This window comes from Ammospiza caudacuta, chromosome 18 (assembly GCF_027887145.1).
Source record: "Ammospiza caudacuta isolate bAmmCau1 chromosome 18, bAmmCau1.pri, whole genome shotgun sequence".
Lineage (NCBI taxonomy): Eukaryota > Metazoa > Chordata > Aves > Passeriformes > Passerellidae > Ammospiza > Ammospiza caudacuta.
In genome coordinates, this window is record NC_080610.1 from 7,891,898 (window position 1) to 8,036,076 (window position 144,179).

At 43.0% G+C, this 144,179-nt stretch overlaps 3 protein-coding genes across 4 annotated transcripts in view; 2 read left to right on the forward strand and 1 right to left on the reverse strand.

Moving 5' to 3' along the window:
• The first annotated feature begins 15,695 nt into the window (after positions 1–15,695).
• On the forward strand, positions 15,696–53,777 carry MAPK1 (mitogen-activated protein kinase 1). The gene is made up of 9 exons (XM_058816728.1): positions 15,696–15,960; positions 31,575–31,757; positions 32,773–32,962; positions 37,188–37,304; positions 38,997–39,111; positions 39,662–39,793; positions 41,914–42,023; positions 42,752–42,879; positions 45,123–53,777. The coding sequence occupies exons 1-8, from the start codon at positions 15,818–15,820 to the stop codon at positions 42,866–42,868; spliced, it is 1,107 nt and encodes a 368-aa protein (XP_058672711.1). The 5' UTR covers positions 15,696–15,817; the 3' UTR covers positions 42,869–42,879; positions 45,123–53,777.
• A 13,813-nt stretch (positions 53,778–67,590) lies between these two features.
• Positions 67,591–89,815, forward strand: YPEL1 (yippee like 1). 2 transcript variants are annotated; one of them, XM_058816511.1, is made up of 5 exons: positions 67,591–68,003; positions 71,693–71,975; positions 82,887–82,930; positions 84,335–84,443; positions 85,425–89,815. In XM_058816511.1, the coding sequence occupies exons 2-5, from the start codon at positions 71,859–71,861 to the stop codon at positions 85,512–85,514; spliced, it is 360 nt and encodes a 119-aa protein (XP_058672494.1). In that variant the 5' UTR covers positions 67,591–68,003; positions 71,693–71,858; the 3' UTR covers positions 85,515–89,815. The 2 variants fall into 2 exon arrangements, with proteins under 2 accessions (XP_058672494.1, XP_058672495.1); XM_058816512.1 differs by lacking the exon at positions 67,591–68,003 and adding an exon at positions 69,168–69,358.
• A 16,154-nt stretch (positions 89,816–105,969) lies between these two features.
• PPIL2 (peptidylprolyl isomerase like 2) overlaps positions 105,970–144,179 on the reverse strand; it is a 68,134-nt gene continuing 29,924 nt past the window's right edge. Inside the window, exons 12-20 of the mRNA XM_058816574.1 lie at positions 143,288–143,394; positions 131,573–131,662; positions 130,160–130,193; positions 122,041–122,158; positions 119,451–119,507; positions 109,810–109,882; positions 109,603–109,665; positions 108,982–109,121; positions 105,970–107,329 (exon numbers count right to left, since the gene is read on the reverse strand). Coding sequence (XP_058672557.1) covers positions 107,236–107,329; positions 108,982–109,121; positions 109,603–109,665; positions 109,810–109,882; positions 119,451–119,507; positions 122,041–122,158; positions 130,160–130,193; positions 131,573–131,662; positions 143,288–143,394 — 776 coding nt within the window. The 3' untranslated portion in view covers positions 105,970–107,235. The remainder of the gene's footprint in view (positions 107,330–108,981; positions 109,122–109,602; positions 109,666–109,809; positions 109,883–119,450; positions 119,508–122,040; positions 122,159–130,159; positions 130,194–131,572; positions 131,663–143,287; positions 143,395–144,179) is intronic.

Consider the following 144,179-nt stretch of genomic DNA (forward strand, 5'->3'; position numbering starts at 1 on the left):
CACGTCTTCGTCTGGGGTGGGCACTGGAAAGCCGAGGGGGAAGCGTTTCTTTGCATGATGACACCTTCCATCCTCCCCTGTGTCCTTTAAGAAGTTGCCATTTTTCTGGCGGTAATTCTGTGGCTTGCTTTGTACTGATTAAGATCCAAGCAGTTGGTTCAGGCTGGGGCCCAGCTGCCTGATACCAGATCTCTGATAACAGAAGAAATTTGGGGAGGGTGCAAAAAGCTTTTTAAATGAGAGGCAAGAAATAAATCTTTCCTATAAGGACTGGGACTAAACAAGTGTAGGTTAGTATGATACTCCTTTTGGCATCTCTTAGTCAAGATTAAAAAATTCTGAAGCCCTCTTTCTCTTTATATAGGATATAAAAGGTGTTTCTCTACAAAGAGATGCCTCTTTTTTAATCTTCAAATCGACAGCCCAGTTCCTTTATGAAACCACATTCTGGTGTCAATGTGGGGAAAGGAAAAATAATTCTAACAATGGATGAGAAGACACTTCAGGCTTTCTGCCTAATTAATTATAGTCATTTAAAATCTTGAGCAAAGTCTATGCTTGGAGAAGTTCTAAGTTATAATTAAGCCAAGCTGCTAACGATGGATCTAATTGTTGGGTTACAGACAAGCACAGGTAACACGAGTTAGGCCACTGACAACAGATATTTTACCCCATTGTTTTCTGTTGATGCAGCTAATTCCACACAACTGTTCCAGCAGCTGGAATGACCAGCATGGGCTGAGTGTGGAGGCACGTCAAGAGTTTTCCCTGACAGGCTTAACTGGCACAAGGTCATTGGTCTTTGCAGGTAGTGTCCCCTCCTTAGTGCTGGCTGGCAGAAGGCTCCCTGGAGCACAGCTGTTGAACCCCACCATGATGGACTTGGAGATGGGAGAATGGATCAGCTGCTGAGATGACTCTGCCCTCTTTCTACCCCATATTTTTCTGAAGAACAGAAATGTTGCCATTGAGATGAAAGTCAAATTCAACAGTGCAGGCAGGCTTTGGTGTTGCACTGGTGAGTGTGCTCTTAAAACCAAACAGTAATCCTGTCCCTCTCTCTGTCCTCCCTCCAAAGGATTTCCATCTCTTCAGAGTGATAGAAATATCAACTTATACGTGGACAGGCCTTACTCTTACTATAGACCATGGGCTGGTTGCCTGTACAATTTTTAGTGTCCTGATGGATCAGGACACTAAAGTGAGTATCAAATTCCAGACAGCCTGTACTAAGGTTACATTGAAAGTCTAAATACAAGGTGTTTGAAAGTTACCAGCTAAACCACTGAGACAAGGTTCCTGCTGCACAGAGAGTGATACCAGAAAATTGTAAGGAAAGCATTTCAAGTGCTGGATTTTGTACTGACACTAAAACCTTTGGAAAATAGTTTAATCTTCCTTCCCTCACCAATTATGTTCTTTCTCATGGAAAAGTTTATAAGGCTGGGTTTTACCTGAATTGTAGCATTTCAATTGTCTTAGTTTTGTTTGCTTTTTAAGGTAAAGAGATTCTAGATCTGTGTTGCCAGTCTTAAACCTTTGTAATTGGTAGTTTGTACTTTATTTCCTTGGTAATACTAGCAAGAGATGGAGAAGGACTGTTTTCTGCAGGGCGAGTTAGACACGAAGGGGATCTGAGCAATTTAGTGGTTTTTACTTTTAGGTGGTTTAAGGAAGACCTAATGAATGAGCCATAATACAAATACTAACAAAAACTGTTTGTTTCTTCCCCCTACTAATAATCACCTTTTGTAATGGAAGACACATTGCAGAGGCTGCCCCTGACATTAGAAAATTGTCTTCTAATATTTTCTTGTTAATGACCTTTTAAGTCAGTGAGTATTCCCACTAGCAGTTGGCCAGGCCAGGATGTGCATTAGCAGACTAATGGCAGGAGTCCTTGCTGTGTCTCATGGCAATCCTCTGCAGCTGCCTGCAGCACTTGGAGCACTTAATGCTGCCTTTAGCTCTGCTAAAGCACTTCTTGTGCTCCCAGCATCTCCTTTGGGAGACTGCTCCATTGACTAATAGACCTCACTGTCAGGAAGTCTTTCCTGTTCTTCAGTCTTACTGATCTCAGCTCCAAAATATAGAACTGTAACTTCTTTGACTACTCTTCAATGAAAAGTTTAAAATGAAGAAAAGGAAAGAACACAAGTTATCACACTTGTATAAAATATAAAACTGAAACTAGCCTGGTTTCCAGTCTTCACTGTAAGACTTATAGAGCTTGAAGTTTTAGTTAAATGCTGCCTGCAGACATTTTTGGCTGATGGCAGCAAGATCTTGAAGCTGGCTAGCATTAAACCCACCCATAAATAAAACTACTGTGCCTTTGGGTCTGTCAGGGACTGATGTGTGTGCCTGTGTCATGTACAAAAGCTGGCAGCTAATGAAAGCCACACAGAGCTGCTCAGGGAAGTTTGTGAGGTTACACAATGCGCTAGTTGAGATGTCACAGGAAAGCCAAGGGCTGGGGGTGTGGAGGGAGGACCACCAGGGCTGCATTTTGCAGAAAAAAAGGTGTCAGCACAAGAGCAGCCTGCAAAGCTCCCAGGCTGGGCAGTGGGAGCTGCCTGCAGCCCTCCCCAGCCTGGGAGAGAGGCTGGTGTGCAGGAAGTAGCTGGAGAGGGGTTTTCACAAGGACCTGTTGTTTGGTTGCTCAGATTATATCAGTGTTCTGGCTATTGAGAGGGATTTGGCCTTTGGGTTTTGCTTTCAGCTTTATTTATTTTTGCCCGTTCTCAATTCTCTTGGTGAATACCAATATTCTGAGTCACCCAGAATGATTTCTGCCTTCATTAAAGATTCCTTCCAGCTCCCCTTCGACTGCCTGTAGGTTGGTGCCTGCCCCTGCCTCCCCCTTTGCACTTTGCTGCACATATTTAGCTCTCAGTATTCCATCACTTCTCAACTCCTGCAGCTCTGGCACCTGAGTGCCTTCAGTTCTTTGCAGAATTTGTGTTCTTCACCTGATCTCTTCTGCACTATCCCTGCACTGTCCCACATGTTTCACAGCATTTGAGATATGGTATGAGGCTACAGTTTATCCCAGTGCTACAGCAGCTCTGCTTGGAGCTGATTGAGTGAAATGCTTCAGCCTGGAAACCAGGCATCCAGAGCCTTTAGGCTCTTTCTGTTACACAGCTCCTTCTGTGTCACTCTGGATGAATCCATTTAACTATTTGCCTTTGTTTCTTTGATACACATTGATGTTGAAACTGTCTATGGTATCTACACCAAACAGACAGGGCCATGTTTCTCTAAAACCAAAATTAAAAGATGCACTGTACAAAAAATGTAATTGTATAGTGCTTTAAGGGGTGTTCCTACATGAACTGCTGAGCTTTGTCACACTCTAAAGCTCATGTGTAAGAAAATACACAATAAAAAAATCAATACAGAAAATAACCTGGGAAGGAGGATGGGTCACTGTGTCAATACTGTAGATGCCTAAGTGCTCATTAATGACTGTCCCTAATGGTATTCAAACAATCTACATTTGCTTTAGCTTTTCTCAAAGTCCAGATGAGCTGCTCAGAGCTCTCTTAATGATGCAAATTATTTAATGCTCATTTGTATGCAGTATGTTCCTGCTTTGAAAGTACTTCACAGAATTGGAGCCAAATTCAGCCTTGCAGCTCCACTGAAGTCAGTGCTTGTCTGTGCATCTGTTGGTTGCTTCTCTTTTTGGTTTTGATTGAAGAGCTAACTTCTTGTTATGCTGATAATATTTTTTTAAAGGTAATATCTGCGAAGGATTTTTCATCACTCTTCTCCAAAAAAATCAGCTGTAAGTACAGAAGTAGTTCTGCTGATTCTCACATCTCTCTCTTAACCCCCCTGCAAGAGGAGGACAGGCTAAGCAGAATACAATTTTGGTGTTCTTTTCTTTCTTTTACTTTGCACCTCCTAAGCACAGTTTCAGTGATATCTGGCACTTTTCCTGAAAATCATCCTGCAAAGAATCTCTGCCATCTGATGTATGCAAGATATTCTCTGTGGCCCACTTCTGGTTTAACACAACATGAACTGGTGGAGGCCAAACTCTTGTGCAATTCTGCAGGTTGGTTGTGCTCAGCATAACAATGTTAGGATGTGTATTCTTGTTGTTGAGAGCAATAGGCACAGGAGCCTACCTGAAATTTTGATTTAAAGTGCTGAAAGGTGGAATAGACACTCTTAGTTCAACCACATACTCATTTTTGGTTAGACTTGATAACTGCAGTATTCTTGTAATGTAGTTTTTCCATGTCATAGTTATCCCAACTATGTTTTTAACACACACTGGAGAAAATAATAATTGCAAAAATATTGTTCAGTCCCTCTGGGTAATGAGTAGGGTGTGATTTTCAGCTTGCAGCACAGACCCACAGCCATCTACTGCCTGTACAGAGGAAGTGGGAGTAATGGAACAGTAACCTTTCTAGATGTGCATGTCACTAGAATGGGCAGAGACACTTCTTGTCAGGTGTTAGAGATTTGCTGGCAGCACAGGGATGAGTGCTGAGACGTGGGAATAATGGCTTCATTTCCAAGCTCCACAGCAGATCAATCCAGATGCCCTGTTGCCCTGTTTTACATAATGGATGACTGCTTCCCCTCTGCCTTTTCTGCAGTACTGCCCTCCAGCTCCTGCCTGCCTTAATTTGGATGTTCCCTATTGCTACCTCCTTCCCTGCTCCCCTCAACTCCTCCCTCCCCACTGCTTGCCCATCCCTTTTGGCCTGCATCTCTTTCCTCTCTCCTGCTGGGATGGATTTAATCCCCGGAGGAATGTGGCCCACAGGCCTCTGCAGGACTTGGGTGTGACTCAGGAGAGCCACTGATGCTGAATGTAAAGCAGTAAAAAGCAACCTCCTATCACCTGGCAGCACAGGCAGGGAAGAGCTGGATATCTGTGGGCTGTTCAGTGTGCCTGGCTGTCCAGACAGCTTATCAGATGAAAAATAGAGGCCAGACTTTTCGGCTTCGTGTACCATTTCCCTATTCATTGTGTCTGGGTGATGTATTCTCTGCCTGTGGTTTGAATAAATATCTTTCATAGCTACTTTCTGCTTCAGTCCCCCTTGGGACAGCTGCATCAGTGTGCTGAAGATGTGAAGTCCAAGTTTGTGGAACAGAGGAAAGAGGAGAGAGAACTCATGCAGAGCATCTAAGAAGCTTTAGCTTCAATCGTATCTCTGTGAAAGCTGCTGCACATAACACAAGCCTCACCTGCAGTGTAAGTTGCACACAACTCTCTTACTCAAGGCTCTTCTTCCCTTTCCTCTCTATATTTATATGTCCACAGAGCATTCAGAAGTATTTGCAAGGAGAATCCAAAGCTACTGGTAGGACCCAAACTTGTGATGGTTTTTTTGCATTTGGGATGTTGCTGTGTTACGGAGAGTATCCTGGAAAAGTAACAGGGATGTAATGGAAAAAAGAAATCACAATTCTGTGTGGGGAAAGCGAGTTTGGCTTTATGTAGTAAGCACCCATCTCAACCCTGCTAGAGCAGAACAAACCCTCTCTCTCACAGAAACCCGAGTTGTTGTTAATTAACGTCTTGCTGAAAATGAAGGCTTTGCCATCTGTTCCGCCACCTCACTACGAATGTGCTCTCATGTTGATTATGTAAGTAAAAATGAAAATATATTTTGGTAGAGTGCTACATGGCACTGTGCTGATTCTTCTGTTTCTATTTACCATTCCCTGCCCCCATCCCACAAGGAAAGGAAAAGGCCACAATTGTTTGACTCCTCGGCAGCTTTATCCTGGAGCTGCTGTCCTGGCTGCCAAGCCCTGCATGTTGTGGGAGCAGCCACCTCACCCCTGCTGTGTTTGAGCTGTGAGCCTTTTGCAAACCCTGCTTATTACTGGGTTTTTGAAAAAGCCGTGGTGAGAAGATGCCCCTTAAGCTGAAGCTGCTCTAAATTCTTGTGAGGGCTTAACTTGAAATGCAGAAGAAGAAAAGTGAAAAGGAAGGCCCGGTTACTCCTTAAATGATAGCCTGGCCTCTGGGAGCAGCCTGCTGCTCCTGTTACAAGCGTGGCCTCTGTCTGTCCAAGGGTGGAGAAGGAGAGAAAGAGGAGGGGTAGCTTTCCTGCAAGTGGGTTAGAGCAATTACTGAGGTCTCTTACAGCAAATGAAGTTGTCAGTGTGAGTCACATTCCCTTTTTTCCCTCACTGCCAAGTTTTAGGTACTAACTAGACAGAGGGAGGAAAAAAAAAGGAAAAGCAACAATGGGGTAAAGCTGAACTGGAACAACCCTTCATTCGGGGTATTGTTTGATGTTTTAGCTCTGATTGTACATAGAGATAAAGGATCTATAAATATCCTGTCTGCTGAAATTCCTTATCACAACATCGCCTGTCAGCTGAACAAATAGGTTAGGCTCTCAAATAATACATAATTATGTATGTAAATACAAAATTACTGATTAAATCCCTGCAATGCCACATGCAATGGAACCTCATCACTGGAGAGGACATTAACCTCTTGTGGTGCACCAGAGCTGCCTCAGGCTCAGGACAGCAAGTGGCACATGCAGCTGTTACTGCTGAAACAGCAGGAGCTTGGAGACTGGGCTGGAATAAGCAAGGAGATATTTATCTGCATGACTAGACTAGATGAAAGCATCTTCTGACACTTTTTGAAAGTATCTGAGCATTTAGTTCTGTTTAGCAAATGTCTGGAACCTTTTCTACTCTGCTTTAGAGCTTTTAATGAAGCATTGTGATTCCCATTGTGGTCAATTGTTTGACACTTTTATTATTACTGGTATGCAGAGTGTTTTTTAATGTTTGACAGCTGGAGAAAGAAGTATTTTGTGCATTGAAACTTTTAGCACAAAGCTGCTGTTTTCCATTCTGCCTTTGTCTTTTATTCTTGCTGATGCAAATCAACGAAAGACAGAACTGATTAAATTACATTTGTTTACTTCTTCCTTGATGATAATAAGACACAGCCTGCCTTTTATAAAAGGCAGAAATAGAGGATGTGACTGTTTCTACAGTATTTCGAGAAAGGCTTCCCCCCCCCCTTACAATATAAAGGCATTTATTTGTTTCTAATATCTTGATTTACCAGATAATGTGCACTTCCTAATGTGTGTGGAACAAGAATAGAGCTATGAAGGACAGTTAGCAATGGATTCCATTTGGAAGCTTCTATCTTGTTATTTTTATTAATCCAGCAGTATAAATTAGCAGAACACATCACAAAACAAACACAGCAAGATACTTCTGTCCTTCACAGTAGGGCTGCTGATCATTGCACAAAGCAGTGCCCTCCGTTGCAGGCTTTGGGTTTATACAGTCCTGCTACTGGGTCCTGCCTTCAGGGCACTGGTACCACTGCAGAGAAAGGAGAGGCACAAATAGGATTCCCAGGATTGTTTTGGTGAGTAATGTGCATGTCTTGGGGATTGTGTAATACCTTTTTTTTTGAACACTTGTCCTGAGAAAGGAGGACTGGGTTTGTCTGTCTTGCTTGTGCAGTTTGCAAGGGAAAATTTCTGGTGGAAAGGTTCTCCTGATCCTGGCTGCTCGTGAGAGGTAGGACAATGTCACCAGGAGCACAGAGAATTACAGCTGGGAGACTTTGGGAAGCATAAATGGCAGGAACAGGAGAGGCAGAGGACAAGCAGAAAGGAGGTGGTTAAGGAAGCCTTTACAAAACTGCCCTCATGATTGCTTTTTCCTGCATTTTTCAAAAGGAGAGAAAAGTGCAGCAAAGGATGGCAAAGGCAAGAGAAGTGTCTGAAGGCTTCTCAGCAGTGCAGTCAAACCTCCTGATTTTAGAGCTGAAACTAGCCTTAGGGAGTGATATCACCTGGCAGCTGAGCCAAATCTAAAGGACTGCTGGTATCAAAATGATGCTTCTGCTTCCAGTCATGCTGCTTTCTTTGTGTAGGTCTGGTGCTTGTCTGACTCTTTAATGAGCTCATGCAGCTCAGTAAACTGCAAGAAAATGAATTCAGTAAAAAATATACCAGCCCAGAAAAGGAGAAGAATTGGACACTGTGAGAATTGACACTGCAATGAGTGCAAGAAGCATGAACATCAGAATTTTGCTGCACATTTGGGGTGTTTTGGGGGGTGCCTTGCTCCTAGCTGATGTTTAACCCCTCACTTTACCTCCTAGGTGGGGCTTCCCTCAGAAGGGCACAGGATGAACACGCCTGAGCAGGGAGGTGAAGGAAGGTCAGCCAGCAGCACCAGCCCCTGGGGCAGAGAGAGGGTTGAGTGGGACTGCAGCAGCCCAGCAGGATGCTGGCATGGGGAACAGTGTAGTGCAAGAGGAACCACAAAGGAAAGGGGACACATGCAGAGTAACCACAGAAGGTTACTGCAACAACCACTGGAAAATGCTTGAGTACAGGTAATGGTCCCATCTTCCTAATCTGGCTCTTAAAGGGTTTATTCTCATGTATCCATGTAGCTGCCCCTGAAGGTGCTTATGTCCCTTGTTTAGCCATACATTTCTCTAAATTGGGTTTTGATAAGAGGAGAGCTGCTGCATTTTTATTGTCTGTGATAAGCAGCAGTAAAATCTGTTTAGAGTTCATGATGGAAATGTATCCATATATTGGCATTTTTCCAGCTGCACTTCACAAAGGTAAATGGGACACAAGAGTGGTGCACTGCCCCCTTTTAATCCATTTTCTCTAGATGGGGGCACTTTGCCTCTCTGCAGGAGAGGCCAGCACAGCTACTGTGCTAATAAACACTCATTCCTCACTGCAGCATCTGCACTTCCCAGACTCATAAATCCAAGCAACTTGTAGTTGAATAGCAATTAAATATCCACGTGCATTTCCATACCATGGTCTGGTGCACAAGGCACAGGCTAAGTGGCTGCACATCTGCTGTCTGCTCCCCCACACGTGCTGCTGGCAGAGCCTGAGCACTTAACCTTATCCTGCCACCACTAATGGCACTTGGAAAATTGGATGCAGAGCATCATCCTACAGATATTTTGCCACATCTTTCTAAAAGAATAATGTTCTTTCTTGTTTGGGGTCTTTGTTTATAATTGTTTGTTTTTGGTTTTTTTAAGCAGCCTTTATTGTCTTTCTCTCAGGATTTCCAGGACAGGGATTCAGTTGGGATGTTAATGTCAGTTGGAAATGAGACATCATATTGAAAAGTTAGTTGATATTCAGGACACTGATATATCCTCACAACAATTTTGTGTCACTTGTACAAAACCCAGAGACTTGGTTATGCAGTAAGATAAATGCAGTGCCTGATTACAGTGGATGTATTGGACTTATAAAAGGCATCTCTTATCATGAGGCTCTGTGTATCTGCAATAATAACCACCATATGTCAGGTAAGACAAAGATAATGTGAGCCAGATCATTTTCCCATTGTTAAAACTTTCAAAATCTAAAAGCTACAAATGTCTTAATTATTCAATTTTGCTACATCTACTGCTGGTAGCTGGAGGGAACATCTTTCTGATGTTCAGTATTTGCTCTTGTCTAACTGATAACAGTCTGTGTGGCAGTTTTAAATGCTATAGCCATTTAAAGAAGCAAGAATTGTACACAGTCATTGCCCATCTTGCATTTCCATGCAGCAGGATTTTACCACATGAAACTGCAGTTCAGATGTTCCCATCTTGAACAAACAGATAAGCCTTGTAGTTTGCTTTGAACTTTAAGGGAATTTAACAGTGGTGAAGCTGTAAGAGGCACCAGCCTGTCGTGTGTCTGACTGTACAGCGTTGCTGTTGTACAGTTGCCTATCAAAATGCTTCCCCTTGGAACTGGCAGAAACCTTGAATTCCCTCCCCAGCCCCCACCCCGTGGGTCTGTCAGCTGCAAACCAAGTCCCAGCCAGATCACAAGAACATCCTGAATCTGTCACAATAATTTGCATTTCCTTGCCAAAGATTTTATCTGCTGGGGGTGCAAATTGTGCCATCGAGGTTGCTGGTGTTGAAAAATCTGCACCCTTCTGCTCCCCAGGTCTTCCTTTCCCAGCTAGGTTAATTTATCCAGAAGAATTTATTGAAGGAACAAAGATGACAAGTTAGGCCACACAGCAAGACAGCACCACTCTGAACATCTGCACAGTTTGTGTATTTGATTAGGTACCTCAGCACTGGCAGATTATTGTTGTTAAAAGCAAATCTTACTTTTGCCATTTTCATACAAGACTCTCTCCTGCCATTCTGCAGATGTTTGTTCTCTGTACCCCCACATTGTTTAAAAAATGACGAATGATGATAGTGAAAATTACACTTGCTCATTCAAACCTCTTGCTGTTTACACATAAGAAGAATCATGTGCTGGGTGCAATAACCTAATGAGAGATATGACATGGCCTTCAGCAAGAGCTGGATGGGACCCTCAAAATCTGCTGCTTTTGCACAAATTGTCCTCCAATATATATAATAAAACCTTCTTTTGTTTATAATGACAGATGCCACAGGGGTTGTATATTTGGATATTATTTTTTCTCTAGGAGTGTTTATTAACAAATGCTTGCAAGTTTTATGATGTGGTGAAAACTATATCTCTCATGATAAACAGGAAGTGCTCAGAGGTATTGCATTACCCCATAATGCAACACAGATTCCAACAGCTTGGCTCTTTTTCTCAAAATATGGTGACACCACTTCCTTTAGGAAATCTCTCTTTTATCTGCTGTAGATATGCAAAACTGTAAAAGAATTTTTTAGTTTTTTAAAATGATGATTCATCAGTTTTGGACTGTAGAAACTGATGTCTATAATTTATACAAAATCTATTAAAAATAAGCAGTAAAGACCCTTTAGGCTGTCAGATCAGTGGATTGAACAAAAAGTTCAAGGAAAGGAGACTGATATCTGTTCTCCCTCCAGCAGCATAGGTGAAGACAGCAAAGATGCAGACTTCCCTGCAGCCATAAACCTGGAGCTGCCTCTTCTGCAGCTCCATGTCAGCAAGGTCGGGACCTACTCAGCAGAAAAGAGGGAATCCTGTTTCCTTGCCACATGCCCAGGAAAGCCCAGTGTGACAGTTTGTATGTGGAGCCTTCATGCAGAATTGCTGTGCTACAGCCTCCAGCTTGCTCCTGAAGGCTGCCACGCACTTGTCATGGGATGTACAGCCTTTAATGCTGCATGTTCAACCCTGGTGAAAATCTCAGAATGCCATTAGTGTGCTGTCCCCTATCACTTGTTTCTGCTCAGCCACTGCCCATGGTTTAGATTACATCTAATGCCAGCAGACAAGCAGGACGTGTCCATGTGCCATCAGAGTCATCAGCCACGTTTGTGATCAACGTCACCGCAGCAGGCACCCACGTCAGGGAAAGCAGGTCCTGGTGACCTCTTTTTAGAAGGCCTGGCATCATTCCCCAAACTGGTTCTCCATGAATAGACTTGGGTGTCTGCCAGGGGCCTCACTTGCACACAGCCAGATGCAGTGGGGTCTGGATATCACCCCTCCAACCAGGACCCTTCTATTCTCACAGCTCAGTCCCACTACCTGTTCATTTTACTTTTAATTTACATTCTTCCCCCCCCCCATATTCTCTTTTATTCATTCTTGCATCACCCTTTTTCCTCTGTCCTCACATCAGCCACTCTCTGCATTACAAAAGTTCCCTACATTTTTAGCTATGAGCAAAAAGCATTAAAAATGCAATATTTGGACAACATAAAATCCTAATAATCCTGTTTCTACATGCTTTGACTTCTGCCTCTGCTGGAGGCATCACTTGTCCTGCCTACAGCTGAACCAAGAATAAGTGTGGGGGAAACACACTGCATGTTCTAGTATTTGTAAATTATTAGACTCCTGAGGTTATGTAATAATTTTGTCTCCTTTTTATTTTATTTTCTTAGCAATCAGTGATACCAGAAATGCAGAGATCAAGAGACTGATATTATGTACTAGCTAAATCTTCCTGTAAGAACTTAATAGCCTTCCAGTGTATAAGGCTTCAGCACAAGAAAACAGGGGTCATGAAAGCAGGACCTCAGTGAAGACTCACAAGTTGCTGTAATATGCTGTGTAAATAGTTAATATGTGTATGTTTCATTTTGTCAGTCCTGTAAATTAACTTTTTATCTGGTGATTCAATTCTCTTATCATCCCCAGCTTGTTTACTGAATTTTAAGTCTTGGGCAAGATGAAGCAAGCTCATGAGGAGTTGCTGGTTTTCAAAAGATACAAGCTCCAGATAACCGAGGACAAGTAAGGCACACAACAATATTGAAATCACTCAGAGTTTTATTGCAGCTGACTGAGACAGAGTGTGCTTTGAGGCTGGGAAATTTCCATTACTGAACTGCAGGACAGTGCCTGAATACTGCTACTACTGCAGTTGAAAAATAAAGGCAACTTAATTTTATATAGACAGCAACAAAATGTCAGTATATTAATTAAAATAGCTAGATTTATATGGTAAGCTTTTAAGGTTGCTGTAAAATGGATCCCTTTAAAAATATTTAGAGTATGATTGTAAACTACTTGTTTAAAACTAAGGAACATAAAAATGACTTGAAATTGCAACTGTGTTTTCAAACCATATTTGTGAACAGCAAAACCAACCAGAACATGATGGATAATACAAGACATCTCCTACAACAGTGACAGGTTCTGACAGTGACAGAATGATACCCAGTGCAGGATCAAGGCTGTTACTGTCAGAATCATTCTGCAATTAATAATCTTCTGTGCTCCCCTTGGCATGCACAGAACAACCACAGCAATCTGTTTTCTCATCTTAACTCCATGGTGTCTAAGCCACAGTGAGCTCCATGCAAAGTCCATCAGAATGTGGAAAAAAGGAAATACTGGGGGGAAAAGTAAATTTGTTCTGGCACCAAGTGCCCAGCCATTTGGATGAGAGATTGTTTTTAACCTCCCAGCAGTGCAAGCTTACAGCAAAAGCCTCCTTTTTATTAAGGTCACTTTACGCTGCCAAAGCAGTGGTCAACATTCACATGAAGATCAGTCTCAAGGGATTTCTGATGTGTGTCACCTGTTCAGTCAAGCCCAGGTAGGTACTGACTACAAGTTATTACCAGCTGATGCTCTTTCTGAATCTTAGGATAGTTCTCTGTGGATCAGAGCTCATATTTAAGCAATTTCAGGAACCATCACCATGGTTCCTGAGTGCCTTACAAGTTAAAATATATCTTTATAAAACATTTTAACATGTCTTATTTCTCTCTCTCATCACCCCCGCACAAAGGCTTGAGGTCTTTTGAAACAATTCTGGTAAAACTGTTTGTACCTAATGCCTGTGCCTGGTTGGGATGATGGGAGGTTCAGGTTCATGCTGACATACTGGTACAGCAGCTACAGGAAAGCCATGGCTGCAATGTCCCACGCAAATCACACAACCGGTATAATTATGATGATTTTAGGAGATGTGGCTTCAGTTTTAAATTAGCACAAAGATCTGAGATGCCTCCCACCCCCACTATGGAGGGGCACCATAGGGCAGTTCCATGCTGTTTGTCCTCGGCCTGACCCGGCACTGCTGATCCCAGGGGCCTTGGGGTACAATGTTCCCTTTTCAAGAGACCAATTTACAGAACAAGAATTAACAGTTAAAGCAGAAACGAGCAACAGTGCAGGGAATTTCTAGATCCTGATTGTAGGATGAACTCATTCATGTGACTCCTGAACTTGACTGAAGATGGAGACAGTCCAAACCATGACGTATTTACACTGACATAGCTTATGGCTTAGATTTTCCTTAATATTCCTGTTTCTGCTTACACAAACTCTTCTCAGCACTGCTTTGATTTGGTTGAAATAAAAACGTTTTTTCCTTCTGCTTTTCATTACTTGGTATAATTTTTAGTATCACCTCTTCTCCCCCAACACAGCCCTTTATTTTGATCATGGAACTCATAATTTTCTCAAAACACATTTATGTGCTTTCCAGAATTGAGCCTTTAATGTCACCTTGTTAAGGCAAAAGACCCAACATTAAGTGCAGGTACTGGCAGTGTGTTTAAGTAGGCTGAAAACTGGTTGATACCACTCCCATCTGCTCTGCTTATCTCAGCAACTGCGGAGCTTCACTGAAATACTGCACTGAGTTCTGCCACGGGAGGAGTTGTTGGGAGAGCATGCCACAGCCTCTGACCACTTATTTGGGCTTAATTGGATTAGACATATATTTGAACACAGTGCTCAAAGGAGCTGACAGTCCTTCCACAATTTCCTGGCCTGCCTGGTCGGTTTCCTTTTTGATCAGACGCATCCCAGTGAAGGTAGAAAATAATCTAGATACACACCAGTTTTTAATTAACTTTGATATGACAGGCTGTGTTTAAGCTACATTCTCCATAATAATTTGTTTTGCATTTGCTGATGACAGATTTATTTATGTATGTAATCAGAACTGTAAGCAAATTTTCATTTAGACAACCTTTAAAATAATACTTTACTTGGCTTTAGAAAATTTAAACACTTACATTTACTGCTGACTGAAATTTCTGAGAATAACGCTGTGTTTCTGAAGTGCAGAACGCATCATGAAACAAAAACCATTATACACACATAAAAATTAATACATCAGAAGCATTATCCCACTCAAATACACAAAAGCACGAGCTGAAGAGTTGAATGCCTGTTAAATAGAGGGGAGTTTGTTAGATTTTGGGGCTCATCCCTGACAGCTTTCCCTCCATCACCCGGGCTGGGTGGCACCCGGAGCCTCGGGGACACCTGGGGGTGCAGCCAGAGCCGGGACAGCCCTCCGCAGCCTGGGCAGAGCTGGGAGGGAGCCGGGGAGGGAACGAGGGGATCGCAGCGCTGGAAGCGGCTCCGGGACACTGAGAGGGTTCGGCCGTGGCAGAGGAAGCAGGAAGGGCCAGAAGAAGGTGGGATGCCAGAAATGACCTCGGGGAGAAGCAAGACATTGTCAGGGACGTGGCTGGGGACAGCCTCCAGGCAGGGACAGGTGAGAAGCAGCAGAGACGGTGGCAGTGAAAATGTCAGCAGTAACCAGGGGTTAGTACTTTTTGCCAGGGTCATTAGAGAACTGCAGGAAAAAAGGCAGAAGTGGAGTTAAGATCCTTGTGCACAGACTCCTACAAACAAGGAAAAGCTATTTTAGGAAAACTCTGCCTTGCAGAGAAACAGAGGAGGTACGGCACTGTTGCAAGCAGCGCTCAAACCGTGACAAACCTTCAGCTGAGATTTCACCTCCCCTACAAAGTTTATTTACATTTACACGGGAAGCAGCAAATAGGAAACCGTAATTACATGTAAAAACAACATGCTAAAAAGAGTTTGTAAAGCTGTGCGCTGAAGTCGGGGAGTGTCACAGATGAACGCGCCCTTATCGCGGTGCCCGAGCCCTGGGACCGGCGGGGCACTGAGGGCGCTGGGGCCGGGCCCGGCTCCATTTCCCGCCCGTCACCTGACGCCTCTAATGGCGCCGCGCGGCCACGTGACCCGCCGCGCGCCCCACGTGACCCACGGCCGCCGCGCCCCCTCCCCAGCGGCTGCGGTTACCGCAGTCCCCGGCCCCGCCCCTGGCCCCGCCCCCTGCCGCGCGCGGCCCCGCCCCGCGCCGCTCCCTGCGCGCGCGCCCTCGCCCCCCCCGCTTCCCCCCCTCCAGCTCCCGGGCCGGGCGGTGCGCGCGCGCGCGGCCGGCGGCGCCTCCTCAGAGCGGCCGCGGCGGGTTCGGCGCTGACGGGGCCGACGGGCCGAGACCGGCGGAGCGGCCGGAGCGGGCGGCGCCTCTTCCTCCCTCCTCCTTCCCCTCCTTCTCCTCTCTCCTCCCTCCCGCATCCTCCTCCTCGCCCCCCTCCTCGCCCGCCTCCGCCCCCCCGCACGCAGGCACCGCGGTTCCCGGCACGGACAACATGGCGGCGGTGTCGGGGGCAGGGGCTGCGGGCGGCTCCGTCAGCGCCGGCGGCCCGGAGATGGTGCGGGGACAAGTGTTCGACGTGGGGCCGCGCTACACCAACCTCTCCTACATCGGCGAGGGGGCCTACGGCATGGTGTGGTGAGTGCGGCCGCCGGGGCAGCGCCCTTGCCCCGGACAACTCCCTCCTCCCTTCCCTCCCTCCTTCCCGCCGCCCTGCCCGGCCGCGGGCCCGGCCCGCCCTTGCCCTCGGGGAGGGGGAGCAGCTCCGTCTCGCTCTCCTCAGCTCTGCCTCCCCCTCCGGGTTCCCGGGGTTGTCTCTCCGGCATCACCCTTCTTTCCTGTCCCTCCCTGCACCCCCCATCCCTCCGTCGGTGGGTGCAGCTCAGCGCCTCGTTTCGTTTCGCTCCTGCGTTTATTTAAATCTTGTGCCTGTGGAGTTGGTCGCTCTCGTTATTTCCTCCGTCTCCGTAGTGCGATTGCAGACGTTCAGGAAGGGGGGAAGGTGGTAAATGCTGCTGGCAGCCCCGCGTCCCTTCCGTGCCCTGCGAGGGCTCACCTGGCTGCAGCAGCCCGAGGTCGTGGGGGATAAAAAAGGTGAATGTGAGCGCAGGAGTTGCTGCCGCTGCCTGACTTTGCTCAGGACGTGCTGGCTGTGCTGCAGAGCTGGCCGGGCTAGTGCCTGCGTTAACGTGTGCAGGTGAAAGTTCTCTTCAGCTGTCCTAGCTCTAAATTCTGTTGCATTATAAAGACTTAGTCTGAGACTCGCTGAAAAGCGATCGTGTACGTTTGCTGTGAGTAACATCGGTCTTACGGAGCGCCGTGAACGAGCTACAAAAACCGTGAACTAACTGGATTAAGAGTGTGAGATGGATTTTTTTAGCAGCCTCAGTGAGCTGGGTGATGCTGTGTGATCTGTGTATCTAATGACTGGGTTGTTAACCTGGCGTGCTCAGTGGCCTTACTTAAGATTTCATATTCTGTCTTCTATTAGTTAAAAAAAACCCTGTAGTCCTGAAATAACTTAAGGGATGCAGATGAAAAACTCTTTTTTGTTGCGGTTTTATCAACTTTCTTGCAACACCGCCTCTGTTTCTTCGGTATGGTTTTTGACCCGAAGTACTAAAAGCAACTTACAGGCTGTGACTTCATGACAGCTTTAGCAGCATTAATTTCTCTCTCTGATGAGGAATCTTTTGTAAAGCAGCGCATTTCTCAGGGAGGACACCTCACAGCCTTCAGCTGTGCGCTACAGATTTTTATAGCTGTAGGTTTTTGCACATAGTCAGTGAATTGTGCTGGCCTGTCACGATGAAGTCATTGTGTGTTTCAGGGAGGGAGCTTTCATCTAGGCCTGAGTTTAGCTGGGAGATGAGCCTGTCTCTCAGTTTTGTGTTGTGGCCTTCACTTTTTTTTGCTGTGAGAAGAACCTTCACAATGTAAATCAGAAATCCCGTTTACAGTGTAAAAATATCCTTGTTATTGTTTCAGTGTTAGAAATCACAGCAATATATCTAGTCCAAAACTTGTTGATGTAGCTTCTGGTACAGGCTGTACTTTATTATGGTTATTTTATCATCTGAACCAGGGTAAGGAAATGAGTGCAGATAATCTCAGTAGTGGCTGCACTGGCTTGCACTCACAGTCAGGTTTTTGAAGGTCCTGGGGAATAGCATTGCCGAGGTGTGTGCTGGGACCGGCCAGTTCACTTCCAAGGCGTGTTAAACACTGTGTTTCACAAACAAAGTGAAAAGCTAAAATGTTTCACCAGAGATGAGGGACTGCAAGAAGCAGCACGATGGCCGTTGATGCCCTTTTTTGGCATCTCTGTGCCAGTGAGCAGATTCTGCCCCTCCAATTCATGTGTGGTAAACTTCTACACTGAAACTGTCTCCACTCCAAATCCAAAAGGTTGGTCTTTATTTGAAAACTTCTTTTGATATTTTGTGTCTGCTGTGAATGCAGTACAAAATCACTATCAAAATTTCCAAATCTCCAGTTCAGTTGAAATACACACTTGGCTCCTGTGTTTTCTGCTATAGAATTATTAGCATAAAATGCCACATTATGTATTTTGTGCTCTTGGTTATTGCTCTTGTGCCTTGGGTGTGAAGTGACAGGGAACAAAGTCTCGGTTTATAGCGTGTACTTGATGAGGACAGTGTTGGATGCACTTGCAGCAGTGCCATGGCAGCTGTGCCGTGTGCTGGTGCCTGCAATGAGATGTGATTGCCCTCAGTCCCAGCCGGGCAGGCTGTGCACTTCACTGCTCTGTGCTCCGTGTTTTGCTCTGCTTGCTAATGCAGTGAGGATCTGCAGAAGCCTCTCCCTCAGGGGGTGGGGTAGAGGGCAAGCTGTGAGTGTGCAGATGGAGATGTTTCCTGCAACTGCAAAATCCATTTAAATTTGTACACTTTAATAAAGGAAAGCAGAGCAGGCCCTGATGGTTTTGCTTTAGACCCACAGCTCATGTGGAGCTCCTCGGAGATGATGGTTACTTACAAGTGCACTGTGCATAAGGCTGTGACATGGCAAACGAGTGTCTCTTGACTGTTCAAATCCTTCACTCTCTTTCTCGTTTTTATCCTAATTCTTATGTTTCTACATTATTGGATTAGGGATTTGAAAACAATAAAATGCTTTTGATTATATGAGTAAAAGGGCAAATGAAGTTTTCTTAGGATAGTGCTGTTATGGTCAGTCTTCCATTTTGATTTTGCAGCAGAGAGAATAATGTTTGAGAAATATTGATCACACCATAAAATACCAGTACAGGAAATAGAGGAAGATGTTGGCTGAAGAGACTGTACGTGAATGTTCTCTCATCTGGATCTGAAAACCCTTAAAGGCATTTGACTATTTTCCTTAGTGCAGTCATTTTTTTACATAATCAGATTTTGAGTAAAAATAAACTCAGCAGAGCAGTGTGTTTTCTGCTGTGTTGTGGTTGCACTTTCTCAGCTTGGTAAGCAGAAAAGACACATTATCAGGCCAAACCCATCCTAATGTCCTCCAGTTCAACTCTGCCAGAACCCTTCAGCCTGTGACACAGCCTTTTGCCTTCTGTTGCAGAGGGTGAAGTGGTAGGAGGTGGATCCCTGTCAGAGCCCCTTTCTAACCCCTTTTTGTTTTGGTCATTCTGTGTGTGAAACTAAGGGCTGAACACAGAGCAAAGTTTGAGCCAAAATCCTCAGCACTTCCTAGGACTGCAGGACATTCTTTGAGCAATTACTTAGTCACACAGTCATGTTTGTTACTCTGACTTAATTTATCCAAATATATGTAAATGTTGTGTTGTCTTCTTCCTCTCTGCTTTCACTTAAGAATTGTTGGTTCTTTTGAGGGGCATTGGGGCAAAGTTCTTTAAGTGACTTTTCCTTTCACTCACTGATAGGATGTTATCAACATCAGAGTTAGATGGAATGCACTTTTAGACCAGGTCTGAGAGTTTCAGAAACACCTTTCAGACACAACAAATTGGGAAAGGTTGTTGGGGTTGTTTCTTTCTCTCCTTATGTGGGCTTGGTTTTATTATTAGCAGTAGTATTGTTTTAAAGCAGCCTGTTAACAAGCTGTGCTTCAAACATACTGGAACAGCAATAAAAACATGATAGAGCTGAGCTTTACATTTCCAGCGTGACTTGTTCTTCCTCCAGTTGGTCAGTGGTAATTTGGCAGGAATGACAATTTGATAGTGAAAAACAAATAATCATTTTGAAAAGAAATGGTGAATTGAATGTGATAGGGATGTTCTCATTTTTATCCTAGCTTTTGGAAGCTTTTTTTGTCATCAAGCTTCTATGAATGTGAAGTAATATCAGTGCTGCAAATAACTGCCTATAAATAAGCAGTTGAATGCACATGAGTGCAGTTGGAAGAAAATAATTGGCAAGCTCAAATTTTGGATTTCTTGCTCTAAATTTGCCATGTTACAAAGAGAGCTTTGTGTTGTGGATGTGCTGTGAAAGAGTGATATTAGAAGTTTAGGTAGTCAATAGTTAAATGTTGAAGTAATACTGAAAAGAATACTTCAAACATTTGGCAGTAGATTCTTTAAAGTTACACTTCTCTCTACTGTTTCATGGAACTGCCCTACTTTTAGAGCATCAATAATTCAAATGAAGAGAAGCATATTAATAAAGAAACTAAAAGCAGAAAGAAATCAGGAATAGAACAATCTGCAAGGCATAGATATTGATATTAAAGCATGAAATTTGAATGGAATTGATGGTTGCATAATAGTTTTCTTTTGAGTTACATAAAAAGGTGGATTTTGCATCCTGTGTGGGGGTCAGCACGGTGCCTGGGGTGGCTGCTCAGGAAGGGCCGTTCGTGTTTGCTCTGTTAACTCTTGCCTTGCTCCAGAGAGACACAGAGCCTTTAACCACGGAGCCAGTGCCGGGTCCGTGCCCTGTTTGTGTGAGCTTTAGGGAGCACAGGTTGGGTCTGCGTGTCAATTCCTGCTAATTAACGTGTTCTGTCTGTGTGATAAAGACAGCAGGGAGCTGATACAACTCAGCCAACCCGCCCCAGTGCAAGGATCAGAGGAGGGAATTAGGGAGTGTAATTGGTGGCTGGTTATCAGCTTCTTCCCTCTGGGGGAAGGCAGATGGAAGCACTTCCCTCCAGTCACTCAAGCTTCTGGCACTTACCTAACCTGCCGTGGGAGCCCAGAGGAGAAGCTGGAGCTGCTTTTCCTGCTCTCCCCGGGGATGGACAGACAGTGGCCCCCGCAAGCTGAGAGCAGGGACGGGCAGGAGCCCCTGGCTCGTGTCAGAGCTGCCTTCCAGGTTGATGGAGGATACGAGGCAGAACTTGTGCTCTCAGCCCAGAGCAATGGGATGCTGCCTTAGCTGAAGAGTGCAGCTCGTGGACACTTGCATTTTATGAGGAAATACACATTTTTCTAGCACAGCATGATCCATCCCATGGGACAGAGATAACTTATGGGTTTTCTTAGAAGCATGCTTTATTAAGGAAATAAGGCTTGTATGTTCACCGTGTGTGTCTGTGGCTGCATCTGCCCATCTCCCATACCCCTGCATAGGATTCTAGTACCTGTTGCCTGCCTTCCATCAAATCTGACAGATGGTAAAAGTCTTAAAGATGGAAAGTTATTCTGCAGGTTTCACAAAAATAGGTGTTTTGCTCGAGTGAAGAGATCCTGTGTGCTGCTCCGCTGGGGAAGGGATTATATTGGGTCACATGTGAGAAATCAGACTCCCTGAGGAGACACGACATGCCCCAGTTTCACAGATGGATTTATTGCTACTCCTGAGACTAGAAATGTGTATTTGTAGGACACCAGGCTCTGTTAGTTCAGGGGTAGGGATCTACAGCCCAGAGAAGAGTTGGTGCTTTACCAACTGAGTAGGTGTAGAGCTCAGCTTGTGTTGAAAAGTAGTACCTCGCCAGCATCGAAGGTTTTTTTAATGATTTTTCTGTTGATGCTTTGTCAGTTTTCAGCTGTGATCTAGAAATCAAAATAACTGATTGATTTGGTATTTAATGAAAATATTTTATGACATCTTGTTATGGAATATTTCACAGCATAACGTAGGTTGAAAGGGACTTTCTGAGGTCATGTAGTGCAACCTCCTACTCAAAGCAGGGCTGATGTCAAAATTAGTCCAAGTTGCTCAACATCTCCACTGAGTATTTCCAAAATCTCCAGGGATGGAGATTCTACAACATCTATGGGCAACTTCTGGTTTTAGTGTTAAACCAATTGTCCAGTGATACTTTTCCCCTTAAAAACATGAGAGTTTGCCTTGCTGCAACTTGGGACCATCCCCTCTTGTCCTTTGTACTCTTTGAGAAGAATCTGGATCACTGTTCTCAGTGATTCCCCTTTATGTGACTTAAAAGAGCAGTTGGATATTTTTCACCACCACCCCTTTTCCCCCTCCTAGCCTATACAAACCCAGTTTTTTCAATTTTTTTTTCTTTCATGTCACATCCTTCAGCTCCCAATGCATCCTAATGGTTTTCTGCTGGATTTGGTCCAGTACTGGAAGGGAAGAAAACTGGATGCAGAATTCCAGATGTGCCCTCACAGCAGGAATCAGTCCCTTGACCTGCTGGGTGTGCACACAGCACAGCTCAGTCCTTGTTCAGCCTTCATCACTGGGAGCTGGCACTGCTGTGGATGAAGTTGGATGTTCTGGTAATTTGGAGAAGGATTTCACTTAAAGTGAAGTATTTTAGGAACTTTTAAAATAATGTCAGGAAAAAAATCCCAAACCCAGAAACATTTTATTAAGTGATTTCAATTGTATTTTATTTTCATTTCCAGATCACTCAAATGAAGTGTATGGAGCTATAAATGTATTCAAAAGTATAGCTTCTATGTTTTTGTGTTGTAAGGGAAATAAAAATAATAGTGTAATAATATGAAATTCAGCAGTACAGTTCATTTCAGGTGATTTATCTGTGTGAAATCTGTGTTTTGTTAATTAGCAGGATGGTTATTAAAGATGCTGCTTTGCTTGTGGATAAATCTTTTCAGTAGAGAGCTTGTTTTCCTTTGCTTTAGTACAACGTTTGGGTAAATGTTTGAGCTATTCTCAAACTCATCTTTTTGCACGGTGCGCAAAAAACCAAACGCAGTTCGTTGTCAGCTTTGAGCAGGTAGATGGGTAAGATAATTACAGCTTGTACTAAATGTCACTGATTCAGATAGCGTGATTTGATTTGATTTGTTCGGTCCTTTGGCAGGGTTTCCTGTGCTCCATCGGGGTGCAGGACTCGGTTTCTGTTTCACAGCATTCCTGTCCCCGCCCGTTTCCGCCGGGAGAGCCGGGCAGGGACAGCCCCGGCTCCTCCGCAGCCCCCGTGACCCTCCCGGCCGCCCGGCCTTGGGCCGTGCCCCTCGCACTGCTGCGTTCAATTCTGCTTTGTGTGTATCTGTCTTGGAGAAAGGCTGGAGTAGAAATATTTTTCTGTTAGATTTGGGCAGAATCTTCATGGCAGTTCAGTTTTAGCAGAGTTGTTTGTGCACATGCTTTTACTGTCCGTCTGTTTGCAGTACCCAAAATCACAACCTAAACTCCCCAAGTGGAAATCTCTTCTCCTGGAAGTCCTTCTTTTGTATTTTAAGAGAATTTTCATAAAATACTGAAATACTCTGTGGTGATTAGGATGCAAATGAGAGTTTTTGTTACATGGTGGAAAGTAATTGGTCTGTGTTGTGGGTATGTTTTAAGTACGAGCAGCTTGCAATTAGGCTGCAGTTTATAATGTGCAATTACTTCATTTTGCAGTTTTTCTTAACGTTTGCAGCTGCCACTGCAGTACTTCACTTCTTGCTTCTTCAGAAGGAGGCAGATTGCTTCACCAAATATTGCTGATGTGTCCTGAGTAAAATTTCAGGTCATTTGAGCACTCCAAATCAATACTCCCCAAAATGCTTCAGTCTGGAATTTGCCCGTTTTTATTGGGATTTGGATGTTGCAAAATATCCCAAATGACATTCAGGTTGACTTTCATATTGGATTTTTTGAGTGTTTCATAATTGTGAAATAGCTTCCTTTCAACTACTGGAGCCAACATGTCTTAGTGCTGATACCTCCTCTGAACAAAGCACCAAACTGTGAATATGCTGAGGGTTTACTGTTGCCATGTCTCTTTAGAAACATGGAAAAAACATTTAGAAAATGCCTTGTAATCTTACACAAAGGGAAGTAACTGCTGATGGTGGTGAGATGCACACTCACTGCTCGTGGTTTGGTTGTTTTGGTTTGCAAGGGAAATACTGAACCAACCATGGCAGAGTGGACAGTGGCAGTGACCTTGTTTTCATCAGAGCTTTGGGATAGTTTCCATTTTGCACTGAAAATGCAAAATTCTAAACCTGATGTTTCTACATCAGGTTTAGAAAAATCTCTGCTTTTGAATGTGCATGGATGATTTTGTTCTGTTTTCTGTTGGAATGAAATACTGTGAACTATCTCTTCTGAAGATTTATGTGGTGTGGAATCAATTAAATAAGCTGATTTTAGGAGGAGTATCTGGGATATAAGTCAAATTAGAACCTTAGCAGACAAAAGACTAAACCACACTGGAGGATTTGTTAGTCCTATCACCACTCACAGCTCTCTGGTTGTGCTCTCCCTTCTCTCTAGGAAAGGGGAAGTGTTTCCTGCACACATTTACGATTCCTCCTTTGCTGCTTGGGGATGTGCTGGTTGTTTTCCAGGCTCTGGAGTAACAGTGATGATTTTGCTGTCCTGGTGGGTTTTTGCTGCCCCTTGAGGAGCCTTAAGCACGGGGCAGGAGTTGGGCACCTCATCCATGGCTGTGGGAGGGCTCAGCTTTGCAGGCTGAGCTGTGCTGATCTGGGGCTGTGCTGCTGCTGCAGGGGCAGCTCTGCCGTCCGTGCCTCTGCTCTGTCACTCCCTCCTCTCCTGTGCTGGGGCCTGCACAGCTGGAGCATTTGCTGTGTTGGAAAGCTGGTGTAGCTGAAGAGTGACTTCATAAAAAAATAAAATTGAAATGATGGACACAAAGCCCTGTGAGTGCTGGTGCTGACACAGGAAGGGAATAGGACTGTGCAGGTAAAGCTTCTTCTGTTCCTGCTTCAACTTGGAGCTGCTTTAGTTCTCTGAACTGACACAAAGGCACTGCTCCAACAAAAAAAGTGAGAAAGGGCAGGGATGTGAGGCATAAAAGGGAGGGTGAACCACAGCCCCTCCTTTGAATTCACTGAGACCTTAGGTTGGCTCATGTTGCTGAGCTCTTACAATTTTAGCCCAAAATTCATTCCCACAGGAATTTATATACAGAGGAGAAAGATAGTGCTATTTAATATTGTGATATTTTATCGAAAGCAGTTGGTGCCTTTGGAATTAATTTATTTCACAGATGCCAAGGGGCCTTTAAACGTAGTGAAGTTTGTTAAATTTGGCATCAGCGCTATCAAAGGAAATACTGGCAGTGGAGAACCAGTAAACCTCTAAAATAAGGAAGGGAAGTGGGAAGGGAAGAAGTAGATAAAGTGAGATGTAAGAGCTTTCTATTTTCTGAAGACCAACTTGAAGTGGCAAAAAACAGAGTAGGCATATGTGGTGGTTTGAAGTCAGTGTTGTACAGCTGAAGGTATAGAAAGAAAAATACACGTTAGAAGAGAATTGATTTTTTTCCAAACAACTAAGATTAATCAAAGCACCATAAAATTAAATAACATATTTAGCCAAATGATACAGAACCTTAGGTGGAATGGCCAGTATTTTTCTAATGCCAGTATTAAGGTGTAGTTCTAGAACTGCTGCTCTTCATAGCTCTGTTTAGTAGGTGCTAACAAAACACAAATCATCTGGTCTGCCACACCCAGGATTATGAATTGACTGAGCTTCTGGCAAAAGTAATTAATTTAACAGACTCCATTTTGCATGACTAGCTGTTCGTTTTCAAAATCCTAGGAGTGACTAAGGAATTATACTATTAAGTAATTATTATGTGCATAGTAAGTAGCTTGAAATTTAATTTTTTGCAAGGATCCATCCAATACTGCTTTTCAAATTCTGAAAAATAAAATTGTGCCTTTGTAACCTATTAGAGCCTACAGTGGTTTGAGTTGGAAGGGACCTTAAGGATGAAGTAGAGCCAGCCCCTGCAGGGACCAGGATGCTCCAGGCCCTCTCCCGCCTGGTCTGGGACACCTGCAGGGATGGGGCATCCACAGCTGCTCTGGAAAACCTGTGCCAGTGTCTCACCAGTATGAATTAGATTCATTTGAGCAGATACAATGAAATGAAATTAAATGAAAGCAAATCTTAGGAAGTTATGAAAGTGCCTTAAGAATTTGTGGTGTGAAGGGCAGAAACCTGCAGTAGATCAGATCTGAGTAAAATCACTTCAGAGTCATTATTCACCTTTGTCATGGGAGGAAGGAGTTGGTGTAATTGTAGCAGGAAGCTTTCCTGTCAGGAGTGGTTTGGATTGTTAAAAGGAAGGTGCCTGAAGCAGCAGGGGCAGAGGTGGAGGCAGTGCTGATCCAGTTTGACCCAGAAAGCCTCAGAGGTTCACTAAAAGCACAGTGGGGTCTGCAGCTCCAGTTCAGCTTCAATGGGCACCTTGCTATGGACCTGTGATACAATAAAGGGCACTGGTTCAGAAATCATATTTCCTTTCTCCCTTGTTGGTTTTTTATTTGTTGTTTTTTAAAGAATGTAATAGTGAGATACCTCCATTTTCATGGATTGCTGACTTTCCTCCATGGCAGGGGTTAGTCTGTAAAATTAAATGTTTAATGGAGGAAAGTAGAAGTGTTTTAAGATGCCCCTGTTTCTGTAGTTTATTTCCTGAATTCTCAGCTGACAAACCTGAGAAATGCTTTGTTATTGAGAACCTCTTCTAGAGAAAGCTGAGAAATCAAAATGAAACTGTGACATGGGTTGTCTTTTTATAAATAGATTTCTTGAAACATGGCAAATATATCCCAATATAAGTAGGCACTTGTTCCTTCTAAAACCAGGTGCTGATTTTGTAAATTAATGCTAATAAAAAGTCTAATGAATAATACACTTGTCTTCAAAATATTATGAATAAATGGAGGAAAGTAACAAATATTTCTAGTAAACGTAGGTGTTTACAGTTGGCTACAAAAAATACATTCAACAGTGTAAAAATGACAAATTACTCAGTGTCCTCAAATAGTCTTTGACTATTTTTATTCTTTTTCCAGTTTTTTCTCTTTATTTAAAAAGTCATACACTGTAGCTGCTCTCTGTGGTTCAATCATGTAGAAGAAGAAAGTAATTATTCTGAAGAATCTGCAAGGGTTAACATCTGATTATTAAATAAACAGCTCCAAACAAAATACCCAAAACCCTCTGCAAATCTGCACTTTTGCAACCACCTTCCCCATCCCCAACAATTGTAGCGAACAGTCTGTTAGGGTGGTTGTTACTGTGTCATAAAATTGCATTATTGTATTTACAGGAGTATTAAAAATAAGTTTAAGCTATTTGCATTGTAACTTGATCAATGTCGGCGTGTTGTGGAAATGTCCGTGATTGAGCTAAATGTGGACTGAATGAAAAGATTAAAGATCTCTGTATATCAGCTTGCTTGCTGGGAATTATTTTTGCCTTTCTTATTCTGTGAGTAAGCCGAATTACCCAATATTTCACAAAGATTCTTATCTCTGGATATGCCCTTGGAATCGTGTTTCCACGGCAACATAAAAAAAAAAAAGAATCCTTTTAAAACTTCAAATCGGTCTTTTATTTAGAGTTGTAATTAGGATGTTTGCCGGTAGCATTGTGTATTTTGTGTGTGTGTGCTGAGAGCAGCCTGTAAAGCAGCCACGAGGTGAATAATCCTGGAAATGCTGGGAGAACATCCCGCGGTGGGGGAAGGAGCAGGGAGTTGTTGTTGGTGTGCAGGGCCAGCCCCGTGTGGGATGCAGGCACTGCCAGGGTTGGCTCCTCTCCTGCAGCGTGCTCTCACTTGTTCCAGCTCTGCCCCAGTGCAACACGCGAGGAATAGCAATGGGTGAGGAGCATGGAGCAGGCATTGTGGGCAGGAGGGGCTGAGCTTGGCACTGGGCCACACGTGCCTGGCGAGAGCTTGCCTTGCCTTGCCTTGCCTTGCCTTGCCTTGCCTTGCCTTGCCTTGCCTTGCCTTGCCTTGCCTTGCCTTGCCTTGCCTTGCCTTGCCTTGCCTTGCCTTGCCGGCACAGGGGCCCGAGGCCGCCTGGGCAGCGCTGTGGGCTCGGGGCCGCGGGGCCTCTCTGGTCACTGCTCCTGGAAGCGGCCCCGCCCTGCGCTTCTGCTTAAAAAGGAAGCTGGTACCAGACAGTAGAAGGATAAAAACTGGCTTTAAAAGTTATGTGGTGCAACTTCTTGGGTTATAAATGCTCATTTGTTTATTTTGTTTTACTTAGTCAAAACTTTCTTATGTATTTACAAGATACTTAAAATCGGGAATGATAAACTCTGCTGCTCGGGCTTGTATTGATTTTCAGACGATGTTGCCAAAGTATCTAAATAACGGTGCGATTGCAGGTTGTCACAGTTTAGTAACCATGGCTTGAAATAGGAATAATGTTGTGGCTACAACAGTTGGGCAGTTGCAAAATCTATATTTAAATTAATCACATTACAGATAAATAGCACTCACAGCTCAATGCTTGCTTCAGCTTGTGAGACTGCACATGATTGGGGTGGAAATAAATCCTCCCTTCTAAATATTGAAAGTGTTGGTGTCTAGATTCATCATAATGGGACAGTTCTGTGGGTGATGATCAGTACATGTGCTTAACGATTAGAAGCTAAAAGCAATAAACTGGCACTCCAAGAGTTCTTAATAAGAGAACTGTTTTTCCCACTTCACAGATTTTTTTTTCCTCTGGAAAAAAAGTCAAGATAATAGAAAGTATTCCTGACTTCAGAAGATGTCCCAGTTAACTGCTTCATTGCAAATATAACCAGCTGTTGTTTGGTTTAGTAGAATCTGGCAGCCCAGACAAAGAGGTTACACTGTGCACACTGGGACAGCACTGCCAGAATGCAAATAATCTAAATTTAGGATGTGCTGTGGAGCTGATCCCGGTCGGACTGCAGGGGGAGCACGGGCGATCAGGAGCTGCACATGAGATCGGTAATTGCGGCTGCAGCCCGCAGAGACGAGCCGTGCACGGGCTGCAGGGAGACGCACCGCGGCCTGCATTGCTCCTTCAGGGAGGTTTTGTTTGCAGCTACTGGGATGCAGACTCTGAGCAGCACATTCCTGCAGCAGAGCTCTGGGAGGAGTGTGTCAATCTGCTGCTGGTGGGATGGAGGGAACGCTTGAGAGTGGCTCAGTCTGCCCTACAAAGGACCCAGGTCTGGGAGTGGAAGGGCTTTCCTGCATCGTCAGTCACTTCTTTCCATAGGGCTTCATAGGAGGGCTCTGGTTGTAGCCTGACACTTCAGTTCCACTAAAGTTCAGCCTCATGTGCAGCTTTGACACTTTCCTATAGCACGTGTCAAATCGAGAAAGCATTTTTAAAGGGTCACAGAGTTTACTTAAGCAGTATGTGCTTTAAGGGCTGTGGCTGAGAATGTGAAATGGTGTTAACTAGGTAATACAGATGCTCAGTGTACCTGCATTATGCATGACATTTAAAATATTATGCACCAGCAAGTGTACGTGACTGCTTGTATGATTAGCTTCTTGCTCATGGAAGTTGAGATAATCTCTTGGATGTTTAATCAACTTACAGAAAGGCTTATATTTCAAAAAATATGACATGAGAAATAAATCCAGTGTCCCTTTTAATTTTTCAACTAGACAATATTTCAGTTTTGCTCCCCTCAGCTGAGGCAATGGAAGCTTAGCTGTGCAAGAGATGACTGTATGGAGAAGGTACCTTGGAAACTGATTGCATCTTTATTCCAGATATGCAGCTTTTTTCCTCAGTGAACCGGGTGTATTATAATTGAACCATCAGAAAGCAAAATTAGCCATCCTTTTCATTAGCCATCATTTATGACAGCATAAACCTTTTGCTAAGTAATGCTTAGGCCTGTAGGTGAAACACTACAAGAGAGGAAATCTCGGTATGTTTAATTGATGAAATAATGTTCATTTAATCTGTACAAGGAAAGATAACGTATTTTCCCTCAATAAGCAACCCTTGCAAAGCAATAACTGATTTATCGAATATTTTAAGAGACTGGGAGCTTTTATTTAAGCAGCATCAATGGGTAAATATTGGCATTTTGCCTTTTTGTACTCTGTATAGCTGCTGGTGTCAAGTCCTTTGAAAGGAAGTAAGACTCTGCATTGTGGCAGAAAAAATGCTCAGGTCAGTACAGAGGAGGAGACAGGAGGTTTGTTTATAATGATGAAATGGCCCATAGGATTCTTTCATTTCTTTCCCAAATCCAGGTTGTTTGTGCTTCAGAGTTATTTCTGGTTTTGTTTTCTGCTTGTGACAGACCTCACTGGTCTATTGTAAACACCACAGGTGATGAGCTAAGAAAATTACTGGAGCCCAAGTGCTCTTGGAGGCGATGCCAAGTTCCACTTACAGCACTTGGTTATTATCTATTTTGGGACTGAGGAACTGCTAATGTGTTATCTATACATATGCAGCAGCAACAGTTGTAATGAATACTTGCTCAGCATGTGGCATTTCAAAGCTTCCCATGGAGCATTTGAGTTCAGTGTTTCTTGAGGCAAAAAAATGGTACAGGTCAGGGTTGGGGATGCAGGCAGGTCAAAGGGATTGAGTGGGAAAACTGTGCAAAAAGGATGTTACAGTTACAGATGTAACTGCATGAGCTGTATGAAGATCTTCCTGATGACCCTAATTGACTGAATTATATGCCCATTTGAATAATGAAAGTGAGAAATTTTAAACAGTTTTTCATCCAATGATGACAGTACCATCTCAAAAACACCTTGTTACACCATAGTTCTGCTGAGTTGTCAAAGAGCCTTGATGTGGCCAGGCATTTGAATTCCTCTAAGTTCTCCTTTTTTAATTGGATTTTTGCATGTTATTCTGCTTTACCTGGTCACCAGGCACCTGGACATCTCAGCAGAGAAAGGCAAATTAAAAGGGTATCAAAGAGGTTCTGGGACTCAATTGTAGAAAACTGGTAGGATGTAAAGCCTCCTCAGCTAGTATGATTCTTTTTTTATATTAAATAGTTGAGGCTAACAAAAATGTATGGAATGTAGGCTTGATTAATTTTTTAATTTCCTAATAATTCAGTAGCAGGCTTGAGTAGGGACAAGAATCATACAAACACATCTAAATTTTAATTAATTAATTTAACATATACTTATACAGTAGAGTTTATGATAATGAGATGCTTTGTCATTTTTATAAACAAGACCATAGAAAACATACTAAAACTTGTTAGGATTCATAGTCCAGAATTTAGAAAATCAGGTATGATATTTAGAAAATCAAGTCTCAGCTTTTACTGAGACTTTCAGTTAGGCTCAGGCTGTGATACTCTTCATGAATGCATAGGCATGTTGAACAGAGATACTGTTTATTGAGCCTGTTTGTTGGTGTAGCTGGGAATGGAGTTCTGAGCTCCTGGAAGGAGCCATGGAAATGTAGGAGGCAGTGAGCTCCTCACCATGGCTCACAGCCACTGTGATCCCCATTGTGCTGCTGCCTGCTCCCACTCCATGTGTGTGCCTGATACAGCTTGCTTTCCTCAAACTCTGCTTACCTTGGAATTGCCCTTGGCAAGGTGTTGTAACAAATTCTCCATCCCTTTGGTTCTTCCATGTCTGTTGTGGAGGTGCTGACAGTGTAGTTTGAGGGAAGCATGAAAGATTGTGACAACTGCTCTTACTTGTGGGTCTGGACACAGGATGTGGTATTCTGCTGCTCAAGAGATGATTTCTGAAGGGTTTTCTGCACCCCACAGTGAATGGGTTAACTCTGGATGAACTTTCTCAAACTTCTCATGATTGCAGCATGTAGAAAAAAACTCAGACTTGGTTGTTGCACAGGCTGATAAAGAGGACAAATAACAAATACCTTTTCCTTTGTGCAGGACCCATGAATCAGAGACTCCAAGTCAGCTGGGAAAGCCAATGGGTAGAGACCCAAATAGGCTGGTGAAAGAACAACAGTGCTTTGTCAGTTCACCAAACTAAAAGATGTGTCACTGTCACCTCTCCCCATTTGATAAAAATAAATGTAAACAAAATGCACCACCCCTGTATTAAATGAATTCACATTCTTTCTTTCTGAATTTAATTAATGTTCTTTGTAATTGATGTTATTGATTCTCTTCTAGTTCTGCTTATGATAACGTCAACAAAGTTCGAGTTGCTATAAAGAAAATCAGTCCTTTTGAGCACCAGACATACTGCCAGAGAACTCTGAGAGAGATCAAGATCCTGCTGCGCTTCAGGCATGAGAATATTATTGGAATAAATGACATTATCAGAGCTCCAACTATTGAACAGATGAAAGATGTGTATCCTTTCAAAGTGTTTTTGGCATCATTAGTAATGGTTGCCTCTTCTCTTTTGATTGTTTTTCCCCTTCATGCTCTTCCTTCCCAAATATTAATAAAAGTTGGCTTCTATTATTGTAAATCAAAAGGGAAGTTAATAGTATTTGATCAGTTTGTAGTTTTGATGTAGATGAGCACTAGTTTAAGGGAAAAGAAAGAATTAATTTCTATCTTCCAAGGCAAAGAACTCAACATTCTAGAGAAGAATTAGTTTAGTCATATCATTCTAAAACTATATTTGCCCTTAGTAGAGCTGCTGTTACAACTGGTTGCTTTGATGAGAAACTCAAATGTCCAGACTCTGCTATAATTGTCTCAAATGTTCTTGAATTACGGGGGAAGAAAATTTTACTCAACTCATTCCTGTTGAAGCAAAAAAAACCAAAAAAGACCCTTCTTTTAATTTTCATTACAATCTTATTTAAAAAATAATCTGAATGAGTATATTGGGTATTAATTTTGGTAAGAGGAGAACTGTTGTGTTTAATGTAACATAATAAATATATATAGAGTAGAGAAGAACAGCTGAATTTTTAAAGTGAGGAGATGGTAGAGAAAATTGATCAGAAATGATGAGATCTACACAGTCCTGCTTTTATGCAATTACAAACAAGTATCTTGGAAGCTTATTACTCATTAACCAAAAAACACCATTTGTTTCTTGGCAAGCAGGATAGGAATGAGATGAAATTGAGATTCCAATAAAAGTCAAGCTCTACTATGAAGAAATAGAGGTTTATGATGATTAATTTGAGAGGATGACATGCTGGTGCCTTTTTATTCTATAAAGGGCTGCATCATGTATCAGGATTGATTGGATTCCAAGCTTCTAAAGCAAGAATCATCTACACAATGTCATAATTGTCATCAGACAAATAAGAGAGAAAAGATGTTCTAGAGGTTTCCTTGGGTACTGTCTGTTGATACCTGATATGACACCGAGTTTTTTTGCTGCCTTACATCTAATACCCCACAGATACATTGTGCAAGATCTTATGGAGACAGATCTTTACAAGCTCCTAAAGACTCAACACCTCAGCAATGACCACATTTGTTACTTCCTTTACCAGATTCTGAGAGGGTTAAAATATATCCACTCAGCCAATGTGCTTCACCGTGACCTCAAACCTTCCAACCTGCTGCTTAACACCACGTGTGATCTCAAGGTGAGTTGAAATTTCTTACAGATTTTCCTGCCATGGTTTTCATAAACAAACTGCTGTAACCATGAGTGTGAGGTTTTTACTGGGTATCAATGTGATTTTTGTCCTGGAAAGATTGCCAAAACATTACTTGGTTAGATAAAATAATTATCAGGATTTGAGTGACTAAGAATCTGTTAGACTGCTGTAATGAGTGCACTGTTTCCATCTGGAGGCTGACTTGGAAACAGCCTCTTTGAAAGCTGGGTGAAAATACTGATCTGAAGCAGCATCATGTTTACCTCAAAACTCAGAACTGTGTATGTTTCAAGATTTGGTTTCTCTGTTTACACTGCTAATGTTTTGTTGTTGGAAAAGGACTTCATATTAGTGGGCAGCTAAAGCAGCATGTGAGATTCAGTGCTGATTAAATGCATGGCAATTACTTAGGGAGGGAATGTTCCTAATTTGCATTTCCAGTGATCAGCTCTGTACTCGTTAATACTACAGAGGGATGAGCTTAGAGCTGTTATGATTCTTGGAAAATGTCAGCTCAATGCTTAGTGGCATTCAGTAAAGCCAACCAAGTGTGAAGAAACAGAACAGAAATAGAGAATAAAACTGAAAACATGCCATTCTCTACCTTTCAGTTGGTTTTGAGTCTGTGATTGTAGTTATTACATTTCTCCCAGTGATATGAGGAGAGCAGGATTTCAAAGTACTGCTCTCCATAACACAAAGAGCTGGTTAGCCTGGGTCTCCTCTGCTGGGAGATGCTGCATGAGGGACAGAGGAATCCAGTAGGATTTGCCAACATTGATAACATTGTCAGTGGCACAGGGACAGTGACTGGGGAGCAGCTGTGTTCTCTGTCCATACCTTTGGAAAAGGCTGGGAGGGAGGAAAGGAGCAGGTGAAGTTTATTTGCAGCATTGTTAAGCTGTGGAATTTGGTATCACAGAGCACTCTAGATACTGCAGTTTTTAAAAAACCACCAAGCAAGTTAGCAGAAAAACCCTCATTGAGTGCTCCCTGTGCTTTAGAGTCCCACAGTGGCAGATCCATGGAAGATGAGAGAGGCATTGGAATTTGTTTCCCTTTTCAGTGTATATATAAATATAATGTATATATTTCATGTATTTGCTGCTGGCCACTGATGGAGTGGAATTGCTGAGTTACAGTGCTTGATCCCAGGTGGTACAACTGTGTTTGTTGAATACTCTGTTGCTCCTAATTACCCTTTGATTTTTAGTGTAGCTCTAACTTTCTCAATAAGCAAACCACAAAATAAAAATACCCTCTTCAAAGTGTGAGCCAGTTGTGGGCTGTACAGGTTTGTCACAATTCCAAGAGTGTCACACAATCCCTTGCTCTTTGTATGCTGGTCCATTCTAAAGACTGGCTACATGCTCAATTCTGCCTATATAATGAACACTCACAATTTTTAAATGACCAAGAATTGTTACCTACTGCAGCAGGCATGAAAAGGTGATGAGAGGGATTTTTTTAAAGGAAAACTGCAAGTTAGTGTTTGTTTCATGATTTTTCCAGTTACTCAGGAGATGCAACTGTTTGAACCACCATCTTATCAGTAACAATTAAACTTAATTTTTCTGTTTCCTTTTATACAAATACACAGAGGCCCAGGCTACTCAACAATACAACTGCAGATATTTCAGTATATTAGTAGTACTGTTGGTGTAATTTTATTTGCTTAGTAAATGGTTGCATGTACATGATCCTCCTAAATCTTCCCATCTGCTTGATAGCTTCATCCAATTTTAAGCCATGTCTGTTTAAAAACCCCTGGTACTGGTTGCAAGAACATTGTTTTCAAGAAGTGGAAGCTAAATATATAGGTAGGATGCTGGTTTTATTTATTATTTTAATATTTATTAAGCAGGGAAGTAATTTCTTCTGTCTCAGTAGCATCTGTTCTGTCTCTCCAAGGCATGAAGTACTTCCTGACATACACGAGTCTTTCATTATGTATTTTTTTATTCTCTGCTATGACTTAGTGAAAATGCCAATAAAATTCGCCTGTTATTATATTGCTCTCAGATTATTTATTTTATTTTTTTATTGTTTTCATTCACGTGGAGAAGCCTAAAAGCAACTCCTGGTGCTTTGCCTGCTGTGCATCATCATTTGCATGGACCCAGTGGCCCCAGAGCCCCTCAGCAGGGCAGCTGCTCTCTGGGTGTCCTTGGGCACAGGGGGAGAGGGGTCTGCCCTCCCCAGCTGCAGCCAGGGCTGTGCCTCCCTGTCGCTCTGTGCTGTCCCTCTGTGCTGTCCCTCTGTGCTGTCCCTCTGTGCTGTCACCCCTGCCAGCTCTGCAGCCAAAACCTCTTCCTTGCAGCTTCAACCTTGAAGTCTTTCTCACTAATGGTGTTTCTGCTTTTCTGCTTAACCTGTTTCTGCCCCAGTCAGCAGGGGCTTTTTGTCATTTTAATGAGCTCTCTTTGTCATTATTCTTCCTTTCCATCCCATGAGCATTTTTCTACTTGAGGTGAGAGATTCAGAGGCATCTTCTGTAATTCAGTTCTTGCTTTTCACTGTGGACCAGAGAATGTCTTTCTTCTTTTGTTTTAATGTGACAAACCCTAGTGCTTTGCTTTTGTGTAATGCTGAAATTCTGCACAAGTCCCTTTGCCTGTAATCTTATCTAGCTTTCTCGAGGTTAGGAGGAAGAGATTACAACAGTTTTGCCTGCTGCATAATTATTTTCTGAAGTCTCTAAGCTGTCCTCTACAGTTTCTTTGTTTCTGTCTTTAGAGGAGGCTCTTCTGATTATTTGTACTGAGTCTCTTTATGTAAGCTAATTGCACACAAGGCAGCTGCTCTGTTCCTGTAGCCTGGCAGAACCTTGCCATGCTTTAGAAAGGTTCTTTTTGGGGTTGTTTTCTAAGGATCCAAGGAGCTGGGTTTATTTTTTTAATATGTAGCTAAAGTAATGGCATCCAGCTTGGCTTATGGCATTCACCATTGCCTTTCCTCCAGACCCCCTGTGGAACAGTCAGCTGCTGAGTCTTGTCCTTCAGATACAGCTTTCAGTCAGGTGAAGGATTTCTTCCCTAACTGATCTGTCAGTTATTTCTCTGACAGGGTGTCCCTACAGGAAAGTTAAGAAATATCTGCCAGGGCAAAGGGAGGTTTCTGTGGTTTTGGTAGCATTTTCCATTACTGATTTTATTGACTGCAGCCTATTTTCACTTCACATTTTCAATATAATCACTGTACACAATTAACTATCTAAGAGTAAATATTATAAAACAAATGTAGCAGAGGAACCTCCCACTGTTTGCCACTCCTACATTTGATGCCTGGTTTTCCTGAAAGTATGTATTCTTTCATGGAAATACACTTTGTGTGGCAGTCATAACCTGGTGATGTTCTGGGGTGCAGCAGAAGCTTGTGTATGTGTCTAATGTGCCACTCAACAACCTTGCCATTGACCTTTGGGATGGTAAGAAAGGAGCAGCTGCTCTGCTCTACAGCAGTCTGTCTTCACATTATTAATTTTCTTAATTTCTCTCTAGACACTGAATAGCTCTGAAAACCATGGAGCCTCCTTACCAGAGCATAACTAAAACCACCTTTTACTTTTTGCTGAACTCACTAGTCTAAATTGGTGTTTGTTTTTCTTTTCATAGTTAGATAAAACTATTTTCCTTATAAGGGGTTGAGAAATATTTTCTTGCTTGTGTTTTGTTTTTGGGGGATTGTTTTTTGTCTTTTAGGCTTATGCTTCCTTCAACAGCCCATAATCTCTCCAGCCTACCATTATCTCATGATTGGATAGGTTGTTTCTTCTGCAAAGATGCAGTTATGATGATAGCTTTTGTAAAATAGGGTGTTGAGCTTAGTTGCATATGTGTTGGTTGCTAATTAGGTTTTCTGGAAGTCTTAATTGCTATTCTTTTTGTTTTCTGGTGAGTTTCTGAGAGGTTGGAGCAGTGTATCTTTGCCTATTTGGCAAAGGTGCTGTAAGCAAGCCTGTAGTGGAACATAAATTGTGAACTATTTCTTATTTATTCTTACTGGCCCCTGAATGGCAGTTGGATGTTCTTTGTAATTGATCCAAAACATTTTTCTTCACCTTTGTGCAATAACTTTTCTAAAAGCATAGGTTGCCATCTCTGCATTTGTGGATGTTACATTGATTGGGGAATGGTGAATCAGTGATGTTATAGTGTTGGATTTGTGTGTCTAATGGGCCTTTTTTTCCTTTTTACTTCTCTCAAACCAGATTTGTGATTTTGGATTGGCTCGCGTTGCAGATCCCGACCATGATCACACAGGATTCCTGACAGAGTATGTGGCCACACGTTGGTACAGGGCTCCTGAAATCATGCTGAATTCTAAGGTAAGGCCACAGGGAGCTGCTGGGGTGCTGCTGTTGCTGCTTTTTCCCTTGTGAGTTCCAGCTGTGCTTGGAGCAGTGAGCCCTTGTGTGTTTGTAGGATCAGAACGCACACACCAGTCTTGGGGAGGAGTGGGCATGGTTTCCAGTAGAGCTGCTGGCTTGAAATAAATTGTGATTCCAGAATCAATTACTGGGTACTAGAACTGAGAAATCACGTGCTCAGCTTCCCACACCTCCAGTTCCTTGCCAGTCATGAGACTGCTTCCATCACCTGCTGTGCCACTGAGCAGGACAGGAGTGCTGGAATGAGCATTCTGCTGCTGCCTCCATCAAGGCTGCAAATGTTGCCTTAATGTCATCTTGACATCTTAATTTAGGTTTAGAATGTATAATGAGGGTGAATCTGATTCTGAATGAAGGCATGAGACACATAAAAAATGTGTCAGTCTTAATTGCATTCCTATAGTCTCCATGAAATCATTCCTTTGGTTTTTATGTATTTGGAATTACTGTTGTGTTCTCTGGCCATTTAAGGTGCATCCAATTCTTGTGTGGGTGGTGGGTGTCCTTCAGAACCCCTGTGTGCACTCCCCCAGCCAGACACCTGTTAGCAAAGCACCTGGGTGACACCTGGAGCTGTATTTGACATTCTGGGACAGCTGTTGTTCCTGGAGGATTTACAGCTTTTCCAGTTGGTGTGTTTGTTTTGGTGGGTCAGTGGCGTGTCCAAGCACTTTAAGAAAATAGACATCTGACCAATTAAGGGTGTATTCCTCCAGCTTCTTGTATTTTAAACTCACATCTTGTATTTAAAACCTGCACTGAGGCCACAGCACTGGGGTATCCACATCTACTTATCAAAGGCTTTCACAACACGTATATTTTGTGTTTGTAAGAGGGTGGTCAGGTTAAAAGTTTCTGGCTTAATGTGTGATTCCTTTTATGATTCTGGCACCTTGAACACAAATGGTGAAGGGATGGCATCCTGAGGAGCTGGAGCCCAGTGGCTGTGGGGTCAGTGGGACAGAGGCTTCCCAGGGGAGGGGCAGTGGCAGCAGCCCAGGCAGGTGTGGCTCTGTCACTGACTGGTGTCACTGCTGTGCCTTTTCCTGGGGGTGGCACAGGTTGGCCATGCATGGGGATATCCCACTGTTCCATTCCTGTTACACCCCAGGGACTGCTGTGCTCTCCTCCAGCCTCTTCACCTCCTCCTGCCTGTGTTGTACAGAGCAGCCAAGCAGCAGCCATTGGTTTGGCCATTTCCCCTTTGCCAAAGGCCTCATCCTGGAGTGCAGCTTAGATCCCCTCAGGGACAGCTCTTTCACACCTGTTCAGCTCTCTGTCAGGGGCTGTGCAATTTAGAATAGCTGGTTTCCAAAATGTTTTAGTTTAAATTGGTTATAGAATTAGGGAATCTAATTTGCAGTTGGTAACAGATTTAGCTAAACTTAAAAAATCCTTTTTGAAAACTGTCTCTTGGAGACTTCAGTTCTTGCTACCCCTTCAAAGTAGTGTTTTGATATATGTTTCTTAATTATTTCATTTGTACAGAAAAACCAAACAGTATGAGCAAGCACGACTCATCTAACAAAGAGAAAGATGATTTGTGTGCACTTTCACAGTTTACCAAAGTAACATGTTGCTGCTATTATACAACAATTTGACAAAAATGTGTTTCTGCTTCACTTGCAGGGTTACACCAAGTCTATTGACATCTGGTCAGTGGGCTGCATTCTGGCAGAGATGCTCTCCAACAGACCCATCTTCCCAGGAAAACACTACCTTGACCAACTTAACCATATCCTTGGTAAGCTTTGTGGGAAAGCAGCATTCCCACATCCATCTGTCTGTCCATCGTTTCTGCCAGCTGGGCTGGCCTTTCTCCAGTGGGTCACTGTGCAGGGTGCGTGTCTGCTCTCCCCTCTTGTTATTTTTGCAGCAATTGCTACAGGTAACCATTGTTTTGGGGACAACTGGAGAATACTTAGCAATTTATTTACTACATCAGCAGATATATTTTTAAAACAAAATTTAAAAAAATAAATTAAAAGCTCATATATTATTAGGTCCAGGTCAAATTTTTTAGAATTTCTTTAGGTGCACCACTTACTGGGATCTTTCTAAGAGATTACAGATCATTAGAAAACTCAGATCTATTTATTTATTTAACAAATGGTTTTTAGTAAATGTTTCTAAAAACTACTCAGGTGTTCTCTATCCTTAAAACATTTGGTCTGAAATCCCCTTCCCAGCAGTTTTAATGCTGAGTTTTAGCAGATATGATACAGCTGTGTTAATGTGATTTTCACAGAATGCATTTCTTTGTATTCATATATTTTTTGTATTCATATTTTTAGGTATACTTGGATCCCCTTCCCAAGAAGATTTGAATTGTATAATAAATTTAAAGGCCAGAAACTACTTGCTTTCTCTACCACACAAAAATAAGGTACCATGGAACAGGCTGTTTCCAAACGCTGACCCCAAAGGTATTTTATACTCTATTACATTGTATCAAAGTAATGGCAGGAGGGGAGGTTCTATAATCTAAGAATTTATCTTTATATTGGAAATAGAGCATGCAGGTGCCTTAAAGCAGCACTGTAAATCTAATATAAAATCATCAACCAGCACAAAGCCCTCACACTAGTTTATCTTTTTAATGCAATTTTAGTCACTCTAAGATTACCTGTTGTGGAGTTTGGTCTTTAACTGGCTTGTGAGATCCAAACTCTTGTCACTGCCCTTGGAAGCACAGTTCATTGTTCAAGTGCTGATCATCAGCACTGGATTTTGACACTGGCATCAAACAAGTCTTGAACTTTGTTTCTAACACCAGGTAGGGGGCAGCTGCCTGCTGCTGCCCTGGGTAGAGTCACTTGTAGGTTAAACAGGGTCTCCTCAGTGGGTGGGATCCTTAGGTACCATGAAAGCTTAAAATTCAGTGAGGATGTGTGGAGCAAAAGTTATAAAAGTAAGGAATATAGTAATTGTTAACCTTTCTTAACAAGGCTTTAGTAAAGGGTAAATAGGATTTTTTTTTACTAGATAGCTATTAATTTACCTTTTATACTCAACTTTGTGCAGTTTAAGGGTGGTTGTGTTCACAGTGCAGTGCTCTTTTACCTGCTCTAGCACAATTCCTAAGTCATTTCTTTTTTAACTGATATGATAATTTACTCTTAGTGGATATGATCAAGTACTGAATTACCATGTAAAAGCTGATTTCTGCAGATGGAACTGTATGGAGCTGATTATCCCTGTCATTGAGGAAAACAGCAGTGATTTATTCTGCTTTTCTAACAGTGCTCATCAGTGTGAGAGTCCTCCCTGTGGGCTTTGACAGCTCAGATGGCAGCAGTGCTGGTACCTCAGCTGAGGGGGAATGTGCCACTGGTGCAGCCCCTTGGCAGTGACACCCCCAGGGCAGCTGTGCCAGGGCAGCTTTCAGGAGCTGGCTGGCACTCAGGGCAGGGACAGCACTGTGCTCTGTGCCCGCCTGGGGCTGAGTGAGGGAACCACAGCAAAGCACAGAGTGATGGCTCCAGTGATGGCTCCAGTGATGGTTCCAGTGCAGGCCTGAGGCTGTTGGAGCTGCCCTCGAGTGCAGCTGGGTCTCCTGTGCAGTGCTTGGTGCTGCACAGACCCAGAGGAGCTCCCTGCAGTGTGGGGTGATGGTGATGGTGCCTCCTCCCTCCCCAGGCTGTGCCATGACCTGAGGTCACAGCTGTGCTCCTCATGCTGCTGCAAAGCTGCAGCTGCTGCGCTGCATCGAGAAGCCTCTGTTAAAATTCTGGTTCTTAAATGATGTGGTGAGGAAAAGAAGTGTGATGCAATTTAGGATACTGCAGATATCTTAGGGCTTCTTGCTCCTAGAATCAGTTTTTTCTCTTCTTGGAAAAGGGAAATGTGTTACAGGCACAGTAGCTGACCAACTGCAGTAGCACTGATTTGTGATGTCTGTCCAGAGCTTCACTCTGTCTTACTGGGTCTTCAGGTTCTTTATGGATTCTTTCTAAGTTGTCTTCAACAGATTTTACCTGAATCTCTTGAATATAAATGTATTTGCATCTTCTCTGGAGAGTATCTTCTGTGCTGCTGGTTGTGCCAGAATATTTCGCTGTGATGATCTAGAACTCCTAATGACTTCTGGATGATATTTTCATCTGTAAACAGCCAAGATCTCTTTTCAGAATAAGAACATATTCATAATTATTTATTTCAGAAAAGCTCCATCTTAGTTTGGATTTTGGCACAAAAATCCAAAGCATTTTTCTGAGAGAAGAAAAAGCCTCATCTATTTAATTTCTGTTATAGTTCAAGCCAGGTTGTCCTGTAGGATTTGCTGTGCTTCTTGCCTTGCATCCCTTCTGGGGTTGAAGGGCTTGGGCAGGAGCTGTGCTGGAGCAGGGGGTGCCCAGAGCAGCTGCAGCCCAGGAATGCCGAGAGGGGCGGGCACAGCCTCTGCCCACGTTACAGCAGGGGAGCTGCAGGGCTGCACTGCCATCAGCACACACCTTGGGCAGTGGGTGTTGTCTGGGTAACGTCAAGGTTTGTGACACTTTTTTGGAGTGTGTATTAAATCCTTGCTCACTTTTTTTCCTCTTAGCACTTGATTTGTTGGATAAAATGTTGACCTTTAATCCCCATAAGCGGATTGAAGTGGAGCAAGCTTTAGCCCATCCATATCTGGAGCAGTATTACGATCCAAGTGATGAGGTAAAGACACTGTCAAAATGTAAACATTGATAAAATGATCCAGCTGATTATTTTCCACTTTAGTTCAAGGGTAATATTTCTACTGCACTAACGGAGTTGAAGAACAAATTGCATCAATTTACCACAATTTGTATTTCTCACTTCAGTACAACACTCAGGAGATGCCACACAATAAATAGATACTAAAGTGTCCTCCCTCTCCAGAAAATGGAGACTCTCAGCTCATGTGAGGCCTGGTTTCATGATGTCTGAGGTAAAAGAGGAAAGTGGCTGAGTTTGCCATCAGATTATGCTTTAGAAACCTGAATTGGAACTGGCTGTAGTTTAGGTACAGTTCTGAGGAGATTTCAGGCTCATTTTTGTGAAGAAAGAGGGGAGGAGGAAATAACCTAGTTTCCCTTAAGGGCCAGATATGTTTATTCCAATTTAAAAAAAATGTTTAAGATAATTTTTTTCTTGAAGTGAATACTGAGTTAAGAGCCTCAAATAAATATTTCAACTTGTAGTTTGGATTTGACCAGCTACTTACTGTACTTGATGTAAAATTTGGGAAATTAATACCTAAAGCACACATAGGACTAACAGGGAGAGTTCTGCTTTGAAGACTGCTCAGTGTTAGATATTTTTGTGAAGGACATTTTCAGACATTTTCCCCATCCATAAAAGGACTGCATGAAATTGAACAGCATGGTGACATTAAAATAATCATATTTCTTTGTGTTATTAAGCCTGTAGCTGAAGCACCCTTCAAGTTTGATATGGAGTTGGATGACTTGCCGAAGGAAAAGCTGAAAGAATTGATTTTTGAGGAAACTGCAAGATTCCAGCCAGGATACCGATCTTAAATCATGCATAGGTAAAGTCCCAGCAGTAGGGGACACTCGGGCAGAGGGGACATTTGGGACTTTGGTGCTGCTGGTGAAATGTGGGACTTGCCTTCCCCAGTACCCAGGAACTCCCTGTCCAAGGACCTGACCTCAGTCCTGTCCTGGTTCTGAGGGAAGTTTCTGTTTGCCCTCAGCAGTGAAGTGTCCACATGGAATCCAGGCAACTGTCCCAGGTGTTTACCTTATTGTAGGTGCATTTAGGGAACAAGAATTGCATTTCAATAGTGCTGCTTAGAATAAAGGCAATGGTAATGCTTTGAAATGCAAATTTTATATAAAAAAATTTAGGGGGCAATGTTCTTCATATTTTACAGATACATAATTTTATCATGTGGCTTCAAATGCTTTTAAAAAAACCTCCTCCTAAATGTAATGTACAGAGGAGAAATCTCTTAAATTATTTTAAAGGAAAAAACCCATACACAAAACTTCAGCAGGGATTATCTTTAGTTTTAAGTAGCTCCCAAATAGTGTGAGTAAATAAGAATGGGTATTTAAATATCCATGAATTAATTATGATTAACCTTCCTAGCATTTTGAAGGTCTGAAACTTTAATTTAAGATTGGATGTACTGATACTCACTGACTGACTTTTTTTTTTAAGTCAATGAACTTAACTGGTCTTCCTGTACCACAAGGCTTGCAAGTCTCAGGAGTTTCATACAAATTGGTCAAACATGGACTTGATTGGAGTACCTGTGAAACTTCTGTGATACTGATAAGGGAAAGTATCAAAGTTTTATGAGTGGAAAAGAAAAACAAGCCAAAGGCAACAGGCTGCCCTGGGTTTCCTGGTTTGTGCTCTCTGTGCTTTCCTCCCCCAGAGCAGCATTCTGCCATCACTGCTTTGTGTGGGCAGCTCCAGCAGGAAGGTGAAGTTTTGAGCCAGGGCACTTCCTTGCTGCCAGAAATCCACAGCTCTGCTGGCAGTGTGCAGGAGCTTTGTGGCTTTGCTATAAGCAATAATTTTTCTGCACTAAAAATGTGATTTCAGTTTCTGCATTGCATATATCCCCAGGTTTTCATTTAATAATGAATTCATAGGAAAGAAAAAGAAACTGGGGGAAACTTTTAGAAGTTTTTCTTCATTAGGGTAGCTGCTGTTGCCACTGGCTTGAATATTTAGATGTATAGAAGCTCACAAATGAACAAAATTCAATTTTTACAAACACTGCATTTTGTTTATTTAAGCTTGCTAGGTGATATTGGAACTGTTGTAATAATTGAAATGTAGGGAAGTCTGAGGTTCACACACTGGTTCTATTAGTTGGCATTGTTAATAGAGCAGACCTGGGATACAGTAACTGACTGGTGTTCATGTCCCACCCATGTTTTGTGTGTGAGAGCACAGCTGTGCATGTACACATGGTGCAAGAAAGTTACAGAAATCTTTAGGAACAAGATGAAGCCTGTTCCTAATAGGCTGCAGTCTCAAGGAAGGGCAGTGAGTGGTTACTGATGTGGTAAATCATGGTTTGTGATCTCTTGCTTGCCTCATTGCTCAGACCATACTTACCTAGGTTGTATTAGGGATTAAGGGATAAAAGGATTAGGGATAAAGATATCAGTGATCTGTTGCTAGCAGAAATTTCTGGTTTGATAAAAATGTTACCTTCAAATGCTACTATGCAGAGTTGATTTTGCCAGCACAATATTGCAATTGAAATATTGTACTTAGCTTGGTGAGGATATGCTGTTAATTTGTGTGAGTCATTTGTGGTCAGGATTGCCAGCTCTGCCATAGCACAAGAGTTTAAACAGAGCTGCTTGGCACCCTAGCGAGGGCCAGTCCCCAGGAGCTGCCTTCAAATGCACAGTGCCAATGTCCTGCTGGGCATTCCTGTTCTCCTGCACACCCCCTGGGCTTCATCAGCCAGCTCCTCTCACTGCGCTGTTTCTCGAGATTCAAAGTGTCCCCTGAGCTGTGGGGTTTGGAATTGAGAAGCAATATGAAAATAACAGATTTTTGGTTCAGACAAACAATGTATTTCATTGATTAGTTGTGTTTAATCTTCCTAATTTTTTGAAGAATTAATAGTTTAAAATGGAATGCCCTGAGATCCACTGTCTCTGAATTCTTTTTTAACATCTGTGGATCCTGCTGGCTCTGGCTGATGGTAAACACAGTGTGCATAGAGCACAGAAATAGGAAAAAGTTTTAAAAGGTGATGTTAAACTTCCTTCACTGAAATATGTCTCTGCTCTCTTGTAGGACAAGGACTTAAAGGACTGGGCATGCTCAAATGTTGCTGTTCCTCTTCCCAGTTCTTTATTGTTGGTCATGTCTTGTGGCCTCTCTCAGCTTATCCACTAACTCCTTTGAGCCATTCAGGAGGGCGGTTCCTGGTAGTTTTGGCTTTTCATGCTTTCAATGAATCTTTTAAGCCTGAAGAATTGTAATTGACACTCCTGCGTAATGCCCATTGTTGACCTGTTGCAGTACTGTACTGTACGTGCACCTACTGCTGCCCGTGTTTTAACTGCTTGCTTTCTGGTTTGAAAGATGCAGTGGTTCCTTTCACTCCTGGATCAATGTCCAAGAAGAGAATCCATTGACCTGTAAGACGTTTACACCATGAACTGTTTTTCTGACTTTACTGAAGTCGCTGGCATTTTTTTTAGAAAAGCTACTATTCAGGGCACTTTAAGTCAGTGACATCCCAGATTTTTTTTTTGCACGTCCTTTTTAAATAGAAATGGTTGGTTAGCATCCAGCAGAGTGTACCATTATGCTATGGATTGCAGCATAAGTTGTGTTCATGTTAATCTTGCTTATGCACTTGTTTGGGTGTCCTGTGCTGTACATACAGGTATTCTATCCAGTGTAAGAGCTACATAGGAGCCCAACTTAACTGAATTCATCTAAGAAACATTTTTCCATGTATTGACATTTTTTTCCCTTGCTTTTCCTAAGAGAGATCATTTAAAGTTTACCCACGCTGGAGGCATAGTACTCCCAAAGTTCTACCGTGCAGTAGTGTTTGTACAGCCTGTGCAAGGCAAGGTGGCAGCTGCAGCTGCTCTTTGCTCCCTGAGTGCTGGAAGGGTTAACACAGACCACGATGGCACCGTGACCCCACGGCCAGTGCTTTTCCTGGGCAAGGCAGCCGTATCTGGTGGCAAGCAAGAAATCAGAATATGATGTTAATTAACTCAGTCTACATCCTGCATACCAATGAAATGCTTCAAATGAGGATTGATAGTTTTGACATTTGAATCTAATCACTGACATTCAGATTCTTGCAGAGAGGAACACTGCATCTTCAAATGAGAAAGTTTGATTTTACTTTTGCTCCTACAGCATGTCAGCATCTCAAGTTCATTTCTTGCAACCTACACTATGGTGATTTGTAATCAAGCCTCCATGAGCTCGTGACATGAAGTACTGTTCTGTTGTCAAGTACTATCAAACTTTTCTGATAATGCTGAGTTAGGACAACCAAACAAAGCTAGCACTAAATAACATTTAAAATTGTATACCTTTTAATGATCTTTTCAAGTATTTGTTACTGAAATTGTATAATGTGGAGTTTACTAGGTGTTATGTTCCAGTGCAGTGCCTCCTTTTCTTTCCCCACTGCTCTCTGTGGTGAGAAATTTGCCTTGTTTAAAATAATTACTGTGCCCTCGCATGACTGTTAAAGCTTTCTGTGCAAAGATGATTGTCTAAGTGCCACATGCCTATGATTGAGAAAAAAAATAATCTATTGTTACCTCTGAGTTGTGTTCAACTGAAATGCTATTCAACAAATAACTTAGGAAAAATAGTTCTATTTTTAGCTTTTCATATCTCTGCTGTCTTTTTCTCATTTTATTTTGGCAGCAGTGAAGAATGGATTGTATAAAGACTGCTTGCTAATATGAACAAAATGCACTTGTAATTCCTGGAAATAAATTTAAATCTTATATCTTCACATTAACATTAAGAATTAGTTTTTGGTTTCCTCTTGGGTAATGTCTTTGAATGGAAATCAGGTTCAATTGCTACTGTAGTACATAAGGATGCTGGCTGGTTAATAACTCCAGGCTTCCTCATACCATTTAGTCTGCTCTTCAGAGAAATGTAGAAAGCCATTAACTTAGACTCCACTAGATAAGGGTGCTTACAAGATTCCATTTCAATTTTTTTTTTCCTATAGTTTAAGTGTTAATCTGCCAAAACTAATTTTTAGTAAGCAAGGGTTCATCATTAAAGGGCATTTTCTATTAGGAAGTTCCTGTGGTACATAAATCTCTGACGTGGGGAACAAATTCGGAGCATTGTCAGGACACTGCACAAGTGATCATGGAATCGTGGTATGGAACCTATGCTAAAAACATTTCTGTAGAAGAAATATGCACTTGACTGTTGATACCAGTGTAGAAATTTCTCTTGACCTTTCTACACATCTTTACCAAAATGCTTTTCTCACTCAGTTTCGAAAAGTTGAAATAGTTCTAGAATCTCTGCTACTTGCATGATCATCATTACAACAGGAATCATTTTTGGCACGTTTGGAAAGATGACTGTTACTGAAATTAGCTTGTAACACCTCGGTTTTAATTTATTAAGGAAGATCTTTGGCAGCTTACTTCACCCTTCTCTTTCCCAATTTTCTTTTAATACTGTCTTTAATTTGGATGTTTGGGGAGGTGTAGACTTACCCTTGCATCCTCTCTGAGTGAGAAGCCGAGGATTTGCTTCACCTGATGTCTGGTGCTTTTGGGCTTTCTTCCTTAGCCACTTTTGCTGAATCCAATTGGCGTCCATCAGGATCCATAACCACATTCATCAATCTTTTACTGAATTCAGTAAACATTGTTGGGTTGAATTTGTTGATGCATCAAATGCTGAAGCACGAGGGGTTTTTTTTGGTCAGATTTTAAAAATAGTTTAAAGAAGGTGCCTCTAACAACACTGTGTTAGGTCAGTTATTTCATCATTTTACATTGGGTTCTTTTCTTTATGCAGTTTTTATATTTTTAGAGCAGAGAACAGCAACTCTTAATCCAAGTAGCATGCATATTTCATGGTAAAGATGCTTTGGGAATAAGGAATGTAACAGTTCACTGTCAAAAACATTCCAACCTTACAGCTGAAGAAAAATATGCAAACACAAAATTCTCATGGATACTTTGGCAAACAAGCCTCTGACTCTGCTGTCCTGCCTGTGGCCAGGCTCTTCCTCACGCCTGTGACACCAGAGCTGGGCCGCGAGCGCCAGGAGCTTCTGGGAGTGGCAGTGGGGACAGAGAAAACCTGAGGAGCTGAGCAGGGCTTTCCTTGCAGAATGAGAGAATGAAAAACCTGTTGTTGCTGCCCACTGTAATATGCTACAGTATATTTATACCATGTCAAAGTTATTTGCTGAGCAACTGTACTATAGATTTAAACTTTATTAATATATATTTGCTTATGTTAGTGTAGTTTATATAGTCCTTGGTTATTGATAAATTTATTGTGTTGTTACAGCACAGTGATATGGTATAAATATAGGTCTATACATACACACCATATACTTATGAATTTGGTCCCTTGCATAGTACTTTTATATTTGTACAGCAATGTCTTCAAGCAATCCCAGATTTCAGGGGAAATATTTTTGTAAATGCAGTGGTTTAAACAAAAAAGTCCAAACAATCCTTTTACTAAGTTTTAAATACATTTGTGGTTCAAAATGGTTTAGTTAACAATTGAAATCAAGACACTAAATTAGTGAAAAGTGCACATTAGTAAAGTGAAGCTTACAGTGGTTTTTGTAGCATGTGCTGTGATCAAACCAAGTGACACATCGGCAGAAATGTAAAAGTTGGACTACATGTGTAAATCTAGAACAAATTTCTAAAGGTTGCAGCTGGTTTACTTACTATTGTTGCCTTTTCTCGTGTTGTATCAGTGTAGAGCACTCTTAAAATACTCAAACTGCTTTGTCTTTGCTTTGTACTGTTGGTGCCTTCTTAGTCATGTACCCCACAAGTCCTGCATAGCTAATTTAGTTAATGGTAAGTTTAAAATAAAAAAGCAAAGGAAGATTTTATAAAAAATAAATAAATCATTTTCTGTATGTTCTTATTCATTGTAACAATTAAACATTTATATTGTGACAGATTTGTGATTTGGTTAATCTGTATAGATCAATTGTAAGTAGCAAAGGTTTATATTTCGTCTTATTCTTTTGATGTTGTAAACGTTTGTGATTTTCTTTTTTAAATCAGGTAACTTAATGTTCTGTTTTGTTTTTGGCATCTGAATCTTGTAAAAACAAATGCAAAGAAAATCATTAAATTGTGTCCCTGTATTACCAAACCAGCATAGTTCCGTGCATATCTAGAACGACTGGGACTTTGCTTTGGCCTGAGCTGGTCCATTGGCTGACCCAAAACTGCCCCTCCTTGGCCTGCAGGCAGGAGCTGTAACTGCTCAAGGTGTGTCCCCCTGTGTAACTGTACCAGCTTGGAATTCAATTAGGGAAGCCATCCCAAAAAACAACCTCACAGATGAGCTTTCTCTATAGACAGGCAGAACGTTTTATCTTTGGAGTGAGAAAATGATGAAATCTTGACCTGCTGAATGATGCAAATCAGTGTCAGTGTTACCTGGTGGTTCATGGGCTTTCCTGACACTCCTTCTATGGATATTCACATTGCACTGTTCCCATGAAATCTTGAACATTCTTACTTGCATAATCCTTAAAAACCAAATGTTTTCATTTCAGTACAAAAAGGTTTTTCTCCGAGCAGGGATTTGAAATGTGGGACTTCTGGGAGCAGTGCAAGTAAGTTCATATCACTGTCATGGACTTTTAACTCTTCTTCAAAGAATTGAACTCTTAAAAGGTGTAGCTGGATAATGGCAGCTAAAAACTTCTCTAGTTAATATGAAAAGGCAAAAAATGTGAGCTGAAACTAAAGAAAGCTTAACCATATCTTGTAGGTGTGTAATAACTCTGAGATTGGCTTGTAAAAATTCATCTCTCATCCCCCTCCTTGGCTTTCACTGCAGAGTATAGATTTTTTCCTCCCAAGAATAATACAGAATTTTTGCCATGTTTCTGTGTGTTCTTAACATTTTTGTTGGCTGTGGCTGTTCCCCTGGCAGAAGGTGTGTTCACTGTAGCATGCACTTCAGGAAGGGGCTTCAAGGTACAACTGCACAGCTGCTGGGCTCCAGGAAAGTTTTGACAAATAACTGATTTGACTTAATGTTGTTGTGATCCTTGTTTCAGTGGGATTAGTTTGAAATACCACACAAATTTCCTGTGTTTGAGCAGAAGTGCCTGTAAGCTCTCCATCTGTAAGCTTCAGGTGTAGTGGGCACTCCTGAGCTGTTGGGGTGTGGGTTGGGATGGTGGTTCCAGTGAGCACCCCCAGGTGCTGGGGAGATGCTGCACTCAGTACCAGGGAGGCTGGCAAGGAGCTGCTTTTGAGGAGAAGCTGTGTTTATTGCAAGAGATTAATGTAGGTCTGATGGCATCAAGCTGTGTAGAACTCTGACCCAGGACTCTGCAGACCAGAGATAATTCTGTGTTGTGCATGTTTCATCTTTAGTTATTCTTTCTATTAAATTGCATATATGTAACACTGAAAAGTTTAAAAAATAAAAACCACTTGAGGAATGTAGAAGAGTCACAACAGTCATCGCATCAGCGCATGCTGGGTCTGTTGGTGGTTACTTTGCTCTTCTCAGCACACCAGTCCAGGTAGCTTCAAAGGAGTTCCAGAGCCTCAACTCAGCTTTTAAGGGCAACTTCAGTGTCTCAGTGTCTGCTGAACTCCACCCTGGTGTCAGGGGTGTTCACATCCCTGTCAGGAAGGCAGCCCTGCTCACCTGCTGTTTGTGTGAAGCCTGCATTGGGAGTTGGATGTGAGAACTGTTCTGTAACCCCTCTGTCTTTTTCCCTGTAATTTATAAATTACACTGACAACTTTCCTTCAAATGTTTTCTAAAACTCTGCCCTGTTTTCAGTACATCTTGCTGTTGGCAATTTACTTTTCTCTGTGTAACTGAGTCTAAACAAGTTCCACTTGTTAAAAAAATCTTTATTCTATCGGATTTGTAAGTGTTCTGATGATAAACAGCAGATTATTGATCCTGTGAAAGTGATGTACCTTGTGAATACTGAAAAATTCCTGCAAGTTCCCTAAAGCTGCCTCTTGTTTTCCTTTCAACATGCACACACACAGAGCCCATTTCTCCTGAAGTTCCTTCTCTTTCCAGCTGATTAATTGGTGTGGTAGAGAAATGTGTGCTCCTTCTAGCTTAGTAGAGGTAGCTTGTGTTTGTATGTGAAGGCTGAAGAGACTTGAAGTCTTCCATTCCTGATTTCCCTGAAAAGAGCAAGAAATTCCTTGCCAGGGTCTTGGGTTTGCAGTGTTTCTCACCTAAAAAGACAGTAATAAAAATACTTTCATGTCTCTTGCCAGTCTGTTTGTGTGCACTCAGCTGCTGCCTGCAGCACTGCTCCTCTCTCTCCTTGCCTTGCTGCTAGCACTGGGCTGACTTTTGATCTGAGCTCCTCTTCAGTGACACTGCTCTTCCCCAGGGGTTTGCACTTTCCATGTTGGGAATTTTCTCCAAAGTCCCTTGTGTGCTCTAGCTTGATGACTTCACTCCTTTGTTCTTGCTTTTCCTTACCTCGCACGCTTGTAGATTCCTGCAGTCTCACAGCTCTGCTTTTATTTGCTCCTTTCGTTTTTTGCCTCTGTAGAGCTGAGCTGAGGACACAGTTGTGCCTCACAGGCTGGGCCTGGGCACAGCAGCTGGCCTGGAGCCCTGGCTCAGCCCTGGCTCTGGGGAGAAAGCCGAGCTGGGGCAGGGCAGCTCCAGTCCTGGCCCAGCCCTGCGATGGCAGCGCTGCAGGGATCTCTTATTCCACCTTGCGAGTTTCGTTCTGGCCTTGAACACACAACTTAGAAATCATGGAAGATATTAATCTCTGTCTGTGATGTGTGATCTGTGTCTGAAAATTCAGGCTTTTCTAGAAAAATAAAACCACCAAAAAAACCCAAAGCTGTAAGAGAATGCCATAATGCCAGAATTTTTAAAATTCTGCTATTACTAAAAGACTTGAGATGCACCTTTTAGGAGGGTAGTTTGTTTGTTTGTTTGTTTTTGTTGGTTTGTTGTTTGTGATTTTTTTTGTAACATCCAAGACTAAATGGTGTGCTGTGAACATCTTTTTCTGCCTTAAAATTGCAAATGCAAAAATGATGATTATTCAGAATTTTGGCTTGAGACTCACTGAATTGATACTGCAAGAGAGCTGGAAGGTTTTTTAGTCGAGCTTTTTTCTCCTAGGTCACCTTTAATTTTGATAGCTAGTACTGAAAAGGAAATATGGACTAAAAATCCTTTGTTCCTGGAAGTGTTAAAACTCACAGATATTCTAACTTATAGTTGAGGCACCACAGACTCAAGAGTTCAAACTTCAGACTTTCTAATGCATTCTGTGCTTTAAAAAACTTTTTGTTGGTGTTGTACACATACATACCTTTGCAGGCTTTCTGAGTAGGTTTGCACAGGTGTGGAGGGGACACAAACTTGCAGGCCAGTTTTCCCACTCAGAAATATTTCAGTGGGGGTTGTGGCTGTCACTGTAGCTCCGTGTTTTGGTTCTGTTTGCCTCCATGCAGTATAAGCACAGCACTCCAGACAAAAGTGGGGATTGAAACCAAAACCATTTCTTAATCATTCTGTTGTAGCTAAATGTAATATAAATTTGGATTTGAGGATATGCTTGGTATTTTGGAGGAACTGTGTTAAGCTGTTTTTACAGCTGACTTGGTGACATTTCTGTAAGTAAAATATGCTGTTGTTCCAGCATGGCAAAGGTCTGCATAATTCATGTGCTCAACTTAATCACTGGTTTTCTTCTTGTGACAATAAATGGCATTGTACCAAAAGCAATATATCCTGTGTGTAGTTACTAGTGGAAATCATTATTACTGTGCAGCTTGTATTTTCATTGTCTTTGCAGCCCCTAGCATGGACTGTGTGCACTGACAGTCGCTCCAGGCTATTAAAGATGTCTGGGGCAGAAGCAGGTCCTGGATAACTCTTGTTTGCTTTCTGGAAGCTGTTGCTGTACTTTGAAGCAGAAAAGGGTTGCACCTGATGCTGCATTAAGCTTATTTTCTTCTGAGTCTTGTCATCAGAATACATCTAAGTCTAGAGTGTTTCTCCAGATTTGCACTCCACATTGTTTCTCTTGAGAAAGGCCCAGGCTCAACACCAGCATCATTGGAGCCAATGATGATAAGGGAGCAGAAGGGCTTTTTTCGCTGCTTGATTCTGGGATTCTGCTAAACCGTCCTCAGCTTTAGAGCACAGCGCTGTAAAAAGACTTGTGGAATGCTGCAACTGGCTTTGCTCACCAACTGCTTAAGACCAGATAAGACCTCACAGGCAATATGCAATGCTTGGGAACTCTCTAGTCATGAGTTCTGTTCCCTCCTGCCCCCAGTAGTAATTCTGCACTACTGGCTCTGCAAGGAAACCAGCCCTGGATAACTCCATCCAAAGGGAAGCTTTGGGTTTAATTTCTGGATGCTCAAAAGGGCAAGATATTAAGACAGTTTTCTCCCTGTCACTTGCAATTGACTGCTAGTGTAGTACTCATTATACTAAATTGTCACTGTACAAAGAATGTCATACTGTAGAAATAAGAGGGCTGAAGAGCTTGTTCTTCTCAACATATATTCCTTCTTTCTAAGTCTGTAGAAAAATACTTTCAGTTATAGCTAAATATAACTTCTGCATTCTCTTGTGCACATTTTTCTCTGCTGCCTCCTTCTTAGATGTGACTTACTTTACTGCTAATGGTGTTATACAAACTGTAGTACTACAGGTGTCATGGTAACTTGTAAATAAAATTACTGTAAACCCACAGTCAAGTGATTTGTGGTGCTGCTCTGTACACGTGTGACACTGCCTTAGCTGTCAGTCCTCACTGCACTTCCTGGAGGATCACCCAGGGATTAGAAAGGCTGTGCCCGTGCTTTTATGAGGAACATTTTGCTGACCAGCCTCCACAGCAATCTGGTCCTGTTAACAAGTTCCAGGTAACTCCAGCATTGACAGCAATTATCCTAGGCAGGAACATTGCCACATTATTTGCCAGCTGACAGCAAATCAACCCTTCTGTCAGACTGATTGTCTGTGCAGCAATAATGCCATTTTACGTAAATACTTCCAATCATTTGTATAACAAGTAGAGAGCACAGGATTATTTGCAGTGGGGAGCTGATGAGGAAGCTGTTGCTGGGGCGTTGTGGCCTTGGAGCCTGTTTGCTGTTTCCCATCCAAGGAGAGAGGGGAGAAGAGTGAAAGAGGTCAGACCTGTGTGGAGAACAGCAAGCGCTGCTCTTGAGTTCACAGTGCAGCTGTGCTGCTCTCTGCAGGTGTGGAGCAGCACAGGGACAGCAGGAATGCTGCGAGATGTGCTCAGGGCTCCCTCTCCTAGAAATTGGTCCCGAGGGGGTGGAATGAAGGCCAGGTGTGTGTGAAGCCCTTCAGAACAATCTGCCCTCATGAATGCCCATGTGCTGTGGAAGGCAGGTCATGGGGCAGTGCAGCAGCAGGTAACGTTTAAGGGGTTTCATGTCTCTGGGGGGTGAATATGAAATACTTTTAGGAAATATTCAAATGGCTGGATTTTCTGCAATGCTGAAGAGAGAAGCAGCTTGTAATTCCCAACTACCTGAGGCTCCAGTCAGCTGTCTTTTGTGTAAGCAGGGAAAAATTCACTTTTTGGAGATGACAATATTCCTGCTTCCCAACTTTTAGCTGCTTCTGTAGTTCTTCATTGTTTTCCTCCCTTTAAACCTCCTTCCCTGCAACTGTTACATAAGGTCCTTGGGAGCCTGAGTCTTTCAAAGGTATTTAAGTGAATGAAGAGGCAAATACCACATGGAAACATTTATCTGGAAACAGTTTCACTTAACAGTTTCTCAAAGCCGGAACTTGTGGCCTTTTACCACAAGGGTAATATTAAACAAAACACTTAGCTTGAAGAATAAATACAAAGACAATCCTTCTCAGAATAAAATGCCATGTCTGTAATAGCTACTGAATTTAATCTTGGGGAGAAAAAAGGGACTAGGAAGCAAAAATATCTCCAAATCAATGCACTTGAATGAATGAAATCTGTGTGTGCAACAGGGGTTGAAGGGTGATTATAATCCAAGTAGGTTTGGTGGGTAGAGAGGTGGGCAGCAACAATGAAGCCCATGGCATTTCTTGTATAAATATTGCTATCTGCAAATTGCCACACTCCTCATCAAAGGTAGCAATTAATTAAGCAGGTGAGTCTATTTCAGCTCTTAAGGTGCTCATTTCAGGATATTCAGGAATTGACTTGGCATTCAGTGGCACTGAGAATGGATTCATGATGACATGTTTGTGTTCAATTACTGAAATTTTGCATGTATATATTTTGGTTTTATTTGAATGTGTGAATCATTGGAATATTTGGTAATTTTCACTGTGAAAAGAAGTGTGATTGCCTTTCAGTGATCTGTCTTACTCCTGCTTGCTAGCTGTGCTAGATTTTGGAGCAGGGGGCGTGAAGCCTTTCATGCCCGGGAATAAAATAATCTTCAGGTAAACTAGTAAAAATTAAAAACTCTTTGTATGGCCTGTTTAGGGATAATAAATACATCTGTAAAGCCTTTGCACCTACTGAGGCAGTGGAGAGCTAACTAATTTCTGACAAGCTTGAGGGAAACAGCTCTTCCTATGAGCACAATTCCTGCACCCTGCTGGAAATTACACCACGGGCTGCCACCTTCCACAGGGCTTGCTAATCAGCAGCTGCTGCAATGCTGCTGGGTGGGTTTTCCAGTGCCAGGTTGATTTGCTTAAACCAGCCCCAAAACTGGATCCACCCAGTACCCAGTACTCCCTCAGGAAGTAATGGGCACTGCCAGAGGTGTCCTGCCTGGTACCTTCTTGCAATGATTTTGTTTCTGTTTGTTGTTTTGTGCAATAATTTATTTTCTTGTTGTTTTCTCTTTAGTCCTCTTACACTTTAAAGGCTGTGCTGAGGTGAGATGAATGCCTGGCCTTCTTGGATAACAGGCAGTCCATCTCAAGAACTTTCTGTCATTCAGTGCCATGAGATGTAGCTGTTGTCAAGTGTAGCCGAGCTCCCGAAGGCAGCCATAGAAAAATCCTGCTGGAAGGAACCTGAGAAGGTCACCCAGCCCAACAGCCATGACAGTGCAGGTGTGGTGACCTGGACACTCTGGGCTGCATGGGGCTGAAGAGGACCTGCTCAAGGGGGGAAGAAATTAATCTTTGGTTCATATTTGCTAATATGTTATACAGCTGAACTTTACTGTTTTTAATACAGTGGTCAAGACAGATTTAGGCATGGAATTTATCCTTTAATCACTTCCACCCCTACTTCAGTCACGTTGGGTGTAGGGTATAAAGGGGGGTACCCCTCACATCCTTTTTTCTGTTTTGACTGGAGGACACGGGCAGTGAAGGATGATCCCCGTTTGTCCAGAGCATGCAAGGGCTGAGCCCCTCCCTGCTGCACAGGCTGCCCTTCCTGGCACAGCCACAGTTTGTGCTGTTCCTGCTCCAGGCTGAGCCTTCGATCTTGTACCACTTTGCACGTTTTGGATTTTACACATACTTTCTGCAAATCAAACCCCATTTTGTGTAATGTTTGCTATTCATTCTGTCTGTAGGTCAAATTTTTCAGCAATGGTGATGTAGTGTCCAGAAAGCAAAAATAACAGAGACAAAACCGGCCCTAGAAACGACGTAATGACACTTTCATTCAGCCTCGTAGTAGAAACCTTGCCTCCGTTAAAAGCTGTGAAGGAAATGAGAAAGCGCAGCCGTGGCTCGGGGCTCTGCGAAGCTCCTGCCCAGCCGGGTCCTGCAGAGCTGGGTCAGGGCTGTGCTCGTGCCATCTGCTGGGGGAAAGCTGCCATGGACGGCGTTACACACACAAAAACCCCGCTGACAGCAGTCAACTGCCATCATTCAACAGCAGAATGTATAATAATACCCAGACTGTCTAGAAAAATATCTCCAAGTCTTCTAGATTTAGAGCTTCAGTTTGTCAAAGGCTAACCTATGACAGGGTACAACACAAACATATCTCTGAAACTGGAAATGAATAATTTCTACTTTTATGTGGTAGGTTTGGGGGTTCTTTTTGTTTTGGGTGTGGTTGTTGTATTATTTTAAAGCAGTCTGAGTCTCACAGTGGGTGTACAGTGTGACTGGTCAAGGTAATAGAAAGGAGAAATTAAAGACAATTTTTTTGTATGGGACTGATTTGATCATTCTTCCCTTTTTCTCCCAGTTTCTGGTGTGGGTCCAAGCAATTCCAACCACCTACAAAAAAAGCACACCACCGTGCTAGGGAATGAAGCACAGAAGCAAGGTGAAGCATTGGGAACTTAATATGAATATTAATGCTTATGATTATGCTAGTTATGATTGTCAAACTTTGTACAATCTGTTCCTCTCATCTCTGTTCCCATCCACCCATTCCATACATACTGGCAGAAGTATCAAAAGAACAATTCAAGATAGAGGACTGAGAGAACGGTATTACAGCTTGTAACATAAAAACTAACTTCACCAGCCTGTGGGTGTGCTCTATACCCCCAGCTAAGATGACACATTTCTCTCTTGTAACAGTATCCAAGGGGTTGCAGAATCTTGTTTGTAGCAGCAGCAAAGTGTCTTGCAGGAAGTTTCTGGATGCTCAGGGGATTTTGCTGGTTCCAATAGCTTTTCTGGCAGTTTCCATGCCCTGTTTTGCACCCTGCTCACACAGTTAATGCTCTCTGCTCTGCTCTATCATTCTTTAGCTCACACAAGAGCAAGTATCAGTTTCCTGATCAAATGTGAGTTATGTTGGCTTGTGCTTGTGCACTCCTGCCAAAGGAGCTGGTTTGGTTGTGTCCTGTGCCCCGAGCCATCCAGAGGTCTCAGGTGACTTTGTTTCACAACCTAAAAGTTTAAGATACCCCAGAAAGGCACTGCAATGTGGATATCTCTGGCAGAGCAGGGTCTTCTCAAGGATACCAGGGAATACAAAACCAAAACCTAGGATGCAAAGTGGGTTTCAGAAAAGCACAGGACAAAGGCACCTGTGACAGTTCCTTTGCATTGCACACCAACATCAGCACTACTTTTCTGGAACAGATGGATGCAGAGAAGGATGTTGAAGATGTAACCCCCAGCTGGTGTGAGTAAGATCCACCTGAGCCCTGCCCTCTCTAGAGCTGAGATACCAGCTGGGATGGCATTGCAGTACTTGCATTTCACCCCTCTGTCACCAGACAACAACCTCCCAACCTGGCACACTGCAGGACACGAAGGCAGCGTTACCTCTGCCTTTATTTGAAGTAACTGTTGTTACATTCTGTGACACACACCTGGTAACTTTCATGTGCAGTGCTGGATGCTGCTGTCCCAAGCAGATGTGAGAGAGCCTTTTATGGCTTCCTCCCACCCTTGTGCAGTCATTTCAAACACTGATTGTGCTGTGGCTGCAGCAGCCTGGCCACTCCATTCCTGTGCTGCCTCCCTGGGCCACAAGCTCAGCAGTGCCTGTGCCAGGCTCAGCAAACACCCTGCCAGACATGTGGGTGCAGGGCACAACAGACAGAGCATTCAGCAGCTGTGTGGCACAGCAGAGCACAGCAGCTCTGTCCTGTGTGCAAAGGCCATCCCCACCAAGTGACACATTTAATGCAAAGATTTTTTTCTTGGTACAAAATCTAGCAAGGAATCCTTCACATAAAACTGTGGTGCAGCTCTGACTGGATTTGCTTTATGCAATGGGGATGATGTGCAGCAGAGAGAGTGAGACTTTGACACTATTAACTCACTGTGGCAGTCTTGCAGATCTGTACTTATTTTCAGATTTCTGAGCATGTCTGCAGGGGATAGAAAATGGAATTTTAGATACAGAAAGTTTTCCAGATTGGCAGCTACATTATGTGCCAGCAGCTCTCTGGCCACAGAAAGCAATGCAGAACTTTCCCAGGCATTGTCCTGGGAAAGGCTGTGAGAAGCTCAGAGAAAAGAATGATAAACAATTCTTATCTTCACTTGCTACACCTGTTGTTGTGAACATGTGGAATGTGTTATGGATATTTGTTTACCAAAGGGTTTCCTTAATTGGCCAATGGTGATGGTGTTTAAATTGAAGGACCAATTGGGTCCACCTGTATTGTGACTGTAAGGGGGATGGGTTTCTTTATAAGTACAGTGTAATAAAGAGATGGATCAGCCTTCAGTATCAGGGAGTCAATGCTGGTTATTACTGGCTGGGGGCCTGCAGTGACAACGTTACAAGGTAAAGCTGCTTGGTCACTCAAGCTTGGATATGGTGGAGGCTCTGGATGATACAGCAAGAGAGACTTTTCTTGCCATGCATGTTTTGCTGGGGCTTGTGACTCCTTGGAAAGAGGCACTTCCTCTATTTTCACATCGTGTGGGTCAGGGGATGTGTCTTTCCTGTTAACACTGCCAAAATATGGGTGCAGCCAGTCTTATCCTGCCTTGTACCCAGTAACCAGCCCTCCACCAGGCTCTGCAGTTGTAATTTGTATTCTCTTGATCTCTGCAATCTTGCAGCTGTGGCAATATCTTTAGAGATGAAGCCATTTCTAGTGTGCCTGTTAGAAGCTCTGTCCTGTAACACACAAGCTGATACACAACAGAACATCCAGCATGCCCTGGCAGCTCACTGCCCTCCTGCTGCCAACACTGAAGGTGCTAAAAGTGAACTATTTACTTTTCTGCAGTCTGAAGAAAACACCTAGTTGTGCTGTACACCAAAACATGGACTTACAGAACTGGGACATGAAGCAGGCACTGGCTGAGCCATGTGGTCAGTGAGCCAGGCTGTTGGCAGCCTTCTGTAATTCCTGCTGTGAGTTTTGTCCTTTCCTATGCTCAGCTCATGGTTTGGGTGGTTGAGCAGTCAAACTGAGGCATTTACTGAACAGTTCAGGGACGGCAGGAAAAGGTTAATTGAAAGGTATCTGCTTTTTTCTTCCATTCAAATGCTAACATTTTGTTTAATGACAACCTCTTGAAAAAATATTTGTTTTAGAAAAAAAGAATGCTGCCAAAATAAACTACACTGATGTGTGTTTATGTTTTGGTAGAAACTCCAGGCCACTCTTGAAGGTAAATGGTGAATTGCTTACTGGCCACAGCAAGGTAATCATGAACAACAACAACATTAGTGCAGGTTGGAATCAAAAAGTGAAGCTGGAATTTGCTTGTTCTCCCTCTGCCTGGCTGAGGCTCCTCTGGCAGTAAGCAGAGAATGTAACCAAACTCTGTGACTGACATTGCCACACAGGGAACTGGGCAATGCCTGCTTGGGCCAATCTTGTCTTCAACCTGTCTCCCTAGTTCTCTATTACCAGAAAACTTTGAGCCATTTGTCCTAAAAGTTATAAAGGAAGTTCACACACTTATTTATCAATATTTATATAAGAATGATGGCAAGAAGGGTCAGCCTGGTATAAAGAATCAGAGCAGGTTCAGCCACAAGATGGAGCCACTACAGTACCAGGCACACCTTGCCGGTGGGACAAAGTGTGAGGCTGTTGTTTCTCCAAATCCTTCAGCAGTTTTAATAGGATTGTTCACTTCTCAGTTACTGAGATAGCCTTGGAGAAAATGAAAATCCATTGGAGAAAACAAAAATCAGAAATATCTATTTATGTACAGAAATCACATAGCTTGTTCCACCCTACAAATGAAATGTACAGGTCATCTGATCACAAAGCATAAAAATCAGTGATGCTTTTTCTTGAGTCTAAATAAAACCAGTCTTTAGACTCAGTTGCATTCTCCAGGGGCTTATGGAATTAAATGACCTAAGGGGGAAAAAGAAGGGAAGATTAAGAGGAGGGAAAAATTACAGGGTGGCAAATAAGGCCTTTGAGTTAATCTTACAGAATCTGGTGTATCAATACAAGTAATGAATCAGCAGAGGCAGCTCTAGCAATTGCCACAGTGAATTAAAAAACCCCAGTGTGAAGAGCAGGAAGACAGGGATTGCTTTGTATGTTCTCTTTCCAGCAATCTTTGGAGACACTGTTTAGATAAGTTTCTAAAAAGAATATGAGTCATGTCAAGTTACAGTGTATAACCCTGTGCTCTGATAGTCACAGAACATCTATTTTTTTCTTGTTTTTACTGTTCTTCTCTTCAGTCTCCTTCTCATTCAGTTTCAAAGTTACACTAGACATATTAATTACAATAAAAGCTTTTCTTTTTGTCCTTCTCAGAAAACTTCCACGGCCAAGATTACTCTTTACTTTGTATATTTATCTCAACATTGCAAAAAGAATCAGCTCTTTAGTATCTGTCTTCATATAATTCCAGAGAATAATTTGATGTCCTGTTGCATTTTGCCTGTAAACAATAGGCTGGCTACCACAGGAAATCAATCCTAATCAAAATTGGTTCCAATTTAATTTTTCCCAGAGTATTGCTTTGCTATGGAAATCTGTAATTCATCTCTGAAATGAAATGAAATTCACCTTCTGTGACAAACTCCAGGTGACCTGCTGGTCATTCCTGATAGCAGATGCCTTCTGAATGTGGCCAAGCTTTTAATTTGTATTGTATGTCTAGTCAGATTGAGTTGAGAAAACACAAGTCTAAAAGATTTTTACCATCAATTATGGTAAAAACTTTGGGTTTGCTTGTCCTTACAATAAGATATTCCTGGTTTTGAAGTGGGAACAGCAATTCTGAAATGCCTTTGGCATTTCCCAAAAGAATCAGTTGAACTGGCAATTAATTGCACAGATAGATATGAAGATGTGATCATCTGTCTGAACAGGAAAAGGACAGTCCCATGCTTGAATCCACTGCTGGAATCCACAGCTCGAGAAATCATTTGATACCTTGGAAAAGGATCTGATAAGAGATACAGAAACGACTTAGAAGTTGAAAAATGTGTTTTATCAAATGCTATTACTTTAAAGGATGCTCTCATGTCTGTAGTGAGTCCTAAGTCTCCATCTTACACAGACAGAGGAAACAGCAGCTGAAAGGTGAAATTAAATACATTCAAGGGAGAAATAAGATATATATATCTGTCAATGAGAGTAATTAATGACTGGAACAATGAATTAACAATTTGTGGAGACAGGATGTTCTAAGGCATGTTTTCCTCAGGGATGTTCTGCTTTAAATGACAAGTAATAACCAGTCACATGGCTTCTGTCCCACGGTGAGTTGTAGCACATGATTACAATAATCCTCTGGCTCTATTTATCTGTGAAATGACAGAATGTGCTTGTGCTGGATGCTCTAATCTGGGCAGGATAGAAAATGAAGATGGAAATATAAATCTGGGTTTTAAGATGAGAAATACATCTCTTAGAAGAAAGGGGAAAAAAGGAAACTGAACAATCCCAACACAGAGAAAGCTTGAATCCCTGCCTTGAGCCAACTGTTTTGCATATATAGGCAAGCATATGCAGAATGTGTTTCTACAAAACACATATCAACAGAAATTTAATCTCTGCTTTTCTATGGCTCACAAAACACAAATTTAACATCCCAGATAAGCAACAGCTGGCCAACAGTCAACCAGGGAGCTGAGAGCTGCATGGAATATATGGCAATCCTACATTAGGGTGAAGTTTTTAACATGTATGTATGCATTGAAAGCTTACATAATTCTCTTTATTCTACTACCTTTTCCTTTTCACTCACAAAACCACATCTGCTTTCTCTCCTGCTAAATACAGACAATCCCTGCTAGCATCTGATTCTGTATTTAAATGCTATGGTACTCATCAAGTGCAATTAGTTTCTATGTGTTGTTTTGCTGGTTACTGTGCTGCCACTCCTGTTTGCATGCTAAATATTCCACTGTGCTGTGTAATTTACTTACCAGGAGTGAGCAGCTGCACAGCTGATGATGCTGTTTCCAGTCTCCTGGTTAAATGCAGTCTGCTCCTTGTCTACAGTCTCAATGTTTCATGCTGGAGGCACAGCCTGCAGCCCTCTCTGCATTCACAATCACACAGCCACTGTCAGGGAGGGGTTGGAACACTTCTGTCTTTTCAGGCTCTGGAGGTGATCTAGACATCACCCCTTGCAAAGGAGCCTGAGATAGCTTAAAAGAACTTCTGCTTCTTTCCCAGAGATGAGGGGAAGTTACAGAACTAACAGACAGGGTCTGTGAATCCTGCTGTTCCACAGGTTGTAATTGATTGGGACAGATATAAACACAAATGGAACAGTTACAAATTCTCCCATTAGAAAAACAGTGTTGTAAGTTTTAGAGACACGCACAGGTATTCACACACTGCAATCGTCTGTTCTGCTCTGGAGTCTGTTGATCAGCTTTCACAAAGCCAACAAGCAAAGCCATAAGGAAAAGGAGACACAACCAGGTTTCCCCACTTACACAGCCTGGTCACAATCTCTGAAGTTGCCTCTGCTTTTGAGGACAGACAAAACTTCATCTCTTCACAGCTTGGTTAGTACAAAAAACATTTCAACAACAAATACAGCTGTCACTTGTTCTTATGATCACCATTTTCATTACTGTGCTCACAGCATGATGATTCTTTTGTGGGCCTTATATTTTTGTTTAAAGACTAAAAGAAGTATAAAACAGAACTCAACTTACTGTTATCATGTCAGTAACAGAGACCTATCAGAGAAAGGTCAAGATATTCTACTGAAACTTGATATTAAATAATTTAAAAACAAATTCAGGTGGAAAGGATCATAAAATTTAACCTAGCTACTAAAGCATGGTGGTGCTTGAAGGGCATGTGGCTGGCTAATTCCCTAATGAACCTCTCTACTCCAGGTAGGACACTTGTATATCTGCCAGTCTGAATATTAGAAAAGTTTAATTAACATCTGGTTTTGCTATTTCAAAAGTCACACAAGAGATAAAGTAGAGCTTCCACAGGGATGGTGGGCATTAACAGGGCAATGCAGATTTTGCAGATGACAAATTGCCCTCCAGTGGTGGTGTGTATTTCAGCCCTCTGACAGAGAGAACATATATTCTCCTAAATTAGGGATCTGGAGCTCTGGGTGATTCTGACTTTTTTACACATCACATCCATTTATATGGATATGAGCAGATGTCTACATCACATAAAAATCATGATACAGATTTGTTTGATTCATAGCCCCCAAACAGATTCCTTTGCCTGTTCTCCACTTGATGAAAGCTTGAGACATCAAAGTGTTTCAGGACAGCTGATCCCACTGCTTTGGATTCCCTGATCCACTGGAGATGCAGCTTCTCTGCCTCTTTTTGGGACTTGCAGATTTTGGGTTGGCCTAAGTGGTACAATTTAATAGTTGTACTGATTTCAGAAAGCATCCCAAATGAGAGGAATGTATTTGTTCACCTAAAATACCTCCCCACACAGGCAGTTCCAGACAAGTAACTAAAATACACTGTGACAAATGCCAGTGTAACTCATGTCCTAGCAACAAGCTGGTTTACAATTCATGCATAATGTTGTAATTTCATATTATATAATAAGAAGTTTGATATGAATTTTGTCAGTTATTTCTACATTACACTACTTAGACCAGCTGCTGCCATGTCCCAAGAAAAAAGATGCATTTTTCTTTTCCTTGGAGAACTTTGGAGAACACAATGTTACAAACCTGAGAAACTGAGAACACAAGATCAGATTTTTTGGTTTTCATTACTAAGCTTGCATTTATGGCGAACATATAGGAAAGTAGTTAAATTACCTTTTTAAAAAGAGTCTTTAATTCTTTCAGTGGTTTTCTTTCAGCTAACACAGAGAATCTAGTGTTTGAAATTGTAAGACCAATTGATTTTTAAATTTGGTTAAAGTCTCCAAACTTTTGAAACTTAACATATCCTACAGAAGCAAAGGAAGTAATGATGCAACCATTGAGATGCATCACTACTTCCATCATTTCCTCCATGCTTTTCAAGTTATTTCACTGTCTCAGCCACTGACTACATGCAGTGACCTCAGTGCATTGTGCTGCATTGGAGTTCATTCATGCAAGCAACCTTAACCTGCTACCACTGACTACATCCTTGACATGTCTTTATCTTCAAAAAAAAAAAAAAAAAAAGAAAGAGAAAAGGATGAAAGGATGGTATCTAACAGTGCAGCTTGTGTATTTGTTACTAGGGAAACAAACAGCGAAGAGAAAGAAACCCTCAGTGTCCTTGTCATTTGGATCTTTCAGCAGAGAAGGAGAGCTTGTGTTAAAACAATGGAAACACTGTTCAGCTTTCAGGATCCTTTGCTGTCCTTGCTGAATGACAGACACTTCTTTCTCCCCCTTGTCCATCTTGTCATCTCTGAAAAGGAGAGTCATTTCTACATTCTGCACTGGATTGCTGCTTGTTTTTTATTCATCATGTAAACTTTAATCCCTGGTTCTGTGTAACCTGGTCAGTTCCTATCACCTAAACCAAGACTGCAGCAGGTCTCTTGAGGGAAGTGGAAGAGAGAACCCTGATGTGGTGTTCATGGCTGTAGAAAAGCAGAGACAGCAGCAGCACCAGTGCCAGGTTTGTGCTACTTTGAGTTTGTAGTGAATCAGAGTTCAAACTCACTCAGGACTCCAGAGAGCGTGCGGGGCACGGCAGCATTTGCTGCACTCCAGCACGAGGAGCTGCGCAGTGCTGAAGGTCAGTGCAGGTGTGACATTGTGACATCACTGTCCCCAGGCTGGGAGCTGTGCAGGTGTGACATTGTGACATCACTGTCCCTAGGCTGTGACATTGTGACATCACAGCCCTGGAGGCTGTGGGCTGTGTGGAGCTTTGCCAGCAGCCCAGGGAAGCAGGGAGATGCCAGGCCATGTAAGCCATGACTGCCACCGCTGGTTTCAGCCAGTCCAGACGTGTCAGTCACAGCTTAGCTGGACTGACACCTCCCTGTGTGGGCTGGGAGGACGATTCAGAGATCAGCACTGCCTGTACTGTGACTTTCTGCTCACTGCTAAATGTGCACTGTATCAGATTCCATGTAGTTTCTCTATCAAACTATGCTGCATCCTTGCTTCTTTTTCTGTTCCAATTATTATCTTGTTCATCTTTAGCTTTTGCCTCATATAACTCATCTTGTGGGAAACTGGATTAGGAAACCGGATTTGGTGTGCTCTGAAGTGTAGCTAAGTAAATCCAAAGGATTATCACCTTTCTCCTGTTTTTACAAGACTACAGCTACCAGCACCAGAGCTAGAGAGATGATGGGAAAATTGCAATAAAAGCCCTACTGGAAATACTCTCATAGATTTTTATGTCCTGCTGTTTCAACAAAGCATATTTATTCTTTACCCTGCAAGTGTGGCTTTTTTGTTCCATACTGGCTGTTACTTCGCCATTAGGAAGGAAATGACAAAACACCTTATTATAAATTACATTATAAACACCTTATTATAAATTACATTATAATAAAATATCAACATTTGAATTACATTTAAAAATGGATAGGCAGAATAAAATCAACTAGCACATGGTTTATTTATCATAGTCACTACCTGAACTGTAATGGATTCCCTCTCTCTAGTTTTCCTCAAAGTACCAAATGCTCTTGGGTAAAGAAAACAAATCACTTGGTAAAGATTATGGAAAAAAGAAAAATATGCCAGGACTGACAGGAAAAGGAAGTGGCAAACATGTTATTGATGATGTGTGCTCGTAGCAGGACAGCAGAGCCCTGGCTGTGGGTAGGTGTAAATGACAACTTGGTGGCAGGCTCCAGCAGTTTGTGTCCCCACACTCTGTCCGTGGAAGTAAGAAGGGTACAGCCAAAATAAACCAGGGGGTGGCTTTTATTGACTTTCTAAAGAAAAACACGATCATTGCCAACAGACCTCAAATACTTGGGAAACTACTTGTATGTGAGTTGTGTTTTGGCTCCCTAGTGTTGCAAATTGCTATTTTACACCATAAAATCTGAGTATTTTTTCTCTATAAGCAATGAGCTTTCTCCAAAATCTCTGTCTGGAATAAAGTGCTCCAACCGATCCTCTTTGTCTTTCAGCCTCTAAGTGGCCTTTTTTCCCTTAATGTTTTCTCTACAGCACTTAAGTTTTACCAGACCAGTGCCACCTCCCAGGGTTTTATTAACTCCTGCAGAGACGCGGAGGACAAATGCTTTTTGGTGTGAAAACGCACTCAGAGCAATCCGACATAGCCGATTGCAGCGTTTTCACGAGGAAACCGCACCCGGTGATGGAACCGTAAACCGAGGCGGCTGCTCCGGCAGGGGCTTTGTTACCTGGCGTTCGCTCCGTTCCCGCTCCGTTCCCGCTCCCGTCCCGCCGCTGCTCCCCTCAGGGCCGGGCCCGCCTCAGCCCTCAGCGAGCGCGCGCCGCCCGTTTCCCGCCGCGCGCGGGGCTGAAGGGGAGGGGGGCGCTCGCGGCACGCGCCCAGCGGCACGCGCGCTCCCCCACAGCCCCCCCCGCCCCGCCGCGCGCACAGCGGCCGACGAGGGGCGGGGCAAAAGGGGGGCGGGGCCCCCAACGCGCCCCCTCGCCCGCGCTCGGGCCCCGCCCCCCGCCCCGAGCCCGTTCCCTCCTCCAAAAAGCCGGGGGCAAAGGAGGGGAGGGGCGCGCGCCACTTCTGCCCGCCCCAGCTCGAGAGGGGCGGGGCCGGGCGCGGGGGGCGCGCGCGCGCGGGCGCGAGGGCGCGCGGCGATTGGCTGGCGGCAGGGGGGGGAGCGCGTTTAACGGCCGCTGCGCCCCCGGGCCGAGGCAAAGCAAAACAAAGGCGGCGGCGGCGGGAGCGGGAGCCCGGGCGGAGCGCACGGCACGGGCACGGCACGATGCCTCGGCCGCCCCTCGGCCCTCAGCGCGGCACACGCGCGCCCGGCCCCCGTCTATGACCCTCTCCGGCGGCCGTCGCCGAGACGGTACCTTCGAGGCGAGGGAAGCCGTCGTGTCCCACCCCCCTCCCTTGATCCTCGCTCTTTGTTTTTCGGTGAAGGCCCGGCGCGGAGCTCTCGCTGCCCGCCGCGCAAGGACCGGGGGTCCCGCCTTCCCTCCTACCCGTGGCCCCTAAGGGAGAGGGGCCCGGGGGCTGCTCGGAGCCCGAGCTGGGAGCGGAGTCGGCGCGGCGCAGCGGTGAGTACCGAGCGGGTGAGAAGCGGCCCCTCTTCCATGTGCTAGGATTTATTTTTTTGGAGCGGGGGAGGAAGAGGGTGGGGGGGTATGGGCGGAAGGCGGCTGCGAGAGGAGCCCCGTGCTGCGCCCCGGCCGGGGGGGCCGCCGTCTCCCGTGTGCGCGGGGCCGCCGGGGCAACTTTGCTGGCGGGAGGAGGCTCGGGCGCTATTTATAGCGCCTGGAAATGACGGCAGCGCTGTCTGCCCGCAGCCTTCTCGGTGCGGGGCGGGTAAGGGCGGTTTACATAATTGAGGGGGGGCGAAGCTGAGCTCGGCGCGCCGGGAGCCGGTGGGGTCCCACCGCGCTCTCGCCCGCGCCGCGCGGGGCCGGGAGCCGCGGGGTTCTGCACGGAGCTGGCGGCCGGAGCAGCGCGGGGCCGCGCTCGGGTGGCCGCGCGGCCGTGCCGGTGGCCAGAGGGGCGAACGAGCCGCTCTCCTGCTGGAATCGCTGCGGGGGGGGGACAGAAAAGGCGACGGCGTCACCCGCCGCGGCGGCTTTGTGCTCCGGCGTGAGAGAGGAAACGGCTTTAAAGGCGCACGGCCAGCGGCTCCCTCCCGCCGGGGAGAGAGCTGTCAGCCGGTAACTTTCTCCGCGCTTATTTTCTCCTGTTATTTCCTGGTATGTAAAGGTGTAAGTGAGGCTCCTGTGGCTCAGTCTTTAACTTGGAAGTTTTTCCGTGCTGGAGTAAGCTCACCGCAGGTTACTGACACTGCGTGCACAGGCTGTGTCTGCCTTTTGCAGCCGCTCAAAGACTCTTTGAGCGTACTTCACGTCGCTCGTTCCTTAGAGCCCCGCAGGAGCGACGGAGAGGCCGGTTCCTGACCCAGCTCCTCCCGTGCCAGGCGCGGGGTCCCCACGCGCGGCAGCAGCCGCTGTTTCCCCGGCGGCGCGGGGCCACCCCCCACCCCACCACGCTCATCGCGGTGTTTGTTTACACATCCGGGACCTGCGGGGGCGGGGCCGCCCCGCCCCATTGGCCGGCCCGCGCCCCGCCCCGGTGACGTCACGGGCGGCGGGAGGGGGCCGCTCTTCGCCCCCGGCCCGGGGATTGCGGAGTTCGGGGCGGCCGCGGCGGGGCTGCCCCGGAGGAGGGCGGAGATCGCCGTGCCGGGCTTGGCCCGGAGGAGGGCGGAAATCGTCGTGCCGGGCCTACCCCGGGAGGGGGGCGGAGATCGCCGTGCCCGCTCCTGCGGCCGGGACAGCCCCTGGCGCTGCGCTGGTAGGTGCGAGCACAAGCAGAGCTTCAGGAGCCACACCTGTCCATACGCGGGACCAAAGCACGGAGCGTGCCGCGGCCAGAGAACGAGAGGGGAATGGTTAGTTTGGGGTTTTGCTCTGTTTGTGCGGAATAATGAGCAGCAGCCCGAGGAACTGCTCGGAGCCGTGAGAGGGAAGTGATACTGTGTTTATTCACCATTGTTAGAGCGAGCTAGGAAATGGTTTGTTTTGAATTGTGCCCCTAAAGGCACAACAAGTCTGTGGTTCCTATGGTGCGTATCAGAGTCGTCTTTTTGAAGAGAGCAATATCAAATACAATTTTGTTAAATCGGGCTTGGAATTATTTTAATTTCTGTAGTTGAAGAACCTGGTACATGGAATCTGGAAGAGTCCAGATTTCCTTTAGAAGTGTTTAAAAACACTTCTAGGAATGCATTGAAGAATTGTTTTTTTCCTTTTACATTCCGCCTCACAGAATTGCTAAGATTAGGAAAGATCTCTGAGATCATTGAGTTCAACTATTAACCCAGGACTGCCAAGGGCACCCCTAAGCCACATCCCCAAATGCCACATTTACACCTACTGAACTTCTGCAAGGATTGAACTCGTGTTCCAATTACTGATGGAAAGGGTTTGATTTAAGTCAGAGTCAAAACATCTTAGCATGTGGTACCTTTCATTCTGAAACCCTGTTTTGTTCTGGTTTTGCGTATTTGTGTTAACCTAAATAGGATCTATATCCAACGTTGAGTTCAAACAAGGAATTTAACAGGAACCTCATGTTCTTAGATCACTTTTTTCATATATCTTCTAAATAAATGTGGTTTCATATCAAACTGTTTTCTGCAAATAATGTAATTATTCTTCCCTGTGCAGTTGTAATAAGTTGTCTTGGGACGCAAAGCGTATAATATTTGTTTAAATTGCTATTAATATTTGAGTCCAGCTCTTCATGCCAAGGAGTTAATATTTTGAATGTATAAATGTATCCTTTGTCAGATGTTTTCTGAATCATTCTCATTTGTAGATCCATGCTTTGGATGGCACGTTGTTCCCATTGCTGCTTTATTTTTTTGATTGTATGTGGTGTGTTACATGTCTTGTTTGTGGCTTATATCTGCCTTTGCAATTCTTTGTGTAAGAAATTTTCTTCTACCAAGTCCTTCAGTAGTTTGAGTTTTGTCCTGCTTAGGATTTAAAAAAATCTAAACTGAAACTCCTTTAAGTGTTGCTGTGGCTGTGTCATGTGCTAGGCCTGCTGTACAGATTACTTTCCCAAAGCTTCTTTTGAAGCAGTGACTGCTTCCTATAAACAGACTTTAATTTATGTGGCTTTCACTCTCTGCTCTAGCTGTGTTACCAGTATCCTGCTGCTAGAAGAGTGGTTAGTGCTGCCTGCACACAGTTTACAACTGTGATAAGTCATTTGCGTGCTCTTAGCTGGATCAGCAGACTGTAAACTCTGTATATTGTCTCTCCTTTCTGCTTGTGCTATTGACCTACTCAGGCAGTCACCTGACAGCTGATGACAGAAGTTGCCTGTGCAGTGTTTTGGGCGCTCATTAGCGTGGTGCATGCACAGCCTGGGAGCTGCTGGCCTCTCACAGACCAGGAGATGTTATCGGTGTTCAGCATCTGTTTCATTTTCAGGCAAACTACAAAGGTTTGCTCTCCAGCACAGCAGAAGGCTCTGGCGTGCTCTGACATGTAACTGCTCTGAAGTGCACTCTGAGGATGTTGGTTGTTCTCTGTGCAGGATTTAGCTTCAGTATCAGATTGTGGGTTTGGTAGTTTCCATTAAGGCTATTCTGGTACAGTGAGGAAGTACCTAATTAGCTTTGATCAGGACACCAGTCAAGAAGGCCTTTGCCTTAAGGCATAATTCTGCAGGGCTTGAAAGAGCAGACAGGGATCCCTGAACAGGGTGGCAGCACAGGGTGGTATTTGACTTAGAGCCAGATGTGATCCTGCAAGATTTTTGCTGAAAACCAAAGTGCAAATATATTGACTGTTGGACAGAACAAGTGTTGCTTTCCTTGTTGCTTGCTGTATTGGAACTGACCACTAGAACCTCAAAGACAATTAACTTCCTCTCATTCCCTACCTTTTTAGCGTGAATTTCTGCATGAATGTCTAGAAGAGTACACCTGGTACAACGGTAGAAAGTGCTTGTGATTCATGGAGAACTGTTTGCATCTCGTCCCTCATTAGAAGTGTGATGGAGTAGAAGCCATTAGTGGAACAGAACTGCTTTTCGCTGTGTTGAATGGAACTTGAACTGTGCAGTTCCTTAGAAAAAGGGGCCTGTAGTACAGCCAGGCTCCAGTTATTTGCTCCAAATAATGCTTTGCTTTATGGCTGGACTTGTTGAATAACAAGTTAACTCTGGTCTTGTTGTAAGCTGCTAATTGTTCTGCTCTTTTCACCTACAGGTTGTGACTGTTTCTCTTCTGTCATTTGTGTGGAAAGTGCCACACACACTCCAGAACAACAACGGCTTTTGCTTGCATATTCCAGTGTTTCTTTTGTCAGCGAGTTCAGCAAAGTTGTAATTCTTCAAGTGCCAGCCCTGAGCTGAGTGAGGAGCCACCAGCAGAGATGGTAAAAATGACAAAATCAAAAACGTTCCAGGCTTACCTGCCAAACTGTCACCGAACCTACAGCTGCATCCACTGCAGAGCCCATCTCGCCAATCACGATGAATTGATCTCCAAGGCAAGTGGTTTCTTTAGAGACCTCGTGAATTATTTGTTAACCAAAATGGTTGTCACTGTGACACCACTGCCAGTAGATAAGGGATGCAAATTGATGCATACTTCAAAGTATCTTCCCTGGGTTCACTCTTGGGTCATGCATGTTGTGTGCTAAGAACTGGATATGTTCTGGAAACTTCTGAATGTGACATAAAGGTTGATCTGATATATTGCCCATGTTAACAACCTGTGTCTGCTGTCAGGTGGGTACTGTGTGTGAGCTGTTGTAGCTGAAAAGCCTGCTAAGGAAAACTGTCAGAAGAAAGCATGGGTCTCTGGGTAGGGAAGTTATTCAGGTTATGGTTATTCCAGATAGAGATTTCTTTTGACTCTGTTGGACTGAAGGTCACCAAACAGTCTGTTTCCAGGGTGTCCCACTTGTGTTGTGGAATCTGTAAACACACTTTTGCTGTCTACCAGCTCCTAAGGAACATGATTAGCCAGAGATGTTCAAAATAGTTGGACTGTCTGAGCTTAGAGAATAGGTGGAACCTTGAAACAGGCTAGGCCTGCCCTTCTTCCCTGTTGCTAGAAGAAATCAAGACTTGTAATGTATGAAGTATGTAGGAAAGCTTGAAGTTTGGGATAAATACTTGACAGACTGGTTCATTCTTTGCTTCAAACAAACTCCTGAATTAATTATTTTTCATGCTGTCATGGAGAAAACACTTCAGTTGCTTTTTAATACAAAATGTTCTCTATATGACTGTTTTTCAAATAAAGTTAGTTATAAAGGGTTTGACACTGAAAGTTCTCTCTGTTGCTCCTGCCTGTTTGTGTGTTCAGCAGCACTCAGGTGATGCTGCTCTTCAGTGCTGAGGGCTTGAAAATGCTGCTACTTCTCAATTTAGGTTTTCTTTGGGTGAGGAGAAAGCATACCTGCTTGCTTATCCCAGGGCTGTCAGGCAATAAGGGGTTTTCCACATACAATTTTTTCCTTTTACTTGAATTTATTTTTTTTTCCATGTTGATTTCAGAATTTGAGTATGAGGCCTTTTTGGCACCACTGGATTCTAAATTACAGGCACTCAGAGTTTCATTATTCACTTCATGTTCTGGGCCAGAAAATACTGGGAGGGGTTAATCTTTCCTGAACTTCAGGTTGTAGATACTTACAAGAAGAAAGAAACTTTTTTGTTTTGTCTCTTAACATGTATTAATTCATTGAGAAAATGCAGTCCAAGCACTTAATAGGAAGCTCTTCTTTTTGTGGACTTAGATTTTTGCATGCCAGCTAAGCTGCCACAGTTGCTACATGAGCCAGTTTTCTCTAAGGGCTTGGGAATTTTGAGCAGCAGAATACTTCAAATATGTTAAGCAAATCTGTGTTCATTTTACAGCTTCATAAAATAATTTCAAATGTTAAGAATCAGATTTTCAATTCAAAGAAAACACAGGACTCTTCAAAAATCTGTAGTAAATACAAATAATTACTTTTAAGTTGTTTTTAATGGTGTTGGGAAGGGTGTTAGAGGTGGTTTCTACTTTCTGCCTTCCTTAATTTTTGAAGACACTTCACAAAAATATTTGTACTTGCAGGTTGACCATATGCTTATTTGACAGCTGATTCATATTTTGTCAATTTAAGATTTCTTAACCATATTTTATTGTCTAAATCTGTATGGTAAAAGAGAAATGCATTTAAATGTGTGGTATATTTTTGTATGCTTTTAAAATAAAAAGAACATTTGTCATCTATTTTACTTGTATTTGGGACATAGCTTTGGAAAACCCATCTTCCTTAGTATGAAGCTTTATATAATCCAGCATGGGAGGAGTCCTTCTGAGGGGAACAACTGCAAAGCAATAGATAGACTTGGATCATTAAAAACAAGTACAGCCGGCCCTGGGGAGGGTGGGGAGTGCAAATAAAATTTGATTTTTTTTTCTGAACTTCTCTTGAAGTGCCTTCATTGAGGCACATTATATGCAATGAACTTAGGTTAGTGAGAGAGATGGTTTTTTGACATATCTAGAATCCTAGTTAATGTAACTTTTCAGGTGCAGGAAAAAAATCCCAAACAAACATAAACCAACCTGAAGTGTATTCTACATCATGGAAGTTGATTCTACATAATCTGAAGTTAACAAAGAACAGTGTGATTCCTGGGCTGGTTTGGATTTATTGATGGAGTAGAGACAGACTGTTCAACCTGACTTCCCCCACTGCCTTTCCTTGAAGGCCTAGTTCAAAGCCAAAGCTCTGTTTTACATCCTATAAATACAATTTTTGGTTGTAGATTCTCACTTTGTTCCAAATGCTTCCAGTACCATCTCATGTCAGAACCCTCAGGTTCTGTAACAGTAATTACTCAATGCCTGGCTGGAACTGCTTCTCTGGGGGCTGTCCCTCACCCCCATCTTTTCTGGGGCCATGGTGGTTGTTTCTTCCTCATGTGTGGTCAGGGAAAATGAACAAAATGCGTGGTGCACTTCTAATTTAAAGCAGCTCCAGCTGGCTTTCTAATGTGCTTTGAGGTATAAGAATTTATTATACCTGACACTGTAGTGGTTTTTGACTTGAAGATGAAAAGATAAAGCTATGCTGTGAACTGAGTGGTGTTTCTCTTAAACGTTGGTCTGTCATGGAAAAGCAAAAAGTGCTGCATATTTCTGTCAATCATCCCTTTGATTCTGATCCTAAGAGTCCCTGACTTCAATACAGATTTGCAATTCTGCTTTTGAGAATTATTGATGCCAATTGTCTGACAAGGATGGCAGCATACACGAATCACCTTTTCATTTTATTTCTGTTCTGTTTGAGCAGCAGGATCTCTTTCTTGCCCTGGAATGAATCACAAAGCTCTTTTTCTTGTGTCCTTACTGGTGATAAAATGGCAACCAAGTCTTGGCAATGGCTTAGAAATAAGAACACAGATTAATGAGACAGGACAAAAATGTGTTACCTGCTCATGTGAATTCAGTTGTGGTTTTACTTTTCTCTGCAGCTGTGAAAGGACTCTGTGTGCTGCCCAGTATTGAAATCAACATGATGTTAGTGGTTAGGACATACATTTCTAGAGGTTTTTGCTGTGTAATAACCTTGTTTTCTGCAGCTGGGGAGGAGCTTGGGGAAGGGGAAGATGTGGGAAGAGGACTGGTTGAGATGAGGAGCCCCAAACTGGGAGATCACTGCCAGTAGAGATAATGACAAACATTTTCCTGTACAGCTGGACATGTGCACACATGTAGGAACAGTTACCAAAATAGTTTCTAACTCCCAGGTTATCTTAGGGTAACCATTGATTTGAAGGATACCCAGTAAGAGAACTAATAAACTGTAGGTGACTTTTTACTGAAGTAAGTGTAAGTTTGAGGTGGTGTCAGGTGCACCTCAGAGGTGACTGATTTGTGTCACTGACAGGCCTGTGAGTGCTGGATGTTCTCTTTCTTTGGTGAAGACTTCAGAGTCTGTCAGGATATTAAAGTATTTTTTAAATGCTATGAGAAGGAATAAACCAATCAGCACTACACTGGGGTATATTCACAAGATGGGGAAGAACTTATGGCTTTTAAAAATTTCTTGAAAGAGGCAAATATTTTTAGAATCATATCCTTCCATGATTGTAGGCACAGAAGAGAAGTAAACTATGAGCAGATAACCACAGGTCTTATTAAAGAGTAAGGCAAGGAGCTGATGCCATGGGAAGCACTTAGTGGATTTAAAATTGATACTTCATGGATTTAAGATGTTCAAACAGCACATAAAAAGTGACCAAAAAGTATATGCTAGTAATAATAATTTTAAAAATCAAACTTAATTGAATTTTGAGAGAACTTCTACAATTCTTGAAGTACAGGGGAGTTTGCCACTTGTGTGGCCTAAATGAAATGTTACATATTTGCTGCTCTTTGAACAATTCTAGAATAAGTTTTGTGGAAGGCCTGACTGAAGGAGCTTTCTTTTAATTTGTTATGTAACAGTAGAAACTGTGCAGTGATTATTAAGAGTAGTTAATTTTATAGGAGACAAATGTTACTTGAAGAGCATAAGTTCCAAAGCACTTGAGAGTGGCTTGGTCCTGCTAAGTTCCAGTAATTGTTTAGAAATTCAGGTATGATCCAACAAATTACAAAAAAATACAAATGCTTAATAGAATCTTGGAATCTGTTGGATATGCTGCAGAGGATAATGTTTTGTTACTCAAGGTTGACCTGCTTGAAAGTCTGTTAAAGCATCTTACAGTGTGCCTGAATTCTGGGAATGGAGAGAATTTGGATTACTTTGTATAGATATCTGTATAAATGCTGTCACTTTCTTCTGTCTCATTCATTGCCAAGCATATCTGACCAGAGGGGAAAAAAGTCAAGTGAAGTCACAGACAAGACTAGATGTGTCAATATTTTCAAGAATGAGTTCTGCATAAAGGTATATACATACATATATATGTAACTGTCATTGATTGCATTGGGAAATCCTTGCACCTTGTGAGTGAAAGAATGATCTTGGTGGTTAACTTTAGTTCTCCAAGGCATTCAGTATGAATGCTCTTCTATTATTGATGAGAAGGAAGAGTCTTAGGCCTAAATAGATACTAAAACATTTTTAGCCTTGTTTAGCAATCTGTGGTTTTGTCCTCCACTGTGTAACTGATGAGATCAGGAGGAATTTTTTTAAAGAGTTTATTGTCTTGAAGTAAATATGCTGTGCTTAGCTTGGTTCAATTTGTAATCCTTCTTTGCTTATGATATTATAATGAGTATTTAGAAAGATAGATGGGCCTGTTTTATGTATGTTTGAGGGCTCTTTTTGTTCCCTCACTAGTTTTATAAATATTCTGGTGATAATTTTTTTCTCCAAGAGGCTTCTAGTTTTTTGGGTTCATTTTTTTTCTTCTGGGGGAAGAACCTAGTTTTTGAAAGAAGCAATCTTTGGAAGACATCCAAGAATAGATTTGAAGGCTTAAAGGAGTTGGAAAGTGCAAGGGAAGTGTTCTACTCTGTGTATTTTGACATAATTATTTCTGAAATCCATTCAAGAAGCTGCATAGGTCAAGATAACTTGTCCTGCATGACAAAGTCTTCACTTTGGGGAAATATAATTTGCTAAGTTTGCAGGCATGCAGTTTTTTGGGTAGAATTTTTTAAGGCTATTCTCTACATATTGAACTTTGTAACTTCCTTTATCAAATTCAGTAAATACTTGAATGGAAATGAACTTAAAACAGTAAATACTTGAATGGAAATGAACTTAAAAAAAAATTAGTATTTATCATGGAGTCTTCTAGAAGTTGCCTGGGAAGCAGCTGGGCAGCAGCACCTCTGGTGGTCTGCATTATCAGGGAGTTGGATCTGAGGGAAACACCAGCTGGAAGAAATGTGGGGGTTTTCCCCTGATAATTTTTTTTTTTCTCTGTACCTTATGTTGAATTCAGTTTTCTGAATTTATGTTGCAAGTCTTGAAGTGAGAGGATATCCTTACACTCTCTGATGCATCTTGCTGAGGAGATGATTTCACAGATCAGGGCACTTGTGTTTCTGGTTTACTTTAAGAATGCTGCCCCTAACAAGTACAGTTTTCTGTATTTCCCAAATTTATTTATTTTGTCAGAGAACTGATTCAGTTTGATCTATCTTAGCTTGTAAAGGGAACTCCAGCAAATTAAAGGAAATGAAACCAGATGAAAACCTATGGACTTCTTTCATTTTCCTTCTTTAATATTTGATTTCTGTGTTTGGAGTAGCTTGCAGACACTGGTGATGCCCCTGTGGAACCATGCCTGCCTTGCCCCCAGTCCATGCTAAGATGGAGTTTCCCTGGGTATTTGCTGCAGAGCATGAGCTCTAGCCATGCAATCTAATCCCATCTCTGGGGAATAATTGATGGCATAAGCTTTTCAGCAGCATCCCTTCCCCCACCCTGCCTTCAGCTGTGCCTCAGGGCAGTAAATACATGTTCTGCTTGACTGGTATTTCCTTTCCTCCTGGGTAAAACAGCTACTCCTGGTGTTAGAGGTGAGGGTGGGTTTCACTTACAAGCATAGATCATACCTCATTCTGCATGTGTGCACAAGTGGAACATGTATAAAGCTGCTTTCCTACATCATGTATCAGTGGCACAGGTCTGTCAGATGACTTGAAAAGATCCTAGTTCCAAACAGGTGACTTCACTGTAGTTTGTAAGCACAGCTGGACATTATTGCTGATACTATTGGATGTTCTGGATACTTTCATCTGTGCTGAAACAAGGAAACATGATGGATCTTACACATCCTTCTGTATAAATAGCTAGCTGGTCAAAGATATGGGTTTTCTGAGGAATAATTTAACTCATAAATCAATACAGCATTATTAATTGAGGACCATGAAAAAGCAGCCTTATAGCAAGTGTAAAGTTCAACTGCAGTTATTAGTGGAACTGATGAATTGCCCAGCTTCTAAGTGAAAATCCTGGTTGCTGTGAGTCATTATTGATGAGAGTTGGTCACACTTGCCACTCTTCTAATTTCTCCCTCATGGGTAAGACATATTTAGGACTCAGTTTGAATAGAATGTTCTGCCTTAGTTTTGATTCATGTACAGTGCTCGTGATCTTGGGAGTGCTGAACAAATGTTGCACAGTTAAAGTTTGTGTTTGCATGGGTGATGTTTATTCTATTGAAAAGTGGTTTGTCTGCAGACTGGTTTGAACAGTTGTGCCTGTTAGTCCTTCACACTGCCATTTAAAGTACTTTCTTTCATTTTCTTGGAGGAGTTGACACACAAGGTGTTCAGCCTGTCAGTCCCTTAAAATTCATATCAGTATAACTGAATTATACAGTGCAGAGTGTGAGAAACCTAGTGCTGGTAAAAGCAAATGTTCAGTATTAATTTTTTTCTGGTTGTGCAGAATATTCTGATTATAGCCAAGTTACAAGCTTAGCAAGCAGCTCAGGCACCAAACTGAGTTGTTGTCTTCTCATTTCCAGTAGTAGGATGCATCCAAAAGTAGAACTCTGATAATAAATCTTTCTTACACCATTTAGAGAATGCATCTGTGACAGATGTATACCTTTCTGTGGGGTTTAAATACAATTTTGGGAAAAAATCTCAGCTGTTCATGTAAATAAGAAACTGACTGCCAAGTGCTGACAAGAGATTGATAACAATAATTAAAAGGCACAGGAATTTAAAGATGGATGTCCTTGCAGTGGTTTTATTGCAGTCAGTGTATGGGAGTTCTGCCTGGCTGGATTGCACACCCTGCAGTGCTCAGTGAAACACAGATGATGTGGTTGGGCACTGGTTTTAAAGGGAAGTCTGAGCTGCCTGGACCCATGTTCTGTGTTCCAGAATGCAGTTCCACAAGTTGCTGCAGGTTCCTGTTGAGTTACCTGAGTGATGTAAACATGGAGGAACTTGCTCTTTGCAGCTGGGCAAGGAAAGAAGTGTTCTGTGGCATGTAAATACAATCCTTAGCCTCTAAACATGAGTGGAGGTAAGAAAAGATGGAAACAAATGCATCAGTCATGCTCTGGGAACAGGAAGCAAGGCTGGAATGGAGGAGCTTTTCACAGTGAGATGTTTGTGAAGACACTTTCTTTCTAAAATCACTGTCACAGGAAAAGATTCTGTGTTGCTTCTCCCTCCACTCTACCTTGATAATCCTGAAAATTAAAAGGTAATGGCCATTTCTGAGGGAAAATAAGCCTAGAAGAGTACAGTATTATCTAGGGCAACAAAGCAAAGGGTGCAGGAAAAGTCAAGTCATCTTTAAAAATATATTAGGAAAAGAAAAACAACTAAAGTAGTGCTTTCCAACCGGTGGTTTATATTTCATTTGGCGTGAATTTTTTTTCAGCTTATGAAACAAGAGAGGGGAATAGCTGCTTTTTGTGCTATTCCTGGCGTCCTGTTACTGCCCTCTGCTTAATTTTGAAAAATGCAGGGTCAAAGGAGAGCTTTTAGTAGGTGATACTAAGTCAAGACTAAACATAAACTTGGCAGAAATAATTGCATAAGATCGTTCAGATCTCCTGACTCTTGTTTTTTTCTGGAGTCTTTCTTTTCTTCCCCAGCCTGCTGGGGAACCTCAGGTATGACATATAAGTAGTTTAAACATGACTGTATAGGACCAGACAAAAAAACCCCAACTGACTACATTAATTTGTATGTGATTGGTGTGTGTAATTACATATAAAGAGAGAAACTAGCACATGATAATAGAGAGTATTTCTTGGTGCTGTTTGAAAAAGGATTTGTGAATTCTAATTTTCAACATGGAATTTTTAAAGCAAGGGGAAATGCCTGCAACTTTTTTAATTTAAAGAATTTTTACAGTAGTTTAACCAAATATCATGGTCATCATGGCTTTGGAAGTTCTTTTTAATAATTTCAGGTGTGAAACATGGAAGTTCTAGTTTTACATTTACTTCTTACTGAATAAGAGGATTTGGGGAAGTATTTCCTTTACCTTCTCTTAAATTTTGCAGTTGCACATGTGTCATTTTCTCTAAATTAATGTGTTGTTTACCCAGGCTAGTTACTCATTTGTTAATGGGCATTTTTAAGAGTCTATATCTAAAGAGATTTTGTTTCCACCTGCAGTAAGCATTCTCTGTTACTGGCTGGAGTCTGGAGAGTCCTGGTTATTCTGTAGGAACTGCAGAGTGTAGGTCTGCACTGCTCTGCCAGTTCTGTGATGTGTGGTTAGGTATCTCAGGAGAACTGAACTAGTGTGGGGTTTTTGTTTGTTTGTCTTAAGTCAGCTGTAAGGATAAATTACTTTCTGACAGAACTGTGCAGACTCTGTTCTCAACTAAGTCTCCCCTTTTCAGGGTCAGTCCTGCCTGAAGTTTCAGCTTTCACTGTCCTGCACAGCCTATCTGGTTTTCCTTGCCTGGTGAAAAATAAGACTTCTACTTCTGGCTGGTGGAGACAGTGCTTTTTCTTTTGTCTTTGCTGAGGGTGGAACCTCCTTAGAATCACTGAGGTTGGAAAGACCTGTAAGGTCATCAATCCAACCACAAACCCAACAGTGACAAGTCTACCACTAAGCCATGTCCCCAAGTGCCACATCTGTGTCTGTGGTGACTTCACCTCTGTCCTGGGGAGCCTGTTCAATGCTTGCCAACCCTTCTGGTGAAGAAATGTTTCCTGGTACCCAACCCAAACCTCTCGTGGTGTGACCTGAGGCCATTTCCTCTGGTCTTGTCACTTGTTAGGTGGGAGAGGAGACTGACCCCACCTTGCTACAACCTCCCTTCAAGTATTTGTGGAGAACATTAATATGTTCTCTCAATACTTCTTTTAAATTATTGCTAAAATAATAAAATATTAGTGCTCTTAGCTGTTAGGTAGAATTTTTAAGTATGTAAAGGCTGTATCTAACTACTCTGGCTTTATTGTACCTGGAGTAGTCCAGAGTCAGGGATTTCTTAAAACATTTTTATTGCAGTATATAATCTGGTTAGTGTTGATCAAAAAGGGTTAATTTAGATGCATTTTCCTTTTACAAGGTGAGGGGATTTTTTTGCACACTATTCTGAGTAATTAAAAGACAACAATTACTGCTGTTGTGTTGCTAGTTGGTAGAGTGGCAAAATACCTATTTTAGTGTCAAATGACTTGTAATGATATAACTAAATATGTGTCAGGAGAAGAATCCATTGCAGAAAGGAGCTTCTGCCTTTGATTTCATGCCTGATGCTACTAAAACCATACACAAGTATTCAGGTTGAGATTTTCCTTCCAAAACCTTCCATGCTGATCTATTGCAGGCTTCTGAAAAGCTGGTCTGTGATGTTCAACACTAGAACCACAGGGATTCTTAAAAACAATTGTACTTTCTCTGCATCATGGATAAAGTAGTTCATTTTCTTTGAAAGTAGGTTAGAGAATGGAAAGGCTCAAAGAAAAAAGAAATTAAGACAGTTTACAGATTTTTTTTTTTTTTAATGGAATTCAGTATGGAAGAGAGAAGAAAGGAAAACTCAGTTCCAGCGTGATCCTGTTTGGATGGGAAAGAATGGCTGTGTCTAAATTACCAAGTAATTCAATGCAGAAGGAGTCAGATGAAAGCAGTGCTGTGTCTGACTCAGGTTTGGAATGTTTTACCTGTGGCTGTGTCTGCATTACCATGGCTGAGTGCAGGAAGAACTGCTGGGTTGGTTGGCTCAGAAGGATCAAGGGTGCAGATCAAGGCACTGAAACTGCTCCACAAGCCAAACCAGCCCTCAGTGAGTGTGGCTGATGAGGGGTTTTAATTCAAAACTCTGCTACTGCTCTGAACTAAAACATTATTTAGATCCAGGCAAGAAAGCCCAAGTGCCATTGTTTGTCCATCATTTATCAGGAATGGGAGAGATTGGAAAGCAAATGCCTGTGGTCAGGCTTTTGATGCCAACAGTTGTCTTACTAAAATGAAGCTGAGCTTATCTGTGAATTTTAAACTGATCAGATGCATTTCCTGAGTACAGTATGCTGGTTTTGTGCTTGGTTCAGAATTTAACTGCTTTTATATCAAATGATGCAATGAAATTGAAATAAATAATCTTTTGGCTGCAGCAGGGGATGACAGAGGACATGGGAGTAATTCCCTTTGAGTTAAAAGCAGATTATTTCAATTAGCATGAAGGATGTCTAGGAAAATGAGAATTGATATCTTGCAGAGGGGCAGGAAAAAACTATGTTTTGCTTGCATTATAGATGTTGAATTTTGAGCAATAGCACTTGACAGAGTAAAATAAAATCATTATTAAAAATCTAATGTAGATGAAAACTTGTCTGACCAGACCTCCCTATAAAGAACTACTATAAAGTAGTTAATCTGAAATTGTTTATATCTGTTTTATCATTATATGTTTATTTACATACCCTTCTGGAACTATTTTCTTGTTTGGTTGGGCTTGTATTTTTTAACGTGTGCAATTTTTATTTTTTTTTTCTAATGCAGTCCTTCCAGGGAAGCCAGGGACGAGCCTACCTCTTCAATTCTGTGTAAGTATGTGGTTATGGTTCTGCACACCCTGCAGAGTGTAACTCTGTGCTGCCCAAAGGGAAAGCAGTAGGAATTAACATAGCTGTACTTTGCCCTGTTCTTTTTAATGCTGGCTTTACTCACCAGCAGTAGTAATGGGCTGATTCTGAAGCATTCCTTTGCACATACACGAGTTTATCTTCTATTTTAAGGAATTCTGCTAAGAGCTGAAAGATTAGGGGAGTGTGTTAATGTGAAATTCCTTTTGTCTATGTGTAATGGTAGCTGTCTCGAGAGGAGCTGCCATTCTGAGATACTCCAGAAGTCACAAGCTATTGAGTGACTGTAAATTTTCTTTAGACAACTCTACTGTGGTCTAAAGAATTTCCCTGCCTGACAGTTGGATACATTTACAGGTTAATGTTTCAGTAAACTTGGTACATCTTTAATGACCTTGAATATTGCAAATGTGCTAGAGGCAAAAGGTCTCTGTGATCTTATCAAGCCTAATATTTGCAATCTTAGGCATGTCCTTCCCTTGATAGGAGGCTCTTTGCATTTGTTAATGGGTGTATTTTAAGTTTTTTACATGCAGGATTTAATTTTTGTCTTTATTTTTCAGCAGTTTTTTGTGTTGCAGCATTTTGAAAAAGATACAGTTGAGTGTCCTGGTCTATTTTTGACCAGGATAATGGAACTGTAACTGCAAAGGATTTGATTGCAGATCCTTGAGATTCTTTTAGTATGTAGTCCTTCAGTGGTGATTTAGGATTTCTGCTATAATTCTAATAGGAAGAATCTGGTACTACAGCAGCAAAAATGGCACCATTTTCCTCATATTTAAAACTGTCTAAAAACTTGGTTTAGTCTTGCCTCATGTTTTCTGCATAGACTCATTTGTGGAAAAACTGGCTTGATGCAGTACTTAAAGGGATGTTTTGTTTTGAAATTGCTGTTTGTTCATCAGAGCTTAGTCTGCTGATCTGTAGCAAAGAAATATTTATGAGGCTTTTCTCTTGCTGCTATTTTGGAGCTGGTTCTAAATTCAGCTGTTGGTGCTGATTCACTGGTACAGCCTTCCATTAGAGAGGTCTCAAATAGTTTTTGAGGTAAAGCCTGAAACTGTAGAAGTGTCCAGTTACTGTGCAGTGTTCTGTTCTCTGGAAGTTTAACTATTTAGCTTATCTTTGTTGCTGGCAGTAAGTGACTATCACCAACAGTGACACCACAGCCACTTAAAAACAAAAAACAAACCCCCTTTTTCTTCCTGTTCTTCTGCTCAGTGTAACAGAGGAAATTACTTCTGCAGCATTGAATAACTTAGGCTTTTTTTAAAACTACTTTTCATCTGCAGGAGAAAAGCTGGGGAACAGTAAGAAAAGAAACACACTCATCTGTTAACATAATTTCTCCCCTTTTTTCAGGGTAAATGTGGGCTGTGGTCCAGCAGAGGAGAGAGTTCTTCTGACAGGTTTACATGCTGTAGCAGATATCTATTGTGAAAACTGTAAAACCACTCTTGGATGGAAATATGTAAGTAATATACTTACATCCTCAATAAAGGTTTGCATGTTGAAGCACAGATGTTTGAGTAGCCACTGAGTAACATCTTTGCTGATAGTTTATGTGAGTTAGCTCTGGAGCTTTTGTGTACATTGGGCTCTAATTGCTTCCTTGCATCTGCAGAAATGTTGTAGCAGATAATAATTTTATTCTGGACTGCAAATCAAGCATGAGGCATAAGCTATAGGTGCTATTACAGCTGTCTAATATTTCTGTATTTGATAATCTTTTTGCAAGACTCTCAAGCACATGTGCACTAAACCAGGTGGGAGAAGTTGTCAAAGTGAGTCTGTAGTGTCATGGACTGCAAAAGTTGGTGATACAGCAAAAATATTAATTCCAATAAACAGTACTGAGCATATTACTCTGTTTACAAATAATGTGGAATCGATTCTGTTGTTTGAAAATTAACCTGTGCACTTGCAGCTGTGTTGCAAGTTTATGGCTTTGAAAATCTTAGATTCTGGGTAGGATTTTCAATTTTCAATGATTCAGTGTAGTTTCAGATCTTAGGAATTTCCTAATGCCTTTCCTATGATGATGAATATAATGGAGAGCTTTTGAAGAGGTTTTCATTCCCTATTTTCATTACTTCTGGGAATAAATAAATAACATGTATAACATGCCATTTCCTAACTTTCACTTTAAAAAGCATTAAAATTCCCTAAGCAGAGAGAGAACATGATCAGTTCTACAGCAAGATCTGTGCAGTAGATCTGCTGATTCCACTTAGGAATCTGCTGATTCCACTCAGGAGAAGTTTGCTTCTCTTTCCTTCTCAGGGCTTTTCAACCTCTCTTTTTTCCCTCCCTCCCCTTACTCAGTATAACCAATATGGGTTGTTACCTGTAATGGCTCCTGGTTTGTATTTTTACTGTAAGTTTGATGTTTAAAACATTCAATTTCCTGAACTGAATTCAGTGTTGTTTTGATTTTTTTTTTCCTTTCCAGGAACATGCTTTTGAGAGCAGTCAGAAATACAAAGAAGGAAAATTTATCATTGAACTTGCCCACATGATAAAAGACAATGGCTGGGAGTGAACCACAACCTTTTTCCTTCTGTTTGGACTATATTCTGTGGAACAGGCTTTACAAAGACTAATGCAAAGTAAAGGAAGAGCTTGGCTAGAGTGGCCCTGAGAATATCACTGAACTCTGAAACCTCACAAATGAGTAGTGTAGTGTAAGTGGCTATTTCAGGCCATGTTTGCCTTTTCTCCTTGTGTAAGTTCCCTCTTTTTGTACGTGTATTATTGTGTGAACAGTTGTTTTGGAACATTTTGGATGACCTTTTTCTAAACTCTCTCAGACTAGAGAAACAGTTCACTAATTGAAAACAGATTTTACTGGTTAGCATCTCTCTCTGACCTATGCCTTTAATGCTACTTCTGCTGTGCATGCTTCTTGCCTAAACACCTACACTCCAGTCCTGTAGAAGTTCTGTCCCTGAGCAGTCTGAAAGAATGTATGGGATGGGGTGCTTTTTTATATGTAGCAATTTCTGATGTGTTTGGCAGTGAAGAGGATGCAGTATTGTAGTTATTAATTTCTTTTTTCAAATTGAGTGTACCACAACCTATGTACATCTTGTAGGTGAATTGGTTAAAGGTACAGTGCTCACTTCAAAAAAAGATTTCAATTGCACTGACTGAAGTTAGCAGGTCTCAAGTTGTTAGGAAAGGTTATGCCAGAGGCTTGGTATCTTAATGAAAAACATAGAAAGATTTTAAATCAATAATGCTATAGAATATGTTCTTTTAAGACCAACATATTCCCTAAGGAGTTTGCTGGATAAAAAATTTATAAAACTATAGCTTGCAAGATTAAAAAGACAGAAAAATATATGCATCTTCTATTTTGAAAAAAAAAAATTAGTTGGTATATTAGGAAAAAACAAAGTTTTGGTACTGTACCTTTGCCAGTAACAGGGACTTGTGCATCAGTGAAGTTTTATGGCTGGTTCCATGTAACTGTATAGTCCTAATGCACTGGACAAAGAGGTTGATGTCAAGGAAACTTGTTGAAGTCTTCTGCTTCTGCTACATTTGAACAAAAATATTTATTTTTGTGAGAAATGGCCAGAGCCTATGACATGAAAATTAATATAGTACCTGTAGGAAAAGGAGTAATAAGAGGGAAGGGAAGTTGGACTTGTTTTTTCATAAAATAAAATAGTAAGATAGTTTTTAAAATTTGGGGGTGGGGAAAGGGTTTCCCAGTTTGCTGGCTAAATCATCCCCAGGTATCTTTTTATAATAAAAGTTTATATGAAACTCACCTTCTCTTTTGTTCTCATGCTGTTTCTTTAATGGAATCAGTTAATGAGAGAAACTTCTGGAAAGTATATGCACAATATGAGCTGTTGGTATCTGTGTATGCAAACTGAGCAACTGTGAAAGAAACGCTCTACATAAATTTGCTAACTTAATTTTCAAATTAAACAGTCTCTACAGACTTTTTGTATGTTAATCCTTTTACTGCTTGAGGACAAACTGTTTGATAAAACCCCTTTAACACTACATAAGTCCTATAACTGAACAATATAGAAGCCTTGCAATATGAAATCCCTTTCTCTCAATAACAATTCTAATATGGCACCTGTGAAATGAATCACAGGGGCTGCTGCTGCTGTTCTGTTTTTGGGAATCTCTCATAGGCTTTCTCAACTCTGCTGCACTTTAGAAATTGTCAGACATGAAAAATTATGCCAATGGGTAGGGGCAATACGAATCTTTACAACCAGCTTTCCAGTGTTTTTGTGGGGAGGAGTGAGAGGAGCATTCTCCCAGGTGTACACATCACATTCTCTGTGATGCAGGCTGGCTAAACTGCCTGCCACATGTTGTCATGATTGATACCCATGAACTAAAACTGTAAGAATTAGAGAAGTAGTTGAAGCTGTTGGGTTTCAGTCCAGAGGCCTGAGGTGGTACAGTTACATTCAACCTGGATTTTGTGGCTCACACATTGCTACTTTGTCTTCACATCAGGTCTCATTTTAACAATGCCATTGATGCAAGATGGGCTTGGGTGTTGCCTGTCTCCTGCTCTTTTTGACCTGGAGTTCTTTGGGATTTTGTTTTCCACCTTGTTGCCAACAAGGAAGGCATTAAAACTTCTATCAGCAAAAAGTTTGTGTTGGCCTCTAAGTCCTGTTGCAATGTTGATACTTGTGAACAGCTTGTGTGAGGTTTGTGTATCTTTGGGCTTTTCTTATTTCCGGGCTGCAGACTTGCTGAGGCAGTACACTGGACTGAAGGCAAAAGTAATGGCTGCTTTTCCAGAGAGAGTTGAAATTACAGAAAATATATAAAGTATTAAAGATTTTTCTCTCCAAAATTGGGGGTTTGGCTAGCTCTTGTTAGTAAGCTAATGCTGTCTCTAACACTGTCTTATTCTTAGAAATTCAACCTCTTTCTTCAGTGCATTATTTATATTTCAAACTGGACATTTTCACCAAAACCTTAATTAACTTTGATGCCAAAGGTTGAGACTTCAAGTGCTTAGCACATAGAGCTTCAGACTACTGGCATAAAGAGTTAATGACCTATATGTGATGTTTATGGCTTTTAAGAGAACCAAACAAAGCAATATTCGTTTTGGTCTTTTATTAAGAGTGGTTACTTAGAAGGAATAAAGAGTAGAACTAGTACAGAATCACTATTTTATGCTGCCATGTAACAATTCTTGAGGCTTAGTCTTTTGAGGGAATATGTGAATTTTCTTCCCACGTTGTTTGGCAGCATCAGTAATTATTTTCTCCCCTCATAAAGATATAAAGAATTCTTGTTATTGGTTTTGGTGAAAGTTGAATCCAGATAGCAATGACTGCTGGCTGATGTGAAGAGGTCAGTCTGGTCACTGAACCCTCCAGCAGTCATTTGAAAGAAAAATAAACTTACTTGAAAAAAAAAATTTACTAAAGCATTTTCCCTCTAACCAATTTTTGTAATATATTAAAGATTATATTTAAAGTTTGTATGTGTTTGCTCTGGGCAAGTTTACTTCCCCTCCAACTTGAGAGCACTTTTGTTACTTGTACTGGTTATTTTTGGTCTTAACATTTATTTTGTATTTTGTTTTTTATAAATTGTAACAAAAAGCTTTTGTGAACCTTTGTTTCTTGCTGGCTCTTTCTTGGACCAAATGAACTGACTATGAGCTGGCTTAGAAGAAATGTTCATTGGGATGCATAGGAATTTGCTAGCAGAAATGTACATGTATTGGAAGTTTTTTCCACTGAACCTCTAAAGCGCCATGCCTGTCCTAAAGTAATTAATCATAATTTGGTGTGACTTTAGTCATCTGACCACACATTCTCTGTCTAGGTCCAAAATAATGGTTGTAACAATGGTTTTCCAGGACTGAGTCTGCCTCCAAACCCTAGAGTTTTTCTTTGGCTGGTTGCTTTAAGTACCTTTTTGATTACTAAAAGGCAATGCTGCCATGTATAAAAATCCTGTCACGTTGCAAACTTGCTGTGAAAAATCAGCTGCAAAATTTGGTGAGGGATGGCTCAGCCTAGCCACTCCTGCTGCATGCTTTTAGCAGCCTGGTAATCTTAATTTTAACTGCCAGTTAAAAGGGCCAGGATCTGAATTTCCCTTGTTGGCTGTAAGCTGTACAATGGCAAACTGTGTGAAGGAAGATTGTTACGGCTCCATCTTAACGGCCCAGCAGAGTGACCAGTGTGGGTGGTGTGCCTTTGTGCTTGCAGTCCTTGGGAGAGGAGAGGAGAGACATTTGAGTTAAAAACTGGCCTCAGAGGTTCTGACCAGGTCCTCACTGCACCCATAACCAAAGGTTATCTGTATTTCCCACTGGTGGATCAGTGAAGGGTTCCCCAGGCTGGGTGCCAGGGTTGGTGGCCATGCACTTCCCTCCAAGGACTCCTCCTGCCCGCTCATCTCAGCAGCCAGGTTGCAGCAGCAGTGACCTCCAGACTCACAGACCAAACTTCACTCATCTCCAGCCTTGGATATTGGCCATGAGAGGAAGAAGCTGTCAAATTATTGTTAAATTTCTTGGACACTTTATTGGACTTCACGGAGACTCATGTTAAGCCAACCAGCAGTATAAACACTTACTGGAAAAGGAACAGATGCTTCAGAGGTTTCTTTTAAAAGGACTGTTACAAGTGGTTTAAGGTCTAAAGCATGAGTCATAAATGGCAGTTGAGTTGTGCCTCATTGTTTCTTAAACTCTTTAAAATGCTTTCTTTTACAGGTGACATGGCTGTGTTGCTGTTTTGTCCTTGCAATACTGTACATCATTTGTTGTTTCACTATACTGTATCTATTCAAGGTATCACAATAAAAGCTTTCAATTGTTTTGTTGGGTTACATGTTGGTTTTGTGCTATCTTTTCTTGCTAATTGAGTTCTCAGGCTTTATCCTCTGGTAGGGCCAGAGAGAGAAGACAATGTTCTTAGCTGCTCTTAAAAACTCGTAATTGGGTTGAATCTGATTTTTATGTGGTTTTAAGACAGCCACAAAACATTTGGGGTTTTTCCTTTTCAGAAATCTTTCCAAAATACAGAAATTTGTGTTGCTACTCTTAGGGCTTTTGCTTATTTTGAGCCAATTGTGGAACCTCTGCATAATGAGGGTCAGTCTGGACAACCCCCAGAATGAATCCTGAGAGGAACTGAAGTGTGGGTGAGCTTTTTGTTGTGTCAGCTCCATCAGCTGTAGACCTGAGGAGCACCCTGAGCACAGCACTCCCTCTGTTCATTCTGCTTTGGCTGGGAGGAACTCCTTGAGCTTCTCTGATCAGATTATTGGTCTTGTCAGTGATATGATCCCTCTGGACTGCCTGAGGCTCAGAGTGAAGTCATTCAATGATCCATCACAGCATCTCACAATGAGACAGGGATGCTCTTCATGCAAATCACACACAGTATTTCCATCTTGAGAAAATGGAAGATAGCCAGCCACCCTTTTTCTTAATCAAGTGCTGTCTCAGGGGCATGAAATAGGGATCTTTCCAGATCTGAAAAAAAACCCAAACCCTAGGGATAAAATGGCATTTTATGTGAGAGGTATGGTCTTTTGACAGGATATAATTGTAGTAATAAAGATCCAAATAGCAAGTATCTTTGGGATATGAGATGTTCATAGTAACATCCCACTATATTTTAGTGTATCAGAGGGACTATAAAAACACCAACTGTCAGCAGCTGGGTTACCAGAACAATTTTGGCAATGTGAACTCCAGTCAGTGTTCTGTCTTACCAACTGGAAAACAACAGGATACCTGACTTCCAGATAGACAAGGACGGGCAGATGCCTCATCCAAAGCTTGAGAACCTTCTATGAGATGTCTTTTATCCCTGTAAAATTTCAGTAATTGGGCAGTGGTGTAGTTTGGGGTTCTCCCCCATGCCCCAAGTGCTGCAGCTCTGCCTGGGGACAGCAGTAGGTCTGTACTGCCAGGGTCCAGGTAGCCTGAACTGGAAAACAGCCACAGCTGAGCTTATCCTCTGCACAGGACTCCAGTTGGGTCACTGCCCATGTGAGATTCTTTCCACTTTTGTCTCTTCCTTTGCTCCCTGCCCTTGGCTGTGCCCCAGATGGGTCTGAGCAGGGAGTGAGCACCTGTGCTGCTGCTGGCACTCACCTCCAGCAGGCACAGCAGCTGTGCATTAACTGAGGCTGGACAAAGTAGTTCCTGGCTGTGAAGCAGCTCTGCTGAGCCATGATGAGCATTAACTGTTTCTCCTCTAGCAGAGGCTGAGCTGTTCTCAGGGTTTGGCTCACTCATTTCTATAGTATTGCTGAGTAAGATTTGAGCTGAGGTGCTCTGTGATCCTGGTAGCAGTTTAATCTATGCTAACCTGATTGCCTGAAGATTTTACCAAGTAAAGATCACTCTAGAAAGCAGACAATACAGGTTTTTCAGTGTTTAATGAATTAATGAGTAGATTTTTCATGGTCTTGATTTCTGTATTTTAATAGTAAGCATAGCTTAACTTACTTTCTTGCCCAAATAGACTTTAGTGATTTCTTGTTTAAGCAAAAACAATGGCAGGGCCAAACTAGCTCTTTATTCAAAATGGAGTTTGCATTCTGACATTAAAACCATGTACATGTATGCAAAGTCCATTCTGGCATGGAATATCATGGCTTGCCCTGTACCTGTAGGAAGGGTTGTGAATGTTATTTAATTTTCAGAACATCTTTTTGACATGATTAGCTATGATCATCTGCTTTCTTTTACACCTGATAGAAGTTAAATTAGTTTTACAACCTGAGCAAAACCTTCCAGTTTGGGACCCAGCACTGATGACAGAGCAGCAAGGCTGTATTGGGTGTCTGAAATGTTTTTCTTATGTTTCAAATGTTGTTGAGTTAAAACTCCAGTGGATTAAACTGCCTGATTAGGGTAAAGGTTTTGAGATGTTTTTAGCTGTTGGTTGAGTGGCACTAATAGCTGTGTTTGAATTGTGAGTTATTTGTCCATTTAAAGGTGAAATTTATTCTGCAGAAAAGATTACTCTAAATGTTTCAGTATGGGATAATATAAAATCACTCCCACAGAGGTGTAACACTAAAAGGAAAAAAAACCAAACCCCAACTGCAGGAACTCTTTGCAATGCCTGTACAAACAAACTTTTTTTCCAAAACTTTCTTTAAAAGTCCACTAGAAGTCCAGAATCTTGTGACAGGGAGCAGGGCTGCCAAGGACCAGAGCAGCTTGTTTTGCAATTGGGCCCTGGGGAAATTGCTACATCTGGGGGCTGGGTTGGAGCTGTAAAGCACGTGCTTCTGAGGACTGGGGGGGCTTTCCTAAACAAACATATTTCCTAAACAAATATTAATAGATTCTCTGCCATGCACAGGGGAAACCTGCTGATGTTATCACAGTAAACCTTTATTCTTTTAAACTGGAACTGCTGAACACTGTGCAACCACTTAGAGGGGCACGTGCTGAGTGCCATAATGCCCTTGTGTGAAAGGTATGTGGGGCACTGGGACAGGAGGGTGAGGACCAACTGCTGAGTGCTGTGAGGGTGGCTCTGCCCAGGAAAGAGCTGGGTCAGTACAGCTCTTACAGCCTGCCCTGCAGAACAAGAACAAGTGCAAATCCATGGGAAAATGTGACATTTTGTGACACTTCAGGCCTCTCCCAAAACTATCCCTCTCCATGCCTTGTGTGAAATGGCCAATATCACTGCTTTTTGTGTGCCCTGCAGGAAGGATGTGCCCCTGCCTGAACAGCCTGTGCTGGGCACTCAGCAGAGCCTCCTGTGCACTGCCCGAGGCCAGCCTGGGCTGGCAACCCTCAGCTCCCAGCAGCTGCTCCTTGGGCAAGAGGCTGTTCCTGGCCATAAGCTCCTTACAGATGAATTCATCATCTGTTTCCCACTGGTGCTCAAACAAGCACTATTGACTGGCTGGCATGCTCCACTTTCTTACCAACTATAACTGATAAGATTGAAAATCTGCTTCTGCTTGTCCACTTAAATTATCTTCCCTTTCTTTCTTCCTCTTTTATCTTCCTGTTTCCTCAATTCCCCACTTTTTTATGATACCCATAACAGTCCAAAGTCTGCAGAATTTTGCTTTTTTGTTGTTCCTCTTCTTTCCCCCACAGAATGTGTTACCCAAGGGGCAGCAATAACGATTTGTGGTCAGGCATGAGACAGATATTTCAGGGTGTTTGATCTGGTGCCGAACCAACCCGAGGGAGCCACTGTGCTCCCACCCTGCCTGGCTGGGTGTGCAGCCCTGAGCTGGGAGCCAGCAGGGCCCTGAACTTCAAGGGCAGAGGACAAGCTACTGCTCTTTGCTCCTAAACTATCGCTGCTTTACTGATTAAGCTCCTGCAGCAAGTTTTAGGTTTAAATACAATTTCTTTGGCATGATAATCAACAGCAAATGAGCATGTACGACCTGCAGACTCAGAGCCTCCCTGCAATGCTGTGCTTTACTGCCCCTGCTCCTCCCTGCTCCCAAGCTGATGAAGCCAATGGATTTTTTTTAAAACAGTGCTTGTTTGCCCCCTTTATCCCTCTCTTCTGCAATGAAAAGTTTCTCACAGCATCAAGGCTGGAGACACAAATTAATGCCCTTTAATTACCTACTCATAATATACAAAACCAAAAGCTTTCTCACATCGTTCTTTCAATGTTTACTAAAATAGAGACCTTGCTCGGGCAGATCACTCCTTCACTGGCCAAAACTCACGCTGGAGGTTAACAGTTCCCGAAGTTAATGATTATCTTGCCCTGTTTGCTCAGTGTTTCAGAGTTAAAACATGTAAATATGCCTCCCCCGTGTAATTGCTGTGGTCAGCCAGCGATGAGCTCTGCAGCAAACATAAACACAGCTATTAGCAGAGACAAATGCTTCTCCCTGGCTTGGCCTCTTGGGGCTCCCAGCAGTGTCAGCTCCCCCAGAAAACAGCCAGGATAAGTCTGTCCCGCTGGCGATTACACAGAGCCTGCTATGAAAACCCCCTCTCAAAATAGCAATTTCTAATCTCCCCTGAGGCCATTAATCAGGTTTCTAATCCAGCAAAGCTGTCCATACTGTACAGGCTGTGATCCCCAGGCCTTTATTAGAAACCCCTCTTGGTCACAGCATTTACTGGGTCAGGGGACTGATTGTCACGTTTGTCTGGCAGGAATAGCTGCCCGTGTATTCTGTGAGACAGATCTGGGATAGTGGTCAATGCCAAGACCTGGCTGCACTTACCTGTGAGGGCTCCACTTACCAAAGGCTCATCTGCATAGAAACACATCCCAACGTCAACTCAAATTCGGTAATTCCTGACGACTTAGAGTAATCTCTGCTTTTCTGGAGACAAATGCAATACCAGTTCTATCTGATTCGTTTCAGATCAGAAAGGAATGTCCTGAAAATGTGTGACAGTCAAAACTTTCTGGGCAGCTTCACAAAAGCAGAGGAGGTTTTACCCAGGTCTTGACTAAATCCCGGCTGGGCAATTGCAACTGCCTCTTCTCCACCATTCCCCGGGTGATTCCATCTCGGAGGACCTGATGTGTTGTGGAGGTGGGGGAATGTGACTGATGTGTGTAGCCTCCACACAAAAATGTGACATTTGCAGCATTAATGGAGATCCCTCTGGCAAAAGACACTGTACAAATGCAAATCCATTGCTCGCGAAGTGCTGCAGCACCCTCGGGCAGGCTGGGCTCGGGCAGGGGGTGTTGCCGAGGCAATGGGCTGCTAAATCTCCTCCTGCCACGGGAGCTCCTGAGGATCCCTGCAGCCCACAATGATATTTAGACACTGAGGCGCTGCTGCAGAGACCCAGCTCCCACAGGGGCTCGGCTGGAGGATGCTCTGGGGTCGGTGGGGGCCTGTCCTGGTGCTCAGCAGTGTCGTGACTGCTCATGGAGGGGATGCTGCAGCTGAGCCCCACCTGAGGATTTGCCTTGGTGGTTCCTGGTCCATAGGGTTGTGCCATGCAGCTCAGTGTCCCTATCAAGCTGGAAGAGGATGCCAAGGGGCAGGCAGGCAATGGGGAGCTCAGGCTGGTGGGCAGTGCTTTCTGTGCCCCAGGGCTTGTTATCCAAAGGCTAATGCAAGTGAGCAGGGCAGACATGGGGACTGGCATCATAATTCACCCCACAGCATGGGTCCTGCTGGCTGAAATCCTGGGCACTGTGGCCAAGAGAAGAGTCCCCACCTTGCTCAGCCGCCCATCCTGTCCTGAGCAGACCCACGGGGGTGTGGAGCCAGCGTGCCCTGGGCTCGGTGCTGTCAGCACAGGGCAGTGACTCATTCTGCCACTGGGGACTCTGGGTGTGGATGCCTCACTCACGTCTCCTCTTGGCAGCAGCAGCTTCTCCTGCTCAAGGGCTTTTGCTGCTGCCCAGCATGGGACAGGGCAGTGGCCAAGCACTCATGGTCCTGGTCTGCTGCTCTGATCACATCAGGCCACAAACCTGCACTAAAGGTACCTGCCTCATCCCTTGGTTTCCTAGGAGTGCAGCAGCTGGCCTGGCAAGCAGACACCAAGCCCACAGGGCCAGTTAAATCAGCAAGCAGTGACCATTACACAGAGGTTTGCATGACGAAGCATTTGCAGCTATGCCAGAGGGTGGGGGGAGTGTTTTCAATCTTTGCTTTTCCCATTTGCACTGTGGATGCAAAAGAACGGCGAGGTGGGACACGGCCTGCACACACAGGTGGGGTGTTGGAGCTGTGTCCAGCTGCTGGAGCCCAGGGGCTGCCTTGCCTGTGACCAGCAGTGCCTGGGCACAGTCCCTGGCTGCAGGGCACTACCCAGAGCAGCGGGTGATGGAGTTGGGAGCTCCTGCTGGAAACCAGCCCCAACACAGGGACAGGCACTGCTGAGCACTGCTCTGGGCCTGTTCAATGCTCAGGCTCCTGGTGTTGAAAGGAAAACTTATTTCAGTGCAATAAACATAATGTGAGATGCAGCTGCAGCAATGGGACACGGGCAGCATGCCCAGCTGTCCTTCTCAGGAGATGGCAGCTCCCCAAGACTTTTTCCAACCATTCCTTTGCATCTTTTGGCTTTTCTCTTTGTCATTTTTTCCTTCCTATTCTTTCTCTTTTCTTTTTCTCTTTTTTCCTCCTTTACTCTCTTCTCCTTGGCTCTTCATTTCTGCTGTGCCACAATCAGACAAAGCCTGACAGCCAGGAGCAGTTACTGACTTTGTGAGCTGCTCATATCCAGCAATGCCATGGCCTGACTATGCTGGCTGGGACAGAATTCCTTCCTGAGGGCAGGATTGGTGCTGGTGCCCAGGAGGGAGCTGAGCTGGTTCCAGATGGAACATCCAATCCCTGTGCCCACACGAGCTGCTGTTCTGACGCCTCTTTGTGAGCATTAACACACCATGGTTTTGCCACTCCAAAACCCCAGGAGTTGTAACAAGAGCCAGGGCTTCACCCAACACTGGCAGTGTGAAGGGCTTCATGGAAACTTCTCTGGTTTCTGCACGTCAGCTCTGAAAACCAAGCTCATCTCCTCCAAGCCAGGCAGCAGGTCCCACACTTGAATTCTGTCCAAGAGGCGAGGGCAGCAGCCAGGCTGTGCAAGGATCTCCAGCCTCACATCATGGGTCACTGAGATCTGCCCTGGGCAGCAGCAGCAATATCAGTAGCAAGATCTCCTCCCATTTTCCCCATTTTCCTCTCTTTTCCCCATGTTTGCATGAAGCTAAGCTACACAAATACACAAATACAAACACAGTGTCCCTTCAGACACTGGATAGACAAGTGAAGATTTTTGCTGTTCTCCCAGGGAAGTTTCCCCGTGGTCAGCGCTGGATGCTGGACTTACTAGATGGGCACAGACAGAGACCTCAGGACTGTCCCCCTGCTCCCCATTCCTCAGCACTCTGCCACCACCTCCAACGGTGTCCCTTTGGTACCAGCTCTGAGTGACTCTGGTTTGGCTCTGCTGTTGCTCCCAGTGGCCTTGTTGCTCTGTAGGAAGGATTTTAAGGGAAGGTGAAAGTGTGGCAGGGGTGAGGAGGTGGCAGAGCTGGGCCCTGGGCTGAACAAAGCTCAGGCTGGCACCGATTCCTCGACAGAGCAGCTGTGCTCTGTGAGCAGGGTGTGTGCCAGCCCCCTCCCTTGGAAAAAACACATGGATGCTAAAAAAACACAACAGGCCAAGCTCTAGCAATATGCAACTTGTTTTGTTAGAGATTAATTGCTCCAATAGACTCCAGGCACTGTGCTGAGCTGGATATTTAACCTACTCAATATTAAGTTATTTTAGTTATTTTTTTAAGACAGGAACATTACAAATTTCATCTGTGCTTTGACAGGGAGGTCACAAATCTGCCAAGATGTTCACCTTGCCTCCGTGCAACTCCAGGAAGGGGGCCAGGAGCAGAGGGCTCCACTTCCAAGAGTCCAACCCCAGAGTTGTGGGATGCAGCCTGGTGTGGGTCTGGGGAGCACTCTGCCCCCAAGACACGGGTGATGGCAGAATATGAGATCCTTCATGTCAATGCTGGGCAGAAATGCCATGTATTGACTGATCAATTCACCCCTGAGCATCTGCCACCTCCTGGCAGGGCTGCTGAGGGCCCCCTGCCCCCCACCAAAGGCCCTTTGCCAGGCCCAGCAGTGCTCCAGGTGGTTTCCTTTCTGGAAAGGGTTCAGGTGCCGCCCAGAGCACGGGAGGGTTTTGCTGACCCTGCAGCCTGTAATCTTACTCCTGGACTTGAGACACCTCTTGGCCCCGTTCCCCGCTCCTCTGTCCCCAGGACAGGCTGTAATCATCTCTTGGCAGGACAGCCCTGACCTGAGCAGTCCGGCTCCCAGCAGATTTCCCCAGCCTCGCCAAGTGTTTGCAAAAATACCCGGTGATTTATTCTCGACAGCTCAGCCGAACGAAGAAAAAAGCACATTGCTCTTTACATCTATTCTTAATTTTGTTGTTTTTCCTTATAACAGAGGTTGCCAATAATAATACAGCAGGAACAGCTCCTGGCCCCAGTCCTGACAGCTCTCTACCCTTTTTTGTGGCAAGTGCCAGCCTGGTTTCTTGCCAGACCAGTGTCTGCTGACAGTGTCCGGCAGCGATGTGGGCGTGACAGTGAGGGCAATCCGTGCTCCCTCTTGCCATGGGAATGGCAGGTGACACCCAGCCCTTTGCTGCCACTTACAGTCACTGCGAGGTGACAGCTGAGACCCCTCCCCTCACCCCCACCCTCCCCAAACGGCTGGTTATGGAAATAGGGTCGGATGAAATGGAAAACCAACAGAGACAGACAAGGCAGGGATCACTGACTACGCCCTTGCAAGACCGGACCTGGGAAAAGCCTCACCATGACTGGCAAAAAAGAAACCAGGAACATTAACCCTGGCAAGGTGGGGTGGGTGGTGTTACTGAACATCAGCCCTGGCAAGGTGGGGTGGGCGGTGTTACTGAACATCAGCCCTGGCAAGGTGGGGTGGGCGGTGTTACTGAACATCAGCCCTGGCAAGGTGGGGTGGGCGGTGTTACTGTTTCCTTGTCTGCACTGGGAGTGGGGTTGGCAAGGGAACCGAGCTCTGCGTCCCACCCCACAGAGCCGGTGGGGATAAGCACGCTGTTTGCCTGGGAGGGGGAAATACATCAGTGTCTTAAAATGTGACCCTCCAGGTTATTCACTATGTAAATATATGCTCTTAACTAATCAAAGCTGTAAAACTCAGTTGACGTCTTCCTTGTGTCCCTGCCTGCCTCCTCCCAGAGCTCCACAAGGTCTGCAGCCACAAAAAGAGTGAAAAATGTGCTTATTCAGCTGAGACCCTGGGAGCACTGAGGACATGGAGGCAGCCCACGACTGACAGATACGGAGCAGGATGGAGAAAGCAGGATTATTACCTGGCATGAGGCTGGCATTGGCAAATAGGACAGGGAAGGTCCAGCCATGCTCCCACTAGCTGGGAAGCTGCAGGACCTGGACACAACGCCTCCACTGCTGGACAAAGAAAAGCTGCTTCTCCATGACTGTTGAAGACTGGGAATCCTGTTCACAATCAGCCCCTTTCCCAAGCATTCCCACCTCCCACCCACCTTTCCCAGGGGTAGCCATGGGGATGGGGCTTGACCCCCATTTCCATGTTTCCTGGGGAGAGGCAAGAGGGCTGAGCCCTGCTTCCCATCTCTGGGACTGCCGAGCCCTCCTCCCCCCGCTAGGCTTGGGCTCCCCTCCCTGCCGCCTCCTGCCGCGGCCTGGCACACAAACCCAGCTGCAGAGCCGGGCTGTGCAACAGCTCAATACTGGGAATCTGGGCAGCTGCCAGGGACTTTGATCCCCAGCCACAAAACCTCCTCCACGAGCTGCCTTCTCTTGCGAAATAACCTCCTGGGGGGGCTGAGCTGGCGTGTGCTGCCCCTGAGACCTCTGCAGCCCCAAAAAGGGAGCTTGTCTGGTCAGCAGCCTCACCCTGCAGTGATGCAGTTCCATTCCAGTGCCAGGGCCTGTGCCAGTGGTGGAACTGGGCAGACGCGTGAGGCACCAAATGCATTTACCTTGGACTGCTCCCAAGCACTGCTGTGCTTCTCCCTGGTACATCTGCACATTCCAGCCCCTGCAAGGCCAGCTGAAAACCTTCCCAGCTGGGAAACCCCAGGCAGAGGGTATGTGCCTACTTTGGCACTCAGCCTCTTCTTCCAGAGGTGCCCAGTGGGGCAGGACAGGCAACACCGTGGGGCACTGGGATCCTGATCCTGCACAGTAGGCTGGGTGGCTGGTACAGTTATCAGAGGTGGATGATAGTGACTGCCTTAAAACATTCTTAAAAGGTTTTTAAAATATTTTTTCCCATTTTTTTTTCTTCCCAGGGGTGGCCAGCAGCCACAAGCCCACCCTGGCTCATGGTGGACAATGCTGAGCATCTGGGTACAAGATGGGCTGTGCAACATCAGCCTGGCCAGGTGTGACAGAGCCACAGGTGCCCTCTGCTAAAGGGCTACTGAGCCACTGATAAACAACTTGTTTTTCCCATTTTTGCTGTCTTTCTTCCAATGCCAGCATCATCCACCTTTTACATTATCTAAAGGCATGGATGAGAAATTGAGAGATTTTTTAGTGAATGACAGACTGCAGCTTGATTAAATCAAGGCGAAACAGGGATGTTGAAATAGATGGCAGAAGAACATCTGGGGCTTCTCATAGCAGAAAGCCCCCTATGCAGCAGATAAATCCTATCCCATGGTCCAAAATGCTGCCAGATGGACACTGGCATTGCAGTCACACCCAGCCCTGCTGTGAGCTGCTTTTATTTCACTGTTCTGTAGTTAAACCCAGATTTTCCCCATCCTTGTTTGTCACTTTTATGAGCATTTGTGCTCCTTTACTTCTAGTTAGCCACAGCCTTATCTCTCACACCCATGGACACAACGTGTCAGTGAGACACTTCTGCTTTTTGTCCTGGGACTGCTTCAACCTGCCCCCACATCCTGACCATCCTCTGGGCCTGAGAAGGGTAGAGTACCTGCATTTAACAGCACTCCAGTGTCACCAGCTGTGGCTCCCCAAGCCCAGCAATAACTTGGGAGTGTTTTCCTCCTCTGACAAGAAACCTGAGGGACTCCCAGTGCCCTCCTCCTGGTCTCCCTGCAGCTGGACTCCAGCACACACACTCTTGGTCACGCCTGGATTATGATTTTGCAGGCCTGAGCTGATACGCTCCAGGTCCAGCGCTTCACCTGCAGCACCCTCCTGGGTCTCTGATTTCCAGGAACTGCTGCAGCTCCTGGAGCTGGCTGGGACCAAGGGCAGCTCAGTGTGCTGGTCCTGAGCAGTGCAGATCACTGCTGGGGCTGCTGCTGCTCAGCAGCGTGGGAGAATTTCCTTTCTTTACGAGCCAGAGCGCTGTACTTTCCTGCCCTCCCCAAGGTTCCCATGGATTGGGGTGAAATCAGGGATTGGCTCCATGTCAGCCCCCACACAGGGAGTGAGACAGGCCTGGTTCTGGTCCCAGTGGAGGGATGGAGGCAGCAGCAGCAGCAGCAGTTCACCCTCCTGCCAGACCAACCTGGGCCATGGCATGCAACAGCTCCACAGAGCTGGGCATGGACATGGCACCCAACACTTTCTCCAGAGAACAGAACTTTTTTTGACCTCTCAAAATTAAAAAAAAAAAAAAAAAAAAAGAAAGTCCTAACCCCAAACAGTTTTTTTAAGGAAAACCAAAGATTAGAAACACTGTAAGCAGTGGAGACAAAGCACCAAAAATAGCATCCGAAGTCTCCTTGGCGCACTCTCCCTGCAGGCAGCCTGCACTATATTTGTCTTCACTTGCCATTTCTGCTGCAATCAATTTGCAATGGCCGCTGGCGAGGAACCCATCTATTAAAAGCTCGGCTGAGATCTGTGGTGAAGATGTCTCCAATAAAAAAATGTGGCCATTCATTAAGAAAAACAAACAAAACAGTGTCTCTCTCTGCAGACCTTCCTGCTCCCAACAAAATCCACTAAAACCATCCCTGGCCATGCTGTCCAGGCTTGGGAGCAGCTGTGGGAGCCCAGTGCGGGTTTCCTTCCACCAGGGAGGGATTTGCTCTGCAGCTGCTCCAAGGCTTGGAAGCACTCAGTGTTTGCTGCCTGTTGTGCTTTATCTCCACGATTTGCTGCAGGCCACCCTGGGGAGGCAGATTCCCTCCGGGTCAATTGCTTTTATCACAAAACAAATGTTTTCTATCATCCCTTTCATCCTGGGATGAAAGTGCAGCAAGGAATCACACGCTTTCTGCTTTCTGTGCTGCCTTGGTGGGCTGTGCTGCCGGGCTCCTATCCCCCCACAGAAATGAGGAAGGAGGGACAGGGAAGGCAAACAGGAGCCTGAAGTCATTCGTGCCTTTGCCTAAAAAATAACCCCATGGGGCTGCCTAAAAAAATAACCCCACAGGACTCCCTAGGGACACAACTCTGCCCCCAGGTTCCTGTCCCAAAAGCATCGTGGCCAGTGCTGACAACAAACTGGTTTGTCCCAGAGCCAGGCACTGGCTGGGGCCTGTCTGACCCCTCCACTCATGAACAGGACACTGAGAGAGGCAGGAGAGCTGTTTGAGGAGGCCAGAGCCCATGCAGCCAAACACAACAGTGGCTGCAGGGGGATACAATTGCCTATAAATAGTGCTGGGAAGCAAACATTAGGGAGGCAAAAAAGCTATTCAAGCTAGAGGACAATGTTGGCACTAAAGCAAATAGATATAATTAGCCATTAATAAATGAAGGCCAAAGATTAGGGAAAGTATCTAATATCAGAAAAGTGAGAGCTGGAAAGGCTTTCCAGAGGGAAAGGCAGAGGAGACCTTGACCAGCTTTTATAACAGGCTGTGGCTATTTTTTAAAAGCCATTAAGTTATGAGTTGTCAAACCCAGCCTGCTGTGATTGCTGGTGAGCCTTCTTTTTTTGTATAAAAGGGAAAATTTGGCGTCTTTGTGATGTCAGGAATGGTAGAGAGGCCTAGGAAGCTGCCCTGATCCCCACTCTGCTTCCTCCTCCCTTGGTCAGATCAATCAATCCCAGCCTCTTCTGGAGCCCTCTGTGCCTTCTCTGCCCCTCACAATGCAGTGAAGTCCAGCCCTTCTCCAAACCTGCCTGGAGAGATGCTTTAACCTCTGAAAGCTCCACAACAATGCTGGAGTGGGCAGGTGCTGGCCCCGTGCCATGGGCTTGCCCATGGGGATGTGGGGCTGGGGAGGGTTTTTCTCACCACAGTTGAGGCATTGTGCTGGCAGCAGCTCCTGCCAGCCTGTCCTGCAGTAGCCAGCAAAGGGCTGCCATGGCTGCAAGGCAGGTGGATGCAGGGGCTGGTGCCTGTGGGACCCCTGCCTTGTGCCCACACCAGCCCTTCACACTGGCCCCAGTGCCACACGTCCTGTCCCTGCACTGTTCCCCTGGAAAAACCAGACTGGACACCCCTGGGGTGCCTCCACAGGAACTCCAACACCCCCGGCCGTTGTGGCAGGGCAGTAGTTTGGATGATCAGGGGTTGCTCTGTGCTGCCTCAGCAGAAACCTCAGGAAGACTCAACTCACGGGTGATAAGAGGGCCCCTGTTACCTGAGACAGGCAGCTGCTGCCATGGCTTTGCTTTACTTTGCAACCAGGGGAACTGCAGGAGTAATTTTCCCTTGAAGCTCTCGCAGGGAAGGAGCCATTATTGGCTGAGTATCTGTACGGGTACGGTAATGACAGAGATGGTTCCTCCTCGGTTGCTATTTCCAGAGAATGAAGTCACCGGGCTGCAGCGCCTGAGCTCCCTGGAGGCTGAGTCAGTGCCGGCCCTGCCGAGGCTCCGTGCGCGGCCCCCACTTCTCAGCAGCCCCCCAGGGTCGCTGCCCTGGGGCTGAGGGCTTCAGGCACTGAATCAAAATGGCGTCAGGCCAGCCCCACACGGCTTCACTGCGGGGGCTCCGCTGGCCTCAGCTCTCCCGCCATCGTCCCGCCACCACCAGCTCTGTCCCGAACAGCTGCGTGCCTCTTCTGTGGGTATGTCCCTCGCGGGCCATGGCTCTGGCCCCTTCCCTACAGTCCCAGCACAGGCTGGTTAAATCCTCCACAGGGCTGTGATAACAAACGCACTCCCCAAAGAAAGAGAGGAAGTGAAGCTGCCCGGCCCCGCCGCCAGGCTGTAACCCGGCCGGGCCCGGCGCTGCCGCGTCTTCCTGTGCCGGCTGAGGGGTTTGTTTGCCTCCTCCAAAGCAAACAGTGTGGAAACTCGGGGGGTGTTTTGGCAAATCCCCTCCTCTTGCTTATAAAAGATGCTTCCTGTGCCAGCTTTCCGACATCCTGTTCCTTCCAAACGTTGCTGGCCATCGGTGGCAGGGGGATCCCAGAAGTATTTGACACTTAGAACCCAGGTTTATCTGCCAGCTGCTCCCTCCACCTGCAGGGCGGCCATGGCCATGCCTGGGACTCTGCCAACAGCTGAGGGGACTCAGCCTGTGCTGCGCTCAGCTGTGTCTTAAAAGGGATGGAGGGAAAAGCAGGATTTCCTTGGAGACCTTAAAACACAGTTTGACTTCTCAAAGTTTGTGGCCCCACATGAGATGGGAACCACCATGATCAACCATGTAAAGCTGACGTAGAGCAACTGGTAGTCTGAACTCCTGGGCTGCAGCCATTCAAACCAGCAGGGAACAGGCAAAATTAAACCAAAAAATAATATTTTTGGCTTTTTCTCTTGGTAAATATGGAACCAGAATTGCAGCTACATGGCTTGAAAAACTGTTCAATCTGTGCTGTTTCCCACACAGACAATACTTTGCTCCTTGAGGGGCCAGGCTGAATTCATGCCAGAAAAAGCAGAGGTGAAGAGCTGAGTCCCCCGTGAGCCCCCTTTGTGTATGGAAACAATCAGCCCCAGCTGCCAGCCCCACCACACACCACAGCCCTCTCAAGGGTGGTTTGATCTCTGCCATGGTGCCAGATCTCAGGAAACAATGAATTCACTGGTCACCCAGTGCCTTTCAGCAGAACAACACAGGTATGGAGCAGTGCAAAGTACGAGAGGGCTGGTGTTATTCTAGTCAAGGCCAGCCAAAAGCTTCTTCAGCCCCTGGTTAAAATCCTACTTTTTCTCTCTAAGCACATTTACTGGAAAAGTATCAAAGAATGTAAAAATGTGCTTACAAACAGCACAGTGGTTCCCAGGAGTGAGTTCCTATAGTCAGGCTGCACAATTCTTGCTGATCCCTCTGGCCATAGCAGGAGCTGGCTGGGTATTCCCTTAACGCACCTTTTTTGCTGGAGAACCAAGTGATGAAAGGGAAAAAAAGGTTTCAGTAGAGTCTCCTTCCTCCCCTTTCCTGGCTCAGGTAGTGGAAATTGCAGGTCACCCTGCAAAGAGCCAGGTTTTGGAAAAATGAGGGATACAGCCCACTGCCTTGCTCTCTGTGCCCTTGCCATCTTTCAGAGAAGAGCTTGTGTCACACTGGCCCTGTGGATTCCAACGACTGGAAAGGAAGTTGAAATTAAAAAGAAATTTACTTGAATACACAAAATTAGGCATGTGGGAGGGATCAGAGGTAGGGCTCTGCAGTTCAAAACTTCACTGCAGGGTCTGGCTGTGGTGGAACAGTGCTGGCCCCACAGAGCTCTCATGAGTGTCTGGCTGCTGACTCAACACTGGGCACTGGCCAAACCCTTGGGCCACAGCAGCACCCTGGGGATGGGCCAGAGCCAGTGTCCTCCAACCAGCTGCAGCTGGGAGTGCCAGCAGACCAGAGAGCTGGATCCAGGTCCAGAGGTGAACCACGGCTGGAAACCTTCACCCCTGCTTGGAGCAAAACTGAAAGGGTCACGCTCAGCTCTTCCTAGAAGCCAGGAAATTGTTCTTTCATGTCCGATGTTATGGTGGGAAATGGCGAGCACAGGGGCAGTGCCTGGAAGGGCAGCAGTCCCTCTGCCCTGTGAACAGCAGTGCTCCTTCAGGGACTGCAGTGAGCTCTGCCAAAAAGCTGGAACAGAGCAGGAAAGTGGGCAGTTATCTCTACAGCCTGCTGCCCCTCGGATCAGTCTGAAATGGGAGCCCTTGCCATACCTCTGCCGCCTTCCTTATAATCAAAATCTCCTTCCTTTCATAATAATCTCCATTTTAATCTAGTACAAAACCAGCATTTTATCCTTATGGATTAATAAAATTGGCTATCCCAGCTCTAGCAATGCTGTGAACTTGACTACTCAAAAGTGTGTTGAAGTATGCTGAGTTAGGTAAAGGGGATCAATAACAATTTATCATGAAAGGGCTCTAATAAGACAGAAGAAACTCAGCTTTAGGAAAGTACCATCAAATCCCCCGCTGCAGTAATCAAACGTGTTATTTCAAATTTAGACGTTTGCAAAACAAACTCCCCCTATTATTCTTTCAAATTAGTTTGAACTTCCTATAATTTAACAAAGATGTGATCATATCCGCAGAGATCCCAGAATTCCTTATGAGCCTCTTAAAAAGCAGGAATTAATCATTTCCTTGTAAAACAATCAAGTTTGCAATGCTGTGATCTTGTAAATAACAGTTGAACAGTCAAAGTCAAGCACTCAAAAGAAAATAAAAGTATTTAATGCAAAATATTTCCAAAAGTTTTTACAGCAATTTCCTATAAATGGAGTCTTTTCTTAAAGAATGAAACCACTGATACAAATGTATTGTTCCAAAGGGGATTACAAAACTTTCTCCTCAGCCATACAGAGGTAGAGGGGGCATTTCTCTTATCTGAAAACACCTAAGATGAACTGAAAAGTGATATTCAGAATCTAGCCTGCTATGTCTAAGTTATTGGTAACACACAGATTCTTTGGGATTAAAACTTCACAGGCTGATATATCTTTACCCCATAAGGCCTTTATTAAGATTCCTAATAATTTGTGGTTATGTAATGGAAATATCTGAGATGCTTGTCAGCTACATTATGTGTTTTTTCCTAATGATGGGAAGCCTGACATTGGAGCAGACTATGGGGTGTTCTACCCTGCAAGGACCAGGCTTTAGGGATGGGTGTTAAACAAAACAAACAAAAGAGTTGTTTCCATTCCTGCTCAGTTGCTCAAGGCTGTAGTTTCTGGCACCTGAGGGCAGGTGTGAACTGGTGCATCCTGGCACCTCTGGCTGTCCAGTGGCTCAGGGGAGGGCAGCCACTGGGAGGAGTAAGTGGTGCAGCTGCCCCGGGCTCCCCATGTAGATTTGCAGCTTCCCAGGCTGCTGTTGGAGGCTTTAATGGGTACAGAGAGAGCTCACTTGGAGTGAGCAAGGCCCTTCAGAGGACAGCAGTCAGTCCAGACAAAATTGGTCCTTGTTGAGAAGCAGCAGGTGGCAGCTGGAAGGTAGGGGCAGGACAGGCTGGAGCCCTTCCACAGAGCTCTCCAGCAGCACAGGAGCTTCCCAGGACATTAATTCATTCCCTTGCTTGGCACACTTGGCTGGTCTGGAACGATTACCTGTAAAAGGAGCTCTTTCACCACTGTAGCTGTTCACTGCAGTAGTGCCCTGCAAGGCTGGGCTCTGCCTGGGCTGCTGCCAGCCAAGCAGAGAAAGGCTCCAGCTGATCCCTGGGGAGCTGGGCTGCCTGCTCCCTGCTTTGCAAAACAACAACAAAACAGCCTTCGAGGAAGATGCAGTGGGGGAATGTGCTCTCTAGAAAACAAAGCCACATTAACCAGCCTCAACAAAGCAGCAGTTTTCTCTGCCAGTGGAAGGGCAGGCTGGTGCCTTCCCTCCCCAGGACAGCCTGGCCTTTGGGCTCTCTGGGGCCACGTGGGAGGCTCCTGTTTGCGCTGTGCTGCCCCAGTGCTGGGCTCCCCACGCTGCTACCAGGAGCTGAAGTCCCCGAAGCCTGTGCTCTTCTTCTCTTTCTTCACAGCTGTGCTGGTTGAAGGCCCATCATCCTCCGCACTGCGCTTCCTGCAGCCAGAACGAAAACAACTCTGAGGGAGCCTTTACTGCCAGTGGGACCAGGGCAGCTTGGGTTCTGCCTGTTCTCTCCCAGCACCAGCTATACTGGGGCCAGCCCATCCCTTGTCAACTAGACAGGAGTGCAAGCTCCATGCCAGCATGGCTTGGGGGTCTTTGGCAGGGCCAATAAGAGGGAGCATGAGTCCATTGGGATGGTTTGGATCAGGCTTTGAACACTCCCAGGAATGTGTTGAAAGCACAGAAAGTTCTCCAGGCCAGAGCTGAAGATTTAACTGCTGTACCTTTTTAGCATGGCCAGGAGAACATAAGCCATGAGTTTTCCCACACCTTCTCACCTGCACTTGTGGCAGCAAAAGGATTTATGAGGAATTAGGCATAAAGCAGCTGGGAGGGCTCTTCCAATCTTTCCTGTTTCTTGAGCCCAGCCTGTTGCAGTTGCTGCTGTTATCATCAGCCTCTCTTGAGCAGAGCTTGCAACCACAGGGAACGCTGTGCCACCAGCTCATGTGCTGTAGTTTTATTATCAGATATCAGTAGCTGATAGGGAGAACACCAAACCCTAAATCTGCCAGAGCAGGCTGCAATGACTGAAGGTCCTTTCTACACTACCTGGTCCTTTCTGCAGAGCCACAACTGCTGGATTTCCTCTGTAAATAAGGGTGCAGTGTGTCAGCAGTTTTAAGATGGACATAGTATTTTAATGGACACAATATTCTGCAACTGAAAAATTTTACTGACACACTAAACTGACCTACCTGAGCTAACATATTTCTGTTCTCACAGCTATGCAAATGCCTGTAAGTCACAGAGGCACACACAGGCTGATTAAATGGCTGCCCAGATCTGTGTATGCATAAATACAGGCCTTCATGTAGCAGACAGACAACAGCATTTTTGCAAATGCTTTTAGAGAAGTCTGCTAAAAATCAAGTGGAAGGCATTTATTTTAATTTTTCCAAAACACATGCTAAGCTGCTGCTCAGCCAGGATTCTGTGCTGTCCTTATGAAAGAAAGCAGTGCTGCCAATCCTGACAGGGGTACAAAGGGTGCCTGGGAGAGGATACTTTAGGATAAGTCTGTCCAACCAGCCAGGTACCCTGGAGCTACTCAGCTGCCCTGTCCTCCCACAGCAAGCCTGGGAGCCTGCTCTCCTTTCCAGCCATTTCAGCTGTGCTGGTACAGCTGTTTGTGTGGCTGAACAGGGAACCAGAGCAGCAAACTGACGGCGGCCTGGGGCAGCTACTTTGTGCAGGGCAGAAGTTGCTAAAAGAGAAATGTCTGTGGGACCATGGCCTTCAGAAATAGCTTCAGAAAAGGAAGAGGATAAAAGATGGTGTAGAAGTGACACAGTACAGTTCCTCAAAGACTTCTGAGTTCTGGAAATGTTTCTACAGTTCTGAAGTCAGCAGATGCTTTTAAAGACCAGCTTGGTCATGTTCAAGGGCTAAAAGAGAAGCTCAGCTAATGTGTGACCTTGAAAAACAACAGAAGTGAAGTAAACTCTTGACTGTTAGAGCTACATGAGGGTGTCTTTGCTGGCCTAAAACAAACATCTGAACAATGGCACAGGACAGGGCCAGCATCCAGCAGGAAAGGCACCTAAAATATTCAGCAAAAATCAGAAGGACAGGGAACTCACGCTGCAGCCATGTTGATGTATTTTCCAATCCCCTGCCGGTAAGTTTTAGGAGTCTGAACCTCTTTCTTTGGTGGGACCACTTCAGCTTTTATTTTGGCTGCTTCTTCTTCCTGCTGAAACTTCTCTCTTTCAGCAGCGACCTGTGGGAAGCAAAGGGTGCAATCTGTTGCAAGAGATAGTGCAGAATAAGGAGAAAATGTCTACAATTCTTTGAAGCTTTAAAGCACTCAAAACCAGCAATCAGCACTGCTGAGATTACAGGGCAGGCTTTAGGAGACAGCCCTCAAGGGCCACTACAAACAGGCTCTCTGCAGCCATTATAGCAAAACTCTTTCTCACCTGCAGGCACCCACAGCTACTGGGGGCATTTGAAAGGAACCCATCAGAAGCCTGATGGACTGGGAGCTGTGCCAGACTCAGTTACCAGAGTAACTCTCCACTGAAGGAGCGACTGGGATCCTGGCAAAAAGGCAATGTTGAATGGCAGCTGCTTAATCTTAGCTGGCAACCAGATGGACCAGGGAGCTGCCCATGTGCAAAGAAAACACATTAAGTTGCAAAATCCTCTCCAGAAAAGCTTTGGCCTTTCAAAAAAAACCTCAACCAACCAAGCAACCTCACCTGTGCATCTGCCTCTTCATAGGGATCAACAAAAACAGTTGTTGTCTCAATTCTTATTTCCTCCTGGAAGCAGAAGAGAAGAGCAGTTATTCCATCTGCTGATTAAGTTGTGCCATCTCCCCCTGTTTTGGTTTCAAGAAGTGTCAGCAGAGTGACCAGCACTGCCATGTGAGGCCACTGCCCCCAGTGCAAGGTGTTCACACACACCTTGGGACGGTCTGTTTTTGGGTCACTTTCCACATTCTCCATAGCAGTCAGAGTTTCAAAGCCACCAACCACCCTAAAAGAGGAAAAAGATGTTATTCAACTGTCACAACATACTCAAAACATTCCTACACCCTTACCTTTAATATATCTCATTTATGTCCATTACTCTAGCAGGGTTTTAAATCATCATGTTTGAGGGGTGAGCAGTCAGCAACTGTGTTTGGAAGACCTAAGATAATGTCATTCAGTGTGGAAGATAAGAATTTTTTCCTCAAATATGGGATATGAATTTAAAATTAAACAGAACATGGAACAGCCCAACACTCAGAGGCAAAGCAAAGCCCAAAACCTGTAAGCCACATAAACCAGCCAGATGAAGAAAAAGTCTTTTCTTCTTCTTTGTTTTCAAATATGAAGACCTAGGAGTGTTATATGAGACCTAGGAGTGTTATCAGGAAGAGACTGGTAACTACAGCACAGGAGAGCAGTGGCAGAGCTGTCTGCACTAATGCCACCAACACTGAGAGAACAGGATTCTTCCAGAAGAAAGCAGAAGAAACTCTGCTTTCATATCAAAGAAATAAGCAATGCCTTGACCAAAAACATGACTGTGAGCCCATGAGGGCTCTGGGAAGGCAGCAGAGCATCAAGTCACAGCCACAGGGTAAGGCCAGGGCACTTCTCAAAGCAGTTTTCACCTAGCAGGGCCTTAGATCCCTGGCTTCTCACTTTTCAAGTCAACATATCCAAACACTTGCTTGAAAATGTTTAAGGCTGAAGGCTTTCTGGACTGTTACATGTTTATTTTCAAAAAAAAGTGTGGAACAATGGGAACATTCTATAAAAGCATATTTAGAAAGGATAAATGGGGAAACCCAGGTAATTATAATCCTGTCATCCTGTCATTTATCCCAGCAAAATGATGGAATAGCGGAGACAGGACATGATTAAGAAAGAAAGGAAATAAGTAACAGCAATCAACAAGGTTTTGTGGAAAACAGTGTCTGTCAAACAACCTTCTATCTTTGAGACAACAGATGTGGCTAACAGGGATAACAGTGTCCACAGAACAGACTTCTGGAAGGCGGCTGATATTTTGATTGAGGAACCAGAATGCCATGAAGTGAATACAGTACACATGAAATAAAAAATTGGCTGACAGGTGTCAAAATCTAATTTTAAACAGGAACCACTGAGTCAGTATGTTTTCAGAGGGGTCCTGCTGGGATCAGCTCTTGGTCCCAGGGTATTTAACACTTTTATCCACTTCATCATCCACAATTAAATTTGAAAACAGCTATTCTTAGAAGAGCAGTAAATAAAGAGGAAGACAGGCTGTTGATGCTGAGTGATCCAGATCCATTAGCAAAGCAGGCTGTAGCTGGACAACATCTGTTTTAATAGAGCCAAGCCATATGGCCAAGAACCAAAAATACAGCCCATACTAACAGCTGTGGGACAATGAGAAGCAGCTGTAATTCTCAAAAACACTGCTCCAGAAGCCAGGGGAGTTTGGGGCCAGGAGATCAGCAGCAGGGGCAGGAATTGGCCACTGAGGAGTCCAGGGCTGCCCATGGGCCAGGGCAAGCCAAGAGCCAGCAATCCCCCAGCTTCAACAGGGGGTAGCTGTTTTGAAGCCTGATTGTTGCTGGCACTACAGCAGCAGCACAGGTAGGCTGGCAAGGGATGGGCAGATGAAATGGAGGAAAATCAAATTAAATGAAGCTGGTGGGGAAAAAGAATACCAAACTGGTGGAATATGTAGAGCATTTTATCACCTAACTCTGCTTTCATATCAAAGAAATAAGTAATTCCTTGACCAAAACCCAAGTGAAATTCACAATCGCCTTTATACACTTTATGCACTCATACCAGGGTATTTCCCTCTCAAAGACACCTGTCCAGTCCCAGCATGGCAGAGTCTGCCCAACCAGCACCAGGAGAGGCCTCTGACTCTCATCTGCCCTGGTCTCAGCTGATCCAATGCAGAAACCACTTCCTACAGCACTCCTGAGTGCCCTCAGTGCCACCCCGTGGGCTGGGCCAGGCTGTAACCCCAACCAAGGGGACAGAGCCCAGCACAGAGTGAACTGAGACAGAGAGGGTGTGCTCACCCTGCCCCAGCACAGCTGTGCTTGCTCATGGTTCAGTGCTGCTCCAAACTCCATTCCCCAGGGGCCTGCTGATATTCTGTAATAAGGCTGTGACTTTTAGGTGCAATTAAAAGCCAAGGATGCAGCCTCGAACAGCCTCAGTCATTTGTGACTGCAGGGAGCAACTGGGGGAGGCTGCACAGGGCTTGAGGACCCCGTGTGAACTTTGGAAAGTTCATAGCAAAAACTCAATTTTAAAATCTCTCTCCAGGCCAATATCAGATTGACTTATAATACTGGTGATTAACACCCAGCCCAAGATATATTCACTGTATTTTAACTGCCCCAAAGGAAACTTCTGATTTAATATCGGAGGATTTTCTAGCCACCAGCTCACTCATTATCTGCTTGTATGTTTTCATTTAATTAGGTTTCTGATAATTTGAAATGGCCAGATCAGCTGTGCACTGGCAATCTCAGCTGAGTAATCCCTTAGCCTGTAGCTAGACCTCCCACAATATTAGCCCTAATGCATTTTACTGATGCTTCCAGATCTTCAGTTGCTCTGCTAATTAAACTTTATTGGTAATATTTTGTCACTTGTACATTTTGAAAGGCTGCCATAGACATGGCATTCACAGGTCATCAGTAAATGACCTAAATAGTCTATTTTGACATGACTGTTACGGGCTAAGGGGGAAGAAGACAAAGTTGTTATGCCTGCAGAGCATGTCATTCTCTTTTCTTCTTCACTTCTTGTCTCTCAAATGGAAAATTGCTTCCTTTTCTCTCCCTTGCATTCTCCAGCATTTTGCACAGAGAATCTCTGCGTACTACACTGTCAGCACAGTCAGCTTTCAATATATGTTTTTGTCTTTATAAAGACACTGCTGTAATACTGATAAAAAATAAAAACTAATTTGAATACAAACCACCAGCTCAGAGGACAGAGCTCTGAGCAGAGGGACAGGAAATAATCTACAAGTCACTTTTGTTCAGGGAGCACTTGGGAGCTTTGTCAGGGTCAGGCCCAGCTGAGGCTGGTATCTGACCACTAAAAATGAACATACAAAAGGACAAGGTCTGATTGCAAAATCACCCATCCAGTAAAAACTGAACTACACACTAACCTGGCAGTCAGAGCTGGATGCAAAAGAAATGGAATATTCCAAACTGTGAAGGCTTTTGCAAGCTTTCCTCTGATCTAAGAGACAAGGTATACACAGGCCCTTGAAATATTACATGTTGTTATTGTCAAATCTCAGGATGTTATTGCAGCACTAAAATCAGTTTGATGAGATATAATGTGTCAAAGCCCATGCACTGGCATCCCTCACAGCAACTGCTCCTCAGTGAATGAGGAAACCAACACACCAGAGAGGTTTTTGGGATTCTTTGCCTGCCCAACAACACATATTTTTGGGCCAAGAAAAAAGCCCATACAAATTATAAGACAAAAGACAAAAAAAAAATCAGTACATAAAAACATTTTAGAAATCCTCTAAAGAGTGAGCCACTACTTAATATTATTCTAATATTCAAGGAAATCTGTGCATAATTTTCAGTAAAAGAAAATGCAGATTCCAGAAGTTCAGGCTCACATCCCTTTATAGTCTTTACACGGGCTAAATGTGTGGCACAGCCAGTGACTGCTCACACTGTGGTGTCTGCTCTTGTGCAATGGCACTTCTGCCAAGATGGGAGCCAGCATGACAGGGAAGGGAGAAGGGCATAAACAAGTTTAACCTTTTCCTCTGCTTCTGGCTCTACTCCTTTTATAAGGTGTCAAACATGCTTTGTCCTAAACTGGCTGAGGTTTAAGAAGGTGTTCAGATGACACCCTGCAGTGAAAAGGGTGACACTTTCAAGACACCATTCACATCAGAACAACCAGTGGAACTGAGAGTTTGCTGTGTGCTTCCAGTAGATGTTGAACAGAGAAATCATGATCTCAGCTATATATTTAGCTCAGCAACCCTGAGACAGCTTGTATTTTTAGAGGAGCTTGACAAATGTTGCATTACATTTAAGCATGAACGACAAGGCAGGTACATTTATGGTATTTTTTTTCTGTTAGCATAGGAATGAAAACAAAAATGTGCCCTCACTCATGCAATTCTGTTTTCTTGAAAGCTGGCTAAGTTAGCACTGGAAATCTTTGCATTTCACATTTAGGTGTGTTATTAAAATCTTACTTCCTGTTAAGGCTCCTTTATGTAAAGGAGTAACCTTGCTTCAAAACCACTGCCAATGCCTTTGCACGATGAAGAAGTGAAATATCCAGAGCAGGCTCTATCCATTTGCAAAATGCCAGTGAAGGTCTCACTGCACTTTAGTGACTGCTGCCCAAAGAAAAAATGCATCTCCCCTGCAGGCCCAGAGACATTCACACGTGAATCTATCTCATACTTTTGTTTGGAAGAATTATTGCAATTAAGCCTTCTGCAATGCTGGGGATGGCAGTGAGCCAACATAATAAGAGTTTCCTGGTCAGAAGACGATACAAGAACAATGTCTGGACTTTTTTTTAAAACAAGCTTTAAACTACAAACAGAAAACAGAAAGAAAAATTGCTCTTTTGTAAACACATTCTGCCCCAAAGGTTATTTTTATAAAAAGGAGAACGCACATTTATATACACACAGAGGGAACAACACATATGTGCACAAACACGTACACTCAGGACAAAATGTTTTCTATGCATACACCCAATCTGCAGTGGAGTGAGCAATTCAAATGTGCAACAAGAATGCAGCCAAAACATCTCCATCTCTCTGCTAGATAAGGGCTTCATCTAGCAGGCGAGACACGGTAATAAAGGGTGATGAAAATAAAACAGCCTGGAAAAAAGCTTATTGAAACTAGACTCAACAGATGAACCTGGCACGAAAGGACTTCCCTGCCTTGGCACAGGTCCCTGTTCAGAGATCATACAACTGTTTTGGAAACAACAGCAGCCCTCATGCAGCTCCAACAGCCCAGTGCTCGTGTGCAGCCATGGCTTCCACAGGGAGGCCTGGCTCATTTCCCCACCTTGCTCTTTGCTCCTGTCCTGGTGTCTGGGGATAGGAGACTGTACTGCAAAATTAGGTCAGTCTCCCTACACACAATCAGCTCTTCTGCTGTTACACAGTTTCTCCAATCTTCAGATGTACTAAAGCAGAAGAACCAAAAGAACATGAGTTTTCCAGCTTCGAAGCAACTGGGATTCACTGATTCAAATCATAGAGGGAATGTTGCAAGTGGAAACAGACAATGTGTTATATAACAGCACCTGGGTAACTGAATAATGCCTGCTAGTTGCTTTATGTAGCTAATTACTTTAGAGGACAAGAGTTGCTTTCATTGCCCCAGTCTACAGAATTGCAGTAGAAAGCAATTAACAGGTTAAGGAATACTCAATACAGAGTGATACTGATCCAAGGGAAGAACTCTCTTCCACAAAAGCATCTGGCAAGGAGAGAAGGGAAGAAAAGAGAAGAATAAGCTGAATGCATGTCAGCTATTGACTGATGCTTCCAGTCTGACCAAGCCTGAGGTTTCCCAAACCACCTTGTTCATTATTTCTGGGAGCCAGAGAGCTGAAGAATGAGCAGCAGAAACCTCGAGAGACAGTAAAAGTTATGCACAGAGGCAGATATGTACAGCCTCACAGCAAAGAGAAAACTGTCCTCCACATACTCATCTCCTGTCTCAATTGTCACTTTCTTTTCTCAGCTCTTGACAAACACAAGCGATGCTCTAATAAACACACAGAACCGCTGTACAGATAATTTCCAGCTTTGCCACTCTGACCACAACACTTTTCTCTCTGCTCCCTTTATTGCCCTTTGTTTTATCCCATTACATCATGTATCTGCAACATGTCCTCATTTTCAAGCCCACCATGCTCTGCTTGTCCTAAATCTCACACAAAATTCTGAAAGCATTTTTCTCCTTCTGTTGATCACTTTCCACTACTATTTTAAAGATGCACATTTTTATGTGTGCCTTTAGCTTTGGAACAGGCTCCCAAAAAACAACCATGGAACAATTTTGTTTTTTCCTGAGGCTTTCTTTTTCCAAAGGTGGTGGAAGGTAGGTTGAAATGGGTCACTGTCACAACTTCCCTGTATCTATATGCAATCTCTTTCCTACTTACACAGTTCTCAGGGACAGAGATTATGTTTCTATTTCTGCTAAAAAAGGGCAAATGTACCAGGTCTCTGATCCATGAGAGCTGTGAACCATTGCAACAGGAAACATAACAACAACATGGATGGGATGTGCTTGCACCTAAATTTCATAAAGAACACCCAACAGGAACCTGAGCTTATCTGCTGGTTTGGCTGTAGTGTTCCTGTAGCCCCTGCAGGTCACAGCACAGCCAAGGCCCAGCTTGGAGCACAGGTAGGAAGGAGACTCAGGCACAGAGCCCAGGGAGCAGCAGGCAGGACCCTCCCCAGGCAGCAGCCCCCTGCAAATGCTTCTCATCCCCTCTTGTGCAGAGCAAAGGCATGTCAGTTGGTTGATATTATCTCAGTTTCTAAATTAAACCTCTTACCAGCAGCTAAAAGCCCACAAAAACCACCAGTTGGTTTTCATGTTAATTACATCATTCTCTAAGTCAGAAGAAATAGTAATTACTAGAAATGTTAATTACTAATTTAATCTAGGCAGCTCTGTTGGAGCAGGAAATCCATGCAGCCTGCAATACACCTCCAAGGGAAGGCATTCTGCTCTCACTCTCTGTTTTGCCAGATTATCTCCTTTCTTGTCAGAACCAGCATCCTCATCACTGCCACCATGAGCAGCACAATCATGACAAGCCCTTCCCTGTCCCCCAGCCACACCTTTCTCCTGAGACACGAAAATCCCAGTGCACCAAGGCAGACACATGTCTCCTCTTCACTGTCCCACTGCCCAGGTGTGGGCATTTACAGAGTCTCCTACATAAAAATTGTGTTTCAGACCAGTGGGGACATGAATAAGATGCATTTCCAGAAAAGGCACTTTTCAATGTTGCATCCACAAAGGACCAAAGAAGCAAAGAAAGGAGTAGGGAATGGTTGCCCTTTTACTCTTTTTTGTTCTCCTAAGTATGGGAAGCCTGCTGAAAAGTTGTATACAAGTTACAAACATGTCAAACTCTGCTCTCCAAGATACCTGTGTGACACTAACATGGACCAGAGTCACGCAGGAGTAGCTGAGAGTACAGGTCAGAGTATTTAGGTTTTTATATTAACTGAAATAAGTAATCCTCAAATCTGTATGAAAGTCACAACAGGCCAGTAAGCAGCCAGTTAACAATCCAATATACACTGATGGAAACAAAGAATCCTGTTATCATGGGTTCATTCTGCTCTTAAACCTAGATATTATTCCTAGATATGCTTCCCAGACATTATTGTGCTATAATCAGCCCAGATATAGTCACCAAATCCTGGAATCACCCAGGATCTAAAATATCAAACTGAAGTTGGAGTTTTACTAAGGTACAATCCCTGGCATCTTCTGGCTTTTATGACCTTTAAAAGCAATGCAGGTAAAAACAACTGATGGATTTTGATGACAAAATACAGATCTTAAGAGCTACACACATCAACCTTTTATTATTTAATTTATAAGTAAATTAAATTATTCAATAATTCAACTTACAGATTAATACAAAGTGACTGGGATACATATATCCCAGCATCTTAATTTTACCTTATTTGAATTGATCTTCATTTACATGCACGACAGATCAGAGTAAAATATCCCTGCTCTGTGTTCATATGAAGATGTCACTCATTTTTCATGCAGGAAACCAAATATGACTCTAAACTAACACTTTTTATAAACTTTTCCCAATGTATTTCAGCTAAAAATATAAGCAGCACCACTTCTTCACTCTGGGACCTAAGCTCAGATTTCTGTTACAGCAAAGACAATTCACAAATTAAGACACTCTTTGCTAAAACTGCAAAAATCTCTGCTATATATGCTTAAGCAGATTTACCTGGACTAAGTAATTCCTCTTTAAAGAGCAACATCCAGTGTGAAACAGCATCTGAGTTATTTTGCTCACTTGAGACATTCAGCACAGTGTGAAGGCTTTGGGGAGCACACTCCCTGCACCACAGAAAGCTCAGCTTCTCTCCAATCCTTTCCTGGTGAATTCTGGAAAAACTGAAGCACACTGAGGAACTCAGCAAAGGCACTGGAGGACTACACAGTGCTCACTGAGGCCAGGCTGCACCCAGAACTGCAGACCAGGCACATTTTCAGCTGAGCTGTCTAACACAGACATTACTTGATGAGGTGGCCAGCTCAGGTTAACAGCATTACTGGAGGGGATTTGAAGGGGTTTTTGCAAGGTGGACTCAAATTGTTGCTGAAGTGAATTAGTCCTAAGGTAACTCCTCCAAGAATTACTGACTCTCAGCTTTTAGTATTAGAATTTGCTTTATTTGTCTGCTTTCACAAAAGGACAAGGGAACTTTGAATTTTTCTAGGACAAACCTGAGAAAGAAAAAATAAATACATTTCCAAGAGTGTAATTATTGAAGAATCAGTATTGGAACTAACAGCACTAAAATAAAGTGCCATTAAAATGAAGCCTCAAAAGTTGCAGGCAGGGAAGATGGATTAAATATATCACTTTCACTGTACAGCACAATTGTATGACATTCAATCAAAGTAAACAGCACATGGTTCTGTTTTCCATTACTGACTTCCAAACGAATAGAACCATGAAAGGAATAAAACCCCAAATCTACAAGGAGAAAAGATTGTAAGATTCTCAGGAGCTCCCAGTGCAGCAGGCTAGCAACATTCCCACTCCTGCCATGCATGAGGGATGGCTGAGAACAGCTCTGCTTTACTGGTAAATACCAAGTTCCTGCAGCAGAGGAAGCAAAGAGCAAACCACAAGAAAGAGTTTGTATCTTCTTCAATGAAAATCTTTATCATGTGAAAACTTCAGTGGAAAAGACTTTCAGAAGAGAATTCTTTATAAGGAATGAAGTTCTCTCACTGTCTGGACATTGGTAGTATCTTTATATATGTGTGCATAAATATACAGATTTATACCAGTGATAATTGTCAGGAATAAAAGAAAATAAGAATAAAATAAAAAAGAATAAGAAGGGCCAAAAGACCTCATCTCTGCAGAAGCTCTATTCCATGATGAAGAACAGTCCTGTCATGAGTAATTTTTCAGCTGATGGCTCATAAGAGGATGAAAGCAGTATTGAAGAGCTAATCTCTTGTGTCCCAGCAATTAACATGCACAAATATTAACATGGTTCATTACATGACTATGATTACTTTCCTCATGACTCCTGGAGGGCCACCCACAGAAGGGAAGTGAGGCAACTTACACAGATGAAAGGAGGGAAAAAAGGCAGGGTCTGCTGACTGGCATTGGTGCAATGTTGCCCACCTCCTCATGACCAGGACAACTGGATTGTGAGCTGGAATTTTGCTCCAGTTCAATTACAAGAGTCACTAGATTCTGCTTTTTAGGCTTCAGACACACAAGGGAGAATGTCTGCTATGCTGCTGCCCAAAATATCCTTCACTTACCTTCCAAAAACTGTGTGCTTCCTGTCCAGATACGCACAGGAGCGGAATGTGATGAAGCTAGAAGGAAAAAACATATAACAGTTACCACATTGTCCCACTGACCCTCAGCAACAGCCAGTAATGCTTAAAAATGCTTAAAAATACAGTGTCTGCAAAAGCTTTCAGAGAGAAGCCAAGCCCCTCTCCCTCTCTGGCTCCTCTCTGGAAGGCCTGTGGACCAAACATCATTTCATGCCTCAGTATTGTGGGTTCCACCTGGATTTCTGGAGTTTTGGCTTCTCACTTTTCATCACACTAACATTTTTAAACAGTACTCCAAGAGTAGGGCCTTGCAGCAAGTCCAAAATTAATCTGAGCATCTGCCTCCTTGGCCATGCAGGCCCTGGGAGGCTCAGGCAGGGCAGGCAGACGTGCATGGGAGGAATGCTTCCTGCTTGGGAAGAACATTTCTGGTGCATGCTGGGCAGCTTGTATCCAGCAAATAAAGTTACATGACACAACAGCCTCTGCCAGTGTAAACTTCTATTTTCTGGATATTTACTTTTTGCATTTCTCTTCCCTTAAACTGCTCTGTTGGTGATCTATTTCTCCTCTGGACAGAGCACACTCGTGCTCCAGATACAAACACCCCAGAAGAATACTTTGAAGTGTCAAAACTAATTAATTGGACTTTTAATTTTGGGGGCAGTACTTTTAAACTTAAACATGGGAACTAAAACACTAATCCAAAGCAACCTTTACTACTAAAGCATTACTCTAAAGCTTGATGCTTCTTTGGAAGTCCTGCACTACAAATGTATGAGGCAAAGGTTTCCACAGTGTGGTCTGCAGACCACGATGGCCTGTCTTGGCTGGACATGCAGTGCTGGCTCTCCTCCCTGTCTCCATCTGTTACACTACATAGGAGACAGCTAAAAATATATAACCATTCCAAAAGCACTTTTCCATATAAGCAACTGCCTCAGGAAGTTATATGATTGAAAATAGGAGCAGCTGTAATGTTCCAGACAGTCTATTAAGATGTAGCTTGCCCTAGGAAAGCATTGGCATGCTGTGCAGAATGCAAACTCCTACATGGGATACACTTTACTGCTGGATATCCAATACTTAAAATCATCACATGGTCAGTTATGTAGCATTGTAATAAAAACCCCTGAAAAATAGCAAATGTACAGGCAAAGCTTCTCATCTGTCACTACAGACAAAATAAATTAGAGACAACAGAATTAACATAACTCAGGATGGGCCCAGAGAAGTCCTGAGCATTATTCAAGCACCACCTTGCAGGGGGACCCAGCTCTCTCTGCCCTGTAGTGACTGTCACCTATGGGGAGAGCAATTCACAGAGTCCCCAAGGCTAGAGGAGATGTATTTAAGTGCTGCCTGAGAACCTTTATAAATATGGACAGCTGGAGTCTCTTAAGGACTTACATATAAAGGAATTTCTTATTTCATTTGCAAATTTTAGGAGAACATATATAATCACATTTACAGCAGCAGATGACGTGACTCAAAATGGCACATCACTTATGGTCTCTGTAACCTCTGTTATTAGAATCCTCATAAAAAAAAAAAAGAAATAAGAAAGAAGCCTCCACTCTCCCCTAGTTTAGCACGTGAGAGCTGGCAGTAACATCCAAATCCAAAATAAGCTGTACAGCAACTTGATCCAGCAAACTGCCCCACACGTGCTTAGGCTTAAGAATCCAAGTAAGCCTAAGAATGTGAGGCCCTGAGACAAGGCCTTGTGTTTAATTAAAGCAAAACACACTGCTGCAGAGTTTACAAGCCATCCTAACACTCAGTATCATGAACACCAAGACCCACTCCCTCTCTCCCTCCCTGCCAAGTGACAGTTCTACACACACACACTCTCTCTCTTTCCTGGGGCTCCCAATAAAAGGCCAATTTTTTATACTGCAGCACTTACAGAGCAACCAATAAACAGTTGGCTCAAAGTGACACAGAACATTTTTAAAGAACTGCAGGCAAACACCCATATTAATGTTACACATGAACAAGGCCACTACAACTTCAGTATCTTTAAGTTTTCCCTTGTTTTAGTCCTGATTCTGCTTTTGTACATTGGAAACCAAGTTATTCTCAATCCCAGATTGTACACTCTGCCATGTCTGGGTCTACACATTTCAACAGAACATTATTTAAAATCAGGTGACTAAAAAGAAGTTATATTCCCATAAAGTTTATGTTTCATCCAATTCCTTCAATAAGTTCAATATGGAGCTGAATTTAAACAGAATGAAGAGGTGTGATGAATGATGATAACTATAGGGGAAATAATGGGGAGGGACACTGACAAAAACAAAAACTTCAAATCATTACAACAAAAAAGACAAGTTATTGCTGATATAATGAACCCACAGGTCTTCTTGCCATGCTTCACTTTGCTCTTAGATGGGCTAAGAGCAGCTCTAGCCCTGATTGCAACATGCACCACTCAACAGAATATCTCCCTTTACTAAACTTTACATTTAGAGTAGCTCATAAAATGTCATTTTTCTTCTTAACAGAGTGAGACACAATGTCCAGAGACAACCAATAAAGCATAAAAAAGAAAATGACTACTTACAACTGTGATTTGTTTGTGTTGGGTCCTGAATTTGCCATACTAAGAACACCACGTCCCGTGTGGGACAAATTGGGCTTGAATTCATCTTTGAAAGGTTTTCCCCAGTAAGATTCTCCTCCTTAAAAAAAAAAAAAATTAAGAAGAATGTTTGTTTTCATTAATTTCCCACTGTGTGTTGCAACAGGCACTGGCATTAAATTCAAGGTTCCCAGCACTTGCAGTCACCACGTGTTAATACATTGTTACCTCACTCCTATCTCTAGGCCAGTTTTTGAGCACGACCTTGAAATCTGGTGTTTGCAACTGGCAACATATTTCTGTGCCCTCACACTATCAGCTGCAACAGACCACACTTTATCAACAGCTTTATGTATCCTGTGCTGAAGAACAGTCAAGGATTTAATTTTTTCCTCCTGGTCCACCATAAATTTTCTCTTTTGAGACATTAAATCTTTAAAATTGGCTTCATGACAAAACACAGAGCAAAGAGTTACCAGTTTAATTGCACTCTGGATATAGCACTGCTCCTGGAAATAAAATATCAGGGAGATGAAACACATTCATAGAATGATCTAAGAATAGGAGCTATAAGCTCAAATGCTTAATCCCAGACTAAACAATGAAGAATGACGATATATGGTGCTCCAAATTAAAAGGCAAAAATTAGGTACTTGGAGTAGATACCTGGATGATGTGAACACTTACATGCAATGAAGGTAAAAGAATGATAAAACAGCACAAACCCCAGCCCCAGCCCTCCAAAACTGATTTCTTTTCTGTGGCTGTGGACAGAGAGAGGGTCCGTGAGAGGTCTCCTCCTGACTGTCATTTTTACATTATTTATGACAGATCTGACATTTTCATTTGCACTTTCCTCCAGGATCATTCTTAATAAGAAAAATGAAGGCTGAGATGAGTCATAGTTTTACAGTCAAATCCATAATCTTGTTTGACAAACCATGAAAAAATATTTCACCTTAGGACAGTATTAAAAATAAAACAAACAAAACTATCCAAACAGGCAGCAAGGCTGGTCCATCTGCAGAACTGGCTCAAGAGCCCTCCAGAGTAAATGTATCACTGGAGAAGCAGCAGGTCAGGGAGGGATCTGCAGTGCTCCACAGCCATGTGAACACATAGCACAGAAAGCAATTTGGTGATATGGCTGCACACAGAAACAGTAAATAAAAACAAGGAATGAATCAGGCACTGAAAACCTTACCCAAAAAATCACAAGAGTGCATTAAATGAGGAAAGAGTTTCAGATGATACAATGAAAACAAAGCATCTCATATGGACAGCTGCAAGTGGAACTAAGTGAGAAATTCTGGAAAAAGCTGACCCATTAAAAACCCCAATTAATCATATTCAAAAGACCTATAAATAGAGTTGAGTGCTGCCTGCTCTGCAGTTTGACAAGAGGTGACAAAAGGGACAAAGCCTGTGGGGATTTTCTGTAATCAGGAGTACAGCAGTGGTTCAGCAATCTCTGGCTATTGAATATTTTAAGATCAGCTAAATTACATCAGCTTGATCCCATATGCCAATATTTTCCAGAGGTGGGTGACAGGGATGTGGTACAGTTGCAGGCAGCTCTAGAGGAGTTTGTGCTGTCTGAAGTTTTCAGAGGATATAGAACATGAGCACAGTCTGTTGAGATGGGACACAGCAGCAAGTGGCCAAACCTGTGAGCCTTCTACAGCCTTCATGTGCTTCCAGCTGATGTTGGAATTACAGCCAAGCTGCTGAAAGACAGTGGAATCAAGCCTGAAGCCTTCACTGGTCAGAAAAATAATTCAAAAGGAAAGAGAAAAATTGTGAATGACAGAGAGACTCTCTCTGGCACTGCAAACAACCAGACCCAAGAGCTTGCAGACAGGAGCAATGAGCCATGATCTTTAGGCTTTGGAATATTTATATTTGTATGATTTCATTTCGGATCATGCACTGCAGGTCAGAATTCATCTCATATGTATGAAAGCTAAGTTTGGTTCATTCTGCCTCCCTGGAAATAAGCACTAATATTTCAGCAGATAGCTACAGCCCCTGCTCTGTCTGCCATACAGCTGTTTCCAAGGCTAATTCTGTCTGCCTGGGAGCTGCAGCAGGAGCAGGGAATGGCCTGTGCAGCATTTGCCTCAAAGGCCAGACGTCCTGTGAAGGACAGAACTGAAGAGTCTGTGGAGACCTGGCAGCCCAGACTGGCAAAGGGCAGAGGAGACACTGCAAAGGCACTCTGCAGAGCAGGCACAGCTTGGGGGTTTTGCTGTTGTTTTGGTTTGGTGTTTAAAAATAATTTAAAGGGAATACTTTTTTTTTTCTTTTTCAAGGAAAACCCCAGAGTATTCTCCTTAAATTAAAAATAGCCTGAATGTGCTTTTCATCAAACTCCAGCTAACCTCTGGAATTGTTCCAGGCTTCAAGTATCTGCTTGAAGCAGGACTAGACAGAACAAGTCAGAAGATGGCAAGTTACATCTATACATTTTTTTAATTACTGAAATCCAGCATGACTTTCTCTGTGAAGATTAAGTACAGACCCCTCATCAGTCTAGGGCCATGGCAGCATAGTGCCTAATGCTCAGCTGGAACAGGGATTTTACATTCTTACCTTTTACTCTCCATATTAGAGCTCAAGGTAAACTTGGGAAGACCACTCAGGCTCCAAACCTGCTAATAATTATGAGGTGTTTGTAAGTATCTAGCAGATTTTACTGTGTTTATTCTCAACACAGTTGGGAGGTGTGGTTGTACATTTTCTGAAAGCAGAATGGATGCAGACAGAGGAGGTGGGAGCACGGCAGTGTCTGGCTCCAGTCTTTTTATGTTACCCTTCCAGCAAATCTATGTGCCACAAAGAGAAGAGGCTCCTCCTGACACTCCCCAAATCTTTCTCAGGGTGCACACAGATCTCTGCTGGCTATATTTGGAGTCACAATGATGCAAAGCCCTCACCCCAGTGCTGATGTACCAGCCTACAAGCAAAGCCCACGGAAAACAAGAATTGACTCTGGGTGTTGCATCCACAGCTGGCAGCACTGCCTGTCACTTCACCTCCCTCTCAGCTTATCTTCTGTCCAAGTGGAACTGTGTGCCTACTGGACTTGTAAATGTTCCTGAGATCCTATTACAAAAGTGCTAGAAAAGAATTCTGTGGGCTTCTGTGCTAAAAATCAGTTCACATGGCAGCAGCCATGGCCCCAGCACGTACTGCCACTGGCTGGATTGGTGTTGGGAATAATTACAGTCTGCACATGGGAATGTCCTGCTTGCACAAAGCTGGGAATGTATTTGGGATCAGCCACAGAAATACAGTGCCATTAAACAGCATTTTACCTGCACAGTGTCTAATGCCTTCAGAGTTTTTGTACAATTCTGTAAAATAAAAATCACATGCCTACTCAGATGCACATGATTCAAAGCTGCAGGAAGCTGGGAGACAATTCCATGCATTCTCCTTTTTAAAATAAATTCTCTTAAATTAAAGATGTGTTTAACTCATTCTCGCACAGAGATGAAATGAAACAAACCACACAGCTCTTAGAAAAGAACATTAATAATTTCTGTGGCTATCCAGAGTGGCAAGATATATTTAGCTTGTACTGAAGCATGATTAGTTATTCAGTCTTGTATCTGCATTCTGTGCTGATAGTAAACAGGTGAACAGATTTAAACTGACATCTGAAGCAGTCACACATCAGCAACTACACAGAAAAAAAGCCACATTTTCAGATTGCCTTTTGATCTCAACCAGGTTACTCTTTCGTAGTCTTTGTTCCTACTAAAAGCATGTAAGTTTTTTTGAGGTACAATCACAGATTTTGTGCAACTTTCTGGCAAAGAGCTGAGAGATGCATCTAAAGCTTCAGAAATGTAGCATTCCAAAAGCCAGGTGTGGGCTGGGAATCATCATTCATGACAGTTGTGATTTTAAATAAATCCTTCCTTTTTCTGGCTTAAAAATTGCTAAGCAGTGGTAAGGAAGTAGGAGGGTTCTGATTCACAAAAATGATGGCTTACTTTCTGTAATTTTCTTCTTGTCATTTGGAACAACGAGGCACATAATAACATCTGACACTTCTGTAGAGCTTTCCAAGTGAGATTTTGGAATCATTTTGCAAATATGAAAGCCCTAGCTCAGGCAGTAAGTGCTTCTCTCCTCTCAGATAAGAGGATATGGAACTCAACCCCACAAACCTGAGAGTGGATGTGCACAGGGACTGCAGATTAAAAGGAGAATATTCTAGATAAAAAGGTCTTGCTCCTGCTTTTGCTGCACTACAATCATGCAAGAAAAGGGGCTCTAAAACTGGCACAGTTAAGGAACTTGCCATCTTAGGAAATCACATTGCATTGATCAAGTTTGTCCAGAGTCCTTTGCTATTGACATTTCAGAGGAGCTCTTCTTGCTGCCAAACAAAATGCAATTCCCATCTACCAGTAGTATTTCATCCTGGACTTTTACAGCTATAATGTGTCTCCTTTGTGCCCTCCTGGATTCATAAATCACAGGCTGATTCATGAGACCTTCCAACAGGTTGCAAGAAAGAGTAGCTGAAAAAAGCCTGTGCTGCTTTGAAAATGTGATGCTTTGCATATATTCTCCCTTTTTCATACAAAAGGGTTAGGATATTAAACCTATTTTTTCTACATGCAAATTTTCTTCTATTATTTGGAACACTGAAAATACAGAGCAGCTGCTCCACTTGCACGACCGTGAGTTAGAATTACTCACAGTGTTCAACCACTTACTTGTTATGAACAGCAGGAAAAGAGATACATCACAAATCTAAAATTCATTTTCAAATAATTAATCATTACAAAGAATGACCATGACTCAGCTTATTGCTCTGAATACTGCCTCTATGGGTGGTTATTTTGTTAGAGAAGAAATAAGCTGCTGTACCACAATAAAATTTCTCCCAGTAGTCTTATGAAAGAGAAAGGTGAAGGCTCTAGGAAAATGAGTCTGGTCCTCCAAATCAGTGTCATCCTTGCAGCACTGTGTATCTGACTGCTCTGGCAGTGCAGGTCTGACAGCTGAGCTAAGGTAAAACTCTATTCCCCACTCTTTTCTCAGGGTGGTATCTCAGCTCCCAGATGCCACAATGCTAATTTCCACCCTTCTCCATTCCAAGCTAACTGCTGAGTACCAGAATTAGCTGTCCTTCACATGTCTGCTGGGTCACATTTGCTTTTATGACAGTCCAGGACAGACTCAAGAAGGAGATACTGGGGAGCTGAATAACAAACAACAAAGCTCAGGGTGCTTCCAGAGAGAACAGCTCAGCTGGAGCAGCCTTGGGAGAGGATGGTCAGTGACAACCAGCCTGGCATTTACCTCTGTGAGCTGTTTTAAAACACAAGCACAGTTAATCCGGGTGAGCCAAAGCACAGCTACAGTCTGTGTATGTATGACAAGTCACCTTCTGGCATGTTGTACTAATTGTGCCCAAATCCACCCAGAAGATGAACAGTCCTGGGCTTAGTTAGCAATGGAGTGGGTGATCATCTCAGCATCTGGGGGCTGCAACCTTAAACCTGACACCCTGACACATGGCATAAATGTCAGATGACAGAAACCAAATGGTGGGAAGATATTCAAACAAGTCTGTTCAAGTTCCTGATGAACAGGAATAATTAAATAAATAGAGGAGGCTTAATGCATGTTCCATGTATCAGTTAAGAAAAGGGTTTTTTTTCCAGAAAAAGAAAAAAATAAAAAGGCCAAATCTCTTAGCTAGAAATCATCAGTTCAAGCAGAAGGTTCTGTGTGAATGAGGAAACAAAGCATGTTCTTTTTGCTCTGAAGTATTCCTACAAAAAGCTCTAATAGAAACAGTTTATAATATTGACATTTAAAGGGTAACCTCCAAATAGTCCTCCCTATTGCCAATTGAAATATCTGGGAAGAAAGCCCTGTTCTGTTCTCATATGCTTCTCTGATATTACAGAAGTCAAGTTATTTATTCTAAAGCTCATTTAATCTTACAGACTTTTTTTAGCTTTCAAAGGTGCATCTTTTTTTTCCCCTTCTAAGAAGCAGTGAGTCAAAAAAATACTGAAATCCCTTCCAGCAGAAGACATAAATAAAGGGAATTTATCCTGCAAATAACAAACAAGCCACAGGCAAAAATGGTACAAAGTACTGAATCCCAGTGCTTTGCTCCAAAGCTTTCCTAAAGTGAATGCCTGTGATCACATGAATAATGCACAAACGAATGGACCAACATTTTTACAGCATGGGAGCCCAGGAGAGCATCAGTCCATCTGCCCTGCCAGAGCAGTGCTGCTGAGCTGAACCCTCCTCTGGCTGCCCTGCTGCCAAGGGAACATCCAGCCTCAGGTCTGGCCACCTTCTTACAGCTCCAGACACACAAGTGGAATTTCTGCCTCACAGTCAAGTGCCCTGGATCTATCCAGTAGTCAGGAACAAATCCTGACAGACTACTTGCACTCTGTAAACTGTCTAAGCAGCTTCACTGAAGTATTAAACACAAAGCATGACAGTTCAAGAGCAATCTACAGCCCACCAGGCTCCCCATTTAGATTTCCTTGTGATATTATAATATTCAATAAGCAATTAGGTAAAGACATATAAAATTCAACTGTCTTAAAAATATAAAAGCCATTCAGGTGCAAAGAAGACATTTGCACCATTTGGACTCTACAATAATTGCAGCCAGTCTCTAAAAATCTGCAAGACTCATGTCTATTTGAGTGCACACTGTTCATTTCATTAGAACTTTAATAGTCCTGACAGATGTTTGCGAGACATCTCGCCTGCAATATCCTCATCTTTAATTAAGAATGACAAGGAGGAAAACAAGATGGAAAATACTAGAGGTCATTAGACTCCTTTTTTTAAGTGAAAGAATATATGTAGGAGGTTTTTCATCCTGTGTGCTTATTAGCACTTCACTTCCTACTGGCAGAGGCAGTGGAGCTGAGCCTTGCCCTTCAGTGCAGCAGTGATGCCAGTCCTCTGCCTCTGTTAACTCTGCTGTCTCACAGCACTTCTGCATTTGCACAAATAGAAGCTGGGATGACACCAGCAAGTTAATTTTCATTCCACAGCAGGATCTGAACTCCACCCTGCAAGGGTGAGAGGTGTTTGAGTCAACCTATTAAATCTCTCCCATCTCCTGACACCTCTTTAATTTCTCATTTCAAAAGATGTTCCTAATTATGTCTTTTGGGATTTGAACCAAAACTTTATGTATAAAAAAATAAAATCACATCTGACAGTCCAAGCATAGATGGTAACAGTTCTTGTTAATGGGTTTTTGCCATCAAAACACTGAACCTTTAACTAGTCTCAAATCCTGCAATTGTTGATTATCACATACACTTAAAGAAAAGGAGGCAACTTACAGTAACATAATTAACACAGTAAATAGAGCTAAAGTATTTAAGCAGGGGAGGAGCTGGGGATGCTGGTGACAGACACAAGTGGGCACATAGAAGGTGCATGAGGAAAATGAGCAAATTTACAGCAGTGACCAGAGGTATTTCATGACCTATCTCCTGTGGTGGGCAATGCTGTGACACCCTTCAGCTGCTCTGCCCCCTGACCATTCCTGCTATGACTGTTCCCAGATCTTCAACCAAGGGAGAAAGAAGAGGAGGAAGAATTTGTAGCCGTGATCCCCAAAAGTAAGAAAAAGAGCAGCTTGGGCATTACAAGGCAACTAGCTGGGAGAACAGATGGTGTCTGGCCAATCACCAATTTTAAGGCAGGTCTCAAGTATATCATTAACACTGAATTTGAAAGCAACTTTGCATGAATGTGTTTCTTCCTTTATTCTTTGCCCTGGAAGACCAGCTGTAAAATCATTATAATTTTCATTTATTTATTTTCTGAAGGAAAAAGGAAGCAAAACCCACAAGAATTCTGCATGGAAGAGTGCCCAAGCTTTAGACTGAGAATATATCGGATGAAATTTTGAACATAGTCAACATGGTCATAAAAATATATCAAGAAAACCTCTGTTTTAAAGTAAACACAATGTCCCACTTACCATCATTTAGCGAATTTTAATTTTAAATTGTCTGGAAGTAAATGTAACAACACAGCCCATGAAGTGAGAACAACTTACTTGATTCAAACTCAACCTTACCTGTTCCTGTTCCAGTCGGATCACCTCCTTGGATCTGTAGAATTAAAATTAAATCAGTGTTACATATGCATCTATGTGAAAGACATTAAATACAAACCATAAAAGCCAATGGTGCTCAATTTTCTGCCTTCTATATTGTGTCATGTTGACGAGTCAGCAACAAGGAAACCATTACTTCTTATTTGGAGCTTACTATCTTATTTGGTGGCTGTCATCCCTGACCTTGCTTATCCATAAGCAGAATGGCAGTTTCATAAAAATAATAGGTCTTTTATAGGTAAATAGGGAAAATAACTAATCTCAAATGGGTTAACCAGATCATCCTTTTTATTATGTGCTGAATCAGAACCTGCTTTTTAACTGATGATGCACTGCTTTTGGAACTGGAAAGGCTTTACATTTTGCTACCAACCCTCCACATAATGGGAAGGCAAGAAAAGGGGGAATATGGAATATTTTTTGTATTTGAATCTGTATCCACTCACTACCTCCAGCAGAAAAAATCCTCATGTGAAACCAATCTTTGAGTAACAAAACAGTGTATTAATTACTGTACATGCAGGATCTACAGAAATAATATTTAATGCCTTAATGCCAGTGGAGGGAACATGACATGATCAGTTTCAAAGTAATAGCACACAAGCACAATTGTAGTTGTGAGCTTAACTATGAACTGAGATACACAGTGCCGTCAAAAGAAAAAAAGCTTTTTGTAGGATGACAGGACAGAATGTAACATCCAGTAATGTTCCCTGTGAGATGTGCTCTGCCTTCAGGATCAGGTTGTTCATTCTTCTGAAAGGAAGTTACAGGGCAGCTACAATATCCTAAGCTGCCTGGACTGTAACTCTGTAAATAAAGATCTTTGACTACTAAAGACACAGTTCAGGAACACAAGGTGCTCTTTAACTCCTTTACAAGAAACCTGGGCACCCAGTGCTGGAGCACACTAGGAAAGGATAACCTGATAATATCCAAGTACCACAACCTGAAACAGAAATTCAGATGCTTGCTAAAGTTTCATCTGAATGAGATTTCAACAGGCCACAGTATTACTTATCCAAATATGCATTTCCCTCTCTCTCCTTCTGTTCATTAACCACCCACCCACATCTTGGGGAAGATAACAAGAGCCAAGGCAATGACTCTTCAAGGCTTTGTCTGGAATGGCAGCAAATGCAGTGCTGAATGCAGTGATGTTCTGAGTGACAATGTTAGTCAGACAATTGTCAGTAACACCCAGAAATACACATGGTACAGGTAAGGACAACCCTCATTCTGATGGTATATTTGATACGCTTCTATTGCAAGTTGTCATGCATGGAACCACCTAAACCTGAGGTAAGTTAAATATATGGGATATTTTGAGTACATCATATATTGTGCATTACACAGGAGTTTTTTAATACTCACCACAAAATTCCGAATTGATCGGTGAAAAATTGTTCCATCGTAATAGTTCTTCTTGCACAGCTTGATGAAGTTTTCACATGTTCGGGGTGTCTGAAAGACAACAGCAAGTTTTAATTAAGCACAACCTTTAAACAATCATTACAGTGGTTACAAGAATCACTTCTCACTTGTGCCTCAAAAAGGAACAAACATGCAGGACTAGAAGAGGATGGAGGCTCTGTCTACAGGAAAAAGTCTGTAATAAAGCTTCTTTTAAGGTACACTAGAGAGACACACACTGTGTTAAATAAATTAAACCCAGACCTTCCAATTAGCACTAAGAAGTGCTGAACATTAGCTCAGATAACCTGAGTTCCCAGCTGACATCTTGATGGTGAACCCAGGTAAGCTCAGAGACTTGCAAGTCACTGAGTTCCAGCAGTGCATCACAGCCCTGTTCCAAAGGGGGTTTCTAGCACTGAAAAATGGTAATTTAGCAGAGTCAGAATGAACCTGACCTCTCTGCTCCACTATTTCAAAGTGAGCACATTGAAACTAACTGGGAGAGAAGCATTTGGTCCTCTTTACCACTTGGAAGTAACAATGGGACTGACCCAACTCACTGGAACACAGGAAAAATAAAAAAACAAAACCAAACTGTTTTCAAAGCTCTAAATAAAAATTTAAGATGCTAAATATATTCCCAACTTCTAATTCACTTTTACAGTGCAAATTAAAGTAATTTAGTGAATTTATGAGTCATGATATTCAAACAGTACCTTCTGAAAAACTTTACTTTCCACCTCATCATCCTTCCACTGTAATTGCATGGATTCTCTTCTCTGCAATACTATAATACCTTCAGACAAACAAACACAAGTACAGAAACAGCTGTTTTCTATACTTGGACATGTTTTCCAACTCCACTGTGGATTATGTGCATAAATCTATTTCAGTTTTACAAAAGAATACATCTAACTGAGTTCTTAGAGGCCTTAAAAATATCCTTATTGCTGGATGTGGTGGCAAGTAAAGCCCAGCATGAGCTGCAGGGGCTGTAGGTGAGCACACCCAGACCTGTCTTTGTGAAAGGCACCAATTCACTTCGCACTGCTGTGACTTCACTCCTGGTCTGGGAGCTGCTGAGGGACAGAGACTGAGCTATGCAACCTGAACTGACTTAAAAGCAAAAAAAAAAACACCAAGGCCAGCCTGATTATAACAATTTAAGGATGAAATAATCTGTATCTCTTGAAAAGCCAGTCCATACAAGTATTCATCCAGAACCCTACAGAGCTTCAATTTTCTGTATTTTCTCATCTGAAACACAATCCCTCTCACTCCTCCTTATTTACACTGAAATGTCTCTTAATTTTCCAAACAAACTTTACTTGTCATTATAAATTCTCAATATTGATTCCTCCTTAATTACTCTACTCAGATGACAGTTGTCAGCTGGGCCACAAGTGAAAAAATTAGCAAATTCTAATCTTACACCAGCCATTCTTTCAGATTTCCTACAGAATTCATTACTGAGTAAAATGGTAATGGTACCACAATGGTTTTATGGTAGAATGTCACCAAGGCATGTACTTTGGTGGCATCTTGAGGGCAACTCATAAGTATATAACTATATTCCATAAAACTGTATCAAGCAACAGGAGGTTCTCCTACAGTTTCAATGTTTATAGTAAATGTGATATTTTTTGCTTTAAATTCAACATATATGCTTTAAAATAATCTTTGTACTTAATCTTTCTAGTAAAATTCAACCCCTGAGGAATCACTTGTGAAGCAGAGGTGTCCTTTATAAGACAATATCATAACAGCATTGATCCTAGCATTTTGCTATTAGTTATTACTTGTGGAACATGTCAGTAAGGATAAAAATAAGTTTAAAAATTTCTTTATGAATCAGAAATGGAATCAGCAGCTTTTAGCCCAGGGCACTTTATGTCATGAGAGCCAAGCACTCTTTGGAGAGAGAGACATAGTTAATAAGTTCTCGAGGGGGAATACAGCAACCTGTAATTAATTTTTCACAAAAAATGAAACCAGGCAAAAGACTGAGTCCCCTAGGAATGGACACCAAATAATCTAAATTTGCACAAAGCTGATAACCCAAACCAGATTTCCTATTTATTTTCAAAACATGATTTGTAAAATATACATCAAAAATCTGTCTCCAGTAATGTATTTTTTATGCAGGACCTGTGCTGACCCTTCTCTCTAAATGGATTTTTAGCTATTATACCCTTTCCCAGAAATAAGCTTTTTAAATGCAACTTCAGAAATATTTAGTATACATGCAATAGTCATTTCACTGCAAGGTTTTCTTTAAATAATTGCCACCAAATTGGTTCCCATGGTCACCTCATGCATCACAGAGATACATTTGGCAGGTAAACAGTTCCTTAGCAACATTACCACTACCTTGTATAGTGCTTTTTAACAGACACAAATAAGGAGGTTTGCATTCAATCAGTAATAAACCCCAGTTTCAGTCATGCAGTAAATCTAGAATATCTGGCTCAGATTATCTGATTTATTCAAAGCAGTTAATGTTCTTGCCAAATCTCACACTGCCAAGCACATTTCAGGGATTTTTTAAAGCAGCATCCTGTCCAAAGCAGGAGAAAATGCTCGAGGTTGATGGGGAAGGTGCAGATCCTCAGTAATGAAGTTGTGTCCTGCACTGACCACACAAACAAGGCCAGTCTTTGAAGTCTTTGTTTCAACTACAAAGACTGATGACATATAAATACACATAAACAAACCTGACTTTGTTATTTGATATAAGATCTTGTGGCAGATGTCAGACTCCCATTCCCTGAATGCAAAGCTGTCTCCTTCTTCAGGAATTTCCTGCACAGCACTTTTCTCACACCATTTCTGAAGGAGGAGGGGATGGTCAAGGCACCTGGAAATGCAGGAGGTGACCCTGGTGTCTTGTTCTCTCACCACTGACTGTGTGCTCCAGGTTCTCTTTTTAGTTCTGGCTGGTTTTGTTTTAAACTGGCCTCAACAGCAACAGCTAGTTTTTCCCTCTTTATCCCTTTTATATTAAGCAGGAAATGACTGAAATTATTTTATTCTACTGACTATGACTTTGACCTATATGTAAGGAAGTCTAGGGAAAAATGCAACCATGTTGACCTGATCTGAAATCCACTGACAGAAAACATGGTTTCAAATCTACTGCAATATCTTCTCAGAATGATGCAGTGACAATCCTAAAGAGGAAAATTTAAAAATTGTGAAAGGCTTTTCTGACCAAAGAATGTGGTAGGAGAGCCCTGAGAAATCCTCCTTTTCTTAGGTCAAGTTGGGACCATGTAAGTGACTGCAGTGTCTCTATGATGTCCTTCAGCTAAAGACACTTCTCTTTCCAAATGACAAATAGTAAGAAGAAAAATTTTATTTATACCAAAAATGAGTCACCTGCTCCAACTGTGCTCCCTATTTATTCCGTAGATGCCAGATAACTGTCTTTCAACTGCTGAAAATTCACACCCAAGACAAGCAGTAAAAATTTAATAAATGCTTTGAGACAGGAATCCAGAAGAGTACTTATCCCAGAAGATGCCACAAATGCTTTGCTTGGCTCACAGATATACATATTTAATGGGGCCACAGCCCAATGGTTTTCTAAGTAGGTTTAAGTCTCCATATAGCGAACACACTTAGTAGTGTGGAAACACCAGCACTCTACCAGTTACTATGCCCAGACAAATTTCAGAGTTAATGAGAGATTGCTACAAAGAATGACCCTGCAAAAATAGCAGTGACAGGAGACTGTGAAATAATTATACTCAGAAAACACTGAAGAAAGGAATATACAATTTAGAAAACCAAAGCAAAACAGAAAAAAAACCTGAGTGCTTACTACAAACTCCTAGGATAAATGCAGATTTTATTCGAGCCAATTTCAGTTTCCATTTTGCCAGCAAGGGTGGCTCCATGCCAGGTAAAATTCATCTCTCCTGCTGCATCCCGAGACCTGAAGGGTGGGACCAACCAAGCCAGGTCCCTATCTGATTTCCCAGTCTGCAGCTGTCCTTTCTCATTAGTCACAATGGTTCATTACATTTGTAAAAGTTACCTTAACTCAGAATCTCTACTGGGCAGCGAAGAGCCAAACAGGAGGAGATGAAAACCTGCAGCACTCCTGTTGCCAAGGTGCGGGAGATGGGAAAAGAGGGAAGAGCTCCTGAGTTGTTGCCATGACTGCAAGGAAAAAAGCTTTACTATGTGAAGAGCTAATCATTTCAAAATGCTCCATCCCTGGAGGATGTGCATGAACCTTGAAGGGAAATTTCACACTAAGCATTCAGAAGCTGTCATTCGCACATCTGTATAATTTTCTTGTGTTAATTTCACTTCCCTTTTATTTCTTTTTTTCTCTCTAAATTGGATGAACCGTAGTAGTGGCACTAAACCACAGAGCCTTGCTATATGCTCATTAACCCTATGTTTCAAAGCAGAAAATAATGAAAAGCTCACTTCTCTCAAATTAAAATTGCATTCTACAGCCTTCATCTTATCACACAAATGCCAGAATTCTGCTACTAAGAGGCATGAACTAGTGATGGAAATTTCTAAAGCTTCAAACAATGATTTCCATTTTCTTAACATAGATCTCCTTTAAAATGCAAGGTGGATTTTGCTTTGCTTTAATCCATTTATGTACTTTTACAGAGAGCATTTTTTACCTTGTAATTGTTCATTCAGCAACTCTTCTAATGTGTGAGCCCATAACAAGGTGATTTGGTAAGGTTTAAACTCAGTTTCCCCCCTACCTTTCAATTTGTAGTACTCAGCCTACCAGAAGAGAATTTAGCAATAAAAGCTTGGTTTTATTTATGGCTTAGTCAGAGCTAAATGTAATAGTACAATTTCAGGAATCACCACCTGGTGATTCAGGTGCAAATGTCTGTTCCCTCCTCCAAGCCATGGAAAGAAATACGTAAGTGTTTCAGTGTCCAATACTGTTCTGGAAGGCCATTTAAACCACCACGTTTCACTTTGCACCAATGAACTATGAGCACATTCCCTTTGTTTCACAGGAACAGGGACAAGAAAACCCAAAACTCCACAAAGCCTGGTGCAAGAGCATGGGAAGAATTTCACAGTGGGAAGCCCATGACATTTCCCACAGGAGAAACATTTACTCCAGACCTAAACACCACTCCCTGCCAGCTCCACTTTCCTGCTAACAGTTCCCCAGAGTGAGAGAGGGACTGAGCCAGTGACAGGTGATGGTGGCAAACAACAGCTGCCTGTGGTGGTTCAGTTCAAGAAAGCCACAGTTCATCTAAGGGACACAATTCTCAACTGGTTATACCACGAGCAAATGTGTTCAGGCAATTTGTGATCCGTGATCAGAAGAGCACAGTTCCAGAGAGTGAGCACTGGGAGACATGAAAGCATTGGGGCACTGTGGGGTAAAACACTCAGCCAGACTCCTACTGATAATAAAAAAGAATCAGAACAAGTTAACTATGCCTTGGGAAATAGATTGCTGACTTGATAGCAAACATTTGCCTATTTTGCTACCTCAAAGCCTCCAAGTTTGCTTAGAACAAAGAGCAGAATTAATGCATTCTCATTACGCAGAAAGTCACTGTAATTTAATCAGCTATTTAGCAAAGACTTCAGCAGATAGCTAAATTTCACTTTTAAAAGGCATTTCTTCCACAACATTGATGTTCACGATGTTACTGAAAACTTTTCTGAAGTCTAAGCAAGATGCTCAGCTTAGACAAGATGCCAGTAAAAAGATTACACACTTCAGTTTTAGTTCTCACATTCTTGCAAACACAGGGACAATCAATCAGTTTAGCTGAGCACATCTCAAATTAAACAAGGCATCTAATTCACTCATCTAATTTGTCAATGTTAACTACTAGATCTCCAGAGGCAGAGTCAGCCACAGCTACTACTTTTCCTCCAACTTACATTTACTGCAGTGGTAGAAAAGAAAACAATCCTCTCCCCACCTCACTGCCCCCTCCAAATTTGTCATCACACAAGGGTCAAGGAGCTTGTCAGAGAGCACAGTGCAGGGCTGGGTGCTGATGAGGATGGACTGTAAACAGGACAGCACAAATGGGTACAGTCTAAATGAGGATGAAACTTTAATTGCTCAAGTAACCTCCAGCAGCTTAAAACTTGGAGTAAAACAGTTCCCACAGTGGCTCCCTGGCATTTCATCCATCTGCAGCTGCCTGCACATAAATTCCACCTTTTCAGAAGATGCAACCTGTAACAATTTCCACACTAGACAGAGAAGCTCTGGTAGCTGTCAACCTCCCAAGGTCACCCTGCTCTCATCAGAGCAGCCAAGGTACAAACAAGAAACATGTCAGAGAAAGATGAAGAGCAGCAGCTGTGTAACTCCAGAACACCCACCCCATCCTTGGGTTTGGGATCACTCATGGCAGGCACAGCTGCCATGGGATGGCTGCACTTCATGTCTGAAAATGTCAGAAATAAGGGGCATGATCCAATAACACCAATTCCCTTCCCAGATCCAGCTTGCCAGGGCAGCTGGGAAGGCAGAAAGGGTCCAAATGAGCAAAATGCCTTTCCACCAATGACTCAGTGCCAAAGGCTTCCAGGAAAACACACAGACAGCCCAGGGCAGCAGGGACAGCTTCAGGGAGAGGTGGCTCAGCATATAAAGTTGTGGGAATAAGGAGGAAGGGGGGACACTTAAAAGGATGATGTTTGTCTTCCCAAGTAAACATTATGGTGATGGAGCTCAGCTTTCCTGGGGATGGCTGAACACCTGCTTGCCCTTGGGAAGTGCTGAATTAATTCCTTATTTTGCTCTGCTCGTGTGTGCAGCTCTTGCTTTACCTGTTAAACTGCCTTTACCTCAGCCCACAAGTTTTCCCCTTTTCTGATCCTCTCCCCCACCCCACGGGTCAGGGAGTGAGTGAGTGGCTGTGTGGGGATTAGTTGCTGACTGGAGTTAAACCAGGACAGGGTGTTATGCCCTCAAAGTTAAAACTATTAAAATATCAGCTTCCAATCACTCAGAACAACCTAGAAGTGTCCTGCTCATCAAGATGGCTGTGCAGAGCCATCCTACTCTCAGCCCCAGAGAGCAATAGATCTGTCTGCTATTGTACCACTTGGAGGAAAAAACACACCAAGAAGTAACAACATCCTCTCTAACAAACATTTTTTAAAAACACATCCAGCTCTTCTACTGGAAAAACACAGCTTTGTTTGTTCTTAGTTTCTGTTGACAAGAACTCTCAAAGTTGAGAGTTGCAGCTCTTCCTATAATGGCCTATTTTGAAGAAAAAATAATAAATAAGCCATTACAACCATGCCAAGACCACTGTATTTCATATCTCCAATCCTATTACCAAATGAACAGATACTGGTAAAACATCAGCCACTTATTTCCCAGACAGTACCATGTTGACAGAAAGCAAATAGAATGAAGGTTTAAATCAGAAAGAAAATGAGAGATTCAGGAAGACTGGAAAACCTCATCATGCCAGGAGGTCAAAGGATTTTTTCAGCAACTCACTTCTTTGCCAGTGGAAATGGATAAGAAGTTTACAGGCTTCTGATCTTCAGAACAGTCCCTCACACAAAAGGAGAGGTGATTTCAAAGAACAGGGGCTGGATTACACAGTTATAGATCACAGGCATATTTAACAGGTCAGAGGGCCTAAAAAGATTAAAACATCAATGTTTGTAGAGTAACAGCCTCTTGGGAAAGCTATGCCAAGACATCATCATTAAACAGAGTTTGCCAGGCCCTAAAACCTCAAACAGCATTTGTGGAGCGTCAGATGGAGCTTTGAAATCCATCTCACATTCTTCTTTGTTTTGCCATCTTGCCCTTAAACCTTAAAGTACTAAACCTGAGAGAGAGAGGTGAATTTATAAAACCTGCCATGGCAGCTACAGATTAGTATTTGATTACAGCTCTTGGCATGTGCTAAACCATCAGATCATCACCCAGTGACCACTTGTAGGCAGAAGACACACCCAGCAGAGAAGGGAGATAGAACATCAAACCACGTGTTCATCATTTTGACAGGGTCTTCTGGAGCATTGCATTTACATATTTATTTATATGTATATATATATGTATTTAAAAATGGCTGTTCCACCACCTACAAGGTAAAACTCCATCACTATAGTGACTAATGCAGCAGAATTCACATGGATAATATGCAGTTGTTCCCAGCAGCAACTTGATTAAAGCAACTGAAAGAACTTGAGGAGACCAGAAAAATCACAGTAAATAAAATACAAGAAATTCAGTGATAATCATTGCCTTTCATCAGTTATTTCTTCAGAATTTATGTGTTTGACATGCATGGGACTAGAACTGAAAGAATAACACTTGTTGGATGTCGTTAAATCTTCTGTACTTGCCAGAATTACTTCTGGCAAGTAGAATTTTTGTAAATTTTTATCCAATTAATGCATACAACAAATGTTTATGTGCAGCTGAACTCAACTTCCTGGAAAACATCCCTACAAATGGCCACCTGATTAGTCCCCATCAGGAGGAACATACTGTATCTGAATAGGAGGATTGGGAGAAAAACAAATGACCAAAAAATGCAGTAGGCACACTGCTTTTATCCCAAGAAAGAACAGCACCTTTGCTCATCTGAGGCACAAATTCAAAAGGGTGGGAAAAAACCCAGCTTATCTTTCAAAGCCTTTTTATTGCCTTTTTTCAGGTCAATGATTGAAACCACACACCATCCTTCTGGAACCTGAGTGAAGTTTTCTGGTGCTCTGAACAAGTGATTTCAAACACTGAAATTATCTGGATTCTAGTCCTATTTCATGCTCTTTCTGAATCTTGTCACAAAGTAACTGATGACTTCAATCACACTGCAACACTGATTTCCTGCCCTGGATCAATACAAAACATTTCTTGATTAGGTTTTTGGTGCTAGGAAGAATTTCATCACTATCAATCTTATTGACTGGCACCTTAAAGTACCAGTATATGAAGAACTCTATATTTATTTTTAAACAAAGGTTTCCACATTCACATATAGACTGAGCTACAAACAATCCATACTGGCAAATAGCTCAAAAAAATGGGAAAGAAAGGAAAGAGCTGCGAAGGGACAGGGAGTGAGCACCCAGGAAAGTGTTGAAGGCAATAGATACTGGAGATACTGGGCAGATTTCAGAAGCAGTGCAGAGTGCTGACAGCAAAACTGCAAGAACATTTTGCTTAAATACAGACAAGAGGCATGAAAATCCAATTGAAGACTCAGTACACATATCATCTAAGGGAGCAAGTATGTCACTTGTGCTCTCTATTTCAGTGAGGACATTTCACCTCAAAGTATGTATTGAAACCTAAACCATGAGGCTATTTTAAAATGTAATTTAAATGTTGCAAATCCTAACTCCGGACACAGGTATTTATCTGTCATATTTATATAGCAACTTCATCCTCAAGCTTCCTTAAACATTTCACAATCATATATTGGAACTACTGTGAAATTATGATCACTGCCAGGGTGGCTTCCATAATGATATGCACAGGATATCCCTCAGCAATTAAAAAAACCCTGTGCAGTTTAATTTGAGAGAGCATTTTGGTACAACTCCGTTCCCCCTAACTGCATTCAAGGACCTTACCCACACTATACACTTTGACAGGAAAACCAAATTCTGTATATAAACCAGCTCCAAATAGCTTCCAGGAATGGTCCAACCTATGTGCACTGGATAAGGCAGAAAAGCTGATAAAAACTTGACATATGATTAATTAAGACTATTGCCACACATATTCACAAGCATGGTGAACTGGAAGTGCTTAACAATACTTACATTTGTTTTGATCTTTGCAGTCTCAATAGACTCATTGTAGCTGATTTGTGTATATGTTTGTGACCTATGTACGTGGTATGTGTTTGCAAGGTGTTTGCTCTGTCTGCACTGAGCTGACCTCAGTGTGATTCAGGAAGACCAAAGTTAGAAGCACAATCTCCTTATTTAGTAAAGGGAGAAAAACAAGAGCCTCCAGGAAAGAGCTGATTTCACAGACCTAGGATGATGACCTAAGGTGGATGTTGTGAAAACCTCCCTACAGCAGCAAGCTTTTCTTATTTATTCTAAATATATATCTTTTTCCTCTCTGCAGTGCCAAAGGTCTGCTGAATTCACGCAGATTTAATGGACACAAGGAACAGATGGCTGGAGGCCAGCACTGGAGCATGTCTGCTTGTGTAAAACTGCACACACTTGCAGGGTGTACATGAAGAAGCTTTTGTGTGTGAAAGGTGGATGAATAGGAATTTATCTGGAAAAAAAGGAAACATAATGGATATCATCCAGGAAGTTTATAATGAGCAATTGAGCCTGGGTCCTCAGGACTGAGTGACACTGGTCACACATGTGGCCAAAGAGCCCACGCTGATAAGAATAGCTGCAGTCAGCCTGCTTTAGCCAGGAGCCAGTTTGAGAACATATGGCAAAACAAATGATTCAATGCAATCTGCTTGTTCTGCTGCTTCCCCTAAATATTGCTGTACTCACATCCTCTGCTTTTTGCCTTATTACAGTGTTACTATTTCATAGCATGGAAAACACCTGTAGGGATAACAGAGACCTACAGAGTTACTAACAGGATACACTGCTGTGGAAATTCTCATGCTGTTTGCATAGATCAGCCTGAGATGTTTTCACATATCTTGCTTCTTACTCATGTGAGAGAAAGGAAGAGAAGGGAAAGCCAGAAGACTTATGCTGTTTGCTCCTTTTTCTTCCTTGCACACAAAAATGGATGCATTCTCCCAGTACATCTGGATTTCACACCAGGCACCCCAGCTCCTACCCAGCACCACTGCCTTTATGTTTTGTGAGGCTCAGAAGAAACACAAGTTTTACCATTTAAATCCCTATTCTTCATCTTTTTTAAAATATCCACATCCTTCAACTTTTTAAAATATCAATTTTCAGGCCTATAATATCCTGAGACAAAAATCTCAGTAAACCATCAAAGCTTTGAAAACCTTTTTCCTTTTATAGCAGTGGCTGTACAAATAAATAAGCAAACACACTACCCAAGCAGTGACGTCTGAGACATCACTGTAGCCACAACTCATTCATCTATCAGAAGTCTTGCCATGTTTATTATTTTAAGAGCCACTGATTTCCCCCAGAATCTGACTGTACAGACTATAAAAAACTCCAGTATGTTGTTCTTTAAAATCATCTTCTCTTAAAGGGAAAAGGAAGGTGCTTGAAAACTTGAACTTTAAGAATTCGGACAACAGGAGCAAAAATATATTCTAAGGTTTTAATTTAAGTTTGATCTATAAAGCTTAGGCTTTAGAAACAAATCTAACCATTTCTGGGGATCATGGGCTCAGACTGACAGACTGTTCCTGGTTTCAGTGAGGTTCTTTTCCTGGTTCTGTCAGTAAGCTGCTGTGTAACCTTGGATTATTCCCTTTTCACTGTGCTCTGCCTTCTCTTTGCTGTCTTCCTTCCTGGTCATTTTTTGGGTCATTAATCCTGACCCTTTGCAGTTCTAAACAGGTACTTTGGCATATTGTAGGTAGTCCACTAAAATGATGGGACTACTCACAGAGAACATTACACATACAGTGTAAATATATATAGTTAATTAATTTTTATATGTATATATATAGATATATATACACATTTCCACTGCCAGCTCCAATTCTGGTTGTTATCTCCAGAAATTCATCTTGTGGGGCACAGTACCATGTCACAGTGCAGCTCCAAGTTGAGGTCTCCTTTATTAGTGTGAAGTCGCACATATCCCTTCTTCTTCACATACTGGTATCTCACAACATCTTCTTCAATAGCAGCTACATCAGAGCAGAAGACAGTAATTAGCTCTCTGGAAGCCTGCTCATTGATCCTTAGAAATCATCAGTAAACAATTCATAGAACCAACTGTCTGACCTCTTCTCCTGTGGCACTGGGTCCTGAGGGATCCTAGTCTGCAATTCATCTATGATAACCTTGCATTAATCTCTGTGCAAAACACTTTCCATTATAGTAAGCCACCAACTCTTTGAGAACCAACCAAATAATGTATATTTTAAATCCCAGAAGCATTCAGTATTACAAACTATAATTTTCAAGCAATGCCTACCAACCACAAACATTACTTTGAACCCAGACTGCTTCTTGTCAATCCTGGAAGCCAAGCAGGTAGTCATCAGTCAACCACAAAGTGCTGACATACAGAGACCTACTCAGCTCTGAAAACAACTGAGGCTGTTACTGGGGACATTACTGGTAAGTCAAACCAAAGGATCAATCTATGATGTTTCATTCCCATTTTGTCAAAATGTCCAGTTAGTCAGATATTTTCTGCACTCAGTCACCTTCAAATCACTGTAACTTATCAAGTAAAGGAAATGAATTTAGTAAACATAGTTTTAGCAATGTGTTCAATCTTTGCCTAAGTGTTTGCCATCTAAATTTTAGTGCTCAGCTTTCTCAACTGGAAATACTAATGACTCAGCTATTTAATCAATATCCAAACTTAATAAATCTTACACATTTGTGTTTAGACTGGAGAATAAAATAAAACTTTATTGTATTAAAATGTATTTTTGTATGAAAAGCAGTAAACTAAAAGTTA

Coding starts and splice junctions, on each gene's coding strand:
- MAPK1 (XM_058816728.1), top strand. CDS start 15,818: ATGGCGGCGGTGTCGGGGGCAGGGGCTGCGGGCGGCTCCGTCAGCGCC. Junction 39,794..41,913: donor TCCAAACGCTGACCCCAAAG/GTATTTTATACT, acceptor TTTTCCTCTTAG/CACTTGATTTGTTGGATAAA. Junction 42,024..42,751: donor ATTACGATCCAAGTGATGAG/GTAAAGACACTG, acceptor TGTGTTATTAAG/CCTGTAGCTGAAGCACCCTT.
- YPEL1 (XM_058816511.1), top strand. CDS start 71,859: ATGGTAAAAATGACAAAATCAAAAACGTTCCAGGCTTACCTGCCAAAC. Junction 71,976..82,886: donor ACGATGAATTGATCTCCAAG/GCAAGTGGTTTC, acceptor TTTCTAATGCAG/TCCTTCCAGGGAAGCCAGGG. Junction 82,931..84,334: donor GCCTACCTCTTCAATTCTGT/GTAAGTATGTGG, acceptor CCCTTTTTTCAG/GGTAAATGTGGGCTGTGGTC.